General features: G+C 35.8%; 4 protein-coding genes, 1 long non-coding RNA gene and 4 pseudogenes across 8 annotated transcripts; 1 reads left to right on the top strand and 8 right to left on the bottom strand.

The window, feature by feature from the left end:
- Positions 1-10,066: 10,066 nt before the first annotated feature.
- Positions 10,067-11,328, bottom strand: LOC120121364 (annotated as a pseudogene).
- A 369-nt stretch (positions 11,329-11,697) lies between these two features.
- LOC120121363 lies at positions 11,698-14,055 on the top strand (annotated as a pseudogene).
- A 247-nt stretch (positions 14,056-14,302) lies between these two features.
- On the bottom strand, positions 14,303-35,244 carry LOC120121470 (annotated as a pseudogene).
- A 9,565-nt stretch (positions 35,245-44,809) lies between these two features.
- Positions 44,810-50,000, bottom strand: LOC120121415 (protein GRAVITROPIC IN THE LIGHT 1-like). 3 transcript variants are annotated; one of them, XM_039140769.1, is made up of 2 exons: positions 49,902-50,000; positions 44,810-46,324 (listed from the first exon to the last, which is right to left on the bottom strand). In XM_039140769.1, the coding sequence occupies exon 2, from the start codon at positions 46,322-46,324 to the stop codon at positions 44,957-44,959; it is 1,368 nt and encodes a 455-aa protein (XP_038996700.1). In that variant the 5' UTR covers positions 49,902-50,000; the 3' UTR covers positions 44,810-44,956. The 3 variants fall into 3 exon arrangements, with proteins under 3 accessions (XP_038996700.1, XP_038996699.1, XP_038996701.1); XM_039140768.1 differs by lacking the exon at positions 49,902-50,000 and adding an exon at positions 49,690-49,782; XM_039140770.1 differs by lacking the exon at positions 49,902-50,000 and adding an exon at positions 46,530-46,909.
- Positions 50,001-53,360: 3,360 nt separating this feature from the next.
- On the bottom strand, positions 53,361-57,286 carry LOC120121362. The gene is made up of 7 exons (XM_039140738.1): positions 57,162-57,286; positions 56,951-57,084; positions 56,286-56,472; positions 55,223-55,897; positions 54,260-54,430; positions 53,830-53,994; positions 53,361-53,537 (listed from the first exon to the last, which is right to left on the bottom strand). Exons 1-7 carry the CDS (start codon positions 57,282-57,284, stop codon positions 53,361-53,363), a joined length of 1,632 nt encoding a protein of 543 aa, XP_038996669.1. The 5' UTR covers positions 57,285-57,286.
- A 6,896-nt stretch (positions 57,287-64,182) lies between these two features.
- LOC120121414 lies at positions 64,183-75,956 on the bottom strand. Of its 2 annotated transcripts, XM_039140765.1 has the most exons (4): positions 75,950-75,956; positions 65,971-65,975; positions 65,181-65,526; positions 64,183-65,114 (listed from the first exon to the last, which is right to left on the bottom strand). In XM_039140765.1, the coding sequence occupies exons 3-4, from the start codon at positions 65,498-65,500 to the stop codon at positions 64,247-64,249; spliced, it is 1,188 nt and encodes a 395-aa protein (XP_038996696.1). In that variant the 5' UTR covers positions 65,501-65,526; positions 65,971-65,975; positions 75,950-75,956; the 3' UTR covers positions 64,183-64,246. The 2 variants fall into 2 exon arrangements, with proteins under 2 accessions (XP_038996696.1, XP_038996697.1); XM_039140766.1 differs by lacking the exons at positions 65,971-65,975; positions 75,950-75,956 and having other exon boundaries at positions 65,181-65,533.
- Positions 75,957-101,434: 25,478 nt separating this feature from the next.
- On the bottom strand, positions 101,435-112,602 carry LOC120121361 (annotated as a pseudogene).
- Positions 112,603-117,420: 4,818 nt separating this feature from the next.
- LOC120121452 lies at positions 117,421-120,584 on the bottom strand. The gene is made up of 5 exons (XM_039140805.1): positions 120,564-120,584; positions 120,423-120,475; positions 120,093-120,130; positions 118,148-118,552; positions 117,421-117,764 (listed from the first exon to the last, which is right to left on the bottom strand). Exons 3-4 carry the CDS (start codon positions 120,116-120,118, stop codon positions 118,231-118,233), a joined length of 348 nt encoding a protein of 115 aa, XP_038996736.1. The 5' UTR covers positions 120,119-120,130; positions 120,423-120,475; positions 120,564-120,584; the 3' UTR covers positions 117,421-117,764; positions 118,148-118,230.
- Positions 120,585-122,951: 2,367 nt separating this feature from the next.
- LOC120121453 lies at positions 122,952-124,782 on the bottom strand. The gene is made up of 4 exons (XR_005515989.1): positions 124,458-124,782; positions 124,288-124,349; positions 124,106-124,147; positions 122,952-123,945 (listed from the first exon to the last, which is right to left on the bottom strand). It is a non-coding gene; the product is annotated as an uncharacterized LOC120121453 (long non-coding RNA).
- Between the last annotated feature and the right edge of the window lie 389 nt (positions 124,783-125,171).

Raw genomic sequence — 125,171 nt, 5'->3', positions numbered from 1 at the left:
TTATATTTTCCTTCAATCACTTTAAGGTTAGTTTCTCCACTATGATTACTGATTTTTTTCTATCAAGAAAATTGTAAAGTAGATTGGGAATATCACCCCATTTACGCCTTTCAACTATTCTTGAGAAGATAGATCAACCGATCATCCAAATCCAATTCGGTGCAGTTAGTAGGAATTGGCATTCTATATTCCATTATTTCCTGGATTATAGAAGGCGCTCCTACACAAATTTAGCTCAAATGCTTTTGATTTTGTCCAAGAAGATATCCACAAAGGGAAAATTATTTAACATACAAGCGAAATCATTAGTATCCGAAATTGAACTACCAAAGCCTCACGCATGGAGATATTGTTGCGGAAGACGACTATCGGATAGAAAAAAATCGTAACTGATAATTTGAGAAAATAAAAATGAAGATAAAAGAGACACAAAATTTACGTGGAAAACCCCTAAATAATATAGGGTAAAAACCACAGGCAACGGTAGAAGAATTTCACTATGAGAAAATAGGAATTACAATTTCTCTCGATCTACCAAGGAGAAAACAATGATAATTCTCTCTTGATAAAAAGGAGAAAACAACTCTCAAGAAACTCTCTAAATTCTCTCTAGTATTGGAAGAAAGTTAGAATGCTTTGGGATGGTTTTGAAGCTAAATGGGTTAGGGTATTTATAGTTGAAGCTTAAGGACTAATCTTGTAAATACCCTAAAGTACAATGACTAAAATGTGCAATTTTGCCATGTCAATTTTCAACCATTATTAGTGCTAACTATAAACCATTATTATTGCCAACTTACAATGCATTATGAACCATTATTATGCATTATGCAACTATTATTAGTTGCATGACAACTAATAGTCTCCCACTTGAAGATTTGATTGGAACAATCATATATTCACACCATTCTTTCTACCTTGTACCATCAGGTTGATTATGTCTTTGACAGACCACAAGAGGATCGACACCAAGTAAATTTATCGGCATTGATCGCTTTCGTCATGAAATTTTCTATGTTGTCTTTGGTATGGATCTTCCGCATATCTACCGTCCCTTCTTCTACATTTTCACGAATGAAATGGTACATAACTCGTATGTGCTTTGTCCTTGAATGAAATATTGGATTGCTTGCTAAATGTAAGGCGCTTTGACTGTAAAAAAATAAAGAGACATACTCTTGATTGTATCTTAGGATCCTCTTTACTGTATTCCAATTCTCTTTTTCTGGATTCGCCATGTATCGACTAACCACTCCCACTGCTTGTGCAATGTCTGGTCTTGTGCATATCATAGCGAACATTAAACTTCCCACTGCTGATGCATACGGTATTCGAGACATCTCCATCCTCTATTCTTCACTGTTAGGACTCATACTGGAGGATAATTTGAAGTTAATAGGAAGAGGGGTAGAAATTGGCTTACAATCTTGCATGCTGAATCTTGACAAGATCTTCTTCAAGTAATTCTTTTGTGAAAGCCAAATCTTCCTATTACTTCTGTCTCGGTGAATTTGCATCCATAGAATCTTGTTTGATGATCCCAAGTCCTTCATTTCAAATTCCCTAACCAGTTGTGCCTTCAATTCTTCAATATGATCTTTGTTGGGTCCTGCAACCAACATGTCATCCACATACAACAACAATATAACAAAATCGTTATCACTAAACCTTTTGAAATAAGCATAAGGGTCTGCATTAAGTCTGTTGTATCCAAGGCACATAATGAAGGAATCAAATCTCTTATACCAACACCTCGGCGCCTACTTTAGACCGTACAGAGATTTGTTCAACCTGCATACCAAGTTCTTCTTTTCTTTTTCTTTAAAACCTTCAGACTAGAGCATGTAAATTTCTTCTTCAAGATTTCCATGAAGAAATATTGTTTTAACATCTAGCTGCTCTAGATGTAAGTTCAATGTAGGACATTGCCAAAAACTACTCGAACTGTTGTTAGTCGAACCACAGGAGAAAAGATTTCATTGAAATCAATACCTTCTTTTTGAGCATATCCTTTAACCACCAATCTTGCACGATACCTCTCCACTTGATTGTCACCGTTTCATTTTGAAGACCCATTTGTTACCAATTGGCTTCCTTCCTTGTGGTAGTGGCACAAGGTCCCATGTATTATTTTTATGAAGGGCTTCAATTTCTTCTTACATCGCCATCATCCATAGTGAAGCATCTGAGCTGTTTATTGCCTCCTGGAATGTTGATGGCTCACCGTCCTCTGTTAAAAGGCAGTATGCAATATTTCATTCTATAACATAATCTGAGTACCAATTGGGACATCTTCTTACATGATCTGATTGACGAGTTGTTGGAGCTTCAGAACTCTCTGGTTCTTGTTCATCATGTGCTGGTTATGCTTCAGAAAAATCTCCTGGTTCAACCTCCTTTTCCACATGTATCTGTGTAGTCTCTGACTTTTCCAGCTCTATCATCATCTTCTTTTCTTTGTAGTTTATCCTCTACAAAGATAACATCCCTGCTGAGATCACTTTGTAGGCAGTGGGATCCCACAAGCGATACCCCTTTACTCCATCAACATACCCCAAAAATTTGCATTTCCTGGATTTTGGATCCAACTTTGAAATTTCTTGGGAGTTGTACATCACGTACACAATACTTCCAAAATACATAGAGATTTGAATAATCAGCTGGTTTACCAGTCCACATCTCCATTTGTGTCTTCAGCTCTATTACAGTTGATGGAGCTTGATTCACCAAATAACAGGCGGTATTGACTGCTTCTGCCCAAAATGATTTTTCTGGGCCTGCATCCCTCAACATTGCTCTTGTTCTTTCTAACAAGGTTCTGTTCATCCGCTCTGCCACTCTATTTTTTGAGGAGTGTTCGCCACTGTGAACTATCTTTTTTTGCCTTATTTCCTGCAAAAGTCATCAAATTCTTCACTGGTGTATTCTCCTCCATTATCTGTTCTGAAACACTTGATCTTATTTCCAGAATCAAGTTCCACCCGCGCCTTGAAGTTTTTGAAAGTTGAAAACACGTCTGACTTCTTCTTAATAGGGTACACCCAACATCTCCTGGAGTAGTCATCAATAAATGAGACAAAGTATTTTGCTCCGCCTAGGGATGTAACTGGTGCTTGCCATACGTCAGAGTGAACTAATTCTAGAACACTTTTGCCTCTAGAATTTGATTTATTGAATTTCAACCGGTGCTGCTTACTTGTTATGCAATGCTCACACAAAGTAAGTGATACCTTTGTTAGGCCTGGAAGTAGCTTTTTCTCCACAAGGACTTTCATTCCTTGTTCTGACATGTGTCCAAGTTTCTGATGCCATAACATTGCAGAATCTGAACTACATGAGGCAACAGAGGCTTCTGCTTCTAGCAAAGTCTCTCTCCCTTCAGTATGTACAAGTTTGCTGCTATCTTTTCGCCTTTCAACACCACAAGCGCTCCACGGAACACCTTCATGATTCCTTTCTGTGTTTCAATCTTGCTTGCATTATTATCTAACAATCCGTAGGATAATAAATTTTTCTTTAGGCCTTTCACGTGCCGCACATCTCGAACAACTTTAATTGTTCCATCATACATCTTCAATTTGATGGTTCCCACGCCAATGATCTCTAAGGCATGATCATTGCAACTATACACAGATCCTCCTGAGACAGGTTCATAATGATGGAACCATTCTCTTCTTGAGGTCATGTGATATGTTGCTCCTGAATCAATGAGCCATATATCTGCAAATCTTTTTCTGCCTTCCACGGTGGTTGACGCTTCACAACATAGAACATCTCCATCATCTGAAGTGTTTGCGGTATTGCCTTGTGGATTGGAGTTTTTATTCAGACTCCAACAATCCTTCTTCAAGTGACCCTAAAGTACAATGACAAAAATGTGCAATTTTGCCATGTCACTTTTCAACCATTATAGTGTCAACTATGAACCATTATTATTGCCAACTTACAATGCATATGAACCATTATTATGCATTATGCAACTATTATTAGTTGCATGACAACTAATAGATATCATGGGTCTTATTATGGTTGGCTAGCTGCACTAGAGGAGGGTGGGATTATTACTCTTTCAAACCCTTTTAGAAAGGTAAGTACCATCAGTTTTCCTCGACTTGAAGCCATAGATAAGTTTGATGTCATTATGTATCCTCTTACAATCCCTAAGATTGTGTTATCAGATGACCTTTTATTGTATCCGGACAATTATGTTGTTATCGTTATCTATGCCTCCCATATGCAGTTAGCTGTTTACAAATCTGGCCATAAAGATTGGATATACCTTGATAAGGATTGATTTAGTGAATTTAATTTCACTGATATTATTTTTCATAAAGGTTTGGTATATGCAATAGGACATTGGAACAATTTATTGTCTTTCGATATTAAAGGAAGCTTATCGTTAAATCATCTATAGGAAATATATATACTATTCATAAGGAATGAGATTGGGATTTTTAAAGAATATAGAGATACTCATCTTAGAGAGAGATTCGTAAGCTGGTTTTGGACGATGAAAATGGAGAATTATTAGAGAGAAAAAAAAGGCATGCTACTGACGTTGATGTCATCACAAGATGAATCTTCATAGGTACCGATAGGACACAAAATGGATCAAAAGGTCATCGATTTTGGAGAGGACATTAACCAGAATGGAGGAGCCTGAATTGAATGACTCTGGTAACTAATACAGTTTATACACCTGCAAAATCAATTATAAAGTTGTCAATCATCTTATTTGGTCTTTAGAATGAAAATGAATCCAGTAAAAACACCAAATACCTAAAAAATGATAGTAGTCGGGGCCCAACTAGATGACCTACACATATCAAGAATCATCACAAATACATGTACACCGTATATTTACTCATACTGATAATGCATGATACTTATTCAAATGATTAAGAATAATCAGTATGAGTAAGTATCATGCATAATCAAACAGAAAATGCGACAGAAAATCCCAACATTTGACATTAATAGTATAAAGAAACGGAAATGAGACACTATTAAGAACCCTTAAATAGATATTACTAAATATGAGAAAGTGAAGCACAAAATAGCTTGAAACACTATCACTGGATATCAGTGAGACCCGGAAATGAAAGCTAAACAGCAGTTTAAGGAAAAGTGAACAAGGAACAGCCGGCATGAATTGAAGAGCAACTAAGATAGCAAAACTGTGTTGTTTTGTTGATTCAACGCTTCCACACGTGTTGGAACCGAGAAGCCGATCAGCTCGGTTTCTTTGGCATTGTACTATTTGGTTGAAATGTCATATGTACGCATGCGTGGCGGTCATTTATCTAACTTACTATAAGGACTTAATGCCATAAAATTAAATATAAAGACTAAATTTTATATTTTAAAATAAATTCGGGACCTTTCACATATTTAAAACTAAAAAACACCTGTTGACCTGGGGTACATATATTTCAACTTCTTCATAATGTTTGACTTGAGATGCTCCTAGTTCTTTTCACCATCATTTCTCATATTTGAGGCAACGATTTCGAATTTATATATAGAAATTAATAAGACGGATTCAAGCAAGGTGCAACATCTTCAACACTGGCTATTTTCTTTACTTCCCGAGCTTTACTTACCTATTGCTTCTATTTCATTCAAATTGCTGTTCTGTTTGCTGGGCTCTCCTGGTTCTCTATCTGATTAGGTCCCTTTGCTCTTGAAAAATGAAATGAACAGTAAATTGGGATAATCTGCCTCTTGGAACTCAGTTTCTCTTTTGTGCGCCAGTTGAATATTTGTATACAATATCTGAGGTAAGCTTTCTTTCAATTACATGATCAAGGCTGTACCTCTGGATTTCAACTGTTGGCGTTATGCTTTAGAGGGAATTCCAATATTGGGTTTAGGGTTTAATCAGGAGAAATTATTGTTATTTTTTTTGGGGTTACACAGGAGAAAATTATTTGATTATATAAAAATATAAATAAGTGGAACTTCAAATATTATATTATATTATAAGAGCAGAGATCACTGAGAAATTGATTTAGTTTTGCATGTTTTCATTATTTTCATATGATTTATATTTGTTAAATTTGATTGTTTAATTGTATGTTCTGTTTAAGTAGATCATGCATGTCAATTTTTTGTAATTAGAAAATGTTTAACCATTGATTTGAAGTTAAAAAAAATTACATGTACAACGAGAGTATATCAACAGGTAAATCGTTGTGTATATAAATGACTTCATACAATGAAATCTGGAAAAAAATTATTTGGTATGATGTCAGTGGAGTGTTTAGACTCCACAAATTAAGTTGAATAGGTGATACCTACCTAGTAAAAAGAAAGAGAAAAGCATAAAAGGAAATAGGACATTTGACAGTTCTCAAGTTCAGAGAAAGAGAGAACATATGCATTATGCAGGAGATCAATTCAAATTAGAAATATAAATAAATTAGAAATTATGTACTAATGAATACACCAACTGCGATTATTTTTTAGTTACCTTTTGTGCATGGTGAGCACACAAACGTCTAGTACTAACTGCTTATGCACTACAAAAGATATGATCAAGTAATGCATGGTATTACATTGCAGGGTATTTGCTCAATTATGGAACTTTTAGGGCCAATTTTTTATGTGCTAAGTTGCTTGAGAGATCAAACTTGCAGACACATAGATGATCACAGAAAACTTGAGGAAAATATGGACGATCTCCAAAACAAGAGTGGACCATCTAAGTACTCTCAAGAGAGATACAGAATTGAGAATAAAAGCAAAGCTCCGATGGGGGAAATTTTTAAGGGAGGAAGTAGAGAAATGGCTTCTAGATTTCAAGGAGTCAATGACGAAATGCAAGTCTTTAATGAAAGACTGCAAAATGTGTCTTGCTTTACACGAGCACGCCTAGGGAAACTTGTTTCTGAAACAATTCAGCAAGTGGAGAAAATCATTGAATGAGGTGGATTCACTGATACTCTAGTAATTGATAAACCATCCAACGCTGGAATCCCTTTTCAGCTTGGACATTTAGAAGGGGAAACCATGGTGAAGGCAGAAATTTGGAACTATTTGATGGGTGATCAGACTGGAATGATTGGAGTTTGTGCATGGGCGGATTGGAAAAACTACCATCATGAAGCACATACACAATCAGTTATTGAAGGCAAGTAAGGCACTGTTTGAAAAAGTGGTGCGAGTCACTGTTTCCAGGAAATCAACATCGCTAACTTGCAGCAGAGATTGCAAAGCTTTCAATATTGTAGCTTCTGGAGCTTGAAGAAGAACGTGTGGCAGTATTAAGGATGAATTGGGGAAGAAAAGATATGTATTGATATTAGATGATGTTTGAAAAAAGTTCTCTCAGAAGTAGGGATCCCTATACCAACATCCAGCTGTGGGAGTAAATGGTCTTAACTAGTAGATCGATTGAGGAATGCAGGTCTATGGACTGTAAGAAAGTCAAAGTGAAGCAACTTTCAAACAAGGAGTCCATGATTTATTTTTGAAGCATGTGGGACACGAGTTCTAGATGTTCCATCTTTAAAAGAAGTCTTGGGCCATATGGTAAAAGAGTGTGACAGGTTACCGCTTGCCATTGTTGTAATAGCTGGAGTATGAAGGGAATATTAGATGTTCCTGATGGAGGAATGCACTAAGAGAGTTGCATGAACATGTAAGAAGCATGAAAATGCCGATGAAGAAATATGAGCGACTAAGTTCAGTTTTGATCGTTTGAGAGATCCAAAATCCAAAATTGTTTCCTTTATTGTTCATTTTATGGTAAAAGCTGGCATTGGCTTAAAAGAATTACCAAACAACCAAGAATGGGCAGAGGATCTTGAAAGAGTTTCATTACTGTAAATTCTATGTCAGAATTTCCTCCTGACTTGTCACCTATTGTGCGAATCTTACAACCTTGTTGCTGCAAAATAATCCGTCCATTGAAAGGATCCCAGAATCGTTCTTTCTGCATATGCCTGGACTCTGCATCCTCGATCTTTCTTGAGGAAAGGATAGACGATCTTTAACAAGAGTCGTGGACCATTTAAATCTCTCAAGACAGATACATAATTGAGAATAAAAGCAGAGCTCCGATGGGGATAAATTTTAAGGAAGTAGAGAAATGGGTGTAGATATTCAATGACGAAATGCAATCCGGCTGTAACATGAGTCCTGCTTTACAGGAGCATGCCTAGGTAAACTTGTTTCCGAAACAATTCTAAAGTAAATGTCTTTGTTAGAACCGAACCTCCTGCGCCAAATTGGTTAAGGTGGAAAAATCGCAAAAGCGACAACATTAAGGCAATGAAACCATGCTGAGAGAATAGAGGAGAACAGTAAAATGAACATAAGATGCGAAGTTGTCTACCTTTGAGCTTATCATGTGCCATAGGAAACAGGAAAATCATGTTAGTAATTAGAAATGACTCAAAGTTGTTTACCTAAGGGCAGCCATGTGTTGTTCTGCAGGAAAAGATAGTTCCAACTCCCCACATGAATAAAATGCATCATGTCGGATGGAAAAGATCAATGTCAAGTTCAGAATGAAAACAAAAATGAAAATATAAAAGTGCAACGTGATATTAGCAAACTGAAACTGCTTAACCAGGCTAGGCATTACAAAAGCCTTAGCAGCTTTGAGGTGCAGCCAAGCTAAACTGCAACATGTTTTTCTAGATATCAGTGAGTACAAATAAACAGAAGTAGGCTAGTGGACAAACAAATTGAAATCCAAAAGAGAGATGCCAACCAGGTAAGGGGCAGAGCTTCAATCGGACAATAACAGAGCAGACCAAAGGATTAAGCCGCCAGTACAGAAAAAATTGACAAAATGTTGCAAAGATTTTAAAACAATAACCATACTCACAAAAACAAGCTAACAGGAACTCAATTAAAGAATACTTGTTTATCCTGGACCAATAATTTCTTTGGCCCAATTACAACTTCATTGCTTTCTTGTATTACTATGGCCCAAAATACAATTATCACGACTCGTCACGCAAATCAAAAACCCTAAACAAATCAAAAACCTAATATCTTAAGGTTGTAAATACTCATACTATATGCGTCCTTGAATATGCATATGTAAATTAATAATTATTTCAGTGTATCAAATTTAACTTAAGGATCAATGACTAATTAATGTTATCGAATATTTAAGGCACTCGTTGATCTCCTGACCGTTCTCCTGCTCGACTCGGTTTCTCCGGATCCACTCGTACGCAAGAGCCTGTGAATACTCGTATAGTTTTGTAACCTTGTTAAATATTCAGTTTACTATATTTACTCCGATTATAATCATGTTCTGATATAACCTAGGTTCTCATTCAGCAGAAGAGCGTAACGAAGTCGTGCTCATTAGATCTACCGGATTGTTTTATTTTGCAAGGTGTGTTCCTTGTGTGCCATATATCTATTTTAAATATCTGTTTGAAAAATCATGTGCACATGACTGTTTTACCTGCTTGTGACTATTTGTTTGACTTGATTCGGTATGATTTATCTGATTTAAAGTCTGATTTTTTATTTACTAAAGTTTAAGATTGATTGTTTGATTCATGTTCTCTGGACACTGTTTTTACTGATAAATAAGAGCCAAGAGTTGAGAAACAAATAATACAAGCTATAAGGAGAGCTATTACCGGCACCAGAAAAACGTAAAGCAGGCTAACCAATCTATGTGCTTAGCATCATATACCTGCATCAAATCATGAATTTTCCACTTGTTTTATTTTTTTTTTAACTAGTATTCTATCCTGTATGAAACTGTCAACATATTTTCTTAATGATGAATTGATTCCAATCAGCTGAGATATTACCGGGAAAACGTAAAGAACCAATCATTCTAAATAACTGATAACATCACTTGTTTATTTTAACTAGTATTCTATCCTGTATGAAACTGTCACATATTTTCTTAATGATGAATTGATTCCAGCAGTCTGAGATAATTGATGGAATCAACAGCATAAAGAACCATATCAGGTTCTAAAAATAACAATGATAACATCGCGTTGTCTCTGATATTAAATCATGAGTTCGACATGCAAAAAGCAGTTCCAGACAGAGGAACGAACGAGCTTCATCTGTCTTCGTTTTACTTGAGGAAAGAAAAGTTTAGAGGGAGTATCTGAAATATTTGTTTCGCATTACAGGCTATGCTTTGTTTGCCAGTTTCCGTGCTACCAGGACCCTTCTTGGCTTCCTTGAGAATGAGCTCCATAGCTTTTCATATGCCGAAATCGCCGACTCGAGCATATCAATGGCTCGACCGGTCCTTTTTGGCCACCTCAGCACATCTTCTAACTCCAAACTGTCCTTCAATTGCTGCTCAGCTCCACCCTGTTTACTCCACCGAAATTGTCAATCTTTTACCACTTTCAAGCCTTGCCATACCATTTGCTACCACCATTTCACTAATGCTTCCTGTAAGGCTTCCAAGTCCCATAATGGCCTCACCTGTTTCAGTTTCCCATATAAACCATTCCGTCTTCTGAAGCCGATATCAGATTCTTCGTTTCACTAGCATCACTAAAGATACGATCTCTCTCATGTTTTTGTGCCCATCTGGTGCACTCATGGCCTTGATTCACATGAATTTTGCTTCCAACATTTATTAATCCCTTGTATATGAATCCATCAGAGCCTGCAGCAAAGAATTCTGCCATCGTTTGATCCAATGCTATCCCCGTAATTGGACAAGGGAATGCCACTGTTCTCAACTTTGTTCCATCCAACAATCTCCAAAATTTAACAATGCAATCCAAGGAGCATGATATTATGGTAGAGTTGCACTGCGACATACTAGAGTCTATTGCCGTGACTGAGCCATCATGCGCAACAAATCTCTGCAACATCAATCCGGTAGAGCTCGTACCAAGCGATTCCTCGATGATTTGAAAGATCGGAATGTAAGAAATGGTACCTCATCGCCGCCGAGATCAAGAGTGAGGCATCTTCACTTAATTTGAGGCAAGAAACAGGCTTGTTATGTGCAGAGTATGATGTGAGTATATCCCCTGAAGGAACGGAAATAGCATAAACACAACCCGAAAGTCCACCGGCAACAAATACAAGCCATCGGGGGTGGCTGACAAGGGCGCAACGGGTTCAGGAACAAGGAGATATGCAAAGCGGATGAAGACCACCAGTTGTAGATATTAATAGAGGCTGAAGCATGTCTGGGGAAATATGAGAAGCGGCAATGAATGAGTTGCCGACGAGGGCAAGGCCACGGCGAGGTGATCTGCTGCCGGAGAAGTGACAGAGAGAGGCACCGGAGACGGCGTCGAAGGCGGTAATGGGACCTTCAGGGGAGCTGGTGAGGACAATAGGATCGAAGAAGAGATGATGACATGTTTACTAGAAATCTGGGGTGGTGGGCGTTGAAAACAAGGTGGTTCTAAATCATCAAATTGGATGCTTTAAGCAATTGTGTATGTGTTACGTGAAGGTTTGGTGGTTACTTTTTGGAAAACGCTTTGACCGTATGTATAGGTAAGTTGTAAATTAAATTGCAAATCATACAAGTAGAGGATTACATTATTTGAAATAGAAGTAAACGGATCAAAGTTAAAATATCTGAAGTACACAAGGACTAAGAAACAATTAAACATTTATTTTTCAAAGCCAGAGTAGGTTTGGGCTTTACTTTTTCAAGCCAGATAACGAAGAGGATTTTTGTTCGGCCTGCTTACGAGGGGGAATTGAACGGAAAACGAACGAAATAAAGGCAGTCTTATCCAATTTGTGCAAGTAGTGAACCAGTGGAAGAGAAAATGGCTCCTTTGTGCTTCAACCTCTGCTATCTTCTCTTCTTCTTCTTCAGAGAGACCTTCATTTGCTACGTTGAAAAGGACTATACCCAGTAACCAAAGCTCATTTCTTGGGTTCTTCCTGTATTAGCATTGTCCAAACCTTCTCTGCTCGGACAACTACGTTGTCTTTCTCTAAACGAGATTCGGGTTTGTTGCCAGGACCTCTCTCTTGTCCCTGAAAATCAACGTTGGATGTTCGAGGAATCCGAGGCTGATGGCCCTGTAATCATCTCTGTCTCTGCCTTCTTTTCTTCATTTCTTTACCTTTCCTTTTTTCTTTCTTAAAGCTCTTTCTTTCTGGGTTTGAATGGATTCCCGTGATAATGAATTATAACCATTGAACTGATGATTTTCTTGGTTCATTTGGTGAGAATTGTCTTCTTTTTTTTTCCTTCGGCTTAAATTTTGTTTCATTTTAACCTTGAACTTGGGATTGTATTGTTTTGAATTTTGAACTTTTGAATAGGATGTAGTAAAAGTGTATGTTTTTGTAAAATGTGGGTATTTTTTTTCTTTTAATAATAGTTATGTTCTGATTATTGACATGATTTCCCATTACACTGTGTCTTTTTTTTTTTTCCTTTTTCAAAATTATTAGTGAGATTGCAGTCAATTTCTGTAACATTTTTCTCAGTGTATCTGCTTCTCACTGTGTTCTTTGATGATGTTTCTTCTTTTCTCCCTTCTTGCTTAACTTAACTTGAATCATGTTTTTGTTTGCAGGACATTTGGAACAATACATGGTACCCAAAGCTAAAGACCACATTAATACTGAGAAACCATGGTATGTTGTTGATGCAACTGAAAAAATTCTGGAAGACTGGCATCAACAATTGCGTGCATATCCGTGGAAAGAATTGCCTACTTACACTCCTAGTGTCGATATGGGTGCTTTTGTGATAGTGGTATGTAGTTTTGTGCTTTTCTGTTACATGTAGGAGTTTTGTTTATGAACATTTGTTGTTTGCAATTACTGAGATGCTGGAAAGAGGTTTAGCTATATAAAGTGTTGCTTGCCTTTTACACAGTGCAAGTCTAAATACAGTTAATTGATTTGATTGAAACGGGATGTAAGTTATTTCCACTCCATGACCTCTCGTTACTTCTTCTGTTGTGAAATTTTGACCTTGCTAAATCTAATGGGTTTTATATTCTGTGTTTCGGTGATGATAAATTAAACTGGATCTGCAGCATGTAATACTCATGATTGTTACATAATTGGATTATCTTGCTCCCTAATGTGGATCCGTGTTGCAGTAGAATAGCGTGTTTTGGTTTATTTCCCGTAATTCTTCTTCCAACATATTGTGGAACCGATATTCTTGCTGAAAGGATCATGTTACGATTTGTACTAATTTTGGTAATTTGAGCCTTGGGGGGAGCTTAATGATACTGCTTGGTTTCTCACAATATGTTTGTCATTTCATGAAAAAATCCTAAAATTCTGTGCTGCACATCAACTCGATAGGTAAATGCTGAAAAAGTTGCTGTATCTGGGAAGAAAGGACCCAGAAGCTCTACCGGAGGCATTCAGGAAGACCAGGTGGAATGAAAGTGGAAACATTCAACCAGCTGCAGCAGAGAATTCCTGAAAGGATTATCGAGCATGCTGTTCGTGGTATGCTTCCTAAGGAAGGGTGAGTTCATGGTTTAAAACTGCAGACTAATATCATCTCAGTTCAATATGAATCGATATATAGATTTAAAATCAAGACCGACAAAATCTGATCCCGAACTTTCTATGTGCACGCGTTTCTAAGATAGTTTAAGTAGTTTTATGCTGTAATAGTTTACTGGGGTAGCTTCGTGAAATCTGCTTATGCACACTATGAGTTAGAATGATAAATGGAACATAGTGGTCTCTACAAATAAGAATCTGGAATGTGCAAATTCTGAAAGAAAATGAAGGGTAGGAAGTTTAATGTGCCAATCATTGGGTGAAAAAAAACAATATGGAAAACCGTTTGACATGATTAGTAGTTTAATTTGCGTATACAGTCCTCATAATTCTTAATGTAGTCCAATTTTAAGGCTTATGAAAAAATAGCGGTCTTTAATCATCAATGATTATGTCAGCTCATTCATTCAAATATGCCATGCATGATTCTTATTGATTATTGCTAAGATCTACTGTAATCTTCACCTTTTTTAGCTTGGTAGAGCATTGTTTAACCACTTGAAGGTTACAAGGGCCCAGATCATCCGCATGAGGCTCAAAAGCCTTCAGAGCTGCCTATACGGGACAAAAGGGTAGAGAAGCAGCGATAAGCAATTTTAAAAAGGAGAGAGAGAGAGAGAAAGAAAGAGCGAGCAACATCGCTTTCCATCCCTTTTCGGTTTTTTAATGTTTTTGGACCTTGGGGGTATAACTTTGATTCTTCTGCCCTTATCATGCTAGAGCATGCTGCGCTTGTTGTTTATGTTTAACGAACCTTACTTGATTTAGCTGTGAAATATATGCTAAACTTATGAGAACTTATACTGCAGGTCTCAATTGCATTAATCTTTCATCTAATTTCTTCATTACATTATTGTTTTTATTATTAAAATTGATGATAACAAATGAATGTTTTCAAAGAATAAGATTGTAAAGAAGCTCGTTCCATGTATCTGGAACTCCCGCTAGATACCAATGGCTGCAATCCATCCAGTGGATCCGCTAAGCCCATAAATGGAAGGATGGCCATCTTTGCGTAGCAATGACAGCAATGTCACATCAAGCAACTTCGCTGGCCTTTCATTTTGCTTATTACTCTTTACCACACACCGCAGGTGGTAAACCTCCGGGATATGTTGTGCGAGCAATGGCTGCTTTTGCCTACACAGCTCTTTGCTTTTGGTTCACCCCAAAGTCCCACTGCCGTTACCAATTCACAACCCTTCATTACTCCACTTTCACCGAATAAATAACAAAAGAATTATAACGAAGGGTTTGTTGAAAAAAAAGCTTACTTGTAATGAGAGGGAGAAATTCCCTGGAAAAGTACCATAGATTTTGAAGGATCAACGTTGGCATCCACCCATCCGGCCCATGTGTTGAGAGCTATTTCAAAAGCTAGCATTCGATCCATATCATTCTTAATCACACCCCGATATTCGATAAAATCCCACCTGAACGACGTATAAATGAATTACAGATGCCAAATTCAAACCTTGAATGCAATTACTCACGGTTGAGTAGGACCCGACGATTCCACCAATGCCAGGTATTGAAGATGAGCATGTCAATCCCTGTCCATAGCATTCCAGATCGGATGGAGTCGAGCTTTAAAACCCTTCCAATCTTTTCCATCACAACATCTACCAGATATACACTTCGATCCAGCATTACTTTTACGTCAAAATCCTGCAATAATTCACACATCTCAAGCTGTTAATATCTAAAACCTAATTATCGAAAAATATTAATGTTGTCGTAACCGGTTTTCGTCCGGCCACGAATTTTTACTTGGCGGAAAATTGATGTGAATAAATGGTTTTGAAAATAATTTGAGAGTCGCCATCGGCCTTTTGGGTCAGGTAGGTCGAATACCTAAAATTATCTTTCAAAAGAGTTTTTAAGAAAACATCAATTAAAAGATAAACTGATCTGCGTATAACCAAAAATTCATTCTTTTTAGAAATAAAAAGGGATCGTGGGCGGTTACGTTTAGGAAGGATTATCACCCCTACAACGCCCAAAATTGGTACTTTTAATTATAAATTGTCTCTATTATTGAAATTTAAAAATTCAAAATATATTTAATTATAATCTTATTATTTCAAATTATGATTATGAAAAAATATTATTTATTTAGAAATATCAGAAAATGACTTCTAGGTACCTTAAGACAGCTCTTTTCTTCGATATTAATAAATATTAATATAATAATTAAAAAAAATTAAATTATTATTTTTTATGATATTTAATTTTAAAATACCAGAATAGGACATCTAGTTGTATTAAGACTGCCCTTTTCTTCGATATTGAAAAATAAATATTAAAATAATTTATGTAAAAAAAATATAAATTATTATTTATTATATATATTTATATAACTACATAATAATAAAATAACATTTAAATATATAAACAAGTAAATTAAAAACAATAAAAATACAATTAGAACTATATATTTAAAAGCAGTAAAATAAAAGAAATATCTAAAATTAGTGACTAGATTATAATAAAATTAAAATTCAGTTCCTAATTCATAACTAATTATTTAAATTATAGGGATTAAACATGCTTTTTCTTATTTACTAATTTAGTGACTAAATAAACTTATCTAAAATTTGAATATCAGATTAAAATAAATTAAAAATATAAACTCGGGATTAAATATTAATTATTAAATTAAGGGATTAAATATGTTATTTACCCTAAATATTATTTTAATAAAAAGGACTAAAATAAATAAAATTAAAATTAAAGATCTGAATTAAAAGGATTATAAACTCGATTTAGTGACTAAAATATAAGGATTACAAATTCAAGGGATGGCGGACGAGATTTAACAATTAAAAATTACACAAATAGCCCACCCCCGAAACGACGTCGTTCGGGAAGGCTATTTAAAGCCAGAAACGGCTGGCCCTTCGGGCCATCTCTCATTTCTTTTCTTTTTTTTATTTCTCTCTCTAACTGAGAGAGAATAAAAGCTCTCCCTCTCTCTAGCTTCCCTCATCGGAGGGAAGCCGGTCACCGGACGGCAGCCGTCTGCCGCCGTGACTCTCACCGCCGGCCACCGCATCCGGTGGCTGGAAAAATTTATTTTTGCACCATTATGTAGATCGGACCGTCCTAATGACGGTTCCGGTGATCCTTTTTTAAAAAGCTCCCAATCGGAGCAAATCTAAGAAAGTACCTTCGATTTCGAAGGTTTTGGTGACGTTTGAAGAGGTCCGGTGGTCGTAGCTTCCTCGGTAAATTCTCTCTCCTTTTTCTTTTGTTTTGGTTGCTGGTTGTTGTGAGTTGGTCTCTATTTTGTATCTTTGCTCTCGGTTTTGTCTCTCTGGGGTGTTTTTTTTTCGCATATGGGGTGATTGCTTTATAGCCATCACCGGTGTGGCCATCGGACCGGGTAAAAGAGTACCCTTCGGTGAGTCACCGGACTCCCAGTGGTGACTCACCCTAGGGCCATAACGTGGACGCTGGCGTTGGAACTTCTGGAGCCTTCGGTTGGGGTTGTGGCAGCGGCTGGAGCGACGTGGAGCGGCGGCAACTGGCGTAGTCCCTAGGGTATCATAACCCTAGGGTTTCATCTGGCGCATCTGTGGACCGTTGGATCTCATCATATCCAACGGTGGATGGTTGAGGCGGCTAGGGTTAGATCAAATCCTAATCTGTTAGGGTTTGTTATGGGCTTCTGGATCTGGGCCACCAAGTTTGTAATTGGGCCTCGATTTGGGTTTTGTAATATTAATTAATAATATTATAATATAATATAATAATAATAATAATATAAATATAATATAATAATAATAAATCAGCTGCCCCTCTTTGCTCATTCTTGTGTTGACAAGAATAGGGCAAAGACGAAAAGATAAATTTTTTTATCCATTTAGCCACTTGATTATGATGGAGATGTTGAATAAATTCTTCTCTTTCTTTAGATGAGTTCTTCTCATTATGAACTTTCCGCTGGGGATGATGTTGACCTATTTCCTTCTGTGATAGAGTCATTCAAAAGGTTGAATAAGCTCTTCTTATTTTGAACTTCTTCTTCCTCTTCAAATAAGTTCTTCTTATTATGAACTTTCTCTGGAAATGTTGATCCATCAAATAATGAATTTGAACAAAAGTTTAAACAAGTTCTTCTCATTATGAACTTCTTCTTCCTTCTTCAGATGAATTCTTCTCATTATGAACTCGAACTGGAAAAGCTGACCCATCAAGTGATGGATTTGAGCAAAAGGTTGAACAAATTATTCTCATTATGAATTTCTTCTTCCTTCTTCAAATGATGAGTTCTTCTCATTATGAACTCTACCTAGAAATTTTAATCTATCAAATGATGAATTCAAACAAAAGGTTAAACAAATTCTTCTCATTATGAACTTCTTCTTCTTCTTCAGATGAGTTCTTCTCATTATGAACTTTCTCTGGAAAAGCTGATCCATCAAGTGATGAATTCAAGCAAAAGTGAACAATTCTTCTCATTATGAATTTCTCTTTTTCTTTAGATGAGTTCTTCTTATTATGAACTCTTTTTGGTAATGCTGATCCATAAAATAATGAATTTAACAAAAGGTTGAACAAATTCTTCTCATTATGAACTTCTTCTTCCTTCTTCAGATGATGAGTTCTTCTCATTATGAACTCTATCTGGTAATGCTGATCCATCAATTGATGGATTTGAATCTTTGCTAAAAATCTTTGAAATTCCTGTCAAAATTCAACATGGATAAGAATGAATGAAAATGCACATATTTTTGCAAATGCCTAAATATGATGCATGAATGTTAAGTTATTTGATTTCAAATTGGTGAACTGAGTATTTCTTCAATTGTAGAGACCCAATAAATCTTTCTTCTTCAAATCAGAGAATCTATCATCTTTGACAAATGTAGATGTAGATATAATGTCACAAAATCTCTTGAGAATAAAACTTAATAGTATAGACTCTTGAAAAGCTCGCACTCATGCAACATGTTGATTCTGATAACACTCATCTGATTATGAAGTGACCTTTCAAGATGATTTCACAGATATCGATAGTTCTTTTAATACCGAGAAATCTTGAATTCTGATTCTGATGAGGAGAATAAATGTTATACTTGACAAAAATGGGATTCTCAGAGGCTGAAGCTTCAATAGCCATGGAGAGATGTGGTCCAGATTCATCAATTGCAGAATTGATAGATTTTATATGTGCTGCTCAAATGGCTAAGGCTGCTGACACATTTCTTCCGGTAAAAGATGGGAAGGCATTATGCAATGATCCCAATTACAAGAAAAGGCGAACTTGGGCTATGATTTTTGGGAAAGGAATAAGCAGAAGAAGCTTGAAAAGAAACTTCTTAATGAAGACGATCATGCAATTCATCTTTTAATTCCAATGATTGGTTCTGGGTTTTATATCAAACTCAGATAACTCAAAGTCCAGAAGATGCTATGACATTCCTCTTCCAAATTCATAACTGGTTCTGTGGTTCATATCAAACCAGATCAGATAACTCAAAGAACACTTCCAGAAGATGCTATGAGCACATTCCTCTTCCAAATTCAATAACTGGTTCTGTGGTTCATACCAAACCAGATCAGATAACTCAAAGAACACTTCCAGAAGATGCTATGAGCACATTCCTCTTCCAAATTCAATAACTGGTTCTGTGGTTCATACCAAACCAGATCAGATAACTCAAAGAACACTTCCAGAAGATGCTATGAGCACATTCCTCTTCCAAATTCAATAACTGGTTCTGTGGTTCATACCAAACCAGATCAGATAACTCAAAGAACACTTCCAGAAGATGCTATGAGCACATTCCTCTTCCAAATTCAATAACTGGTTCTGTGGTTCATACCAAACCAGATCAGATAACTCAAAGAACACTTCCAGAAGATACTATTGGGTCTTCTTATTTCTACTATGAGTACATGGCACTTGCTCCAGTTAATGTTTGGACTGGAATATCATAGTACTTATTCGATGTAGAGCCAGAATTTGTAGATTCGAAGCATTTTCATGCTATTACACTGAAAAGGGCTATATTCATAATTCTGCCAATTGAGAACATATTTTCTCTTATTCTGCTTCCTCCATATATTGATGCTTTTCCATTGACAAAGAAATGATGGCCTTCCTTCGAGTGTCCAGAAGTATGTTCTTGATGAGTGCTGAAAATGGAATCTTTTATTATCTTGGCATACTTTTGAAAACAGATGTGCAAGAACTGAATGATGATCGGTTGGAGTAATTGATGAGTGGATTTGTTGAATTCGACCTTGTTGTCGATTGCATCCAGTGTAACAACCTTACTGGAAGAAATAAACATCATTCATGGGCTTGAAGATTTTTGTTGGTGCATTTACTTGCAATGATTGCTACAACAAACTGTCCCTTCTGCTGTTCCAATATATCTCACTCTTTTCGAATCATGGAACGGTTTAGTTAACAGTAAAACTTGTCATCTTTAACTTTTGGAATACTGTAACCAATGTTTCCCTATATAACCAGAGTGTAGATAATGACTTGTTCATGGCTTTATGATGGTGATGATTTGCTTACTTTGTATTCCATGCTTTTAAAAGTATTAACATAAAGTGATATTCAGAAATCCTTAACTTATTTCAAAATTATGTTAATTCATAGAAGAATTAATTGAATTTTCGAAAATAAATTAAATCTCAAATAAATTGAACTTGGAATTTGTTAATAAATAGATAGAATTGAATTCAAAGTTATGGCAAGCATAATAATGATAAAAATTCAAATGACTCAACAAATTATTAGCATAAGTATTTCTAAATTAATCAAATTGACACAATTTAGAGTAATGATGTAAGCTTTTGTCTGGAAGATCTCAAACGTTGTCAAAATGCTTGTAGATGTGAAGTTTTCCCAAACTGTCAAAATCTTAAGAGAGTTCAATTGTCAGATGCCTAATATCAACATGCATTTGAGCCGCCCTTTCTGGTTTTCAACTCAAATCCTTCCTTTGGTTACAAGATGCCCTTTGCGGGTTTTCACCTTGACCCCATTTTTTCTCTTCTTTTTTTTCTTTTTTCTCTTTTTTCTCTTTCCTTTTTTTTCTTTTCTTTTTCTCTTCAAGCATAATATTTCTTGACAGAATCTAAGTTTATTGGATTTCTCAGAATTTTTCCATCCATTTCTGCCAAGATCAACGCTCCTCCGGAAAAGGCATTTTTCACAACGTATGGCCCTTCCCAATTAGGCATCCATTTCCCACGGAAATCTTTATGTATAGGCAAAATCTTTTTTAGTACTAAATCACCCTCTTGGAATTCTCTTGGATGTATTTTTTTGTCATGAGACTTCATCATCCGTTTCTGATACATCTGTCCATGGCAAATAGCTTTCAATCTTTTCTCCTCAATAAGGTTCAATTGATCAAATCTAGCTTGGATCTATTCAGATTCATCCAATTTTGTTTCTCTCAAAATTCGAAGCGATGGAATCTCAACTTCAATTGGTAAGACTGCTTCCATCCCATAGACTAAAGAAAAAGGCGTTGCCCCAGTAGATGTTCGAACAGTAGTTCGGTATGCGTATAGAGCAAAAGGCAACTTCTCGTGCCAATCTTTGTAAGTTTCAGTGGTCTTTGTAATGATTCTCTTGATGTTCTTATTTGCTGCTTCAACTGCCCCATTCATCTTTAGACGATATGCCACTGAGTTTACATGTTTGATCTTAAACTGTGCACAAAGTTCGGTCATCATTTTGTTGTTCAGGTTCAGAGCATTATCTGTAATGATCCTTTCTGGTAGGCCATACCGGCAAACTATCTCTTTCTTTATGAATTTGCAGACTGTTGACCTCTTAATATTGGCATATGAAGCAGCTTCAACCCATTTGGTAAAATAATCAATTGCCACAAGGATGAAGCAATGTCCATTCGATGCTTTTGGTGTGATTGCTCCAATGACATCTATTCCCCACATAGAAAATGGCCAGGGTGCTGTCATTACATGTAAAGGAGATGGGGGTACATGAATCTTGTCTGCATATATCTGGCATTTATGACATTTCCTTGCATAATCAATGCAATCTGTGTGCATGGTAGCCCAATAGTATCCATATCTCATTATTTTTCTGGCCATGGAAAGACCATTTGTATGTGTTACACATATTCCACTGTGTACTTCTTCAATGATGCTTCTAGCTTCGCTGGTATTTAAACATCTCAATAGCATTTGATCATTACTTCTTCTATACATAATCTCTCCATCAAGAAAATATCCAGCATCCATTCTTCTCAAGGTTCTTTTATCAATTTCAGATGCATTTTGTGGATAACTTTGATTTTTGATATATTGCAGAATATCATGATACCATGGTTTACCATCTACCTCTTCTTCCACACTATAACAATGTGCAGGAATTTCGTATACTTGCATTTTGATTGGCATCATATCAACTTTCTTAGTTGCCTGAAACATAGCAGCTAATGTAGCCAAAGTATCTGCCATTTGATTTTCTTCTCGAGGGAGATAATTGAAGGTGACTCTCTCAAATTCTTTCACTAATTCGAGGGTAAAATTTTGGTATTGCAATAATTTGGGATCTTTTGTTTCCCATTCTCCTCGCAATTGATACACCACTAACGATGAATCTCCATATATTTTGAGACATTTGATTTTTCTTTCTATAGCTGCTTTCAATCCCATGACACAAGCTTCGTATTCCGCCATGTTATTGGTGCAAAAGAACTCCAGTCTACTTGTAAAGGGATAATAAATATTTTCTGGAGAAATTAACACTGCCCCGATTCCTCGTCCCAAGGCGTTAGATGCTCCGTCAAAGTAAAGCTTCCAAGATGCAGATTCATCATTTGTCCTGACTTCTTTATTCATGGATATGCACAACAAATCTTCATCGGGAAAATTGAAACTTAAAGGCTGATAATCATTTGATACACGACTGGCCAGAAAATCAGCTATGACACTTCCTTTTATTGCTTTTTGGTTGACATATACAATATCAAACTCGGATAATAACATCTGCCATCTAGCCATTCTGCCTGCCAAAGCTGGTGACTCCATTAAGAATTTCAAAGGATCAAGTTTTGATATCAACCAAGTAGTATGGTATAACATATATTGTCTGAGTCTTCGAGTAGCCCACACCAAGGCACAACATAATTTTTGTATTGGTGGATATCGAATTTCACAATCAGTAAATTTCTTGCTCAGATAATAAATAGCTTTTTCTTTTCTTCCAGATTCATCATGCTGTCCCAGTACACATCCCATTGAATTTTCAAAGACCGTCAAGTAAAGAATTAATGGTCTATCAGGCATTGGTGATACTAAAATTGGGGCATTGGATAAATATTTCTTAATAATATCCAAAGTTTCTTGACATTCTTCATTCCAGACTTCAGGATTGTTCTTTCGAAGTAATTTGAACACTGGATCACATTTGTCAGTTAATTGAGAAATGAACCGAGATATATAATTTAATCTTCCCAAAAAGCCTCAAACTTCTTTTTTTGTATTGGGTGGTGGAAGATTTTGAATTGCTTTTACTTTATCTGGATCAATCTCGATTCCTTTTTTGCTGACCACAAATCCCAAAAGTTTCCCGGAAGTTACCCCAAAAGTGCATTTAGCGGGGTTAAGCTTTAATTGATATTTCCTCAATCTCTGGAAAAGCTTTCTCAGATTTTGAATATGTTCTTCTTCAGTTCGGGATTTGGCAATCATGTCATCTACATATACTTCAATCTCTTTGTGTATCATGTCATGAAACAAAGTTACCATGGCTCTTTGATATGTTGCCCCTGCATTTTTCAATCCAAATGGCATCACTTTATAGCAGAATGTGCCCCACATGGTTACAAATGTTATTTTTTCCATGTCTTCAGGATTCATTTTTATCTGATTATATCCTGAAAAGCCATCCATGAATGAAAACCATGCGTGTCCTGCAGTATTGTCTACCAATGTGTCTATCTATGTGGGGTAATGGAAAGCTATCTTTCGGACTAGCTTTGTTGAGATCTCTGTAATCCACACAAATTCGAACTTTCCCATTTTTATTTGGTACAGGAACAATGTTGGCTACCCATTCTGGGTATTTGGCTACCTGTAGGAAACCTGCATTAATCTGTTTCATCACTTCCTCTTTGATCTGTAACAACATTTTTGGCCTCATTCGTCTGAGCTTTTGTTGGACCGGTTTATATTCTGGATTGATTGGAAGCTTGTGCATCACTATATCTGTACTCAAACCAGGCATATCTTGATAAGACCATGCGAAGATATCTTTGAATTCTTGAAGGAGATTTATCAATTCTTGTTTTATCTGGATTGTCATAGTAGTACCAATTTTCACCTCTTTTATTTCTTCATCTGTTCCCAGATTCACAGTTTCAATCTCTTCTTTGTGAGGTAGAATTTGTTTATCTTCTTTTCTACCAGTCTTAATAATTCAGTAGGAACATCACATTCCAGTTCATCCTCACACCCATTGATTTCTTCCAGACATATGGGCTGCTCTAAATTTATCTCTTGATTAAATTTAGGAATAAACATGCTATTAACATGGTGACACCTGTAAATTTAAGTCGGACACATTTCCGAAAGAATATAGTAAATTTATGAAATAAATAAATGTAAAAATGTAAGAAAATGTAAAGAATGATTGCCATCTGAAAATTTTAAAGAAAATTTCTTATATTTAACCTAATTTCCTTTACAAGATAACAAAAAAGTTTTCATACTTTTGAGCTAAACATAAAGATTAGTTCTGAATATTACTCTGCGTTAATATTAAAAACTATAGGAAGGTCTTCAGTGGTCCAATTGTTGAGTGTTTCTCCAGGAAAACATGGGCGAATCCTATCCAAGTATTTGCCAGTCTTGTTGTCATTCATGATCATGTTGATAAATAATCCATTCATAGCTTCTTCAAATATGCTTTGATCTTTCATCAGTTTTTCTTCTTTAAAGGCCTCAACAAGCTGTTGTTCTACATTAATTGTTCCCCCTGATCTGAATGTGGTCTTCAATTGTGGGAAAGACATGTGTTCCCAAAGGATTTCTTTCCCTTTCAACCTTGCCTTTTTGTCTTCACATCTTCTTTTTATCTCTTTGTTCTTTTGCTGAAAATTGGGCTTAAATCCAAGCCCAAAACGGTATTTCTTCATCTTTATACTTACAGGAACCGAAATCCCTTGAAGATTTGTTCCTAAACCTTTCCCAGCTTTAGCTCCGATGCCTAAAGTTTGTCGTACCGTCATCTTGGTACAATCAGATAATCTGGGATATGGAATTTTGCTTCATTCTGCAATAAAAGTTGCATTGACAAATTCAAGAGCTCGGAAAGAGCATTCAAGAGCATCATCATTGGTTTCAATATATGGAACATCACTTGTTACAGACGCAATGATTTCTTCTTCAGCTCCGACACATATTAGTTGTCCATCAATAACAAATTTCAATTTCTGATGCAATGAAGAAGGAACGGCTCCTGCTGAATGAATCCATGGCCTCCCTAATAAACAATTATATGTAGGGTGGATGTCCATCACCACAAAGTCAATATTGTACACGACTGGTCCAATTAACAACGGTATTTCCATTTTCCCAAGCACCTCTTTTTGAGTACCATCAAAGGCTCGCACTACATTCTGATAACTCTTCATGTGTGATTTATCCACAGGCATTCTTTGAAGTGTGACTAGAGGCATCAAGTTGAGAGCGGATCCATTGTCAATCAATACTCCTGGCAACACATGACCATGACAATGTGTCGTGATATTAAAAGCTTTTACTGACCCCATTCCGCCTTCAGGTATTTCATCATCCGTGAACGTTATGTAATTGTCAGCGGCTATATGTCCCACAATTTTGTCAAGTTTATTGAGGGATATATCCTCAGGGATAAATGTTTGATTGAGCATTTTCATCAAAGCATTTCTATGTGCTTCTGAATTCATCAATAGATCAAGAATAGAAATTTTCGCTTGTTGTTTGTGTAGTTGTTCAACCACACTATACTCACTATGTTTTAAGAATTTCAAAAATTCTTGCGCTTGTTTTTCTGTCACATGCTCATTGAATGCTGGAGGGGATTCATCGTCAAATACCTTTTGGGGTATTACCATGGTTTTTCCTTTTGTTTTCACTTGTTCCGAGGCATTGGATGTTTCGGGAGAGTAACATCTCCCACTTCTTGTAAAGAATCCGACTTCACTCACTGCTTCAGACGTCGAACCCAAACTCTGTATTTTCTCTTCCATTTTTTCTAGAGAAACAGATCCTCCTACCATTGAAACATTGGTAGTATAATTCCAAGGTACCCTGCGGGTATCTTTGTATGGAAATGGTAGAGGAGTGGTGATAACTACTTTCGACTTTGTTGGTGCCGGAATTACTGTAAATGATTTCACATTAATGATCACAGGATCATTTGTTCTTTGACTAGGTTTAGAATCCTCTGATGAGCAAACATCATCTTCTTTTTTCCCTAGTTCTTCTTCAAAGAATTATATTTCTCTGTTGTTCATCAATTTTTGCACCAAATCCCTAAACTCAGAACATAATTGAATTTCATGCCCCTTCTCTTGATGATATTCACAATAATTCTTGCCTTCATTATGCTTTGGCCTGAATTGTTGTGGAATTATACCAGCTAAAGATAGTTGTTGAAATACCCAAACAAAAGGAGATTTAATTTCAGAAATATCAGTTTTTTCTTTCTTTCTGTTCTCTTCCTGAATTGCATTCACGTTTTTATCTCCATGATTTGGCAATGGATGATTTGATGTAGATGGTGAATTGAATTCCAACTTTCCAGTGTTGATCAAATTTTGAACCACACTTTTGAATGCCAAACAGTTTTCAATAGAATGACCCGTAATTCCTTCATGGTAAACACAGTGTGCCTTTACATCATACCATGGAGGGAATGGTGGTTGCATGGGAACCAAAGGATAGGGCCGTATGACATCTGCTTTTAACAGCGAATCATAGATCTCAACATATGGTACTGGTAAAGGTGTAAAAGACAACCTTTCATTTTCCTTTCGAGATCCTCTAGACTCTGCTCGATTAGTGTTTGTTTCTTCTTTCTTAACCCTTGGCTGGGTTATTGTAACACTTTTCGAAGAATCCTTGTTGTAAGAGTTTGCATTGTTGACTTCATTCTCTTTTTTCCGGTACATAGGTCTTTTGGAAATAGACCCCTCATTTGATTCAATTTTGCCACTTTTCAAGACATTTTCAATGAGTTCTCCAGAAATGACCAAATCTGCAAAATTTCTGGTTGCATTCCCCATTAGATGATTTAAATAAGGAGCTTTCAATGTATGGACAAATATTACTGTAGCCTCTTTTTCCGACAAAGGTGGTTGAACTTGGGCTGCTGTGTCACGCCATCTCTGGGCATACTGTCTGAACGTTTCGTTATTCTTTTTCTCCAAATTTTGGAGAGTCCATCTATCAGGGACCATGTCTGTTACGTGGTGGTACTGCTCTAGGAATGCTTTAGCCAGATCTTTCCAGGATCTAATGTTGGCTTTGGTCAATTGAGTATACCATTTTAAAGTTGGTCCTGTCAAACTATCTTGAAAGCAGTGAATTAACAATTTCTCATCTTTCACATATCCTGCCATTCTGCGACAAAACATAGTAATGTGGGATGAAGGGCATGTAGTACCGTCATATCTATCAAATTCGGGAACTTTGAATTTGATAGGGAGGATTAGGTCTGGAACCAAACTCAACTCACTAGCGTTAAACCCATAGAATGATTCAGTTATTTCCACGGATTTCATTCGTTCTTCTAAGCTCTTGATCTGTCTGGTCAATTCTTCATTTACTTTTTCTTTCTCATTCAGCTCATTCAAATCTGGGATTAAATGCTCAGTATTAAAATCCCCTATTTTCACATCTGATATAAGTGGATTTTTGCTTGAAGATGCAGGATCCACTTGTCGATTTTCATGTGGTTTAGCTTCTTGAAATGCTGATGTGCGAGCATTGATTTGTATAGGTGTAGTACCAGAGTGATAAATTGGTTCTGGTGGAAAACCTAGAGGATACATAGGTTCTTGGTCGAAAGATACAGGATTTTCATGCATTTTTCCAATGATAGCCTGCCTTTTAAACATGTCCTCTATTTTCTGTATCATGCTATCTTGTGAATTTGCAATACTGGCTTCAATTTTCTCCAGCTTCATTCTCATTTCTGCTTGTTCTTTATTATGTTGTTCCTCAATACGTTGTATTTTATCCTCCATAATTCTCTTAGTAGCTTGTCTAGTGTCGTAGTGATGTTGTATTTCTCTTTTGGCCAGAATAACTGCGATTGAAAAATCTTTTAATATTATTTTTTCAAATTTTAATTACTGAATTTTATCTTAATAAAAAAATATCCATAAAGAAAATCATGGAATGAATAATGAATGTATGCAAAAAAGATATTGATCCCAAAAAGTTAACTGTCATAGAACAACTTTCATCGGCATACAAAAGTTTCTTTATAATATTTCATAACTACAGATAAGGCGTAGCTTTCCTATTAAGCTCTATAATTTCTTTCATTAACCATGACACCTTCTTTCCGAACTTAGAAACTGGATCAACGTGATGCTCAATTATTTTAGCTTCAACAGCTAGTTCCCCAACATATCTAGCAACTTTGCTCATTTGTACCATGGCCTCGAACACCATATTACTTCTTTCTTCACTTCTTTCAACATAGAAATCAGTTGACTTTTGCCATTGTTCATTAGTTCCTTCAAGAGTTTGCTCTAACTCAGTGATTCTGACTTGGCAATTGTACAGAGTTTTTTCAAGATCTCTAATGCGTATTCGCAGTGAAGCACTTTCCTCATTACTTTCTTTGAGATCATTAGGTCCTAGACGAACCTTTTCTTGAAATAATGATTCTTCAAGTTGCAAAATGTAAGCGTTAAACTCTGAGTTTTTATTTCTAGACTGATCCAGATCTTCTTCAAGTTGTGTTCGTGCTTCTTTCGTTCTTTGATTAATCTTCTGGATTTGAACATTCTTGTTTCTGCATCTTTGCATCCAATTGCTAGCCACTTCTTGCTCTACCTCAAATTTGGTGTTGAAATTCTTTCTTTCCAGCTCCCATTTTTCTTTTTCAATATTGAACTCTTCAATCTTTTGGCCTCTGACTTCAAGTTCGGCAATCAACTGGTTCATTTCAAATTCAAATCCCTTGAACATGATATTTTTCTCACCTTCAAATTTATCAAAGATGTTATTTTTCATCTCTTCTAAATCTTTGGCTCGATCCCTTTCTCTTTGCATTTCATTCATGATCTCGCGGTGTTCAACTTTGTGTTTTATAATTCGCTCTCTTCTGTCAACCTCAAAATCTTCCATTTTTGTTTTGCTTTCTCAAGGCTTTTGAGTAGACGGCTATTCTTTCCTTTCAGATCTTCAACTCGACTTTTCTCGATGTTCAATTATCTGGTCATCTGTACTGTTGATTGGCTTGGTCCTGATGCTTTCCAGGATTTATATAACTCTTGGTAATTTTTCTTTAATGCTCTAAATTCACCATCAACTTTTTCTTTGTTTTCTCTCAACATTGCACATTGTGATGAATGAAAGTCAATATCAACACCCAACATAGCTTTATCTCGTCTCATTTTCTCTAATTCTCTTGACCAGCCTTCTCTTTCTGCTTCAAAATCAGCTCTCAGGATTTCAATCTCTGATGGAACCACCTTAATGCGATCTTCCATAGAGATATCCTCATTTTGATATGGTAGAGGAATATTTTCATTTTTCCTGACAGATCTCCATTCCTCATAATCAGGAGTTAGCATTTCTTTTGCTGCTTTAGGTCGGATACAAAAAGTTGTTTTCCAAGCTGTAACGGCTTCCATGATATTTCTTTTATAATTTTTGCTGTGGAATGCGAACTCAGATGAATGTAATCCCGCGGTGAAAGGTACAAATTGACGACCTTCATACTGTCTTATGACCAGAAGTGGTACATATCCAATTCCTCCCTATAATCCGAGCAGTATTATCCAATTGTAATCCCCACATTTTTAAAAGAATTCCCTTTGGATTTGCCACGGGGCTCGCCAAACAATGTCATTGCTTTGCAGATTTCGAAAGGCATTAATCCACATATCTTTCTTAATTTCTTTCGGCCATTCTTGCTCCAGAAATTCTTTTAATGGTGAGTAATACGTATTAAAGCGTCGGTATGAAACCTTTTCTGTCTTCCAGAAATGGCTATGGACCCAAACATATAACAACTGGGTACACCCTGAGAATCGTCCACCTCCTAGCTTTCTACAAGCATTTAACGATCTGAAAGTCTCTGCTAGAATTGTAGAAGCAGGATTAATCTTTTTCGGTAGCTGTTCAAACAAATCTACCACTGCAGCTTCAACATATCCCAATACTTTTGGGAAGATGACCATACCATACATACCTAGAGCAAATAGATCGAATCGTACTTTAGTGTCTGGATGACTCTGAATAAGTTCTTTAATGTTGGTCCAAGCAATGCCTTCGCTTTCGCCTTTTTGTTTTGTACGGGATGCCACCCATTCTTCTCGTACCCCGACAATCTTTGCTAATTTAACTCGAAAGGGTTGAGTTTTAATTGACTTTGAATAGATTTGATTCTCCAAAGCCCCTTCTATATGTAGCAAAGTTGTGTACTCTTCAATAGTAGGGACTAAGTCCTCCTTATTGAGAGTGAAGCAATTGTACCCTGGATTCCAGAATTGAATTAGGGCTCTGAGTAATTCATCATCAACTTCGACATAGAGCAAATATGGGATGTATCCGTAAGTCTGATAAAACTGCAATTTTTTTTTGAGTCCCAACTTTCCCAAATGCTTCGCAAATCTTGCATATCATTTCTTTTTAGCGAAACTGGAGCATAACTGGCCAAGTCAGATACATAATCATCCTGCAGACTGTCTCCTCCTTGTCTTTGTAAGTCCTCAGCCCACTGTCTTACTTCTGAGTTTAGAATTATTTGATTTGAACACTTTTTATCCATGGATGAAAGCTTTCCAATGAGACAATTAACACGAGGATCAATGCCTTTTATCCTGTATGATGCTATGCAAACAGAAAAAAAATAAAGAACACACAAAAAGAAATGAATTAGTTTACATAATAAAGAAATTTAATAATAATATCTACCTAAATATTTTTATTTAAACATGCTTTTTCATAATTTAAATAATTTAAATTTACATGTAATTTAATAAATAAAGGAAAGTTTAGAATTCATTTCTCCTGTGTGTATACCTATTTTGGACAAAATTTCGGAATAACTTCAGATCGGAAGAGTTTCTAGGGTTTATTATATGCAGGGTTTCATGTCTAAGAATAAAGGTACCCAAATTGTCCTTGTTAGTGCCCCCTTGGGCTGCTAACCCTCTATCCTAGTCCATCACAGGCTAAAGTGGATCGAGTTCAATTCGAGGGGATACACTTCTCTATGCCTGACACGGAGAATAAATTCTCACGAAGACATAGAGCATATGAACCCCGAAAGCTACTTGCTAGGTCTGACACGGAGAATAAATTCTCACGAAGACGTCGCTTTCACTCCCACTTAAAAGGGACAAACTCAATTATAGAGCTTTATGTTATGCAATGCAAGTGTTGTGTGTGAGGAGAAATGTTCAAACCTCTGACAGAAAAATAAATAATGAAATAAAATACTTGCAATAAAATGAAATATAAATACTATAATAAGAAGTATAATAAAAAATTTGAAAAGAAAGAATTATAAATTAAATATATGAATTTTAATTTATAATTAATAGAGACAATTTATAATTGATTTTAAAAGTTTGACAGCTCCCCAGCGGAGTCGCCAAACTGTCGTAACCGGTTTTCGTCCGGGCACGAATTTTTTACTTGGCGGGAAAATTGATGTGAATAAATGGTTTTGAAAATAATTTGGGAGTCGCCATCGGCCTTTTGGGTCAGATAGGTCGAATACCTAAAAATTATCTTTTAAAAGAGTTTTTAAGAAAACATCAATTAAAAGATAAACTGATCTGCGTATAACCAAAAATTCATTCTTTTTTTAGAAATAAAAAGGGATTCGTGGTCGGTTACGTTTAGGGAAGGATTAGCACCCCTACAACGCCCAAAATTGGTACTTTTTAATTATAAATTGTCTCTATTATTAGAAATTTAAAAATTCAAAATATATTTAATTTATAATCTTATTATTTCAAAATTATGATTATGAAAAAATATATTAATTTAATTAGAAATATCAGAAAAGGACTTCTAGGTACCTTAAGACAGCTCTTTTCTTCGATATTAATAAATATTAATATAATAATTTAAAAAAATTAAATTATTATTTTTATGATATTTAATTTTAAAATACCAGAATAGGACATCTAGTTGTATTAAGACTGCCCTTTTCTTCGATATTGAAAAATAAATATTAAAATAATTTATGTAAAAAAAATAAAATATAAATTATTATTTATTATATATATATATTTATATAACTACATAATAATAATAAAATAACATTTAAATATATAAACAAGTAAAATTAAAAACAATAAAAATACAATTAGAACTATATATTTAAAAGCAGTAAAATAAAAGAAAATATCTAAAATTAGTGACTAGATTATAATAAAATTAAAATTCAGTTCCTAATTCATAACTAATTATTTAAAATTATAGGGATTAAACATGCTATTTTCCTTATTTACTATTTTAGTGACTAAAATAAACTTATCTAAAATTCGAATATCAGATTAAAATAAATTAAAAATATAAACTCGGGATTAAAATATTAATTATTAAAATTAAGGGATTAAATATATTATTTACCCTAAATATATTATTTTAATAAAAAGGACTAAAATAAATAAAATTAAAATTAAAGATCTGAATTAAAAGGATTATAAACTCGATTTAGTGACTAAAATGTAAGGATTACAAATTCAAGGGATGGCGGACGAGATTTAACAATTAAAAATTACACAAATAGCCCTCCTCGAAACGACATCGTTCGGGAAGGGCTATTTAAAGCCAGAAACGGCTGGCCCTTCGGGCCATCTCTCATTTCTTTTTTTTTTATTTCTCTCTCTAACTGAGAGAGAATAAAAAGCTCTCCCTTCTCTCTAGCTTCCCTCATCGGAGGGAAGCCGATCACCGGACGGCAGCCGTCTGCCGCCGTGACTCTCACCGCCGGCCACCGCATCCGGTGGCCGGAAAAATTTATTTTTACACCATTATGTAGATCGGACCGTCCTAATGACGGTTCCGGTGATCCTTTCTTTTAAAAAGCTCCCAATCGGAGCAAATCTAAGAAAGTACCTTCGATTTTCGAAGGTTTTGGTGACGTTTGAAGAGGTCCGGTGGTCGTAGCTTCCTCGGTAAGCTTCTCTCCTCCTTTTTCTTTTGTTTTTGGTTGCTGGTTGTTGTGAGTTGGTCTCTATTTTTGTATCTTTGCTCTCGGTTTTGTCTCTCTGGGGTCTGTTGGTTTTTTTTCGCAGATGGGGTGATGGCTTTATAGCCATCACCGGTGTGGCCATCGGACCGGGTAAAAGAGTACCCTTCGGTGAGTCACCGGACTCCCAGTGGTGACTCACCCTAGGGCCATAACGTGGACGGCTGACGTTGGAACTTCTGGAGCCTTCGGTTGGGGCGTGGCAGCGGCTGGAGCGACGTGGAGCGGCGACAACTGGCGTAGTCCCTAGGGTATCATAACCCTAGGGTTTCATCTGGCGTATCTGTGGACCGTTGGATCTCATCAGATCCAACGGTGGATGGTTGAGGCGGCTAGGGTTAGATCAAACCCTAATCTGTTAGGGTTTGTTATGAGCTTCTGGATCTGGGCCACCAAGTTTGTAATTGGGTCTCGATTTGAGTTTTGTAATATTAATAAATAATATATAATAATAATAATAATAATAATAATAATTATTATAAATATAATAATAATAATAATAATAATAAAAATGGGTAAAAAAATTTAATATCTTCAAATGTGTCACGTGATAAATATTTAATTAACTGCCACAAAAAGGTTTTCTTAGCACGTGATTCAAAGATACTTGTAGAAAGTTATTAAATAAATACAGCTTAAAATAGAGTAAAAATACGCACAGGAAAATCGAAGGTGGAGACGTCATTGACTCTGGTAATGTTGTATCGGGCAGTAGGAACAGCAGAGTGCAGCATGCATGTCAATGATTGCCATTGATTTAGGCTTAGAGAGTCTCCGACAAACATTATGCTCTTCCCTCTAAACTTTTGTAGGAACTTCAATCCATTAAATCTAAAAACAAATTAAAATATTTATATAATTTATAAGTAATATTATTCGAATTCGAACCATCCTATACAGTCCCGTATGTTCAAAATCTATAAATTTAAATGGTCATGGAATACAGAAAAGACATCCCACCTCCGTTCCCGTGAAGTTGACAGTACGGAAAAATCACTTCCACCTACACGTGCTATAGAATCTAGGTCGATTCTATAAATCCATATTTTCATATAATTTTTATTACATTATTCATCACAAAACTTTATCTCTCTCCTATTTTACTTACTATACTTTTAAATTTTTTAATTTACTCACTGAAATTTCAAATTACTCCTACTTTGGTCCTCTGAATTATTTATTATTATTTTAGTATGATATGATATTTTTATTATTATTTAATGAAAAATAATTTAAAATATAAAACTAAACCTAGATAATGATCGACAGTGACAAGAAGGGATGATGATTATTTTAAATCATTTTAGATTTAATAATAATAAAAACTATTTTACTATTCATTTTAAATTATTTTTATATTAAATAATATATAAAAATGTCATGACATATAATAATAATCATATAAAATAAATTGTAGTGACCAAAATAGGATTAATTCAAAAGTGTAGTGAGTAAATTGAAAAAATTGAAAGTATAGTGAGTGAAATAGAAGAGATAGTAAAGTTCAATGATGAATGATGTAGTTTAACCTAATTTTTATTTTCCCGGTATAAGAAGAAAACGACATATATCCGCGCGCCGTAGAAATTAGATTAGATCACATGATGTCGGAAAATGAAACAATAGAACCGAGTGCTTTGAGTTGTTCAAGGATGGAGCTGATCAACAAATTCATTACTTTCATAAAATTTCAATTTGGCATTAGAAATCAAATTTATTAAAAATGAAATAATTTAATAAATTTATTTTAATATCTTAGCAAACAAAATTACACTCTTATTAAAAATAAACAAAAGATAATATAATATTCTCAAAGAATCAAAATAGCATAAATGACCTTTAAAACTCGAAACTGATGGCATGCAGACTTGCAGTTAAAAACATGGTAAAAATAAATGTTTTAATTTGCTGTCCATTGGGGACAACTCCTTCTTTGAATTATTTTTCACATCAAAGAATAAAATTGATCAACAACACGGTTACACGGCCATTAACCTTTTCCACCTTTCCTTTATCAAACAAGGAACTAAGCTAATTATTGTTAACAAATCCAGGGAAAAAGGAAAGGGAAAAAAAGGAAACAGGGGAGGTTACCTTGTCAAGGAGCAATCGAGAGGTTGCCATCGGTAGTGAGTGTAGGCCAGATCTTGGCGTCTATTCTTCTGGCAACTGAATTCCTTTTGAATGAAAGGGCAAGCAGAGGCAGAGTAGAGAGGATAAGATGGATCCAAAACCCACTTGCCTGTAAACAAATCGCTCCCATTGGCGGAGCAGCAAACAACAGCCAAAACCAGCACACCAAAATATGCAGAAACGATGGAATTGGAACGAACCCAATGCCCCATTTGGCCTGCTAATTCTACACAACTTGGAAAGAGAGAAAAAAAAGGGAGAAAATATCCCTCTCCAGGAGCTGTTTTATCGTCTGCTCTGGCTCTGTTTAAATCATATTTATACAGGGTTATCTTAACGGGGTTTCAAATGTGTTATAATTGTATTAATGTCATACGCGTTCAATTTATTACAAAATTTATGGTAAATAATAATAATAATAATGCTGTAGCCTGTATTTACTATTAGTTTATGGGAAAAACTCATGATTCTTTTAAATTTTCTTACCATTTATTAGTTGGAGTTTTAATTTTGATGCACTGGAAAAGGATCTTGAGCATGTGTTCTAAGGCAAGTTTAATCAAATTTATGGGATTTTTGGTTTACCGGTTTGGCAATAGAGAGTTTATAGCATAAATGTAAGGCTGTTTTTAGGATAGTTTGCTGTTTTAGTGGATTCTTAATTTAATGGTTTGGACAGAGTGAATTTAGTGATAAGGTCTAGCTTTTGGAATGTTATTATTCTGAGTTTATATCTAGTTATCCGTATATATTATGTGTGGATTTTTAATTTAGGTTTTATTTCGATTTAAGTCTTAGTATACGTATATGAACTAAGCGGCCTCGGTAGTTAAGATATCTCTTAAGATTTCGAGTATGAGCACAACATATGCCAGTGTTATGAGCATTTATTATCAAATGATTTAGAGTTATCTTTAAACAAATACTACATTCTACTCGCCACAAATTTATCAAAAAAATAATCTTATCATGTGTGAATCATAATATAAATTTAATTGTGATTTATAATAATTATTTTTTAATGATTATTCGGATGTGTATTACTTATAGTTATGGCTATAATTTAGTTAATATAAACTCTGTGATGATGTTATATAGGCATCGTAATTATCTCAAAATATATAAGAAATAATGATAATGTTATTTTGAGTTTATACCTACCCTTGCACATAGCATCACCACATAAATAGGATGATTCCATAGCCCAACTTGGGAAAACTTTTAGTCAACAAACTGACGGGCCATACACAAAATATTGTTTTGGGATGCAAGAAATGAAAGCCGAAACTATGTACCCAAAAAAATATAACCTTTTAACGATGACTTCACTTGGTTCCGATCGTCTTGCAACAAGACAAGACGCTGTTTGTTGTGTAACCAAGATTGGTTACAACTTACAACGTTCAAGATTCGTTAACTATGTTGATCTTTTTCTTGCTTTTACTCTTTGGATTCATCTTTTTCTTCTTGTTGTTTACTTGAAAGTAGAGAAATTATTTAGATGTACTTCCACTCAAACGAAAGAGGCTGTAAAATGAGTGTTTGATTACAGGTGAAGTAATATCCAGACATGACAATTGATGCCAAAACAAGTTTATGAAAGCTAATCGATAGACAATGATTGATATAGATGGACTAACTCCCATTAACGATTTTTTTAGATGAATAAATGCATTTTATAGCCCAAAACAAAGTTGAAACCAACACAAACAAACAACAAAAGTCAACCCTCTACCACCCAACCTATACATAGACAACAGAATGCACTACAAGTAGAATCCACTCACTCAATTAATCAAGCTATACAGGAATCTCTATCAACAGAATCACCACAAATCAAATTCTTTCCTCACATTTTCAACCTTACCATCTCTTTCACTTGGTCGATCATATCAGGAACCGAGAACGACCTTCCACGAAACAGCTTATACTTCCTAGCCTTGCAGATGACATCAATGCAACTGCTTCAAGCTAACTTCAACATCCAAGCTCTCAATGAATTACCTTTCAGCCTTTGACACGCCTAATTAAGCCCCATCTCTCCACCCCATCACAGGCCTACTTTCCCTGCAAAGAGTCAAAACATTGCCCCTAAACAAGCCGAGAAACCTTGCACTCAAAAAACAAATTATCCCTGGTCTCACTCTCCTTCAAACAAAGACCACACTCACCTTCAATAGCCAAACCAAAAGAAATAAGCCCACTCCTAGTAGGTAACCTGTCTAAAATAGCCATCCACGAGATAAGAGCATGCTTAAGGATGTGCCCCGGATGCCAAACTAACCTCTTCTAAGGAACCTTCGCTCTCTTACACCGAACCTCTTGCCATAACAATGCCACTGACCCTATAGACAAGAACCCCTAGATCAAAGCAACTTTACTCCGAAGTTGCAAAACAGCCCTCCAAGTCCAACTACTGTTCTGAGTACAAACAATATCCCAAAAGGAGTTATCTTTGATAATATAGGAATGCAACCAATAGCCATCCTTTCACAAAATCTTCTTAATTAGGAGCAGAAAATTGGCCTGGTTCCACCCCTTGATATCCTTGAGCCCAAGTCCACCCTTAGACTTAAGAGAACACATAGTATTCCATTTCACTCTAGCCCCTTTCACAAGCTTGTCCTGCCTTTCCAGAAAAATTTTGAACAAAGCTTGTTGATACAATCAATAACAGTGCTTGGGAGAGCTAATTGGCAAGCCAAAAAATTCTGAATCCCATACACCACAGCCTGAATAAGTTGTGTTGAAAACATTTTGATGTTTCGATATAACAAATTAAGTATAAATGAATTTTAAGATTTTACAAATGATTTTCTCAGTATATTCGATTTAATTACTCGAATATCAAATTATTACTCCAAGTCTTCAAGATCAATTTCAAACCTTACTAAATGTGTAAAATTGTGTTTTATACTTAATATATTTTTGAAACAATTTTCACAAAGTATTTTGAACCAAAATCAAGCCTAAAATCAATTTTTCAAAGTGATGCATTGATGCACCATGGAATAAATTGAACATCGAATGCATTTCATGCATCGATGCACATACTATGTATCGATGCACTCAGAGTTTTATGAAAACATCGAATGTATTTGATGCATCGATGCACCAGCCATGCATCGATGCACTCTGGCTATTTTGAAACATCGAATGCATTTTATGCATCGATGCACTCTTAGTGCACCGATACACTAAGGGTCCAACGGTCAAAATATTTGAATTTTACACTTGATACACCGATGCACCTTGGGTATGCATCGATGCACTGACGCTCCCAACTGATTTAATTAATTGTTTTCACACTTAAACGACTCTATTGAGTCCACTAATCATCCCCAACATTCAGAATCATTTAAAGGAGTATTTAAACAAGCTTAGAAGCCATTGATCAAAAATAAGAAAACACAAGAAACAAGAATCAAGAGAGAATCAAAGAGAAAGCATCAAACCTCAAGTTTGAGCATTTCAAGCCTATTTTTCATTCAATATTCATTTTGCTTTCAAGAACACTACATGTACTCAATTGTATTCATTTTTGAGTGTTCTTTTCTTTGTTATAGAATTGTGCAAACAATCTACCTTGTGAGGATTTCCTTGTAAGTTTGCAAATTTGTAATATTCTCTTTGAGAAAGAGTGTTCTCAAGAATTGTGGTATATTCTTGAGGGAGTTGTAAGGTTATCTCTTTGGCCTCAAAAGAAAGAACAAATTAGTAAATTTATTAGAAAATCCTTAGTGTGGATAGCTAAGGTAGTGGACATAGACTTTGGTTGAGAAAGTCGAACCACTCTAAATCGCTGTGCAAATCTTTTCAATTTTCTGCAAAAGCTTCTACCAAAATTTTTATTGCCACTTCACCCCCTCTTGGCCAATTCCATCGATCGATTAACTCAACATGCTGCAGTGTGCCCACATAAGAAAGGGTCATTGCCTTTCATCCCTGTAATCTAGCTGTAATAGAATCAATAAGGGGAGCACAATATTTTATTGATAACCTCTTAGTGATCAAAGGGACCCCGAGGTACCTCACAAGTAGCTTCTCGTGACCAATGCCAATAATGTCAGTGATCTCAGACAACACTGCCTCACTGACTCCAGAAGAAAATAACTCAGACTTGAAGAGGTTAATTTGTAGACCCCAAGAAGCCATAAAATAGTTTCAACACTTCTCAAACTCCCACAATCGAATCCACGGTTCCCTTGGTAAAAACCAAGAAATAGTCAGCAAAACAAAGATTAGTGAGACCAATCCTATGACACTTAGGATGGAAACAAAACACCCTTTGCCCTGCAGTCTTGTCTAGAAGTCGAGAGAGAACATTCATAACGATAACAAACATATAAGGGGATAAGAGGTCTCCCTGACGAACGCCTTTAGCCCTATTAAAAACCCCACCATACCCCCATTAAGAGAAATGGAGAACTTGGGAATGGTAACACACTCCTTAATCCAACCAATCATCATCCTAGGCATCTTTAAAGCTTCCAAGACAGTTAACAAAAACTGTCAATTCATAGTCAAATGCCTTCTGTAAATCAAGCTTAAGAGCATATCGGGGAGAAAGAGAACATCTATTATAACTATGAACCAACTCTTGAGCCATGAGAATGTTGTCAATAATCGACCTCCCCGGGATGAAAGCAGTTTGGCTCCTAGAGATAACCTCAGGAAAAAAACCTTTAAGTCTATTAACAATGATATGGGTAATACACTTGTACACCACATTGTAGCAGGAAATAGGCTTAAAGTCCCTCACATAATTCAAATTCAACTTATTAGGTACCTGCATCAAAGTGGTAACATTATAGGAAGGGAACAGACTAGAATGATAAAAAAATAGCTAATTACTTCAATAACATCATTCCCTACAATTGACCAAGCAACACAAAAAAAACGGGAAGTAAATCCATCGGGCCTGGAGCTTTATCAGGTTAATGGTAAAACATGGAAGCCCTTAATTCATCCCGAGTAACCTTCCTACAAAAAACCTCATTTGCAGTGTCCGAGAAAGAACACCTCGACACCTCTTTGATCAGGTCAATAATAGCACCAACAACAAACAAACCAAGACTACTCAACATAGTCTCATAATACCAAATAATCTCAGTAGAGATACCCTCAAGATTATCGAACACCTGACCCTGATCATTAGTGAGAGTGACAATAATTTGCCTATTTTGCTTCATAGCCACCATAGAATAAAAGAACTTAGAGTTCCTATCCCCCTCTTGAATCCATCTGATCCTACTTTTTTGTCGAAATAAGCTCTCCTCAGCACCCATAAGATCCATTAATTCAGTATAAACAACCATTTCCCTAGCAACCAACTCCACAACTCTTCTATTATTTAACAAAGCCAATAGAAGTTGCTCCAGCTCCACTTTTTTTTCCCGAACTCGAAGGGATAAATTCCCATATCTACTTACATTTAAAGCTTTCAAAATAGGCTTCAAACGTTTCAACTTAAGGAACAAAATACTCATAGGGTCAGCAGCCTGCAGGGGTCTAGTCCAACAATCATCCACTAAGCTAAGAAAACTCGAATCTTTAACCCATAAATTAAAAAAAATAAAAAGGCTTAGGTAGAGACCTTAAATCATTCTCAGTCTACACCATCCCCGGACAGTGACCAGACAACCTTGGAGCAAGAAAAGACACCTCAGCCGAGGGGAAAGCCATCATCCATGATGAAGTCACCAACACATTATTCAACTTCATAGCCAAAAATGACTCAATTTTGCAAATTCGACCAAGTGAAAATGAGGCCCCTATAAGCATGATCCAATAACCCCAACTGACCAATACACGAAGTATACTAAAAATATCCTGAGCTAAACCATTACCAACCCACTTCGAGCTCTCCTAGGACATGTAATAATATTAAAATCCTTATAAACAAGCCAAGGATCATCCCCAATAGTGCTCTTAAGATCAATCAGATGTTGAAATAACAACCTCCTATCACTCCCAAAATTACTTCTATAGATCCCAGAGATGAAACAACGAACCTGCCCAATCTGAACAGAACAAGTAATACACTACAAAGTAACAACAATCTCCACAATATGAAAAGAACTTTTGCAAAAAAAAAACCAAAGCCTACCATTATTAGCACAATTATAATTATGAAACCCTACCCCAACTAATAAAATTCTTCCTCCAAATGTCCTGCATATTATTCTCTATAACTCTTGTCTCAATTAAACAAACTAAATCGATACTCAAAGAATGAATCCTATCTAGAACATGTCTCTATTTCTGAAGATTGTTAAATCCCCTTGTATTCCAAAAAAGCATCTTCATGTAGGCGAGGAACCAGAAGAACCTTGACCCTGCTGCTTCTTGTTACGCTTTGCATTTCGTTTATTATTCTTTAAATTATGAACTAGAGCAGCAACGTTTTTAGCAGCGTCCCGAACTACCCTTGGCTCCCCACTAGAAACAGAAATCACTTCTTGAGAATTAAAATTCCCAGAGCTATAAGCAATATCACTTTGAGGAGGGACTGAAGCCATAACCGAAAAAACATCCACTACCTTACTCTTAACCAAGTCTTTATCTATAGAAACCGTATTCACCTCAGTTACCTTAGTACTATCAGCTTCAACCCTATTATTGACCTCATCTCCCACCTTCATAGATTCAACATTAATTGCCTTCACGAACTTTGGTAGTTTCAGATGTCAAACCTGCTGAAGAGCCTTTTTCTTCTCACAGCCCCGATCAGTATGACCAAATACATTGCAATGAGTACACCTGAGAGAAATCCATGCCACCTCAACGCCAACATCTACCAAAGAGCCATCACGCAACTATATTTGAATACAGTTCGAGATCTTACAGCTAGCTTAAGCCTCAACACATAACTTTGCAGAAGCTAGCCTTTTCCTGCTAGCAGTAACCCCATCCATGTAAAGAGGCATGCCAACGACACTTGCAACATAGCTAAACCCCACTTGATTAAACAACTCCAGAGGAACCCGACTCAAATGAATCCAGATTGGAAGTTTATCCATACTAAACTCTAGCGATCTAAGATTCAGTTCCTATTTACGCAAAATTAATGGCTTATTCTGAATATGCCATGGACCATTAGTTAAAACCCATTCAGTAGCCTCTAAATTTCAAAATTGAATCAAGAATAAGTTTTCACCCGTAAAATTAACCTCGATATCCCCAAAATTTCCCTAAAGTAGGGTCATAAAGTGATGCATAGAATTAAGATTTGGAGGCTTATGCAGGATTTATGCCATAATTGAATGTTGCCAAACCCTAATCCCCACATCAAAGACCTCAACGGGCGATTTGATTATAACCCCTCCTCCCTCTTCAACCTGAGGAGGAAAAAACTACAAGGATCGATCCTCATTCACAGCGAACAGATTTCGCCAATTCATTCGACCACCATCACCGCTCTCATCATCTCGATTCATAAACGAAACGAGCAACAAGAGACAAATCCCAGAAAGAAAGAAAAATAGGGAAGAAGAAGAAGAAAACCCCAGGGACAAAAGGCTTGTTATTGTGCACCTAGAGCATTTCTAAACGTGCGCATAATCTAGGGTATTAGGGGTAATATTTGTTTATAATCTTTCTTAATCATTAATAATATACACCTACAAACACAGTTGTTAAACCCATGATATTTTTTAGTTCTAATGATCATGCCATAAGTCACAGCTTTCAGGTCTACTTTAGCCTGAAATTGAGTTTAATAATGTAAGTTATCATATCATTACACTTAAAAAACCTTAGGGGTTGTTTGGTTCAGGGAATGGGGGATTCCCATGGGAATGGAATCCACATTCCTCATTTTGTTGGTCGATAATCTCATTTTCGGTAATGTTTTATTACCAATAGTGGATTTTTTGGGGTATATTATCGGGAATGTCATTACCCATTCCATTAGGTATTGTTGGATTATCGACATTTTTGGACTAAAATGCCCTTAATTTTTTTTTCAAAAATATCCTTCTTCTGTCATTAAATAATAAAAATTCTACAAAGGTTAAATTACAAATTTATCCTTAAAGTATTTTAGATTTACAAAAAAAAAGTCTATAATTAAAATTTTATATGAAGTTCAAGGGTTAAAATAAAATTTTACCCTTTCATTAAACTTTTTTATATTTTCAATTTTGTAAAAAAATTATATAAATTTTATGAATTTAAATTTTTTAAAGAAAATATATAAATATTTAACTTGTTAAAAAAACAAATATATAATAAGGACAATTTGGTCAAATATACATTCCAATAATCTTTTATTCCTTTAACCAAACACGGTAATCTTACATTCCTGCTAAACCAACCAAACACAAAATACAACATTCACAGTAATTTTATTCCCTGGTAAACTTTTATTCCCACTGGTAATCTTACATTCCGTGAACCAAACGCACCCATAGTATTTTGTAGTTAATTTATAAGGAATTTTTTAAATTATTATATGATTTTTAATTTTTTTGTCGAAATAGAAAGAAAAATTGATATAAATATTCTTAAAGTAACATATTTAGTAGAGCAGGGGAGATTAATAATCAAAATTTACTGTTGCTGGTGGCTTAACTATAATTACAGATTCTCTTTGTTCTGATGTAAAGGCCACTCTCTACTTACAGCTACCGAGTATGGCTTCAGGTTTACAGGAATACTATTTTTTTATATATATAAAAAATATTTAAAACAACAACCTTAAAGTATACAGGCAAATAGAGAGCCCCATTGCAGCCCAAACATCCAAGATCCCGTGGAGCAACAATATAATTCCAGTCAAGCCTTGGATTCGGTGGTATTAAATTATGGGTTAGAATCGGAAGCTTTCTTTAATTCGATCCAAATTTTCTTAACAGTCGTGCAAAATCTATGAACGTGGCTTATAGACTCGTTTTCATTCCCACAGTGTTTAATACGCCGTGGAAGGCATGCCTTTTTTTCAGTGAGGATATCATTCGTGTTCAATTTATTGAAAAAGCACATCCATGAGAAGAAACTAATTATTTCATTAATATTTGTGCCCAATATGTTTCGGGTTTAAGTATTAAACACAATTTATAAAAAGACGAAGAGGTTGGATAACTTGGGGAAAATTAATAACTCTGTATGCACGTACTGAGGTATGTTTTGGGTAAATGGTTCTGTAATTTTAAAGGAGTCCTAATTAAGGGTAGAAATGGGTTGAAAAGGATCAAATTTTTGACCGATCAATATATATATATAAAAAACAAATGATCCAAATGCATGAACAAAAAAAATGTGGTTGATCATGGATGGATTGTTTTGGGAAAAATGGACCACAATGAGTAGAGAAAAGATGTCTCCCCTATTAATACTTTCCCAGACATTAAATACACAACCGTCCAATTCTTACAGTCCTTTTCCATGCATGAAAAACTGATGTGGTTCCATTTCATTTTTCTTTTTTTAATTTTGATCAGAAGTTTGTTTTATTTTGCCCCTTTTTCTCTTCTGCATGCGAAGCCCCCCACTGTCAGGTTGATAGCAACCATTCAAACATCCCCCCATGCTTTCCTTCTGGTATAAGCGCGGCAGAGTTGTTCCAATCGTATTTAATTTATATTATATTCCTTGTTTTTAAATGATAAATGCATAGGCAATAATGGAAAACAGCTAAAAAAATCACTGGCCTAATATTGACAAAATTGGGGGACGTGTCTTACAAAGAAATTACCAGTGAATCTGAGCCTTCAAGGCCACAAAACAAGCAGACATGTTGCCCTGATAAACCATGTTTCAAATCCCCACAACAGACACAGTAACCAGGCAAAGCCATGTTCCTCAATCTAATTTACTAGAAAAAGAATCATGATTATCGCTTCCAGTTCGACTCTAACTATGTTGTGGGTCCTGCTTTTGGCTCACATGTATTGTCTACGCCTGACATAGTTTACCTTGTCTTCATTTGAGACAGATAGACTTGGACTGTATTACAGTTTTACCGATCATGAATCCCGGAACCACAGTGAAAGCCACCCGCGGTTCTGATTCCGGTCGAATATCCGACGAAAGGAACGCTTCCTCCGCTACACTTTCCATGTATACTTCAGAGAATCTACACCCTCTGTTTATTTGAAAGACTGATGCCTCCGGCTCGAAAGCAAAGGCTAAGCAGTGCAGGAGCCAGACCCGCTTTGCCATTTCCACGAATAAGGTGAAAAATGGAGTGTCTGGGAACTGATAGGAACTCACCATGTCCCTACTGCTCAAATTGTCGAAAAACGATGATTCCATCTTCGGATGAACGACTTGTAAGTACTTGGCCCGACAGAATTTCGCGAACGTTGACTTTGGTTTCAAGGCAAGATATTCCTTAACTCTCAAGGATTTCAGTTCCATAAATCTATCGAAGAAGACTTGTGGATGTTTCTTCCCCTCGGGCATATAGCTGTCAAAAAGAGAGAAATAAGGATGGTGGAAGGCCTTAAACATTTCCCTGCAAATGAAGGACTCGAATGCATAACATTTGTCGTCTGCTTTCCAATAGGCCACACCTTGTTGTATCGAACTAGCCGCTGCATCAATGTCCCAATCAGCGGACTTCATTTCATCTATCATCAGCCTGACGAAATTCCTAACCGATTTAACGGTTTGTACATGAATGATAATAAAATGGCTAGGATTCAAGCTTGATAGGTGAAGGTTGTCGAGCACAAATAACGGACCACTTTGATTCAATCTCTTCTCCAGCAACCTGTTTTGCTTATTGGATTCATCCAACTTTTCTCGAAGAAAAATGATCTCAGACTGTTTGAGCTTCAGCTGAGATTCTAATTTCTTTCCCATAATCTCAAACGTCTTCGAAAGACATTTCTGTTCCTGAAGGTCAGCTAAAACTATTGCATGTTCAGGGGAAGGATCATACTGTTTCTTCAAGAAACATTGCTTCAATTCAGACAATTTCTTCAAGTCCGAAACTATTGATCGATCAGCAGCTTGAATCCCCTCGGCATCGTAAGGCGACTGAGCATACTGCAAATGAGCATATTCGGCCTTGATAGCCGAAACGGTAGCAAATATTTTCGCAGTGAGAGCTTCCAAGGCAACCCTTCTTTCGAGCTCTTCATCATGTAAGCTGTCGAATTTCTGAGACAATCTCTTGGCGGTCTTACTGTCGTTCCAATCTTCTGTTTCTTTAGGCTTAACCTTCTGAACCCCATCATCAGGGACAATCCCACCCGTAGCAGCGTGCCGGTGAAGTACTTTGGATAACGTTCGAACCCATTTACTCTTTGACGGAGTAACAGCCGATGGCTTCACTGCTTCCATCTGCAAAATATCACAAATGACAATAACACCTATAAGTCCACAGAGAATTTCTTCGAACGGCTTTTAACATACACCAATTATAAGAAGACAAAAGAATAAATAAAGGAGAGATGCAGAGGTTTATAAGCGTGTTGACAGAAAGAATAAAAAGCTAAACACTTTAATGGAGAATGGAATTTTCTTTTTGTTAGTTTATTTTGTTCACCTTTTTGAACTTCTACTGAGCCTTCTTTTGACAGAGTAAAAAAATGAATACTTTTCAACACCACGGAAAAGAATTGAGAGGAGCATGAAGAACAAGAAGAGCAAAATGGATAGAAAAATCATTCATAAAGTTCAAAAAGCTCGTCTTTCCAACACTCTATGAACCTTCATTTTTGGGGGGAAATATTCTATGCGAGGGGCGAAATCGAGCGGTGGAGAAAGCGTACAGAGGAAGAAACGTTGTACATCTCAAGAAACTCGCCTAACATGTAGTTTCCTCTAGCTGTTGCACAGTTCATAAATGGTCAAAATATGGACATCAAAACAATAATCTTTAAACAACAAACAACCCACTTGCCCAAAAAAACCATATATCCAACCCCAAGGAGACTGTGATGAAATAAATCAATGCAATCCCACTGTTTTTTAATGCTTTGAATGGGAAAAATATCCTGTTTTGACAAGAATTTTGCAGACCCCTTACATGTCTCTTTCCTTGAATTATACAATGAAGAATTAATAACTTCATTTTAATATAAAACATGTCGGTTCCAACCACATGGAAGAATCAGAAAATGTCCAAGACAGAAAAATAATGCAGGAGAAAAAGCATTATTTATGTATGAAAAGCTTTTTAGTTAAGAGAGAAACGACCTAAAGCGTTAAGAAATTAGGAGGTGATCAAAACATACCATAAAAGTGTACACATGAAATGGCAAAGAAAGCTTAAAATCTGAGCACAAATCTAAATCAAGATATGCTGTATTTTTATAGGATTCAAGAGATAAACAACCATACAAAATATTCTAGTTCCATATGAGCAAAGTCGACAACAGGACAACCCCCACTGTGGTCCATGAACCACTTGAAATTTCCACCAATGTTCACAGTTGCCTATATTTGACCCCACAACATTAAAAATCAAAATACCCTTCTCCTCCAACCCAATCAATTATATATATATATTCCCTGGTCTTTATTAAAAACAATCTGATTGAAGCATTGAATATAAAATAAGATTTAAAAGATTATAAAATAATCTTCAACAATTTAACTGGGGAAAATCCAGAAGGTAGAAAATTGAGAGTTCCATAAATTCATAGGATTCTTTAGGGTCTATGCATTCACTGTTTCACACAGCCTAAAAGAACACTAAAATAAAGTGAGCTGGGTTTATTTGGGGACCACAAAGTGAAAAATCTGATATGAAACAGTTGCAGCATATTCATGAGCTTTGCATATTCACGTGGCTATCCAATGAGTGCACTGCAATGCAATGACTTTATTCTCTTGTATTATATTTCTCATATGGTAGTTTTAAATATCATTCAATTGTACGAATATGATATGAAAAATATAATAGAAGCACAAAACCAAAAGTGATAAAGAATAACATAAATGAAAACATATTAATATGTTAAAATTCATACGACACATATTCCATTTTATCAATATACAACGCTTTTAAGTACAAATATAACCCACCAAGATATATGAACATCAAATTATGAAACTATACAATAGGCATAGATCAAATCAATATAATATAATAATAGAAAAAATTAAAAATCAATTTAATAATAAAAAACAATGCACTGCGAGGTTGTTTTCTTTTTGCAGTACAACAGCTTTGAACATCCGTTGCATTTCTGCAACATCTTTTTATATTTACTGAGATTTGAACCTATTTGTCCTGTAACCAAAAAACCTTTGCCAAATTTGTCCTGTAACCAAAAATCCTTTGCCAAATTTGTCCCACACCTTGTTGCCTGAATCTAAATGTAAATCTAGTTTTTATAGTCCAAGACTTTTGGTGTCGGACGAGAAGCAAAATTCATTTAGAACTAAAAAAAATTAAATTATTTATCACTAGATCTAAAAAAAAATACTGATCAATTAGATATAAAAAAATACGAATATGTGGCCGTACAAAAAATACTATCTTAAAATTTGAGAAATCAAACGAACAGTTCCAAGATATTAAAAATCTTGGAAATGGAAGCAACATGGGTCTACCTACCAATTGTGTATTTAAAATCTTTGAAAAAAAAAATTATTGAGGAATAAAATCACCACCGGTGACCGGACAAACGAAGAAACACTATGTTTATACAGAACCTGACAGGTTGCCCCGTTTGTTGTGGACGGTGACCCCCCATGGAGGCCTGGATTCTAAAACCCTTAATGACTTCTTTTCATATATATAAAAATCTAGAAATGTTATGGTAATGAAATTCAGGAAAAATCAACAGCTATCATGCAAAAATTAAGTTATACAGTTTTAAAAATATCTTGGCAACCTCTATAAAGTTTACAACAACGTTTTAATCCTAACATTAGGCTCCGAGATCCATGTATGGCAACCACTCATCATTCCTTCTAAAAAATATATAGAAGAAACTATGTATTAAATCATTCAACTATCATTTCAATTTTGTTTTAATTATTTAATTAATGTTGTTACATTTCAAATTTATTTTGAAAATGCATCACTAAAAAATAATAAAACTGTTAACGTTATTTTTTTTCAATGATGATTAGACATTAGCTTATTGTAATAGCAAACATCATTAGATGACCAAAATGAATCAACACATAATATTAGTGAGATTTTGAAAAATAATAATTAGATGACCAAAATATAATCTAAGGGATAATTAGGTGCTAAATACAGAATTTAGCCAAAAAATATATCTTGGAATCACATTGAATGGATCCAATCAATTAAAAAGTCGTGAGAAATCGTACAACCGTGTAATTCTTTATTGTTTTGATTTCGTAAATCTCAAGCAAACAGAATCCATAAATTGAACGTTCACACTCTTCTTAAAACAGAAAGCACAATCCTGTCCTGTTATATTTTAAAAAAAAGGGGAAATTTTAAAATGACGTCATATTTTGCTGGAAAATCAAAAGAGAAGTGAAAGAATGGCAACGCAGTGTGTTATGGATACGAAGATAGAAAGACCAGAAGCCGAATCCCGAGAAACAAACAGAGCGAATTAAATAGGAAGAGCAGCTGGAACTCAGAAAAAAAAAAGATACGAATAGAAGCAAAGCAAGCTAAGCTGAATCAAAAACAATACTGGAAAAAATAAAATTTCTCAGGTGTTGTTAAGAATAAAATAAGAAAACAAATGAGAAACTGTTAGAACACTTACCTTTAGCTCCCTCGATGAAAAATAAGATGAAAATAAAAAGGTAATTAAGATCATTGCTAATACAGAAAGCTTAATATATATACGAACAGGCCAATCTTGCGACCTCCTTTTCTAGATTTATTTGGAAAAAGGAGAAAACAGAATCAAAAATAAATGGAAAGGAAATAAAACTAACCCATAAAAGCAAAGCTTCATTAAAATTTCAAACTTACCTTAAAAAGAAGTCTCGTTTATCGTACAATGATCGAGCGGAGAAGAAAAGAAATAAAACTGAAGTTTAGCTTTGAAATGTCAAAAGCCCAACCAGCTAAACTTCTCCAATGCAATGGATCTTTTCTTCTTTTTCTTTTTTAAATATGCGATGATTTTTCCCCTTTTTTGAGCGGATATTTAATTTTTGATTTGATGTGCCGGAGGAAAAACAATTGCTGCAGCTTGGGAAGAGAAGAATGTGAAATGACATAAGAGGACAAAATGAAAACACGTTTTTCTTCGTGCGTGGAGGGAAAAGTAACCGTCCAAGGTTGGGACATTATTTTGTTTTACGTTTCTGCCATTTCATTTTCCTTGATATTACCAATCATAATACGATTATTTATCGCTAATACGCTAAACAATAATTAAAATTTAACAAAATTAGTCGACAAAAAAATTAATTTAATGATAAAAATGTACTTTGAATATTTTATAATTTTAAATTTAAATTTTATGATATCCAATTATGCGTGAGTTTTTATTTATCATATTTAATTTAAAAAATTAACAGTAATTAAGTATAATGATAAAATATGTAATATTTTTAATAAAAAAATAGATTTAAATCATGAAAAAATCATATTGAGAATTTTTTAGTGAATTTAAAACATTTTTTATAAAATTATTCTTTATTGATAGTATATCAGATAAAATTTTAATATAAATAATATTATAACTTTATTTTATATAATTTTTAATATTAATGTATTAATTGATTATTTGATTATATAAATAATCATTTTATTTATAATATTATAGTAATTTAAATATTAAATACTATTTTAAGAATATAACAACTCGTATATTAATATTGTAACTTAAAATTATATAAATATGAAACTTCAAAGGAAAACAGAGAAATACGAAGAATTGGAGAGGGCAAAAATGTTAGGGTAATTTCGGGAGTTCAGTTAGTAGACCTGACGTCCGTGTGATTTTCTAGAGGGAAGATGGACGATGGAGATATGCAGTTGGTGGGATTTTTGTGTGTTACTACAAGTGAGAGTGCGTTGGATGAATGCCACGTGGATCATGAGGAGAATGACAGTGGGACCCTAACCAAGGAAGGCAGATTCTTTGGACGGTTCAATGGGTCCAACCTACGATACGATTCTTGAGAGCTGTGAACTTTGATGTGATGGGCAGAGAAAAATTGTGATAATATATTAACCAGAAAAAAATAATAATTTTTTTATATTGTACTCTGTTGACAAGTTAATTACGAAATAAATAAAACTAAAATTCAAATAATTGTTATTTTCTTAACTTATAAATAAAAATCAAATCATACCTAATAGATTTAAACCCAAACACAATTTATTTCTCACCTTACTCTTGATGAATATTAAAATAAAAACTATTTATTTTATTTTAATTAATAAAATATATGAATAAGACATTCGTTTAAACTTTTTAAACATCTATCGCCGCAATTTGCAAGTGCTTGTAATTAACATAGTACAAAAACAGAGTAAATCCATAATCCCTTTCCCGAACAGGATTAGATATCATAATTTACCACCCCCAAAAGTCAATAAATGATATATTAATGTCTTGTCAAGCATGCCCCATTAGCATAAATCATGCCATGTCTTAATTGCTAATTGTATTCTGCAATTTTTTATTTCATTTCAACTTGTATATTATTATATGATACATTTTTTATATAAATTATCAAGTAGTTTTCATACTCCAAGGAAATGTTATTTTTTAAAATACTATATATTATAGCAGATATATTTGCATGGTGAGTGTATTACCATTTGTTAAGAAATATTTTGATCAAATACTATTCTTTTTCTTTTATATTAAAATGTACATTGGTTTAATATAAAAAAGTATTTAAATTATATTGTTTTTTTAAAGTGGTGCATAAAATTTGATCGGTTAATTTAAGTATATGACGTTACCAATGTGTTTTTATCTAAGTGCCTCAACTGTTGTGGTAAACCAAACACCAGAAATCTTGTATGTGTTTTGTTTGTCTTTCACGTCAATAAGTTTAGGCCAAAAGACTAAAATATATTTTATTCATTTCCTTTTAAGATATTTTATAATTAGTCTCAATCTTTGAAATCAATTGAAAATGACATTAAAGGCCAATCAAGGATGTGGACCATCTACTTTTTACGTTTTGAGGTTTTGACATAGATATGTTAGCTACCTAGTACGAACGAAAATAAATAAATAAATATATATATATTTAATAATTTATTATAATTATAAGATAATGTTTTTTTAATATATTATATTATATGAACAAAGCTGATTGAATATAAAATTATAATATTCCTTTATAAAGACAATCCGATTTATGCCAAGTTATCTTTCAAGACTATTAACAAAATATGGAAAAGAAAAAGGTGAGACGACTAATGTCAATATGTGACAATGGGAATTATTATGCAACTTAAATCTCGTTCGGACTATTAGAATTCCATCCGAAAGAGTGGAGGCATTAGTCCTAAGATGGAATAAAATCAACCATTTAGGGCGCCACTCACGCTGAAATATGTTGAAACTGAACAAAATCACTTGGTATTAAAGTAATCTTGCCTATATCTGATTGTGACTATTTTTTCTTTTATTTTCTAAATACTTAATTCAAAAATATTCTAAAATGATTATAAGTAACGTATATTCAAAAAAAAATTTAATTTATTAACGTAAATATTTTAAAATAAATAATAATTTTTTATCACCGAGAGTACTCAACCACACAGGGTAAGGGAAAGACTGAATCATTGTTGCTGAGAAAGTTTTTCTAAATGTTATGTTCTGAGCCCAAAAAAAGTATTCAAAGGCGATATGAGAGCTAGCTATCTAGGTTTGGCATGGGTAAATGTCCAGCATCAAACATTTGTCAGGAACTTTAAGTCTCAAACGACACTGTTTCTAAGCACTCATCTCCACTTTGGGCTAGGGCTTATTTGATTCAAATATTTGTGGAAATCCCGCAGCTTTTTCTCCACTTGAATCCATATATACTCACTAATGCTATCACATGGAATCCAATGGCAATTGCTGCTGCAAATCCACAACTTTTATTTTAACTGTTTATGTGGATTCTGATCTTTTCATGATGGAATCCGATGGCAAACACAGATCCTTGGATTTAACCCCTAGAAGTCCTCATCTCTGCATACTTGCTTCTTAATATCTCTTTTTGAATTTTATAAAAATAAACTTAATGACATCATCATCAATCGTCGATTCGTATCATACAAGAGCATCGTATCAGGAATTACCATATAATCGGATGCATACAAGAACGATTTTCAATCCAAAAGAAAAAGAAAGCATAACCATCACCAAAAATTGTTGAATGTAGAGACTAAAACATCCATGTTAAAAACGCCACCGTCAAAAATCCAGACATGTTCTGGATACATTCCCCATCATGGAATTAATGTGCACTAGAACATGTAAGGGTTGAGCCTCTCGAGATCCTGGCAATGAATGCAGGTCCAGGGTAACAAAGGAGGATCAAGACAGTATATGTGTATGTTTCGCATCTGGCAAGCATGACAGCTGATAAGAAGATCCTCCGGTTCTCGAGAACGGCACATGATGCAAACTGAAGCAGCTGAGAACTAGTCCATAAGGTAGCCCATAAAAGTAGTTGGCGTCAGCAAAACTAAGCAACAAATGAAAATGGATGAAATACAATGTTACTTGGACTCCAGTGTCACTGTATGCGACTGACACTCGATTATTCAATTTTTTTAATTGTGTTTTTACATATTAGAAGGGTCCTTGGAATGTAATATTTTCATACCCATGTTTGAATATATGAAATACTTGAAGAAAAAAGAAAGTCGGAGACACATAGATCAAGTATAATGTAGCAGTGGAGGCTCTACTGAAAATGCTAGCTTTGCTTACTGATAGTGCAAAATAGTGATCAACTTGTAACATCCATTGGCAGTGCAGAACTGCAGAGTTTTCAGAAATTAAAAGCAAGGAGCTTCTCAATGGAGAAGGCCTTGTTGGATAGAGTCGAAAGTCGAAACCAATGTTACAGTTGTCTAACAACTCTCTGTAAAAACCCTGTTGTGCATGAATCACACAAAAAGAAATGCAATCAAATCTATATGATAGGCATGCACTTAAGGGTACCTAATTATGTATACCAGTATATGCATGTCATTATATTTGTTCCCGGTATCCTTTACAAACTTATTTCCATCAACCACCACAACCACTTAAGTGTACTATTTCTGGTTTTAAAATGCTATGCAGAAACATCATAAAACATGGCATCATGGTACAAAGATAGAAGCAATATAATTTTTAGTATTAGAGTACCCGCTACCTGAGCAGCTCTTTCCTGATCAGATAGAACAGGAACATCAAGTGTTGGTGTGGCACAAGGAATGGTTTGGGAAAATACTTTTTGATCAGAGATGGCTGCATCCTCCACTTTTGTAATGCTCGTGAATCTTGCCTTGCACAAAGGACAAAATGGAGTATTTCTATTTGAAGTCTGCATACAGCATAATTAGTATAAGAAACTTTCAAATTGGATCAGGTTCAAGGTAAAGACATTAGGGGAAAAATCATATGCCACAAATCATCATGAAATTAAGATCCAAACTGATGATACAACTAAGAAGTAGAATACTGAGTTGGAAATCAGTTCTCAAAAATAATACTAATAGTTTGGCAACCCTGAAATATTAGATGGCAAACTGTTTTAAGTTCTAGACCATAAAGAGAAAAAGAGCAGGCAACATTTTCCACTACTCTTATTCTCCACAAACAGTTAGTAAAAACCGAGGGGGAGTAAAGGATCAAGAAATGGACAAGTATTGGTCTGTTCATAACATTACAAACAAAACTTATCAGCTTACTGTATTGTTGAAAACAATGCAAAGCACTTGATGAATTTGAATTTCTAGAGAGATGATCATTCAGAAACAAGCAAGTTATAGCAAGTGGCAAACTCAAATGTCTAATTACTAAAGTAAGCAATGAATTATAGAGGGCCAGAGTGACCTAGACCCGCATACTTCCTAATAAAAAAGGAACATACAAAGTAAAATGGTGCATACTTGTAGATACTAGATAGTGACAGCAAAAATTGTTGTTTAGAGCACAAAATAGAATATAAGCTAGTGGAAGACAAGATTAAAACATCATATAGTAAATAAAATATTAAACGAAGTACAATCATATCAAATCTAGCTTCTTGTGTAGGATATTAATAATGATTAAAGAAATGCCAACTATAAACATATGAATTTAAATATTAAAAAAAGAAGATGAGAATGAGTACCATCTTGTCAGCCCACTCCTGGATACATGAATAACAAAATCGATGTCCACATTGCAAAATCCCTCTTGTTGGACTAAACTCAGTCCAACATATAACACATGATAAATCCATTGATGTCGATAATCTGGAAGCAAAATCCCGGGTCTCTCTCACAGCATCAGAGCACCCATCTGGTGAAGCTCTTTCAGTGTCAGGTTGCGCATTCTTTCCTGGTGAAGTTAAACCATTGGAAGGAGGTTGGATGTTCCACAATTCAATCTCCTCAATTTTTATTTCTTCATGTAATCTTTGAAGCTTACTGAACTCATGATTAGATGGTTCTCCAATTGCAGATATACCAACAGTCCTCCAATTAGATGGCCCTCCAATTTCAGGATTACATGGATTTTTTACTCCAGCACATGGTTTACGGACCCTGAGGAGTGGAACTGGATAGCACTCTTGGTCAGAATCCGAAGAATCAGACACTACTATTTCTCTGTTAGTCTTCTTCACAAGCCTCCGTCCTTTCCTCTGAGATGATTTGGCCAAAGAAGTGTCTCTGCTGCCATCACCAAGATCTCTTTCTTCCCTCAGCGACAGAGCAGAACAATGAGCGTTTGGCTCCTTGTTCTTTGAGATCTTCCTTTTGTTCCTCATTGGAGGCATAGAAGCATAAGAAAATGGGTCTCCATGCTTTTCAACCAGATAAAGTAAAAAAGCAAAGTCAAGAAAATAAGAACTGCGCAATTATTCCTTAAAAATCCATAGATTGACACAGAATTTGAAGATTGTATTGAACTTTGGTAGAAACCTTGAAAATCTAACCGGCTACCTCTAGCAATAGTTCACAAAGTTAATTTCTATGGGTTAGAATAGATATACTAATTTGCACAGACATAAACTCAACTGACATACATTGCAGTACTAATTATCAATCAAGATTCATTTACAGATGTATAGCTTAAAGAAGCTCTGGTTATTTACCCTGACAAAGAATTCTCCTGTGGTGTTTGCAAAACAGAAGAAGGAAAAGGGTGAGGCGTGGAAACAAAGCAATGAGGAGTAGAATTTAGATAATCACCTCATCCAACATTGCAGATTTGGACCAACCAGATAAGCCAGAACCTCCATAGTCAACATCAGTTATTTCATTTACAACACCATCGTGAACACTAGGCTTTTCAGAAAACTCTTTGCGCTTCTTAGTCAAGGCATCTCCCTTAGCAACATAAGGGATCTCCAGCAACAGAGGTCCCATTTCTTCTCCACTAGAACAAAATAAAAAGGTAAAAATAAGACTCCAACAATCCAATATAATTTCATTTTCCACCATTTCTGGCAATTAACTTTAGTCCTTATCAAGCAATAAGTTCCCAACAGCCACAATCACAGAAATTTTGAAGGATTCTATTGGCTGCTGCTTACATAGAACTACATTTTAAAATATTGTTCTCGCCAAACTCTAGGAGAAATGATGCATCAAATACAAAAACATTTAAAGAGATCGCAATTTTATCTGCAATTATTTTCTCTTCCATTTTCAGTCTGTCTACCAGAAAAACAGAAAATATTGAATTTCCTTCTTTTCTACCGAAATCAGCCTTAATAAGTTAGTATCAATTCCTTACATTACAAACAAACAACCCTATATAATTTCTCATTTCTAAATCAACGTAATCTAACATTTAAGATACATCAAACCAAAATAAATCTAAAAATTAGAAACAAGAAAAAGTAAATTAATACCTTTGCAACATATAAGGTTCCTCATGCAAACGCTTCCCTTCCTTTATACAATCTTCAATCCACCGGTGATTTACGATTATCAACTTTAACTTCTTAGCAAGCTCATATTTCCTTCCTTCGAATCTACGACATACCTAAAAACCCAACGATTTTCAGTTTCTCCCCTTTAATTTTCATTAAATCGTAAGTACTAAGAAATAAGAAAACAAACCAAATGAGTGACTGATCGGGAGAAATTGCCGACATAGCTCGCACCGGTTAGAGATATGAGCTTGATTAGGTTGAACCGCTCAAGGCCGCTGTATCCACTCACCGATACCACCGCCGATTCCATTTTTTTTTCAATTTTTAGATTTTTTCCCCTTTTATAGCGAAATTGACGTCTTAGCCGGGAAAATGGAGGTTTTTTGAATTTTGGGAGGAAATGGGACTGTATGGCCCAGCAATGAGCCCGCAATTATTTGGGCCGTGAATCAAGATTGCACCTTCAGGCGTACGATGGTAAAATTATATAGATCCGAATTGACGTCTAAGCTTGTTCCACCGAATATAGAGATCTTCACATGGAGGGCTGTTCAAAACAGATTACCTGTTCTTGTGGAACTTGAAAATAGGGGTGTGGCAAACCTAGGCTCGTGTCTCTGTGTTTTGTGTCTAAATAAAAAGGAAACAGAACCATCGTCAATGCCATTGCGATGTAACTTGGAGAATTTGGCAAAGGTGGATGGAAGGTGAATTTTGTTTGTCTTGAAAGCTTTAAGTTGTTCTTATATTCTTGGGATAATAGTCCAATTGAGAGAAAAACAAAACAAAAGTGGCTTATTTCGTTCTTCGGAATCGCGTGGACTATTTGGAGGTGTAGAAATGATGTAGTATTCAAGAAGAAAAGCTTTTCCGTTGACCTTATATACGAGACAACATTAACTAAAATCGCTTCGTGGTGTAACTGGCTTTGGCCTGAAAGCTGTCCGTCGATCCTTGACTTCACCCGAAACCCAGAATTTACAATCAAAGTTTATCGATGACTTTTGGTAAGTTGTGTTCGGGCAATTTGTTATATGGGCAATGTAGGTTAGAAACAATGGCGTTGTAGAGCAAGACTTTGCAGATAACAAAGGCTCTAGCAGCGATCTTTAGCGTAAGAGGTTAACGTTCAACGAATGTTTAGTCGGAAGCTAGAGTACGCTTTAGGTGAATCTGGGTCGATGTGGTCTGTTAAGCCAACGTTTCTGAAGGTTGCGCGTAAATCTGGTATATTGCGCAAACATGTACAAATTGTAAGAAATTTACTAATTTTTACTGGAGTGGTGCAGATCAGAACGACAGAAGTTTAATTGGGTTAGAATGCTGCAGAATGTACTTATTTTTCAGGTGTGAAGCGAGGCGGTGTTGTAAAGTATTTAATCTCCGGGGGATGCTTTACGAATCAGTACAAGAAGATTGGTAGACTGTTGTCGACTCGAGAACGGGGGTGTTATACTGTTATTGGCTGTTTCGTGGTAAAGTTCCCAATTAATTGTATTTGAGATGGTTCACTAGTCAAGGGGTTCGAGCCATTTATTAGTACGATGATGGAGCTTGGGCAACGTTGTAGCTAACCAAATTAGTTCAGATGGATCGTGAAGTCTGCGTTGCGAGAGGTACAGAGCTTTCGGCAGTTTTTTGGTTAAAATTGGCTGGTCTTTATTTATTTGCTGCTGCAATTTGGTTGATGGTGCCCAAGTGACTGCACATGCTAGTGTAGTGTTGGTTTAAGTGTTTCTAGGTGTCGTTTTATATTGTGTTCTTTTTTTTGTTTCACTCAGTGTTTGTTGTTCTGAGTTGAGCATGTGTCACTTTGATGAGAGGGTTCAGGTTAGCGAATGTCACCGAATCTGGTGGGTTTGTAATGGTTTGCTTCGATTGAACACATGTTTTTCCGAATGGCTTTGGTGGAGGCATTCTTTTTCATCCATTTAGGTTTAGGGAGAAATTTTAACAAGGTCTCGGCCATAGTTATCTTTGTATGTTTTCTTTATCAATACATAAAATATGCTACTTTCAAACAAACAAAATTAAAAGACAAAAATTAAAATTTTATTTATTAATTGAAAATCATATATAAATTATACCATTATTTGAGATAGAAGGAAATGATAGAACCCTAGACATAGTATCAAAAACTTTGAAACTTAGATTAGGTTCTGTTGGTCAAACTTGGGTACATCTTTTGTTGAAATTTGGTGGTCAAAATTGGTGGAACTGATTTTGTTGAATTTGAGGAAGGGAAATTACCAAATTTAGTCCATGTACTCTAGGATATTTACAAAATTAATCCTTAAGCTTCAACTATAAATACTCTAACTCATTTAGCTTCAAAATCATCCCAAATCATTTCTTTCTCCCAATACTAAAGAGTTTAGAGAGTTTTCTTGTGAGTTGTGAATATTTTTGTAAACACTTGTAAATTTTATCTCTTTAGTAAAAGATCTGTAGCAGTCTAGAGATGTAGGCATAATTGTTCAAACTCCGTTATCAATTTTTGGGTATTATTATTCCGCTTTTATTTCGTATTCTCACAAATCTAGTTATAGGGAAATTACTCGTTTTATTTCCCAACAACTGGTATCAAGAGCTTTTGGTGGTGATTTTTTTTTGTTTTTCTGCGAGGTTACGATTCATGTGAATAGTAAATTTTATGAATAGTAAAATTTGGTCGACGATACGAGTTTGTCGACGGAGGTATTCTAAAACACGGTAGTTCACAGGAATTGTCAAAAACGATCCAAAAGAAGCCAGATTCGAGTGGGAGTGATGACTGCAAATGAAGGGAAGATGAAAATTAAGAAGTTCGATGGTGCGAATTTTGGCTTTTGGGAAATGCAGATTGAAGATTTTCTGTGCCATAAAAAGCTATATAACCTCTCTCAGGAAAACAAACAGAGGGCATGAAGGATGAAGACTGAGCTCTTCTCGACAGCAAAGCCCTCGGAGTTATCTGAATGAAGTTATCCTGCAATGTTGCTTTCAACATAACAAAGGAAAAGGCAACGACGGGTCTTATGGCAGCTCTCTCCAGTATGTATGAGAAGCCATCGACCTCAAACAAAGTTCACTTGATGAGACAATTATTCAATTTGCAGATGGCGAAAGGGGCATCAGTGGCTCAACACCTAAATGAACTCAACACAATTACAACCCAGTTGAGTTCTGTGGAAATTGAATTCGATGATGAAGTTCGAGCTTTAATTCTCTTATCATCTCTACCAGACAGTTGGAATGCTACTGTTACAACAGTTAACATCTCGTCAGGAAATAGTAAGTTGAAATTCAACGATGTTCGGGATCTGGTATTGAGTGAAGAAATTCGACGGAGAGAATCGGGTGAAGCATCAAGCTCCTCAGCCTTGCACTCGTAGTCTAAAGGGAGAACTTCGGAAAGAAATCCAAATCGTGGCAGATCGAAATATAGAAGGGGAAAATCAAGAACGAGAAAGAAAGATTTTAACTGTTATAATTGTGGCAAGAATGGTCACTTTAAAAGAGATTGTCGAGCACCGAAGAAAGATACCGGTGTATATGAATCTGCCAATATGACAGAGGAAACAGGCGATGCCATGATTCTAAGCGTCAACAGTTCGATTGAATCATGAATCTTGGATTCAGGGCCATCTTTCCACGCCACCCCATGCCAAGAAATCATGGAGAATTATGTCCGTGATGATTTTGGGAAGGTTCATATAGCTGATGATGAAACCTTGAAGATCGTCAAAAAATGAAACATCCGATTAAAGTTCCCAAACTAGACCACCTGGAAGTTGAAAGGAGTGAGACATATTCCTAGCCTCAAAAGAAATTTGATTTATGTAGGACAGCTTGATGGAGAAGGATATTGTACAACTTTTTCAGGCTGTGAATGGAAGATTACCAAAGGAGTAGTTGTCATTGCTCGTGTTAAGAAGATTGTTACTCTCTATGTAACCTCAAACTTGGAGAATATCATTGCAGTAGCAGATGCTGATGGAAAATCAAACCTATGGCACCAAAGGCTTGGTTATATGAGCGAGAAAGGGATGAAGACACTTTTATCAAAAGGAAAACTGTTAGATCTAAAGAGTATAGATGTCAGACTATATGAGGATTGCATCTTTGGCAAACAAAAGAAAGTCAGTTTTGCAAAGATTGGCAAGATAGTCAAGGCAGAAAAGTTAGAGTTGGTTCATACTGATGTATGAGGACCATCTTTAATTCCATTTCTTGCAGGCTCACTATATTATGTCACCTTCATCGATGATTCTACAAGGAAGGTGTGGGTTTATTTTCTGAAGAAGAAATCAGAAGTCTTTGATACTTTCAGAAAATGAAAGGTCATGGTGGAAAATGAGACTGGTTTGAAAGTCAAGAGGTTGAGGTCTGATAATGGAGGAGAGTACAGAAATAGTAGATTCAGAGAATTTTGCCAAACAATGGGATCAAGATGGAGACAACAGTTCCCATGACAGCGCATCAGAATGGCGTAACAAAGCGCATGAACATAACTCTGAATGAACGTGCCAGAAGCATAAGGATACATGCCGGATTGCCCAAATTGCTATGGGCTGAAGTTATCAACAATGCATCTTACTTGATCAACTGTGGGCCCTCAGTTCCCTTAGATGGTGGAATACCAGAGGAAGTTTGGAGCAGAAAAGAAATAAACCTTTCATACATAAGAGTGTTTTGTTGTATTTCTTATGTACACATAAATTCTGCTGAAAGAAGTAAACTTGAAGCTAAGTCCAACAAATGTGTCTTTGTTGGTTATGGTGGTGATGAGTTTGGTTACCGGTTTTGGGATTACAAAAATCGAAAGATCATCAGAAGCAGAGATGTCATTTTCAATGAGATTGTGATGTACAAAGACAGGTCAACCATAGAATCAAGTAGCTCCAATACCGAAGATGAAACAAAGGAATTTGCTGAGTTTAAGGAGATTTCTGGAAATGATGTTCAGATCAGTCCTAAAGAAGTTCAAGAAGAACCAGGCACACCAGAACTAAGACGCTCATCCAGAATTCTTAAACCAACCCAGCGTTATTCGCATTCTTTGCACTACTTGTTGCTGACTGACAATGGTGAACCAGAGTGCTATGATGAAGCAATGCAGATGGAGGTTCAGTCAAGTGGGAGTCTTCCATGAAAAATGAGATAGACTCACTTATGTCAAATCAGACATGAGAATTAGCTGAATTACCACCCGACAAGAAAGCGCTTCATAACAAGTGGGTTTACAGGATCAAAGAAGAGCACGATGGGAAAAAATGCTACAAAGCAAGATTGGTTGTCAAGGGTTTTCAGCAAAAATAAGGTATTAACTACAATGAAATTTTCTCTCCAGTCGTGAAGCCGTCTACAATCATACTGGTGTTGAAAATTGTAGCTACAAAGAATCTACATCTTGAGCAATTAAATGTAAAGACAACTTTCCTTCATGGTGATTTGGAGGAAGAAATTTATATGAGGCAGCCAGAAGGCTTTATAGAGGCAAACAAAAAAAAACCTGGTATGCAGGTTTGAAGAAGAGCTTGTATGGTTTAAAACAAGCTCCTAGACAGTGGTACAAGAAGTTCGATAGCTTCATGAGTAGCAATGGTTTTACCAGATGCCAAGCAGATCATTGTTGTTACATCAAGAAATTCGAAAACAACTTCATTATTTTATTGGTGTACGTTGATGACATGCTCATTGCAGGCTCAGACATGTAAGAGATTATAAACTTGAAGCAAAAATTGTCGAAGCAGTTTGCAATGAAAAATCTGGGCGCTGCAAAGCAGATTCTTGGGATGAGGATTAAGAGAGACAAAAAGTCAGGGACTTTGATGTTATCACAGGCTGAGTACATCAACAAAGTACTCTCTAGGTTCAACATGCAAGATGCTAAACCAATAAGTACACCTTTAGGTGTTCATTTTTAGACTCTCCAAAGAACAATCACCAAAGACGGAGGAAGAACGTGCACACATGTTGAAGGTGTTGTATGCCTCAACAATTGGAAGTCTGATGTATGCCATGGTTTGTACTAGACCAGATATTGCTCAAGCAGTGGGAGTTGTTAGCAGGTACATGAATAATCCGGGCAAGGTACACTGGGAAGCAGTCAAATGAATCCTCAAATATTTGTGAGGTACCATAAACAAAGCACTTTGTTTCAAAGGTGGAGATATGATACTGACAGGCTATGTAGATGTTGACTTAGCCGGAAATGTTGACATTAGAAGGATCACTACAGGGTATGATTATACTCTAGGAGGTACTGCAGTGAGTTAGGTTTCTCAACTACAGAAGATAGTTGCTCTCTCCACAACTGAAGCAGAATATGTCGTTGTTACGGAAGCCAGCAAGGAGATGGTTTGGCTCCAAAGTTTCTTGGAAGAGTTAGGCAAGAAACAAGAAAATAATGTCTTGTATTGCGACAGTCAAATTGCTATTCGTTTAGTGAAGAATCCGAATTTTCATTCCAGGACGGAGCACACACAATTGCGATATCATTTTATCCAGTCTCTTCTGGAAGATGGGATTTTGAAACTTGAAAAATTAGTGGGCATACTAGAGTAACAAGACCAGAAATATTGCTGCATTGATCGAGGTGTGAAGACAGATTAAAATCAGTCTTCAAGTGGGAGATTGTTGGTCAAACTTGGGTGCATCCTTTGTTGAAATTTGGTAGTCAAAATTGGTGGAGCTGATTTTATTGAATTTGGGTAAGGTAGGCATCTGATTTTGTTGAATTTGGGTAAAGGGAAATTGCTCTTTTAGTCCATGTACTTTAGGGTATTTACAAGATTAGTCATTAATCTTCAACTATAAATATCTTAACACATTTAGCTTCAAAATCATCCAAAATCATTTCTTTCTCCCAATACTAAAGAGTTTAGAGAGTTTTCTTGTGAGTGTTTTTGTAAACATTTGTAAATTTTCTCCCTTTAGTAAAAGATCTGCAGCAGTCTAGAGACGTATGCATAATTGGTCGAACTCCGTTATCAATTTTCGGGTATTATTATTCCGCTTTTATTTCGCATTCTCACAAATCTAGTTATAGGAAAATTACTCGTTTTATTTCCCAACAGGTTCCACTAAATCAATAACTTGGTAGTGAAATTTTGAATTTTTTTATTATTTTTAATAATATTTTTTTTGTAGAATTTTATTTTATTTTGTTGTTGAAAGAAAGGACACTTTAATACTTAGAAAAAGCTTGATTAACCCATAAAATATTGACGAATTATGATCATATTTTGTTCATTAAATTTAGTGTATGATCATAAGACATGCATTCATTCATTCCCATTTTGATCGGATCTTATGAGTATGCCTAAAATCACACCTTAGCACCAAAGTCCCATCCATCCTTCTCAAATGAAAGCTCTCGACCAACATATAACAACCAAATCTCCTCACCTCACCATCTTCACTCCTTATTTTTTCTTCTCTTTCAACCCTCACTTCACTCTCATCTCCATTATACCACCCTCCTTCTTCTTGCAACCATTTTATCTTCTCCATTATCGCTAAACTCAACCCAACGTTGCTGCCCTTTCTCCCATCGTTTCTAGATAAAGTTCTGAACCACCAAAACCCTCCATGGCTAACCTTATGATCTCTTGCGGCAAGCATGCCGTTGACAGATATGAACTCCCTTTGCACCATCTTGTTGATGTTCACTACGGTTTGTTCATCGTTCTGATCTCTGTCGCATGTATGAATCTGTTGCCACCATTGCTCGAGTGTCATCGTGTAGAACAGCGATCTCTTCATTTGTCGGCGTAGCCTTGTTTCTTCCCTGACGAATATGAAGGGACAGTACCATTTTCCGACGATGACCGAAGGCGAGTTCTTGTTGAACATCGGGAATTTGAAGTCCGGGAGGCGTTTACGGAGCGACGAGTCGAGGCCTAGAGATTGATTTAGTTGTAATCTGTATGAGCGTGAGATACGGAGTTTCCATCCATTTCTCCTTAAGAATTTCGGTGGGGTTGAATCTATTGCGGTGGATTTAGCGAAGAAACTGTGCTTATGGTGACGAAGGATCTTGAACTGTTGATAAACGTTTCTGTGATCGAATGGTTTTGGTTTTACATCACTGATACCATCATTGAAGAAGCAACATAGTTTGCTGTCTATCTCCCTTGAACTTGTACATGCCAGCCTGCAAAAACAGAACTCTCAGAAGCCAAGTTTAACTTATATCCGTCCAACATGATCGGAAACTTACCCTTTGTATCTTCCCTTGGCTCGAATAACGTAGTACTGATTAGAAGAAAGAGGCTGATCGAGGACAGGGATAAACCAGACCTTCTTGATCATTGTTTCTTCAACCTCAGATGAATGAACAACGTTCAACATCTTGTCTTGTGGGAAAGGCAGCTTTTCAACACCCTTTTTCTTATAAGCCCCGCAACACAGGGTGTCTTGTTCATCAGATTCTTCATCTGTAATCACTAAATAACCCGAATAAGGACCTTCAGCAGGTGGCTCGTCTTCAAGAGCAATTGGAGATTTCCTGTACAAAGAAAGAGGCCTTGTCACATACATCACTGCTCTTCTCTCTCTCTTTGTTTCTTTGAGTTGATAAGGTACTGAATGACCCTTTTTATGATTGTTTTTTCTTATTGATTAAGCTTTAAAGAAAGTTGGTCAATGGTAGAAATTTGAATTATTTGATTGATTTAAATAACGAGGAGCACATGGATCTATGAAGCTGATGAAAAGCAGCAAAGAAAAGTTCCTCAAATGGAGACCACAACTTTAAAGAAACAAGTTCTCAAAAAAAAAAATTAAATAAACAAGCACACACGAAGTAACTAATAAACTAAGGCTTGGTATGCAAATTATGCTCGAATTATAACTCATTAACACGTAATTGTGAAACTTTTTTTAGTAATAAACCGTTAAAAAAGGTATAACTCAGGGACTTGTTTATGATTAATCCATGAATTAGATTTAAGGTGTCGAAGGATAAGACAAAAAAAAAACATTGCTTTAAACTTTGCTTTGTTATCCACTCTTTCTTATGTGCGCTTGCTTTAGCTGATGTATTACACATATCACATATGCAACTTACTAATAGGAAGAATAATGCTTGCTTTATTATCTGCTTTATATTTTTTTACTTTATCATGAGAGCTTACATAATAAACTTTATTATCTAAAGAAAGGAAGTATTTAGAACAATTGAGAAATTCTTATGGATCAATATTATTCACCTTGCATATTCTTAAATATTCTGTTAGAACTTGATATGGAGTTTTCGCTTTGATTCTGGAAGATGCCAATGGTTTTTCTTTTTCAAAAGAGAACTGTCTCGTGATTCTGGAAGTATTAAACTCGAAAATTGAATCACTGAAAATTATTGAACTTGCTTGTATTGTTTCCCTGCTTCTGAACATAAGTATTAAACTCGAAAACAGAATCCTAATTTGATTAAAATTAGATAATTTTATTAAATTAGATTTCTACTTTATTGGTTTTAAATTTGCAATCAATTATCTATATCTATAAATAGATATTAAGGGAAGGCGTTATTATTGCTTTTCTTTTAAATTTCAAAAGTATCGATATTTATTTGAATGTAATCGATACCTTCAACATATCCAGTAGCGCTTTACCGGTTTTGTCATATTGAACATGATTTTGTCATATTTTTACCTAATATATGGTTATATATCGATACATATTTGAATGGTATCGATACGTACCGACAAACTAAGTTTTTCGGTTGCCAAACTTTTTAATATTTCTTCATGATTTTCACCTACAACATTATTATTACTCAACATTTCCGATAGAACTAAACCGACTTTATTAAGTATCTTATTATGAATCCGATAACCCAGTATATTACTCCACCTTTTCTGAGATAACTCGAGTTACTTAGCAGTATCCGCCTTAGTGGAAATAAAATATCTGATTTTCCAGCTGTCTTGTTACCATGGTTACTATTTATCTATGATGGTCCAGAAACTTGATTTATATATTTTACTCTTACAAAGAAGCACTTGATATTTACCTTTGTCATGGTAATATAATATCTATTTAAGTTTAAATAGTAAAATGAGTTTTTCCTTTTGATTATTTCAAATTAAAAGATATTGTTATATATTTAATGTTGAATATTAAAATATATCTGGTTGGATTAAATCTCTCTTGGAAATCTCTTATAAATAGTGAGGAAACATGTTAGGTTTTTCACATCTCAAAACATCTGTGAATTGAAGAAGTTTTCTCCTCTTGAAAAATATTTTCTCTCCTTAGAAAATATTATTTTTCTTTCTAGTTTTCCGGTGATAGTTGAAGGCAAGGATCATTCATGACTTAGGCATATGTGCTACTGTAGTTGATCATAAGTTGTTTTATCCTGAGAGACAGAAGACCAATGAACTCGAGCACCAAAGGAGTGACTGAAAATCTGACTTGAGGAAATTGTGTAGTGACATGCCTCAACTGATTCTGATCGATAAAACAAAATAAAAGGAGTATTTTATTTCCATTAATTTTTTATCTTATCTTCTAAGAAGTTTAACCTTTTTGGTTTATTTTATCAAGATTGAATTTGATTAGTGCTTAAATTATGTATTATTTTGTGTTTAATTACTCCTTGATTAGTTATTTTAAGTTGCTAATTTGGACCTTTTCGTTTGTTTTCAATGCAGGACAGTAGATTCCAGAAATATTGCTAAAACTGATGAAATTGTGCAATTTTTGATTTTTTGGAGTCATGACTAGATTAGTAAGCTAGTAAGCTAAGGAGAAGAAGAAGATGCATGATTACCTACTTCTGAACATAAGTATTTATAAGCTAAGGAGAAGAAGAAGATGCATGATTACCTGAGTTAGGCAGAGGTGGAGTCTCGACTTCTTTTTTCTTATTGGGTGGTGCGTCGTTCTCCTTCGAAACTTCAGGTGAGATGACGATACCACTTGAGAGAGTTATCGTGCTAATATTCTCCCTTGGATTGACTTTGGTTTGCAACGACAATCTACCTTGAGATTCTAGATACCCCATCATCTGAGCCAACTGGCTTATTTGGGACAAGGAAAATCTCTTAACAATCGACTCTAGTGGAGTCTTTTGTAGCGGTTGAGAAGGAAATGTAGAGACCTCAGTTGATAATTCAGATTTTCTCTCTGATTGTTTCCGTAACTTAAATTTGGATGGTCCCTCCATCCCAAATTAAATGTGTTGTCGTATAGGTTATAAGGCCTCTGAGGAGGTCCGAGAAAGTTACCCACAACATTTACTTGTGTGTCAAAACCTTCTTGTAACATCTAGCAGCAGTCCATCGAGTGATCTGACATCATACATATCTCGCATACCTTCGTTGCTCCATCTCTACCTGAAATGAGAGAATTAACTATATTAGTTAACTTTTCAATTTTGTTTTCAAGTGAAACAACACTTACTTCGTGAACCAATCGACTGGGTTCACTTGAGGAGCTAAATCGCTGTGAATTAGCAACCATCGTGAAAATTAAATTCCTTGTTACTTCTGGAGTCATGTTGATGAGGGCTCCTCCCTAACGACATCTATTATTTTCTTTTCTACCGGAAGCATCCCTTCATAAAAATATTAAAGTCGTGTTTGTTCAGATAGGCCATGTTGCGGAAAATTGGTGCAGAGCTTTTTAAACGCTCATAGTAGTTGTAGAGTGACTCCTTCATTCTACCTAATTACAGGATGATTCTCCTCAGTTTGCTTGCTTTCGCCGCTGCGAAAAAGCTATCAAGAAAAACACGTGTTAAATTAGCCCAAGTAGTAATGAATTTTAGAGGTAAATAAAATAAACATTCCTTAGCCGAACCGACTAAGGAAAAAAGAAAGACTCTAAGTTTAATATGGTCTTCGAATACTCCTCGGGGCTTCGTAATGGAGTAGATCATGTGAAATTTCGCAAGAAGTTTATACGGACTTTCACTGGGAATACTGTGATAGGTAGGAATGAGATGGATTAGTCTCGTCTTGAGTTGAAATGGAGTCTTGCCATTAGGGAAAGCGATGCAGAGTGTCTGCGGAATGGCAGGAGATGCAACTAACTCTCTAATTGTTTGTTCACCATTGGTTCTGCTTCTCTTAGCGTGAAATTGATGACTGGAGTTGCGTCAGGTATTGGCTCTTCATGGGAGTAGGCATTAATTGATGTCTCAAATGTGGATTCTATATCTGATTAACTTGCTTTGTTCTCGTTTTGCTTCTTTCTTCGAAGCGTCTGGCTGTGGGTGCTCTTGCTTCGATCTCCGGGTCAAGTTCTACGAAATCTTACGAGTTTTGCCTGGTCCTAAAATAAAAAAAAAATATGTAACTTGCCAAAGTTCTCGGTAACGGTGCCAATTTGACAAGCATCATTTTACTCGACAAATAAAATCTTTCTCTCAAAATAAATAAATAGAAATAAAAATAGTATATTGAAAAAAAGGGTTGATCCGCAAGGACTTAGAAATTCGTGATGTAGAGTTGCGTTGATTTTATCCAGGCAACTGTAACAAAAGTAAATAAAAGGGGTTGGTAAAATAAGAGTTGAAAGAAATTAAAAAAAGGAAAGTAATGAAATAAAAATTTGAAAACAATTATAATAAAATAACCTCGAGCTAGTTTTGCTTCAATTCCATTTGATTATCAAAATGGATTTTACTCCGGGATTCATGTTGGATAAAGTTTATAGGGCACAACCCTTGTAACGTGCTTTTCCCTTTGATAACCGATCTTCCCAAGTCACTCTTCAAAATTCGGTCCTTGAATGGACTAACCACAACTATTGTCGTTAGAACAAATCATATTAAGTTTTGGAAAAGCTCGACTCGAATTATGTTGTCTCTTAGAGAATCAAATTTAATCTCAGTTTCCTTTAACAGACCACCACTAAGTGTGTTCCCAAGAAGTCGAACTGACTACTAGTCGATTCTTCCTCCCAACTTTAAATCAGAACATCCAGATCAGCATTGACTTTTTTATTTGAAAGCGTTTTGATTTTTAAAAGTAAGGTCGATTGCCAAAATAATTTTCCAGAAAATTGAGAATGTAACCTAAAGGTATTAAGTGCTTTTTCAATTCTCATGTTTGAAATTGAATCATTGCTAGCTCTTGGCTAAATAAGAAAATTAGTTAAGCATGATAGGAATTATACTTACCAGCATATTTGATGAAAACAATTAAAAGCTTAAGTAAAAAGAAAACGAAATGAAAAATGAAACTTTTATTAAGACAAAAACAAAGTAACAAAGTAAAACTCCATATTATTTAAGCCATACCCCAAGGAGGATATTTATAGGCTTCTAAATTCCTAAAGATAGCATGGAATTTCAAATGAAAATAATCCTAAAAATTGAAAGATAATTCCAAATGTTTGAATTCAAAACTTAAAATCAAATTTCCTCAAAGATCTCCTCAGATCGTGCTGATTGGCTTCTAGAGTGTTCCTCGTGCTGACTGAACCTTCTAGAAACTATCACGTCAGACCACGCCGTGCCCATGTCCTCGATCGTGATCAAATAATAAAAAATGGAAAACAACGCCCTTTTTCTGATGATTCTAAAAAGTAATCCACTACATGAAAACAAGCAAAACATAACTTGAATCAGCATTAATAAATTCATAAAATGGGAAAATTAACAAGTAAAAAGTGACAATTTAGAACGCTCATCATCTTCCATCTCTTCCATATCCAAATGGTTTTGAATAGAGTATGTATTCCCCATAGATGACTTAATGAGATAAGCTCAATCCGAATAATTTTTATTTATGAACACATTTGTTAGAAGCAGGGGCGGATGCACTAAGCCCCCATAGGGGCCAAGTGCATCCCTACTTTGAAAAATGATTAAATTTAGTTTAATAAGTTAAAAGAAAAATAAAAAAAATTGCATACCTATTATTTTTTAAGAAAGAAATTTAAAATTATGGACTCCTATTCTTAAATTTCTGGATCCGCCACTAGGTAGAAGTACGTTAAATTTTGGAGATTTTGAAGTTTCATCATCTCTAATGCCTTTAATATCAAAAGACAATAAAATTGTTCAATGGTCCTATAGCATAAACTAATTTTTTATGGAACATAGTATCACTGAAATTAAATTTAGTAAATCCATCTCGATCAATGTATATCCAATCTCTCTGGCCAGATTTGTGAACAGCTAATCGCCCATAAAGGGCATAAATTACGATAACACAACGTTAAGGATTGTAGAAGGATAATTAAGGGTATCAAAATCAGCCATGGTGTCAAGTCGAGGAAGATTGATGTTACTTACCTTTTTGAAAGGGTTTGAAAGAGTTATAATCCATTTCTTGTCCAGTGCGGCTAACTAACCATGACAAGACCCGTAATATCTCCATGTGTAAAACTTTAGTAGTTCGATATTGTAGACTTTTGATTTGATTTGTAGACTGCATAATTTTCCCTATGTGATGCTCTTTTTAGACTGAATCAAAAGCATTGGAACGAGATTTTTGGATGAACACCTTATATGACCGAGGAAAGAATGAAATATAAAATGTCAATGCCTACTAACGCTCAACTGATGGGTGAGTCTATTTTCTCAAGAATCATAAAAAGACAACTCCGGAAGATGTTTCCAATCTGCTTCAAATCTCCTTTATAGAAAAAATGGGAAACCATATCGAAGAAGCTAACGTTAAACTGAGAAGAATATATAGAGAGAGTGACGGAAATATGTGTTTGCAGCACACATTCAGGTATGGGTATTTATAAGGTAGAGATTTTAAATTTTTAATTGTTTGTGGAATGAATCTAAATTCAACTAGGAATGGACTTCTAGGCTAGGTGCTTTATTAGGCCTAAGAGTTATTGGAATATACTTGGGCAACAAGTCTGACAATTGTGCTTTGGGCGATACTCTAATACAATGTAAAAATGAAGTTGTAATTGGGCCAAAGAAATACTCAGTCGAGTATAAATAAGGATTAGGAGTAAAGACTTTATCCAAATGAATTGAAGTTTATGATGGAGAGTGTAGATTCTTTAAACAATATATATTTCTATTGTTCAGAATTGAAGAGATGCTTCATTGGGGAAGTTGATAGAGAGGATAAAAGCATCCAAGGCAAAAGGGATTGATGATACGATAGTTAATGGCCCTGATTTCAGAAACAGAAAGATTTACAGCAGAGTTTGATCTCTTTTACTATTTTTTACTAAGGCCATCCATAACTACTATCGTAGTCCTGATATGGGTGACGCGGTTGAGTTCTGCAAGAATCTGCATCCTTGTGAAAACTCCTGCAGAAAATATTGGCCTAATGAAGAAGAGGATATTGAGGTGAGTGTAGAAAGATACAGTTCTTCAATGCTTTGCTTTCATTTATAGGAGTTTTTGTTGTGAATGTATGTCAATTTATAGAATGATGTGTTGTATTTCTTGGTATGCTTGCCTGCAGCATCAATGAAATGTATTAATGAAACCGCAAATTACACCGACTATGACTGATCAAATCGGTCACTTCTTACTGCAGTTACATTGAGCACAAGCGTGAGCATTGGTACCCCGATCCGATGATTATATTCAGACAACTTGAAGAGTTGAACAGAGCATAGTATTAAATTGCGGCAGCAAAACGGCCGCATCGTAACGTTTTTCTAGGTAACCGTAAACTGCAACCTCAACATAAAACGTAGTTATTTTTAGGGGGAAAATAATGCCATTGTAGACACCAATTTTCATCCATTTTTTTTATATAGTTTGAAATCATTTTGAAAATTATATAATATATGGTTTTTTTTTTAAATATTTTGAAAATATATAATATATAATTTTCAAAAACATTTTTGAAAATACATATTATATTGTTTTGAAAACTTTTTCTAAATATATATAATATATAGCTTTTAAAAACATTTTGAAAAACGTATATATAATTTTGAAAATTAGTTTCTAAATATATATTATATAATTTTGAAAATTAGTTTTTAAAATATATATATTATATAGTTTTGAAAATTAGTTTTTAAAAAAGTATATTATATAGTTTTGAAAATTAGTTTTTAAAAATATATTATATAGTTTTGAAAATTATTTTTTTTTTAAAATATATGTTATGTGGTTTTGAAAATTATTTTTTTTAAAACATATATTGTATAGTTTTAAAAATGTTTTTAATTAATTTATTAATTTATCTATTTATTAATTTATTTATTATTTTTTTTCATTTATTTATTTATTATTTGTTTCAGGTCCAGGATAGGGCCCAAGCAATCAAAGAACCGGGTTTGAGCTAGCCCAATAGCATATTAGGGTTTCTTGCTTAGGGGAATTGCATAGTCAGCGCCACATAGAGCAATGGACGGTCACACATGCCGAAACGGCCGGCCGGCATCCCGGGACTGACCCATCCCGGGATGACCGGTCATACATGCACGAAGATCTCGGAACAGTCCACCACGTCCCGTTATTCTCGGGATCACAACGGCCGATGAAGGCTTATAAATGCTTTGCAAAGCCACGGTTACTGGGGGAGAATAGTAAACCCACAACGGATCGGTCGAGAACAGCAATCGGCCAACAAAAGCCAAGCCACAGAACCGAGAGCCAAGAGTACACACAGAGACCAACTATCACGAACAGAACCGACGAGAACGGAAAGACCCATAAACAACCACAAAACTACATCCACAGTAAGCCAAAAACAGAAAACCCATACCATCAAACCCACACAAAAACAGAATCATCATAACCAAACACGAAAAAACGCAAGCCAACAGCCTAAAAAACCAACCGAACCAAAAACAACATAAAAAAGTAAAAGGCAAGGTCCTTTTTTCATCAAGGGTCGACAAGAGCACCGGGAGTGTGGAGGAACCCCGACGAAAGAAAAGGCATCGAGAACCCGAAGCGCCGCCGGCGAGGAAGGTAAAAAGGCCGAACCTTTTTGGGCTATATCTACTCTGTTCGGGGCAATCTTAGACGATTTGGTAGCCAGATTTGAGTTCTCGGGAAGAGGCGAGTATTTTAGTGAACTTGGTGTGTCTGGCCGCCGCTGGCGGCAGCCGGAGCGACGGCGTGTGGTGGCCGGGATTTGGCCAGCCATTGGCTGGGAAAGGCTGGTTGGGAGCTTTCTCTCGTTTAAAGAGAGGAGAGTTTTAGAGAAATGGTGAGAATGAGGGAAAAATGAGCTGATCTTGGTATTTATATACGAAGGACCAAAGTGCAATTACGGGATTGTCAAATCCTTTCCGCCGTCCCTGGTATTTTGAATCGCTTTACAATTCAGTCACCAGTTGTAAATTAGCCTCCTAATTTCCAATTTGTTTAATTTAACCCGTGTTCATTTTTTCATACTTTGTGAATTGGCCCTAAACCTTTTATTCTTTCTATTGCAGTACATTGTTTTAAAATCCCTTAAGTCCAATTTGTTTCAATCAGATCCTAAGTTTTATTTTATTTTGTTTTATCGTCATTTTTTTCTCGTATTATTCTATTTTATTGCTTCTAAACCTTAACATTTTTTCGCCTTAACATTTCTTTGGAAAAGTTGTCTTTTTGTTTTCGTTGATTTATTCGTATTTTTTTATTTTATTCCTTTTTATGTACCATATTTTTCTTTTTCTTGCAACTTTTATTTTTATTTTTCATTTTTTTTAATTTGTTATTTTATTCTTTTATTTACTCTTGATCTATTTATTTATTTATTTGTTTATTTTATTTTATATTTTTATTTATTGTCGCCATTATTATCATTTTTCTTATCTAACATGTTCGATGTTTTTTATAAGATTTTATAACCGATCAAAGGTAAGTAACTCGAATCGAATTTTTAAATTTCGATTTAAATTTTTAATTTTCGCGTTTAAAGATAACCGATAAATTAATTGGTACCGAAAGGGCGGTTCAAGGGTGCTAATCCTTCCTTGACCGTAATCGACTCCCGAACCCAACACATTTCTGGTACAACGCAGATCAGGTAAGATGGTGTCCGACCCACCCAAATTCGTTTTAAAGTGGTCGGTGGCGACTCTAACCCAATCAATCCACGTCGAAGCCCAATTCCAGGGCCCAACCGAAAGACGGTTGCGACAGCTTGGCGACTCTGCTGGGGACAGGTAAGTGAGTCAGGCCAGAATTAATTTTCCGTTGTCTTTTTATGCGAAAATTGTAAATTTAAATTTTAATTTATTTATTCGATTCCAATTATTTGCCCTTTGATTATTTTTCCAAGTAAATAGTTGTACTAACATTTTTTCAATGATCTCAGATTTTCGAAAAGTTTCATCTCAGGCTCTATACCCGAGCTCCGAACCCATTTAAGTGGGGGTGAAAGCGACGCATTCGTGTGAATTTATTCACCGCATATGCCTAGCAAGTAGCCTTCGGGATTCATATACCTTATGTCTTCGTGTGAATTTATTCACCGTGCGGGCATAAGGGAATGTGTCCCCTCGAGTTTAACTTAGTCCACACAAGCCTGTGATGGGTTTAGGACTAAGGGTCTGGTAAGCCCAAGGGGGCACCGGCAAGGAGAACTCGAGTACCTTTTAGAACCTAAACCGGGAGAGTACAGGGATTTAGAGCCCACCCCGAAACCTCATTCCAAACCCTAGGCTGTTTTATTTCCTGCTTTATTTTCTGTTCAAAGCATGCGAACTAGACAAACATGTGGTTAGGTTTTGTTTGAAATTAGCATGCGGGATAGAGATCATGTCCAGGTAGGAATAATAAGCATGTGGGGTAGATATCATGTGGGGTAGCATTTTTCATTTTTATTATTGTTTTGATTTACTTCGCTAACCCTTTTATTTTTGTTCTCTTTTATTTTGTGTTCATCGTTTGCATCATTTAAAACGATGTGTTGATCCACCAAAAATATGTTTGTTAAACATGAATAATCTGCATTAATGGACAAAAGGGTTATAATACAATGAGATAAAAAACTCAGAAGTCCAACCGTGGTCAAAGAATACTCAAAGGCAAAGTTGCAGGGGCAATACGAGGAAAAGGTCACTGACCCGGTCGCTCCTTTTGAAAACTACAAGAACAAGATGGTGAAACCCTAGCTGAGCTGGATGCCATTACTGACGATTTCAAGAAGCAAGCTTCGGATAGTTTCTCTCGATGGAGGGCTCCAATGACACTTTCGTTAGAAATAAGCTCGGTAGAAAGTGAAAGTCGGAGATGCAGTCATTCGAGATCTTTTTTGGGGCAAGCATCTCATTATTTGCACATTTTAGCCAAAGGAACCGGAATGGTTCGACAGGATATTCAACTAGTGAAAAAGAAGAATCAACTTGTCAGAAGCTGTACAGGATTTGTACCATCAAAAAGAGTTTTTGTCTCTTCAGACGTAACACTTTTGTCCCCAATAAGGGTTATTCAGAATAACAGGCACATTTTTTGGATCAATGCCTCGGACATTTCATGCATCATATATTTATACATTTTGCATTTCTTATTCTCTTTACATTCACATTAACTAACATAAACATGTCTCATCGAAGGAAACAAATACTGGATACACCGCCTCAAGCATTGGACACACCCCATCCACATAACACTCGTTTGAAGAAGAAGAGGATGGAAGCCAGAATTACACAAATCGAGGAGAATATGTTAAAACTACAGAAGGAGCTAGAAGAGAAGATAAACCAGAACAGTCGAAATACTCTAGAAACAATCACAAAGAACCAAGAGTCCTTGGTTGATCAGATCGTTGCCAAGTTAATTGGCCTACAACAGACCAGTGTGCCTGGGGCAGATTCATCGGAAGGGGTAACTATACAACCTACCCCGCAAGTAGTTATCTCACCTGAAATCCTACCAGAACTTCGAGGGGACTCATCTGCTGCAAAAACAAAGCCCTTGTCCTCTGTATTTAACCCTAGGAACAATCCGGGTTATTACCATGTACCGGATTTGGACGAAGAGGAAAAAGCGAGGAAGATGGAGGAAAAAATCAAATAATTGGAGGACCAAATGAATATAGTCAAAGGAGACCGTGACTACCATGAAATCGATGCAACGGAACTTAGTCTAGTCCCGGACTTGGTTCTTCCCCCGAAATTTAAGTCCCCGGAGTTCGAGAAGTTTGACGGGAATAGTTGCCCATCCGCTCACATCACCATGTTCTGCCGAAAGATGACAGGATATGGAGGAAACGACCAACTCCTGGTCCACTGTTTTCAGGATAGTCTGTCGGGCTCAGCCATTCGGTGGTACAACCAGCTCAGCCGATCAAACATCAAGACCTGGAAGGACCTGGCCAAGTCATTTATGGAACAATACAAGCATAACAATGACATAAGGCCAGATCGAGTTATGCTACAAAACATGGAAAAGAAGCATAACGAGAGTTTCAGGCAGTACGCACAAAAATGGAGGGACTTGGCTGTGCAAGTTCATCCACCGTTAGATGAAAAAGAAACCCGGAAACTTTTCGTGCAGACTCTGAAGGCTCCATACTTCGGGCATCTGGTGGCGATCACATCAGGAAGCTTTTCAGACTTGGTTATGGCCGGAGAAATGATTGAGTCGGCCATAAAGCAAGGCAAGATTAAGGATGGGGAAGCCAGTAAGAAGCCTCCTATGAGGGAGAGGGATGGAGAGGTTAACAACATCAAACACTCCAACAAAGGTGTTACAATCTCCAGCCCAAAATCAACTGCAGCTGTACCGTTGGGTACTTCTAAACAAGATTCCAGGAGGGAAAGGGAACATCTCGACCCAATTCCCATGACCTACAAAGAGCTTTACCAGCAACTTCTTGACACCCATGTGGTGTCACCATATCCAGTAGAACCCATGAAGCCCCCGTACCCCAAGTGGTATGATGAGAATGTGTATTGTGAATATCACGGCGGAGTCCCAGGGCACACAATTGAGAACTGTTACGCATTCAAGAGGGTTGTACAAAAGATGCGTAACCAGAACTGGATCGACTTCAACAACTTGGGGGCATCCAAGTGAGGAATATCATTTCATCATTTGAGGCATTCTATTTGACTTTGTTTTTCTTCCATTTTTTTTTCAAGTTTTTGTAAAAGCATTTTAATCAAATTTATGTTACTTTAAAAGAGGTTAAGCAATGGATCATATTTGCAAATTTGCAATTCTTTGTATACCATTTGAATTAAGAAACTCTGTAAACGGTTCAAAGTTACTAATCTTTGACGAAGTAACATGATTTAAAACAAGGACTTTGACCTTATCCAGAATATACCCTCAAACACCATACCCCGCTCTTGGAATTAACCAATATACTCTTTTCCTTTTATAAGGTACGGACAACATGGGGCATCATTTGCATATGACAATTACTATGTTTTTTATTTAAGATGTTCAATGACGATGATGATCTTTACAAATGAAAGAGTCGAGTATGTGAATCTAGTTTAGGTCAGTTGCTTGAAAATTGAACTCTAAAGATGAAATTTTTGACTTTCAACAAATACCTAGGCTATAACAGGTTCTTCTTGACAATCTTAAGAAATTAAATCCGTAAAAACTGAGCTATTCCGCTAAGGCAATTGGTTATAGAGGAAACTTGAAAGCCCTGGCCTTATGAGTAGATCACGTTCAAACCATGACATTGCTCGAAAACTTGGCAATTCGGTGTTTGCTCCACTGCTTTTGTCAGGCTGAAGACTTTGTGATAAGACGAACCCTTCAGTTAAACCTGATAAAAGTGATTATAATACTAAGCTGTCCCTCTAAAGCAATTGGTTGAACGCCCCGGCTTTATGGATTTTGCTAGCCAGACAATGGAAAAGCAAATGAAATTTATCTAAAAAAGAAATTTTCGGTAATGTTGGACTAAGGGAGTTAAGGAACACCTGTTATAGTTGACTACACACAAGCACTCAAGAATTTCATTTTTTAGACCGATATTTTTTTTGCACTGCCTTTGGTGAAAGAGCCTACAAAGCTTTAACAAATGGAAGATTTCAGAGGACTGAGATAAAAGGTCTAGTAATTGATCATGCTAGTTGCGTCATTTTGTCCACACCCAATTAAAGTGCCAAAGCATGCTGCGATATTTAAAAAATGACATTTTTTTTACCAAAAAACCTTATAAAGGAGGCCAACCTAAAGCCGACTCGTCCCTTTGAACATTTGTCAAAATTTGTAACTCTGAAAGCATTAAAAGAGCTCTTGATTCCTTTGATATTTTTTGAACTCACATTTACAATTTGATTCAATTGCGAACAATACTTTACAACATTTTTATCATTTCTCTCTCCTAAAACAAGAAAAATGAGAAAAACGTTTTCAAACAGAACAATCTCAGATATGAAATGTCTGTAAAACCCAAGCTCGAGAAGCAAATGGGGCACGATCGATTCCAAGGACCAGATTGGCAGACAAAGCACGAGACTCCATCCAAGAAATAAATCATAATTCATTCATGATTGCATGCATCTTAGACATACCTAGGTGCATCACATCCATCATTTTAGCATGCATAATTTTGCAGCTTTCAGAGTCAAGCTTCGACTTCAGGATGAAGGCTACTCGACTTGCAGGCACCTTTAAAGAACAATGGTGTAACTCAGCAGCAAGAAGCTACACCTCAATCGACTTTACATATATACAGATCTCAGAACCAATTTCAGATGGGTTCGAGAACCAATTCAGATCAAATTCAGTTCAGCTCAACTCAACAATGAGCAACATGTTTTCAGTTAACACTTTCAAGCCAGATTTCAATTCCACGACGGAAGATATCCGACTGTCAGAATTTATCAGTAGGTTTTCCCAGACCAGCTTAGGGGAACCACCTGAAGAATCATGATCGTTTTCGACCCGTAAAGGGAAGCCATTTTTAAACAAACTATTGGCAGCTTAGCTCAAGGCCAGAAGGGCTATCTGTCCACCAAGACCTTCGAGTTCGACTACGCTCAGCTCCAAGGCACATCATTTGTAGAATAGCTTAAGTTGAGAAGGGCTATCTGCCAAAGACCTTTGAGTTCGACTACGCTCAGCTCCAAGGCACATCATTTGCAGTATAACTTAAGTCAAGAAGGGTTATCTGCTAACAAAAGACCTTTGAGTTTGACTACACTCAGCTCCAAGGCACATCATTTGCAGCATAACTTAAGTCGAGAAGGGTTATCTGCCAACTAAAGACCCTTAAGTTCGATTACACTCAGCTTCAAGGGCATATCATTTACAGCATAACTCAAGGCTAGAAGGGTTATCTGTCACCAAAGACCTTTGAGTTCGACTACGCTCAGCTCCAAGGCACATCATTTGCAGAATAGCTTAAGTCGAGAAGGGCTATCTGCCAAAGACCCTCGAGTTCGACTACATTCAGCTTCGAAGGCACATCATTTGCAGTATAACTTAAGTCAAGAAGGGTTATCTGCCAACTAAAGACCCTTAAGTTCGATTACACTCAGCTTCAAGGGCATATCATTTACAGCATAGCTCAAGGCCAGAAGGGCTATCTGTCCACCAAGACCTTCGAGTTCGACTACGCTCAGCTCCAAGGCACATCATTTGCAGAATAGCTTAAGTCGAGAAGGGCTATCTGCCAAAGACCCTCGAGTTCGACTACGTTCAGCTTCGAAGGCACATCATTTGCAGTATAACTTAAGTCAAGAAGGGTTATCTGCCAACTAAAGACCCTTAAGTTCGATTACACTCAGCTTCAAGGGCATATCATTTACAGCATAGCTCAAGGCCAGAAGGGCTATCTGCCCACCAAGACCTTCGAGTTCGACTACGCTCAGCTCCAAGGCACATCATTTGCAGTATAGCTTAAGTCGAGAAGAGCTATCTGCCAAAGACCCCCAAGTTCGATTACACTCAGCTTCGAGGGCACATCATTTGCAGCATAGCTTAAGTCGAGAAGGGCTATCTGCTAAAGACCTTCGAGTTCGATTATATTCAACTTAGAGGCAAATCAAGCTTACAGAATAGCTCAAGGCAAGAAGGGCTATTTGTCAATAAAACTGTCGAGTTCGATTCCAATCAGCTCGATGACACCTCAATCACACTACTGTCCGGCTGTAATCGAGGTTTTCGAGTCCAGAAGAAGACCTGGGTTAACCGTGCCTCAGTGATAAAAAAATCGTTTTTCAGCAACATAGCTTAAGTCGAGAAAAGCTATTTGTCAACGAAGACATTTCTGAGTTCGATTCCGTTCAACTCAAGGGCCTATCAACCATATGGTAGAGTCAATGAACTACTTTACAGTCGAATTTTTAACCAAGGTCTTTAAACCGAGAAGAAGACCGAGGTTGACTACAATTGGGCAACGAGAAGCCACGTTCCAATTCAAATTCCAGACTACGGTTTCAATTCCAAATCATTTCACGATGGACTCGACTTCGCGACGGAGGAGCCATCCGCAGCTCAAATTCGACAGGGAGTTATTCCTAATTCAAATCAATTCTCAAATCTATCGAATGAAAATTTGTGTCCCTTTTGTCTTTGCCCTATTTTTCGTTCCACGAAAAAGGACAAAGAGGGGCAGCTGTAGACACCAATTTTCGTCCATTTTTTTTATATAGTTTGAAATCATTTTGAAAATTATATAATATATGGTTTTTTTTTAAAATATTTTGAAAATATATAATATATAATTTTTAAAAACATTTTTGAAAATACATATTATATTGTTTTGAAAACTTTTTCTAAATATATATAATATATAGCTTTTAAAAACATTTTGAAAAACGTATATATAATTTTGAAAATTAGTTTCTAAATATATATTATATAATTTTGAAAATTAGTTTTTAAAATATAAATATTATATAGTTTTGAAAATTAGTTTTTAAAAAAAGTATATTATATAGTTTTGAAAATTAGTTTTTAAAAATATATTATATAGTTTTGAAATTTTTTTTTTAAAATATATGTTATGTGGTTTTGAAAATTATTTTTTTAAAACATATATTGTATAGTTTTAAAAATGTTTTTAATTAATTTATTAATTTATCTATTTATTTATTTATTTTCATTTATTTATTTATTATTTGTTTCAGGTCCAGGATAGGGCCCAAGCAATCAAAGAACCGGGTTTGAGCTAGCCCAATAGCATATTAGGGTTTCTTGCTTAGGGGAATTGCATAGTCAGCGCCACATAGAGCAATGGACGGTCACACATGCCGAAACGGCCGGCCGGCATCCCGGGACTGACCCATCCCGGGATGACCGGTCATACATGCACGAAGATCTCGGAACAGTCCACCACGTCCCGTTATTCTCGGGATCACAACGGCCGATGAAGGCTTATAAATGCTTTGCAAAGCCACGGTTACTGGGGGAGAACAGTAAACCCACAACGGATCGGTCGAGAACAGCAATCGGCCAACAAAAGCCAAGCCACAGAACCGAGAGCCAAGAGTACACACAGAGACCAACTATCACGAACAGAACCGACGAGAACGGAAAGACCCATAAACAACCACAAAACTACATCCACAGTAAGCCAAAAACAGAAAACCCATACCATCAAACCCACACAAAAACAGAATCATCATAACCAAACACGAAAAAACGCAAGCCAACAGCCTAAAAAACCAACCGAACCAAAAACAACATAAAAAAGTAAAAGGCAAGGTCCTTTTTTCATCAAGGGTCGACAAGAGCACCGGGAGTGTGGAGGAACCCCGACGAAAGAAAAGGCACCAAGAACCCGAAGCGCCGCCGGCGAGGAAGGTAAAAAGGCCGAACCTTTTTGGGCTATATCTACTCTGTTCGGGGCAATCTTAGACGATTTGGTAGCCAGATTTGAGTTCTCGGGGAAGAGGCGAGTATTTTAGTGAACTTGGGTGTGTCTGGCCGCCGCTGGCGGCAGCCGGAGCGACAGCGTGTGGTGGCCGGGATTTGGCCAGCCATTGGCCGGGAAAGGCTGGTTGGGAGCTTTCTCTCATTTAAAGAGAGGAGAGTTTTAGAGAAATGGTGAGAATGAGGGAAAAATGAGCTGATCTTGGTATTTATATACGAATGACCAAAGTGCAATTACGGGATTGTCAAATCCTTTCCGCCGTCCCTGGTATTTTGAATCGCTTTACAATTCAGTCACCAGTTGTAAATTAGCCTCCTAATTTCCAATTTGTTTAATTTAACCCGTGTTCATTTTTTCATACTTTGTGAATTGGCCCTAAACCTTTTATTCTTTCTGTTGCAGTACATTGTTTTAAAATCCCTTAAGTCCAATTTGTTTCAATCAGATCCTAAGTTTTATTTTATTTTGTTTTATCGTCATTTTTTTTTCTCGTATTATTCTATTTTATTGCTTCTAAACCTTAACATTTTTTCGCCTTAACATTTCTTTGGAAAAGTTGTCTTTTTGTTTTCGTTGATTTATTCGTATTTTTTTATTTTATTCCTTTTTATGTACCATATTTTTCTTTTTCTTGCAACTTTTATTTTTATTTTTCATTTTTTTTAATTTGTTATTTTATTCTTTTATTTACTCTTGATCTATTTATTTATTTATTTGTTTATTTTATTTTATATTTTTATTTATTGTCGCTATTATTATCATTTTTCTTATCTAACATGTTCGATGTTTTTTTATAAGATTTTATAACCGATCAAAGGTAAGTAACTCGAATCGAATTTTTAAATTTCGATTTAAATTTTTAATTTTCGCGTTTAAAGACAACCGATAAATTAATTGGTACCGAAAGGGCGGTTCAAGGGTGCTAATCCTTCCTTGACCGTAATCGACTCCCGAACCCAACACATCATTTCTGGTACAACGCATATCAGGTAAGATGGTGTCCGACCCACCCAAATTCGTTTTAAAGTGGTCGGTGGCGACTCTAACCCAATCAATCCACGTCGAAGCCCAATTCCAGGGCCCAACCGAAAGACGGTTGCGACAGCCATAACGTCCGCAACACCCGCAACCGCGACAATCGCAACGACGACTTTCCACTAATACTGCTACACGTTCTTGCTCAAGTTCTGGAAGAGCTACAATTTTGAAACCTTTTGCAATCTCTTGCTGCAAGTTAGTGACCCACACCACTTCTTTGCTTTACTTTCCTTCAAAAGATGATTGTGTATGTGCTTCATGAACGTTAAGTTATTACTTTACTTGACTTTCCTGTTGAAAAGTCAACTTAATATGCAAATGGCCAAATTGATGGCAACATTTCGGTGGAGAGTTGAAGACAATGAAACTTTCGGTGCACATGCAATTAGGTGGCTGAAATTATTGATTTTTTTGGAAATGGTATAATCTCACATTTAGTCATTGTACTTTAGGATATTTTCAAGATTAGTCCTTAAGTTTCAACTATAAATATCCTAGCTCATTTAGCTTCAAAATCATCCCAAAGCATTCTAACTTTCTTCCAATACTAGAGAGATTTTAGAAAGTTTCTTGAGAGTTGTTTTCTCCTTTTTATCTAGAGAGAATTATCATTGTTTTCTCCTTGGTAGATCGAGAGAGGTTGTAATTCCTATTTTCTCATAGTGAAATTCTTCTACCGTTGCCCGTGGTTTTTACCCTAAATTTTTAGGGGTTTTCCACGTAAATTTTGTGTCTCTTTTATCTTCATTTTTATTTTCTCAAATTATCAGTTGCGATTTTGCTCTATCCGATAGCCGTCTTCCGCAACAATTGGTATCCGAGCAAGATTTGAGTGTGTAATATCTGCTTATTGTCTTTGTGGTTGCCACCAAAAGGTGGATCCTCCAACATAAGAAAAAATAAGAAGGTATTACCTATTCTTTGAGGTTCTAGATAACTATTCACGATAGTGAAATAGTGGGAGCTATCAATAATAGAAGCTATGGCAACGAAATTTGATATTGAAAAATTCAATGGGAGAAATTTCTCATTGTGGAAATTGAAGATGAAGGCCATCCTGAGGAAAGACGGTTGCCTAGCAGCTATCAGCGAAAGGCCAGTAGATTTCACAGACGACAACAAATGGATCGAAATGGACAGAAATGCTATGGCAAACTTTCATCTAGCATTAGCAGATGAAGTATTGTCAAGTATCGAGGAGAAGAAGACAGCTAAAGAGATATGAGATCATCTCACCAAACTGTACGAGGCCACATCGTTGCACAATAAAATTTTCCTTAAGAGAAAATTGTACACTCTCCGTATGCCAGAATCTACTTCAGTGACGGAGCACTTAAATACACTGAACACTTTATTTTATTAGCTTACATCCTTAAGCTGTAAAATAGGAGAACAAGAACGTGTTGAACTTCTACTTCAAAGTCTACAGGATTCGTATGATCAACTCATCATCAACTTGACAAACAGTAATGTCACCAGTCTAGTCTTCGATGACGTTGCAGCTGCTGTTCTACAAGAAGAAAATCGGCGCAAGAACAAGGAAGACAAACAAGTAAAATATATAACAAGCAGAAGCGTTGACAACAATGAAAACGATGAGAGGGAGATCAACAGAACGTGGCCAAAGCAGCAGTCACAAACATGGTAGATCGAAGTCGAGAAGCAAGAAGAATTTAAAGTGTTACAACTGTGGAAAGAAGGGTCACTTGAAGAAGGATTGTTGGAGTCTAAATAAAAACTCCAATCCACAAGGCAATACCGCAAACACTTCAGATGATTGAGATGCTCTATGCTGTGAAGCGTCAACCACCGTGGAAGGAAGAAAACGATTTGCAGATATATGGCTCATTGATTCGGGAGCAACATATCATATGACCTCAAGAAGAGAATGGTTCCATCATTATGAATCTGTCTCAGGAGGATCTGTGTATAGTTGCAATGATCATGCCTTAGAGATCGTTGGCGTGGGAACCATCAAATTGAAGATGTACGATGGAACAATCAAAGTTGTTCGAGATGTGCGGCACGTGAAAGGCCTGAAGAAAAATTTATTATCCTACGGATTATTGGATAATAATGCAAGCAAGATTGAAACACGGAAAGGAATCATGAAGGTGTTCCGTGGAGCGCTTGTGGTGCTGAAAGGCGAAAAAATAGCTGTAAACTTGTACATGCTGAAGGGAGAGACTTTGGTAGAAGCAGAAGCCTCTGTTGCCTCATGTAGTTCAGATTTGGCAATGCTATGGCATCAGAAACTTGGACACATGTCAGAACAAGGAATGAAAGTTCTTGTGGAGCAAAAGCTACTTCCAGGCTTAACAAATGTATCACTTACTTTGTGTGAGCATTGTATAACAAGTAAGCAGCACCGGTTGAAATTCAACACGTCAAATTCTAGAGGCAAAAATGTTTTAGAATTAGTTCATTCTGACGTATGGCAAGCACCAATTACATCCCTAGGTGGAGCAAAATACTTTGTCTCATTTATTGATGACTACTCTAGGAGATGTTGGGTGTATCCTATTAAGAAGAAGTCAGATGTGTTTTCAACTTTCAAAATCTTCAAAGAGCGGGTGGAACTTGATTTTGGAAATAAGATCAAGTGTTTCAGAACAGATAATGGAGGAGAATACACAAGCGAAGAGTTTAATGACTTTTGCAGGAAAGAAGGCATCAAAAGACAGTTCACAGTGGCAAACACTCCTCAACAAAATGGAGTGCCAGAGCGGATGAATAAAACCTTGTTAGAAAGAACAAGAGCAATGTTGAGGGATGCAGGCCTAAAAAAATTATTCTGGGCAGAAGCAGTCAATACCGCTTGTTATTTGGTGAATCGAGCTCCATCAACTGCAATAGAGCTGAAGACACCAATGGAGATGTGGACTGGTAAACCAGCTGATTATTCAAACCTCCATATATTTGGAAGTATTGTGTACGTGATGTACAACTCCCAAGAAATCTCAAAGCTGGATCCAAAATCCAGGAAATGCAAATTCTTGGGGTATGCTAATGGAGTAAAGGGGTATCGCTTGTGGGATCCCACTGCCCACAAAGTGATCATTAGCAGGGATGTTATCTTTGTAGAAGATAAACTACAAAGAAAAGAAGATGATGATAGCGCTGAAAAGTCAGAGACTACTCAGATACATGTGGAAAAAGAGTTTAAAGAAGGAGATTCTTCTGAAGCAGAACCAACACATGATGAACAAGAACCAGAGAGTTCTGAAGCTCCAACAACTCGTCAATCAGATCGTGTGAGAAGGCGTCCCAATTGGCACTTAGATTACATTATAGAAGGTAATATTGCATACTGCCTTTTAACAGAGGACGGTGAGCCATCAACATACCAGGAGGCAATAAACAACTCAGATGCTTCACTGTGGATGATGGCGATGCAAGAAGAAATCGAAGCCCTTCATAAAAATAATACATGAGACCTTGTGCCACTACCACAAGGAAGGAAGCCAATTGGTAACAAATGGATTTTCAAAATCAAGCGAAATGGTGACGATCAAGTGGAGAGGTATCGTGCAAGACTGGTGGTCAAAGGATATGCTCAGAAAGAAGATGTTAAAATAGCTTTTCTTCATGGAAATCTTGAAGAAGAGATTTATATGCTCCAGCCTGAAGGTTTTGAAGAAGACGAAAAGAAGAACTTGGTTTGCAGGTTGAACAAATCTCTGTACGGTCTTAACCAGGCGCCGAGGTGTTGGTATAAGAGATTTGATTCCTTCATTATGTGCCTTGGATACAACAGACTTAATGCAGACCCTTGTGCTTATTTCAAGAGGTCTGGTGATAACGATTTTGTTATATTGCTGTTGTATGTGGATGACATGTTGGTTGCAGGACCCAACAAAGATCATATTGAAGAATTGAAGGCACAACTGGCTAGGGAATTTGAAATGAAGGACTTGGGATCAGCAAACAAGATTCTAGGGATGCAAATTCACCGAGACAGAAGCAATAGGAAGATTTGGCTTTCACAAAATAATTACTTGAAGAAAATCTTGTCACGATTTAGCATGCAAGATTGTAAGCTAATTTCTACCCCTCTTCCTATTAACTTCAAATTATCCTCCAGTATGAGTCCTAGCAGTGAAGAAGAGAGGATGGAGATGTCTCGAGTACCGTATGCATCAGCAGTGGGAAGTTTAATGTTCGCTATGATATGAACAAGACCAGACATTGCACAAGCAGTGGGAGTGGTTAGTCGGTACATGGCGAATCCAGGCAAAGAGCATTGGAATATTGTAAAGAGGATCCTAAGATACATCAAAGGGACCTCAAATATTGCATTATGTTACGGAGGATCAAACTTACTAATCAATGGGTATGTAGATTCTGACTATACAGGGGATTTGGATAAAAGCAAATCTACTATAGGATATGTGTTCAAAGTTTCTGGTGGAGCTGTAAGCTGGGTTTCAAAATTACAGTCAGTTGTAGCTACGTCTACAACAGAGGCAGAATATGTAGCAGCTACACAAGCCAGTAAAGAAGCAATTTGGTTGAAGATGCTATTAGAGGAGCTTGGGCACAATCAATAGTATGTCTCTCTGTTTTGTGACAGTCAAAGCGCCTTGCATCTAGCAAGGAATCCAGCATTTCATTCAAGGACTAAGCACATACGAGTTCAGTACCATTTCATTCGTGAAAAGGTGAAAGAAGGAACGGTAGATATGCAGAAGATCCATACCAAAGACAACATAGCAGATTTCATGACGAAGGCAATCAATGCTGATAAATTTACCTGGTGTCGATCGTCCTGTGGCCTGTCAGAAACGTAAGCAACATGAAAGGTACAAGGTAGAAAGAATGGTGTGAAGATATGATTGTTCCAATCAAATCTTCAAGTGGGAGATTGTTGAAAAGTCAACTTAATATGCAAATGGCCAAATTGATGGCAACATTTCGGTGGAGAGTTGAAGACAATGGAACTTTCGGTGCACATGCAATTAGGTGGCTGAAATTATTGATTTTTTGGAAATGGTACAATCTCACATTTAGTCATTGTACTTTAGGATATTTTCAAGATTAGTCCTTAAGTTTCAACTATAAATACCCTAGCTCATTTAGCTTCAAAATCATCCCAAAGCATTCTAACTTTCTTCCCAATACTAGAGAGATTTTAGAGAGTTTCTTGAGAGTTGTTTTCTCCTTTTTATCTAGAGAGAATTATCATTGTTTTCTCCTTGGTAGATCGAGAGAGGTTGTAATTCCTATTTTCTCATAGTGAAATTCTTCTACCGTTGCCCGTGGTTTTTACCCTAAATTTTTAGGGGTTTTCCACGTAAATTTTGTGTCTCTTTTATCTTCATTTTTATTTTCTCAAATTATCAGTTGCGATTTTGCTCTATCCGATAGCCGTCTTCCGCAACATTTCCTGCTCGGTTAGTTTAGTCGCATATTCCACTTAGGTTTGGTGTGTGTGTGTTTTCATTGAAAAAACGTTAAGTTTTAGAACCTGCACAAACTTTCATCAAAATTTGAAGTTAAAGGAGAAAATACTGAGAGAATATTTCAAACAAACACACATTTCTTTGATTAAAAGGAAAACAAAACAGCAACACAACCATAAACTACAATCAGCAACACACTCATACAAACCTAGAAAAAAAGATAAAACACAGACAGCAAACAACACTCTAAATGAAACATTTTAATTAGTAGTCATTATTAAGATGCTCCTTTATTGCATCTTTTGTTGGGAAACAGCGGCCACAACGATCACAATCGAACTTTAGTGACATTTTTTTCTTGTGTTTTTCATGTGATTGCGCAAACCTTTGTCGCTGCGAAACCTACGCTCACATAGATGACAATAGCCATCAGTCTTTTCTTGAACTGATTTCATTTGCATTGGATGCCATCCCAGAAAACTTTTGAATAGTTTTTTAGTAATTAATAGAAGAAGATTGATAAATGGTACGAGTCTCATACGGTGGTATTGGGGGTATATATAGGCGGAATTCAATGGCTCTCCAAAATAGTGAAGGGACTGAGTTAGCAATTTTTTAAAGTGAAGAGGTTTAATGGATAGTTTGTCGCGTAGCATGCCTGCATGGCTCTCCATGTGAGGTTCTTGTTGTGAAATTCGGGTTAATTTCCACCAATAATAACAAATTCACCTTGAAAACTATTATCTAGGTGACTAGTGTGAAAATGATTGTACTAAAAATCACCCCAAGATAGATTCCCAGGAAAGAGTGGAGGGGTCACAATGGTCCCTCTTAAAACCCATTCTCCTTAGACAGAATTACCAAGACAAGTAATTTTAATAGGACAATAATTAACAACAACTATACCCGACAATAGATATTAAATAGATATAAAAAAGAACACCAAATATTTAATGAGGTTAGGCCAAAATTATGCCTACGTCCTCGAACACTACTAAAATAATATTTCACTAATAGAGGAAATATTACAAAGAGAGAGAAAGAATACAAATAGCCTTTAATATAGAAGAATGCTTATTTTTGTGGGATACTAAACTAAGGAGAATGAGGGCTCATTTATAACAAAAGAATTTCCCCTCCTACTTATACAAAACCAATGTGGGATTCAAAATTTGCCAAAAAACCAACAAATCTCCACCTTGGCAAATTCCACACACATCTCTCAAAAAATCCAATCTTCAGTAGTGTCTGCAAATTCATCTTTCAATTTGTAACAATATTAACCAAGTCTAAACAATGTTTAAACTTGACCGCAGTTACCACTTTTGTCAACATATCAGCAGGATTCTCAGTGGTCCGAATCTTCTGGATTATGACTCCACCTTCTTCTAGAATCTCTCGTACAAAATGATATCGAACATCGATGTGCTTCGTCCTTGCATGGTAAACCTGGTTCTTTGCTAAATGAATAGCACTCTGACTATCACAGTGCACTTTGATGTGCTTCTGTTCCATTCCCAATTTACCAAGCAACCCTTGAAGCCAAATTGCCTCCTTCACAACCTCTGTAAATGCCATATACTCTGCCTCTGTAGTAGACAAAGCCACTTTTTATGTTCTGAACTTTGGACTGCTTCATTAAAAGTGACAGGAACGTCATCAATTGCAATTGGTGATGCAAAAGAGACCATATCAGCATAACAAGCAGGTTGTATAATGGTTCACTTTCCCTTTTTTAGTGCAATTGATTCATGTTGCTGTGGAGGTTCTTGGGTCTGAACCTCTTCTTTATCCGACTCTTCTTCTACCATAGGAGAGTCAACATCATTTTATTTACTGGCTGTGACAATTCTGCTTCCTTCAAACTCCACCTATTTGGGAGTTCCATCTGTCTGCTCCAATTTTTCTGAAGTCACATTTCTCAACATGGTAGATTCATCAAAGGTAACATCACTGCTGAAGATTATTTTCTTTGTTTCTAGACACCAAAGACGATAGCCTTTCACACCAGAGGTGATCCCCATAAAGATCGCCTTCTTTGCTATTGGATCCAGCTTTGACTCCTTAACATGGTAGTATGCAGTGGAGCCAAACACATGTAAGGAATCATAATTTGTAGCAGGTTCTCCAAACCATTTCTCTATGGTGTTTTACTACCAATAGCAGTTGATGGTAAGCGGTTGACAAGGTGATAAGCATAGACCAAAGCCTCAGCCCAAAAATCTTTGCCTAACCCAGCATTAGACAACATACAGTGAACCTTCTCCACTAATGTCCGGTTCATACGCTCTGCCACCCCATTCTGTTGTGGTGTATATCTAACAGTGAAGTGCGTGACAATACCTTCTTCTTCACCAACTTTCAGAAATGGATCATTTTTGTACTCTCCACCATTGTCTGTACGGAGACATTTTATTTTTCTGCCTGTTTGAGTCTCCACCATCTTTTTCCATTTAAGGAAAAATCCTAGCACCTCATCCTTTGTCTTCATTGTATACACCCAAACTCTCCGGGAAAAATCATCAACAAAGGTGACATAATAGTGTGTTCCTTTTAATGAAGTTGTCTTGGAAGGCCCCCATACATCTGAATGAACATAATCCAAAATACCTTTAGTATCATGGATTGTTGTTCCAAATTTCACCCTCGTCTTTTTCCCTTTGATGCAATGCTCACAAAAAGCTAATTTGCAAGCCCGATTTCCCTTCAATAATCCTTGATCTATCAGTAATTTCAAGGATTTTTCACCAACATGCCCCAAGCGCATATGCCATAACCTGGTTGCTTCTGATTCCTGTTTATCAGTAGAAGCTGCCACTGCTGGTGTCCCAATAATTGTACTACCCAGAAAGTAATACACATTGTTTCTTTTCTGGATTCCCTTCATTATCACCAGTACACCAGAGATAATCCTCATAATCCCATCTTTTGTCCTCATTTCTAAACCTTTTGACTCTAAGGTTCCCACGGAGATGAGATTTCTCATTAAATCCGATACATAATAGACAACTGTTAAGGTTCTGATTGATCCATCATGATTCCTCAAGCGAATTGAACCAATCCTAAGTGTGTCAAGAGGGGAATTATTTGTTGTGTAGACAATTCCACCTTTTAGTTCTTTAAAATTAAAGAACCATTCCCTATTGGGGGTCATATAGTGGCTACAAGCTGAATCTAACAACCATTAACTGGAATAGCTGGTTCATGGCGTAGCAGCGAATGCGAAATCTGAATCTGCATCATCATACTCAACCACATTTGACTCTGAGACAGCTTTTCCCCTTTCAGGTTTGCCTTTATTCTTTAGCCTGAGACATTCTTTCTTCCAGTGCACTTTTTCTCGACAAAAGGCACATTCATCTTTGCTCAATCTGGACTTTAACTTTAATCTCCCTCTCCTTCCTTTATTTTGACTCTTCGAACGGCCTCTAACAACAAGAGCTTATGCTTCGACACTTGTATTTTCTTGTTTGTCTTTCTTTCTCAATTCATAACTATACAAGGCAGAAGTTACTTCACTGAGAGACACATCAATCTTTCCATGAAGTAGAGTAGTTTCAAGATACTCAAACTCATCAGGAAGTGAACTCATCAACATCATAGCCAGATCTTCGTCTTCAAAAGTCACGTTCATATTCATCAGATCAGTCATCAGCTGATTAAAGCTAGTAATGTGATCATTCATAGTGGTACCTGGTACATAGTTGAAGCGGAACAATCTCTTTTTCATGTAGAGCTTGTTCTGTCCGCTTTTCTTCAAAAATTTCTCCTCCAGTGCCTTCCACAATTTACTTGCAAAAGTTTCCTTAGAAAATGCATACTTCTACTCTCTAGAAAGACATGATCGAATAGTACTACATGCCAATCTATTGATCCTCTTCCATTCTTTCTACTCAATATCATCTGGTTTCTCTCCTTCAATAGCAATGTCTAGACCATGCTGAAATAGAGCATCTAGAACCTCACTTTGCCACATGCCGAAATGACCAGTGCCATAAAAAATCTCCACTGCAAATCTAACATTTATCACAACATTTCTTGCCAAAATTGAATATGAAGAAGCTGTTGACGATGATGTGGATGTTTTTGTGTCGTCTGTCATTTCTGCTACAAATTCTATTTAATAGCTGTCAATGCGGAATGTCAATTACCCTAAAGAAATTTTTTTCTGATGTGGAAGATCAGCCTAAGCCACAACCACAGAGCATACTAAAATAAACCAAGAGCTCAGATACCAATTGTTGTGGAATTTGGGTTAATTTCCACCAATAATAACAAATTCACCTTTAAAACTATTATCTAGGTGACTAGTGTGAAAACGATTGTACTAAAAATCACCCCAAGGTAGATTCTCAGGAAAGAGTGGAGGGGTCACAATGGTCCCTCTTAAAACCCATTCACCTTAGACAGGATTACCAAGACAAGTAATTTTAATAGGACAATAATTAACAACAACTATATCCGACAATAAATATTAAATAGATATAAAAGAGAACACCAAAAATTTAATGAGGTTAGGCCAAAATTATGCCTACGTCCTCGAACACTACCAAAATAATATTTCACTAATAGAGGAAATATTACAAAGAGAGAGAAAGAATACAAATAGCCTTTAATATAGAAGAATACTTATATTTATGGGATATTAAACTAAGGAGGAGGAGGACTTTATTTATAACAAAAGAATTTCCCCTCCTCCTTATACAAAACCAATGTCAGATTCAAAATTTGCCAAAAAATCCAACCGTTCTTGCTATTGTGAGATTTGACATGTTACCGTTCATATCTTTAAATTTCTTTGGTTGTGAGATACTATGGATTCGGTTGGTAACTTGCTCTGAAACTACCATTTTTATGAACCAACGACGAGGGAGAGAAAAAGAAAGTCGTGCAAAGAAAATGGAAACCCAAATCGATGTTGAAGACAGCAATAAAGAAGAGAGTGATTTATTGAGATATGTGGTAATAAATAATTAAATATGAGTTAATGTATGATATACATGCATGATCAGTATGAGCAAATGAATAAATATCTAGGGTTTACTGAATTTTTAATATTTATCATCATTTATTTTATAATCATTTTTGTCAGAATTTTTATTAACAATTAATTTTTTAATATAATTTATTTATTTATTAATAGTGAATAATACTTTAAACTAAATTATATCAAGTAAATATTTTTGTTAAGTTTTTTTATTAATTATAAAAATTAATTTAGCTATTTATTTATAATTAAATAAGTATTTTAAATTAATTTAAAAAATAACATGAATCATATAAAATAAAAATATTTTTTTCTAATAAACTAGTTACAAATATTAATTTGATCGAGAAATATATATGTATCTGATATTTTAATATTAATTCTTCTCTTTTTACGTTTAAACTTTTTTACATAATTTATGTAATGATAAACTATAATTCAAATTATTATTCGAAGATAAGTTATTTTATTTTTTATTTTTATTAAATTAAATTATTATTGTAATAGTTTTAAAAATAAAAGTCAAGGGTGTTAATTGTTGAAAATATATTTGTAAAACGAGGTGTTATTAGTATCATGATAAAAAAAATTAAATCAAAGAATGAAATATATTATGTCATTATAAAATACTATTTTAGAAATAAATTCATCTCGATTAGTGTAATCGTTGTACTGAATTATATTCCTTGAAGTTAACACAATCGCTTCCAGATAATAAGACTGTCATTACTGTTGAAATGAAGAAGAAGATATTGAGGTGAGTTTAGAAAGATACAGTTCTGCTTTCATTTATAGGAGTTTTTATTGTGAATGTATGTCCATTTATAGAATGATGCGGTTGTGTATATGTTGGTATGCTTGCCTGCAGCATCAATGAAATGTATTAGTGAAAGCGAATCTTGTATTTCTTTTACTTAGTCTTTTCGCCACGTACATGTCATGATAAAGCATCATGTCTTCCAAAAACCTGCCAGATACCTTTCCAATGTAATGACGGTGGAAAATATTGTCGACGAACAAGGAAACGACCTCAGTAGTTGGTTGCTCCTCTCGCTTCTCCATCGTCTCCTCTCTGGTGGTGCATAACCAATAGTTCCTCTCGCTTCTCCACTTGCTAAATTGTTTATGAAACAAGTTTCCCTAGGCATGCTTGTGTAAAGCAATACACTTCTATGTATATGTGCTTGTTGGATCTCTCAAGCAACATAGCTCTTCAATAATTGGCCCTAAAAGTAATACCATGCATACTTGATCATATCTTTTGTAGTGGATAAGTAGTTAGTAATGAGCAAATACCTGCAATGTTAACTGAGTTTCAGGAGACTGATTATCCCAATTTGATGTTCATTTCAGTTTACAAGAGCAAAGGGACCTAATCAGACAGAGAACCAGGAGGGTCCAGAAAACAGAACACCGATTTGAATGAAACAGAAACAACAGGTAAGTAAAGCTTGACAAGTAAAGAAGATAGCTAGTGAAGATGTTGTACCTTGCTTGAATGCGTCCTATTGATTTCTATATACAAAAATTGTTGCCTCAAATATGAGAAATGATGGTGAAAAAGAACCGGATAGAATTATTAGTAGATTCCCAGCATCTCAAATCAAACATTATGAAGAAGTTGTTGAAAATAGGGGTGAGTATTCGATCAGTCGAGTCAAGTTAAAAGATTTCGAGTTAGTCGAGTTTATAAAATTCTAATCGAGTCAAGTTATTCCAATTTATGTATAAATTTAATTATAAATATTTATAATGTTATGATATTAATTGATACTAATATAAACTGATTTCTATAACCATATATGATATATAAATATATTTCATCATATTTTTTCATATGGCATATGCATATATCATGTAGACTTGAGGGTTTGACTCGAATTTTAATACCAAACCACTAATTACTAAAAATTCGAGTTATTCAAGTCCTATTTTATAGCTCAAAATTTATTTGAATTTCTTTTCAAATCAATTCAAATTTATGAAATTATGGATCGAGTCAAGTCGAGTGAATTTTTTAAAGTTAAATCGAATCAAAAAGTTTAATAGTGTCTATGAGCTCGAAACGAACTGCTTTCATCAAACATGGAAACTTAGGGGGAAACACACTGAGAAATATTTCAAACAAACACACATTTCATTGATTAAGAAGAAAATAAAACAACATACTAATAAACTAGAACCCAACAACACTCATATGAATCCAAAGAAGACAACAAAAACATCAAACAACACTAATTTTTTTCTTCATCAGTAAAGTAATTTATTAATAATACTTAAATATAACATATGTGCCTCGTTAAAAATCTCTCTTAACCTATGGAGGAAAAGAGTACACATAACTAGGTGAAACATCTTAATTAATGACCCTTATTACGATGCTCATCCCTTTATTCTTTTGTTGGGAAACCACGCTCACAAAGGCTACATTTGAACCTTAATGATATTTTTTCCTCATGTTTCTTCAAGTGATTAAGCAAGCCCTTCGAATTGCAAAGCTTATACCCACAAATGTGACAAAAGCCATCACAATCCTTTCTTGAACTGCTCTCATTCGCTTTGGATGCCATTACAATGAGTTTTGAATAGTTTTTGATTAATTAGAAGAATATTGATAAATGGTGCGAGTTGTATATGGTGTTGAGGGTATATATAGGGAGAAATTGAGTAGTACATGCAAAACCAGCATGAGTAAATATCATGCAAAATCAGTGTGAATAAATATCATGCATAATCAATACGAGTAAATATATGGTGTACATGTATTTGAGATGATTCTTGATATGTGTCGGTCATCTAGTTGGGCCCTGGTTTCTATCATTTTTGAGGTATTTGGTGTTTTTATTGGTTTCATTTTCATTCTAAAGACCAAATAAGATGATTGACAATTTCATAATTGATTAATTAGTAGAACATTGATAAATGGTGCGAGTTGTATATGGTGTTGAGGGTATATATAGGGAGAAATTGAGTATTACATGCAAAACCAGCATGAGTAAATATCATGCAAAATCAGTGTGAATAAATATCATGCATAATTAATAAGAGTAAAGATATGAAGTACATGCAGGGTCGGCCCAATACATGTGCCTGATGGGCGACGACCCAGGGCAGCATTTAAGGTCCGGGCATCAGTTTCTAATATTTAACAAGCATGCAAGTATCATATCTTGACTGGATTTTAAATAAACGACAAACAATATGCCGCCCTAATAAATCAAGCAGTTTGCTACCATCTGCAAGAAATACCTAACAGACAATACATCACATATATACCACAAAAGATGCAGGTTACATTATAGAGCTCGATTAGTTTTTCTAGTCACTTGAACTTAAGACATCTAACCCTTTTCCGGAAAAATAAAAACATGTTACATGCTATGATATTATTAAAGGGGACGGTGTCGAAGTGGTGACAACGGCAGCAGAGGCGCCAGTACTTGTGAAAAGACGGAGGCCAAGAGAAAGGAAGGTTCCCGCTACTCCATTTTCTAGAGCATTTGGGTAAATTGCGTGTATTTCTTTTAATGTTTTATCATTTATTGCTACTGCTAAATTATATGTTCCTTTTTTGCTACTTTTCTAACTAGTTATTTGTTTAACATCAAAAGCTTTGATGCATTAGGCGCTGGTCTTGCTTGGGGAACAATTCATGAATCTGCCAAGAGGCCTGTTTATGGTTCTCCAAACTCAAATGAAAAGCAGTCTGTTGTTTCACCATTCTTGTCCGAAAAAAATTATCATCCTTGTTTTTAACTCTAGAAGTGAGTTCAAGTTGAATTCACAGTAAAATGATTGGCTTTTGTGGAGAAAGATCAGAACTTGTCATATCATATAATTCCTTCCTTTGTTTTGTCTATTATACGGTAGGGGCATAAAATTATTATCTCGCCCAGGGCATTAAAATTCATTGGACCGGCCCTGAGTACATGCATTTAAGATGATTCTAGATAAGTGTCACTCTTCTAGTTGGGCCCTGGTTCCTATCATTTTTGAGGTATTTGGTGTTTTTACTGGATTCATTTTCATTCTAAAGACCTGACGAGTGCCGTTCAATTCATTCAGAAAGTTATCATAGTTCAATAAAGAAGCAACCATTTTTCATGACTACTAAACTACATATTAGTATGTACATCTGAATTTTATATTATTGAAGACCTTAATTCATAAACAAAACTAAAAACCTGCAGAAATTTTACTGAATTTAGAAGTGAGGGTAAAACCAAATGAATTCATTGTTTTCTTTTATTTTTGCTTTATAGATTTGCAATCATACAAAAGAAAACTAGAAATTTTCTGGCATCACTCGATTCTATAATATGCATATTTGGACTTATAATTCTATGGGAAAAATGAATCTTACACGCAATGTTCTGAGAAGGGTTAACTTGTTCATGACTCGCAGTGTACACAAGCGTATAAAATACCATATTGTATAGAGGCAATGTACTATTCTATCAAGCTCCTCCAATCTGGTTAATAGTCCTCTCCAAAATCGATGGCCTTTTGATCCATATTGTGTCCTAAGGTGCCTATGTAGGTCAATCTTGTGATGACATCAACGCCTGTAGCATGCCTCCTGTGGCATCTGATCGACGAATAAAATGAATCTAACAAATCTTTCTTTTTATTAATCTAAAGTGATTACAAATAGTATCTATTTAACCACTGATGGTGCGGACCCAACAGAATTTTAATGTCAAAGTTGCAAGTGTATTTCGCTGTCATATTGACATTATTTCCTTAATAATGATTTCTTCATGATGCTATGTTCCAATAATATTGTGCATGTTTCTGGGTTATCTCAGCTTTAAAATTATATCAATCACATTCTATATCACATGCATTGGTACTTTAACGTTACAAAATACAAGGACCAATAGATTAAGATCTTCATTGTTCTCATTTACCGATTGAATTTTTATACCTACATCACGTCAGATCATAATAAATTAATCAAATAAATCCATACTAAGGGGCTGTTTGTTTGCCTCTTAATGGAACCATTCAGCGCTGAATGTTGAACCGTTCAGCATTCAGCGCGTTTGTTTTGCACCTCTGAATGATTCAGTGCTGACTGATTCAGCAAAACAGTGCTGAATGATTCAGCACAGAAGTACATTCTGAATCATTCAGAGTCAGTCATCAAACAACATGTCACATTCAGAGCCTCTGAATCATTCAACATTTGAATCATTCAGCGCTTAATCATTCTGAAGTAAACAAACAGTCCCTAAAACTTTAAAATTAAATAAAATCTTAAAAATTACTGGTTGGCTTGATTAATAAAATCTTAAAACTTACTAAATATTCAAACAAGGCGAATATATAATAATAAAGTACAATTCAACAATGACAAACATAACATAGACTATAACAATGACAATCTCGACTTAAATTCAAGTGGTGTTGGTATCCAAATGTACGGAGGAAGACCTTTGTGTGAAGATTTTGAATTGATAATATTTCTCAAAGCTTCTATCTTTCAAATGAAAAATACCAATATTTCGAGGACCAAGCGGCTGATATGTATTGGCATAAAAATGATCATCAGTAAAATATAATGAATTAGGTTGACCTTCAAGAAAATTCAGAGCCGATACTGCCAAAGTTCTATTATCACCCAGAAACACAATATCACCATCAATATGATTAACCTCTTTCCTCTCGAGCAATGCTCCATTTTCATCATCCAAAACCAACTTGAAAGCATCGAATCTCTCTATAGAATGAGCATATTTATATTCTTCTACCTCTTCAAAATCCAAATGCTTATGAATAGGGTATATATTTCCCATAGATGACTTAACGAGATAAGTTCGCTCTGACTAATCATTCTCTTTATAAACATTTGGCAGGAGTACATTCAATTTTGGCGATTTTGAAATTTCATCATCTCCAATGCCTTTAATATCGAAAGACAATAAGTTGTTCCAATGTCCTACGGCATATACTAAACTTTTATGAAATAGTATATCAGTGAAATTAAATTCACTAAATCCATCCCTATCGATGTATACCCAATCTTTATGGCCAGATTTGTGAACAGCTAATTGCATATCGGTGGCATAGATAACGACAACAACATAACTGTCCGGATACAACAAAGGGTCATCTGATAACACAACCTTAGTGATCATAAGCGGGTACATAGTGGCATCAAAATTATCTATGGTTTCAAGTCGAGGAAGACGGATGCTACTTACCTTTCTAAAAGGGTTTGAAAGAGTTATAATCCCACCCTCGTCTAGCGCAGCTAACCAACCATAACAAGACCCACAATATCTCCATGTGTAAGGCTTTGGCAGTTCAATTTTGGAGATTTTTGATTCCGCTTGTAAGTATTATAATTTTCCCTTTGTGCTGCTCTTCGTGGACGGAATCAAAAGCATTGGAACCAGATTTGTGTATGAGCGTCTTCTATAATCGAGAAAAGAATGGAATATAGAATTCCAATGCCTACCAACGGTACCGAATTGAATTTGGCTGATCGGTTGATCTGTCTTCTCAAGAATAGTAAGAAGACACAATTCAGAGAGATATTCCCAATCCACTTTTCTTGATTGAAAAATTCAGAAATCAAGGCGGGGAAACTAACCTTAATGGTGGCTGACGAGGATACGTGCTTTCAGCACATATATGCGTCTATTTACAATGTTGAGACATTAGGTTTTTAAATTTTTATTTGTTTATAACGAGTCCAAATTCAATCGAGAATAAACTTTTAACTGCTTTTGTTCTACCTAGCCTAAACGTTAGAGTTGGATTGGAATTGACAAAGATGACAATTTTAGAGTTAGAGTTGGATTCATAAACGGAAAAAAACAATAATTGAGATTAATTTTAATTTACCATATTCGGAAATACAACAAACCTCTATTTAAGATAAACGAATACATTAAAGCAAATAAATAAACAAACGAGTACAAAATGGAACTATAATCCACCTAAATTAAAACACCAAATTTAAATTTATTACATGACCTCACGAGAAAACAGTGTCCAGGAGTCCACAGGCACCAAACTGACCAATGTCAAAGAAACCGGGCTGGTCGGTTTCTCTGTTCCGATACTTGTGGAAACGTTGAATAAACAAAACAACACGTAGTTAACCCATAAATAAATAAGAAGGCTATATGATAGTAGAGTTGTGTTTGTGTTGCTTTTTCGGTGGATAGAGAGAAAAACATGGCGGATTTTTGGAATTTACAATTTTATTGCTACTTAGAACATCAAAATACCTGTAGCTGTTCTACAGAAACACAAAATGTCTTAAAACACTACAAACTAATGGCCTAAAATTTTGGAACTGCTACTTTCTTGATTCTCAAGCCAGCTACTGTCTATACTCCTCTTTTTACTTGCATCCGACTGCTGCTCGGACTCCACTTTCGGTTTGCTACCTGCTTCGTTGTCACTGTAAGAGCAGTAAGATTCGGCTGCAGTGTTAATTTCTGCAAGCGAGGGTTTCTCGACATAGACTCTAAGCCTGTCTTCCAGCTCAGTCGAGCAACGGTTTTGGTCATCGACCGGCTCTCCCATTGCATTGATACCTAATCTACCGGTTTCTGTAACTCCTAAGGCTGTTTTTTACCTAGGATCCTCTCCACCAGGAAAAGTGATCTTGATTTCCTTTTTGCCATCAATTCCCGATTCTTGCGGATTATTGTCTCTGACAAGTTCAGTTTCTATTTTGTCAATGACTACAGTTGATTCTCGAAACAAGGTCTTCGTAACCAAAATATAGTTCTGGGAAAACACCATCAAGTTTATCTTTCTTAGCATTTTTTTTCATCGTCCTCCACCGGCGAGAAGCCAAAACACTTGGTCCATGTTTCCACTAAGTTCGAAATACCAGTTATAACCAGCTTTTTAACCTTGAATGAGATGAACAACTAGAGGTAGCATCGATCCAGATGATGAACAAAGAAAAACGTCACAAAAAAAGACATTAGTAACGACGTCTACAGTGTATCGGTTAGGAATTTACGAGTTTAAAATGTTAAATAAAAGAAACAATTTGTGCCTTGAGTACCTCTTCAATAACTATCATAAGGCGTCGACACATTCCTTGACGACGGTAGTTGCTGCAAGTTACAATAAGAGGCATCTCTGCACTGTTACCCCGTGAATCCTAGACCAAATGGCAGAGAAAGACTGACAGTAAACAGAAACGTTCACCAAATAGGTCCCAAGCTGATTAAATTATTAAACTCGGAAAATGTGAGTTTCTTTTTCGAAAATTTAACTCGCTAAATAAGTACGTTCACTTCAAAATATCTTAATAACATATGTTAGTTCCACCTCAAACTATCATAATGCCCTATGTACTAGGATTGGGGTGTAAGTGACACAAAATATTCAACTTTTTATAATTTTTCCATATATGGTAGGTCCCTTGAAGGGTCATACCCTCATATACTGTTCGTACTTAAAAATGACTCCAATGCTTCCTGTTTCTTAAAACAGAGTAGCAAAATCTAGAAAGACTAGACGTTCACTATTCTCACACCATGAAATAGACGCACATATATACAAGAATTCCACGTCAAAACTTGATGTTATATTACATTCTGAAAGAAACAAGGGACAACATGACATGCCGAGTTAAAGAAATAATTGAAATATCAAATAGATCCGTATAACAATATCAAATAACATGACATTCTTCTCTAAGACAAGCCTATAAAATCCAAAAAAAAAATCAAGGCGTGCAAAATTGGACCTGATCATTGGAACAACAACAGGATCACAAATCATAAGCAGTCTTGCAAGCAGGAAATAAAAAATTACAAGCATTGTAGAACAAGACATGTCTAAGCAGCAAGCACATTTTGAAACTGAAATGTATGACTGCAAAGGAGGGAAAAGGAGGAAATGTGGAAATGTAAAAGCCAAGCCCCTAACGTTGAAGATAATTAGATGAAAGGAAATTTTATCATTTAAAAAAAAAAAAAACTGGGTAACTCACCCCCAACTGCACAAGAGTTGGGGTAGCATATCTACCCCTGTTCTTGGATCAACCATGGACTGAAAGCATTCTTCCATGAGAGACAAAGCGACAGCCAATTTTGAGTTGCATTCTGCCTTCAGGGCAAGCCTTTGAGGGGAGTTAACTATTTGATCTTCGTGAATACATTTAAGAGGTGTCCAAGAAATGCCATCAAGAAGGTGATTAATCTTCCCAAGACGATAACTAAGACCTAAGTATAGCTGCAAATACGAGTGAACCATGCATCAGAACTTAAAAGACAGATAACGTGGAAAATGCTAGGCCACATAAGACAAGGCACAAAGCAACCACTTTTTTTTTATAGGAATAGTAGGCCTCACTAAAAACCCCCTTCATGATTAACGGAACTTGAAAGTAGTTCCTTAATCAGCGGAAGGAGGAAAAGAGTGCCCTAGGAGTTCATTAATCTTAAAACATTACAAAGTAATACAAAGTCAAATCTCCCTCCAGAGATAAAAAGCCAAAAAGAACCAGCCCTTAACAGAACATAATACTCAACCAATACCAGCCTTAGCTAGAACATCCGCCTCTATGTTGGCTGTTCTACTAACCCATCTAATAAGACCTTCATAAACACTAAGCTTTTGAATAATTTCCTTAACAACTTGAACATAAACGACAGGACAAGAACCAACATCCTTGACCCAACCAATTGCCACCTTACTATCACTCTCGATAATCAATCTCTCTTTAAATCTGTGGCGAATAGATTCATAATAAAATAACCCCTTTAGGATAGCTTTCAATTCCATCAAAGTTGGAGGTCCCAGACCAGCAGGGTCTTTGAAGGAGCCGAGAATCGAACCAGAATTATCTTTCAGAACACCACCTAAACCACTCCTCTTCCAATCACTAGAAGTAGCCGCATCCACATTAAGTTTAATAAAACCCTCTGGAGGAGGGGACCAAGGAACCTTAGTTGAAATCCGATTAGTATCAGACGAGCAAGAATCCACTAAGGACGGGTCGGCAATAAGAGCATCCTTGGAAATAGAAATCTGAGTTTCCCTAGCTAGAAACCATGAAGCAAGTCTGCACCTAGCTAGATAGAATATTTCTGCTCGATCAAACTTCCCTCCTTCAAACACTATATAATTCCTAGTTTTCCATATTGTCCATAAGACCACTCCAGGGATAAATGACCACATCATAGAGTTGGTCTTTAAGTTAGTCCATGCTACTAGGAATTTTTTTGCATCTTCATGAAAAACAGACTGAAAATTCCAATAACCCATGAATTTAGTCCATATTGGCCAAACAACTGAACATGAAAAAAATAGATGAGATGAAGACTCTTCTTCTAGATTACAAAAAGGACACATAGAATCATTTATGCCCTGAACACCTCTCTTAACCAGAGCTGTCTTCACTGCCAGCTTCTTTAAGATAACTTGCCAAAGAAAAGTCTCCACTCTTGGAGGCAGCAGGCCCCTCCAAACAATAGATTTCCAAAAATTAGCTTCCTCCAAATCAGAAATACCCTAATAATATAGATTGGCACATGATTTAACATTGAAAACCCCTTCTCCATTCCCCTTCCACAACAGTTCATCAACCGCATCAGTAGAAACAGAAAAATCTGAAATAACAGCCATCAAGTTTGACCATTGTTCAAATTCCCAGTCATTCAACTCCCTTCTCAACTGGACGTTCCAAAACCAGCCCCCAGAACTGTAATCCCCAAACTGAAATAATCTTCCAGTTTTGTTCACTGCAATAGAGAATAGTCTAGGGAACATGACCCTCAAAGGATGATCCAATGCCCAATTGTCTTGCCAAAACCGAATATTCCTCCCATTGCCAATTTTGTAGCTATAATTGCTTCTGATACTACAGCCCATCGAATCAGCCTTAAAATGATTATTCACCAAAGATCTCCATATCCAAGAAGATTTAGGAGAAACCTTACTATCAAGCTGCATCAATGAAGAATCCAATTTGTATTTAGTGCAAATCATTTCCCTCCAAACCGCCTTCCTCTCAATAGCAAACCTCCAAGCCCACTTTTCCAATAAAATCCTATTCATCGTATTTAAATTAGGAACTCCCAAGCCTCCTTCAATTTTTGGTTTACAAACGCTGGACCAGCTTACCCAATGGATTTTCTTTCTCCCACCTCCTCCACCCCATAAAAAATTTGACATAATAGAGTTTAGGGTCTTGTATACTGAAGCTGGAACCTTAAATAATGACAAATAGTATATAGGAAGTGAACATAGGACTGATTTAATCAAAACCAGCCTGCCCGCCAGTGACAAAGAAGAGCCTTTCCAGCCTGCTAACCTCTTATTGAAGCTTTGAACCACTGGATCCCACAGAATGTTAGAGTTCCTGTGTGGACCAAGAGGGAGTCCCAAATATTCAGAGGGAAAATAACCCACTGAACATCCAATCGAAGCTGCCCAATCCTTAATTTCCTCTTCCCTTAAATTCACCCCAAACAATTTGCACTTCTTCAAGTTCAACTGAAGTCCAGAAATAATCTCAAACACTCGAAGCACCCTCTTCACATTCAAGATCTGTTTTTTCGACGCACCACAGAATATTATAAGGTCGTCAGCAAATTGTAGATGTGTTAAATTAAAATTCTTCTCCTCATTTCTAATCATCAAACTCGAAAAGAGACCCCCTGAAACAGCTTTAAGTATCAATAAATTCAATAGTTCCCCAACTATATTAAACAACAACGGAGACAAAGAACAGCCTTGACGAAGACCTTTAGCCATTGGGATTTCCTCGGTTGGAACCCCATTCACCAAGACTGAAACAGTTGCTGAAGTGATGCACTTCGAAATCCACCCTATCCATCTAGAACCAAATCCCATTTCCTTCATAATTTTGAACAAAATAAGCCAGTCAAGAGTATCATATGCCTTCTTGAAATCAGCTTTAAAAACACATCCTTTTAAACCATTCTTCTTCCAAAAGTCAATCCCTTCATTGGCTATAAGGGAACAATCCAAGATTTGTCGACCGGGAATAAAAGCGAATTGACATGGACTGATCAAATCTGAAATGCAGCTCCTAAGTCTCCTTGACAGACATTTAGAGAGGATCTTGTACAAACCACCAACTAAGCTAATAGGTCTATAATCGTCCAAACCGCCAATGTTTGAAATTTTCGGAATAAGAGTGATGAAAGTGTGATTTATTCCATGTTCCCAATCCTTCCCCAAGTAAAACTTCTTAAAGAAGATCATAATATCTTCCTTAAGGACCTGCCAAAACCTCTTGAAAAAACCCATATTAAAGCCATCGGGACCCGGAGCTTTGTTACTCCCACAAGACTTCACAACATCCCAAACTTCCTCCTCTGAAAATTCCTGCTCTAAGAACTGATTCTGCTCCAAAGAAAATCTGGAAAAATCCAAATTTAATTCATCAATTTCTAGAGTAGATCGGTTATTGTAGATCTTAAAAAAATAATCCTTCACAATGTCCTTAATAGCAATTGGGTCTTCAACTATTTCTCCTCTAAAATTAAGTGCCACCAGTGCATTCCTCTTCTTCCTAACCGTAGCACAGGTATGGAAGTATTTAGTGTTGCGATCTCCGTCTTCAATCCATTTAGATCTCGAATACTGAAACCAAATCTGCTCTTGGATCTTCTGCAGCTTCCACAACTCTGCTCTACAATTATTCAACTCAGTTAATATCTCACTATCGACAGCACCCTGCTTTTGTTGAATATCAGCCTCTATCTTCGAAATTTTCTTATCTAACTCAGAAATCAAGTCTCCTGGATACTTGTCTCTGTTTCCAGACCACTTTTTAATTGCATGTTTGGCACTCCTTAAAAGACTAAAAGCACCTACCTTCTTCTGACTTTTCTTAGAACTCTGAATAGAAGAAATAACCATATCCTCAAAACCCTCCTCATCCATCAAATAGTTGAACATTCTAAACGGTTTTTGACCCCAGTCCACTCCTTTATTCACAAGAATTATGGCATTGTGATCTGACAATGATCTTGGTAGAAGAGACTGTAAAATGTCCGGAAATAACGCTAGAAATTGACTGTCAACCAAAAAACGATCTAATCTTACAAACGTGGGATTCTCTTGGTTATTACACCAAGTGAACCTTCCCCCATTTATAGGAAGATCAATTAAGCCCGTATGAAGAATGAAGTCATTAAAGATCTCCATTGAGCTCCTACTTTGGCCTCTGCCTATCTTCTCATTTTCTTGTAAATAAACATTGAAGTCCCCTCCCACACAAACGGGAAAATTCTATCCACTAAGAAAACTGCTTAATTCTTCAAAAAAACCAGCTTTCTCTTCCTCCACTGCTGGACCGTATACATTAATGAAACCACAACTGAAGTTTTTATTCCGGAATTTACCAAAGGTAGCTATAAATCTCCTACTAATAAACTGACTCTCCAACTCAAAGATATTGTCATCCCAACAACACAACAGGCCCCCCGCTGATCCAACTGAAGGAGATTCCAAAACTCCTTTAAGCTTATTAATCCCACTTCTCCTAAAGAAAGACCTCTTAAATTTTTCAGTCTTAGTTTCTTGCAACCAAAGGAAAGTAGGATTTAAGCTAGTGACTAAATTCTGAACAGCCCTCTTTTTTTTCATTTTCCCCCAGACCCCTAACATTCCATGAACATATTACTAACTTTGACATCTTCATAAAGGGAACAAGGTACAAACAAAACCCTCAATCAACCAAACCTTGATTAATCCCAATCAAGCCTTTCTCTAGAGCTATGATTTTATCCAAAAATGCTTCTTTCCCTTCCTTAAAAGATACTCCCAAAAGCTTACTAACCTCCCAAGTTTCTACAGCTTCTTTCAATAATCTCGAGAAAGCTGAGGAGGATGCTGTATCAATGCTCACCTGGTCAAGAGCTTCTCGAAACAGGATCCTTCTAGCTCTCCTCTTCCTTCTAATTAACAAACCAGATTTGGGTCTTAAGCATTCACCTTCAGAACAGTAACCTTCAATCTCCCGCTCTACGGTCCCATCCCCAAGACCATTAACAAAGCTAGGAAGAAGACTCCCATCAGCAATGAGCTCTGTTGAAAAACAAATCTGTTTTGCAGTGCTGGAGTCCACATCCAACTTCCTCTGCCCAACCTTGGTGCCACCTATTTCATTCGTAAAGTTCAACAAATCTCCAATACCAATATCTTCTTTCCCTCGACCTGCTATAGACCCTTTTGCAACTGCTCAAACTTCTAGTTTCCAGCACCTCACTCTCAGATGAGAACTTTCTTCTAGAACGGTGTAACTGTATCCCCCTTGAGATGTTTCCTAAATTAGTTGTAACCGGTTCAACCAACCTTAAACTTTCTTCTTCAGCCTCTATTTCTGCATTAACCACCTTCTCTGTAATTGGGCTCTTCTCCAATACTTTAAACGTTTTCCTGTTTTTTCCTGCTAAATTAAGGTTCTCCACAAAATCCCCAAACTTATTAACTATATATGCTGGCCCAGAAATGAAACCCGAAAAATCTTTTGACCCAGACTGCCCAGAGTCTTCAGAATGGGCCTGAGACCCATCAGCCGAATAATGTTGACTTCTAATCCCCAAACCTGCAAACTCACCAACTTTTAAACTCCCAACCTTTTGACTTTCTGGTAGACTACATTTAATACCTTTCCTATCTAAGGGAAGCCTTGCTAGCTGTCTATTCTCACTAACTCCTCCAGAACCACTGAACACACCCTGCTCAATCCAATTGTCCACTGACAGACGATTTTTCCTTGCTGCACATGCCTCCCCTTCCCCATGATCTGACAACAACCTGTCTACATCCTCCTCAGACCTAATTTCTTCAGAAAATGCCTCATCGGAATCCTCCACCGGAAAATTACTGAAAAACGAACTTGAATACTCACTTGCTGATCCAATCTTAATACTTACTTTGAATGATCTTCCATAAGATCCAAGAGTGATCACCTCTGGAACATCAAAGGGGCTTTCCACCCTCAATAAAATTCTTGCCATTGTAAGGTCTTTTCTTTTCCTTATACTCTCATGAATACCTACCACTTTGCCCCATCTCCCAGCCATTTTCTCGAAGAAAGATTCATTACAGCATAACAAAGGAACCCTTATTAATTCTGCCATGCAGAAGGCCATGGGAACTCCGGCCTCATTCAGTAAAGGTTCCACTCGTTCAAACCACTGTTTTAAAACCTCTTCTTTTTTGCTCCATAAATCCAGCATCTCCTCATGGGAATTGAGAACTAAAACGCAAGAGTTCCAAACATAACCCCATCTAGCAATTTGAACATCATAGCCTTCCTTAAATAAGGCATTCCGAATGAACTCAACTTGAAACGAGTATTTGATAATCCCTGTTAACGACCTCTTCACCCAATTGGCACTTTCTGATGGAATATGCATCTCCATAATGTTTTTCTTGACATTCCTCCTTTGGACATCCTCAGACAATAGTTCTTTGTACCCCCTTGTAATCCCATTTGACATCAGAGCATCCCTATAAGTTCTATCGTCCCTTCTACTTCTGATAATATTTTCTCTTTCTCTTGATTTCGAAGAATCTGCATTAATCTGACCAGAAGCCTCGTTTGAAGAAGTAAGCACCACCCTTGACCTTGAACGATCATCCTTAAATCTGGCAGGACTAACTAAGATCTTCCTTCCATCAATCACAACCCCATTTAACTCATCAACATCCCTCCTTAAATCTTCCTCCCTCTTAAAATGAACAAAAGCAAAGGTGGAAAATCTGTACTTAGGATTTCTAATTTGATTGGGAATGAAAACTCTCATAACCGGACCATGGACTAAGAATAATTCCTTAAGAGTATGACGAGAAACCCTCCTACTCAGGTTGTCGATAAACGCCGACCAACACTCAACGGGAACTGACTTTTTTTTAAAATTCTCTCTCTCTACGTTTCTCTCTCTCTCACTCATTTTCTCTCTCTCTCTCTTTATTTTAACTGTGACTCTGAAAGTTATTCAAAAAGAGGCAGAGGATAAGAAAGCTTCCACTTAACAGTTGTAGCTAGAAAATCATGGTCAATATCTGTGCAGAATCTGCTTGCCTTTTAGGTTAATTAAAATAGATCCTTCAAAGCCAAGATCTTTCGTAATGGCAGGATGGAACACTTCAGTTGACATGAATCACATACATTGTCAAGTTCAAAAGCAGAGAAGCAACCTAGCTAAAAATACAACATTTTGTTTGTAAATAATAATAATAAAATAAAAATAAGTAAACAAGACAAGGGGCAGAGCTTCAAAAGATCAATAACCTAGACAATAACAAGACCAGACCAGAGAAATAAACCGTGAAGACAGAAGGTCAACCAGTCACAAAGACATAAACAGTACATATTGCCCTTTTTAATCAATAAAAGCTGCAAAGACAGCATTTATCATGCAGCTTTAAAAGCCAGTTTAATAACTCGATACTCACACCCACTGAAATATTGTTGATTTATTAACTAGATAAACACAAAAACAAGTTACAAAAAGGGTAAAGAGTTGAACTCATGTCAAGAATACAGAAAGCATTTTCTATATGCTAATTCAACAGATTCTTTGCAACATAATCGGAGTCAAGAAGTTTGAATCACAAAATACCTTCTCACAGCTTTGCCCACAAAGCCAAGTGTTAGAAACCTTTTCTTTGAACCAACTTTTATCATTCAAGCATTCCTTATGATCTGTTTACAAACATTGTGATAAATTAGAAAATAAGAAGTGGTAATCACCAGAGAAGCACCATAAACTCACAGACAAAGGCAAACAAATAAACAAAACAAAAACAAATTAATTAAATGGTAAATATGAATGATGTTCATAGCGATTTTTAACGAGGCCTCGTTTCTTATCAAAAAAATGTTCATAGCGATTTAATGTAATTACTATATTAGATCATGGAAGTATATTTACAGATGTTTTTGTGAAACAAAATAGACAAACATTTTCTTTGAACTGAATTTTCTTTGGTGTGCTCTCTGGGAAGACTAAAACAAGAGGAAAAAAAGGGAATAAATTTTCCAAAACAAGAAATATTAGCCTGCCTCACATTAAAAATTCAATGATCTTATTCCCAATGGTAGGATTCCTATATACACATATTGCTTCCCTAAATAACATAATTAAAATTAAAAGAAATTAGGGACGAAATTAGAGAAAGCAAACTCCTAAAATATTGTCCTAAAATAGCTCCTAAACGACTTTCCTAAAATAACTTCAAACAATACTGTCTTCACAAATAGTTTAATCTTTTCTTAGGAAATGGCATGTTTGAAGGTGGTTGTGTGTTTTTTTTGGGGGGGGGGGGATTACATTTGCGTTCACGTTGGGAACATTTGAATGCATCAAACAAACTTGAAGCTTCCTTATCATTAACAAAATTCCCACATATTCAACAAGTGCAATTTGAGCAATACCAATCACCCTCAGGTAGTTTCTGGAAGCAACAATTTGAAGCAAATGAAATAAGTAGAAGTTAAAATAACCACACACAAAAAAAACTATACCAAACCAACTTTCTTGGAAAGAAAGAGGGAAAAGAGGTCGAGTAACCAATACTCACTCCATAATACCAATCAAAAGCAAGTCATAAATACCGAGAGAAAAAATTATGCAACCTTAGAAGAAGGGAACAAGAATCATTTTTCACTAGTATTTACAAGCTAGGTGTAGGTCAGTGCTGGTCCGCTGGAAAAAAAATGAACATTGAGCAAAGGACAAACCTGCATAGACAGGCAAGGGGGATGTAGAAGGGCAGTTGTCACAACAAATCAGTTCACCACCATCTCCACATATACCACAAGAATCATCATTTCAATCATTTTCGTCAGCTTCCACTTTCTGGATCTCATATCTTTTGGACTTGTACTTAGCAAACCATGCTTGTAGCTGACATAAAGTAAAAGGCTTGCCAGATTCCATGTAAAGATTCAAGCAGGGATGGTTAAACTTGAATCCGGCATGAATCTTAAATTCAGAAACTAATAGCACATTGTTGCAACAATTGCAAGTTATTCAATCCCAGGAAACAAAACCATCTTTAACGATAACATCATCCTTAGGGTTCCGATATTGAATGACATCATTCATTGAAATGACCCAGCTAGGATCAACCATGAGAGCACTGTTCTGGATCCTACATTATACAGCTTGATTTCAGTACCATGCTTCCCTCCTTTACCCTTTCCTCTAGGAAGCAACCTGGGACGGCCCCTCTTTCTCTTGGGCTTGGTCTGGGCTCTAAATTTTGGGGCCTTCAGTCTAGATCTGGTAGCACTGAAGCTTAAGTCTTTGTTTCTTATAATTGCAGAAACCAGCAGGTCATCATCTTGAATTTGGCATTTAGTTGATTTCTTCTTTCTACTTTCCGAACCATCATTCTTACCACAAATCTTCTTTAAATTTTGAGCCTTTTTTTTTCCTCATGATGTAAGAAAGGCCCAAGAGATGAGTACTTTTCTAGGCTTCCCTCGGTTTCAAATAATTCTTGGACCTCATTTGAATTTAAGTCAGTCTGGCATGAGTCAATATCTTGTTCATTCATACCAGGAGTAGAAGAAAATAAAACATCACAACGATATACCGTGGTCAATCTTATATCAGATATCTTTCTAGATCTCCTGCATGCCTTCTTCAAAATAGCATCTCGTGCACAATTTTTGTGACGTGTCAAACTTCAGAGCTTTGACGGACTTCTTGAACTGATCTTCACCATCCCCAAACTGAATCAGGCTATCATTAGAGCAGCTTGGATGCATCTAGAGCTCCAGATGTTTTATCATTTTCCTCCAGATAATCAACTGATACATCTCCTGGAATCTCAATAGGAATTTCTGCATTGCACAAAGACATTTGTTTACCAGAGCTTGGAGAAATTGTGTTGCTATCTTGGTGAGGAGAAGCAGATTCAAAACCCTGAAGCATGTCGGTAACATCTCCAGAAGCAACAGGATCAACGCATCTAAAACTACCTAGCTGGCCATAGGTGCTATTTGATCCACACGCATGGGATGAAGCCATATGCAAACCTTTGACCTCGCAACCAAAAGTTTCTAACCTGTTAGTAGTATCTACCAAACACGTAACTTCTTGATCAGCCATATTAGACACATCTTTCGGACAGCTCCACTACTCATTTCACCATAGAATTTTGACAAACTTCCATTTCCAGAGAGCTCGTCAATTTAATTAAAACTCCTCTCGGGAGCTGTCAATGAACTTTCAGCAGCCAGAAAAGAATCACAATAACATATTGGCATCTTTCCCAGAGAACATAAATTTCTCGTAGTACCTCTTTTTCGCTGTGCCAAAACAGTATCATTTTTCTTGTTATTTTCAATAACTAAACTTCTTCCTGCTTTAACCTCACCTCCCTTTCTTAATGAACCAATCTTCCTATTAATAAATACAACAGTTACAAAGGGGTCTAATAGAGTCCAATGTCGAGCCAATGCATTTGAATGTTTGCCTGGTTAACTTCTTTGTCGATATTCAACAATGTCTCTAATAGATCTTACCAGAACTCGATCATATCAGTCTATTTTTACCATCACTTTCCAGCACGTAGTCACATATATTAGCCAACAAAACCTGACCGCAAAAACTCCAAGCTTTAGGGAATTCATGAAATAGTCTCCCATCAGGTGATCTATAAACTGTATCCCAATAACTCCTACTGGGTCTTTTATGCCTCTCTATAGACCAGCCTGCTCCTTTTAGTACATGAAAAGCATGCCTCTACAGAAGACGAGTATCCTTCTTAGACTGGGTTGCCCCAGAAATAACAGAACCGTCCACTCCAAATGATTTACATAAATTGCTTCTTTCCTCAGCACAAAAAGGAGACTCAAACTTCTCCACAGCAGTTGCTGGACTTGAAACAACAAGCATCGAAGCAAAACTCTCCTCAGAGACAGGTGATGCAATAGCTTTACCCAGTACCACTTCTTTTCTTTCACTTGCGTCTGAATCTTGTATTCTGGACTTACTAACATGTATATGTTCCATTTCAACATCCCTGCACATTTCTACAGAAGATTCAACCAAATGGAGTGTAGCTCTCTGACAAGCAGAATTTGTAGATGTTGAGGCCAAGCCAAGAATTATTTCCTTATGCCGCAACGATGCATTCAAAGCCTTTCTCTTTTGTGCTTCATCCATGGAAACTTCACCAGTGGAAAACTTCATTCGCTTGAAACTCACATTCTGGTCCTCTCCCTCTGCCAGAGCAAATCTTTCAGGAAAGCTCCCTGATGCAGAAACCCAGCCACAACTCTCATTTTTTGTATTGGTATCCTCCTTGTATAACATTTTTGAGCTAGATCGGCTTGTTACAGACGAGTTTCCACTGTTAGAACACTGTGATGCTTCTGGATTCTTGCTACTCTCAAAATTAACAGCTCCAGTAACAAGACACCTTTTACTTCTGCTGCCAGTATCATTTCCAACGAGAACTTCCGTAAAATTCTTGTGCTCATCTAGCGACCCCTCAAAACCATCATCACGCAAATCTTCAAAATCTGTACTGAATGACATCTCTGCTAAATGCAGTCTCACTTTGGCCGATCTATATGCCAACAATAAGATCAAGCATTAGATATTTTCTGCCATAACAAATGCTTAACTAACCATAAAACCTAAATGATCTTAAAACATTAAAAATGTAAAATTAAATTTTGAGGGGTATGATGAGATTTGCTAATTCTGCAATAAAGTAGTAGCATAAATGAACATTAAAGTCAATGAAGAAAATCCATAAATACGAAATAAATCAAGCCATAAGTAACCAAGTAGAAAAATCATAAAGAAATATAAAACAGAAGAAACCTAAAAGCATGTTATGGTTTCTATGTTTATGTTCTGCATAAAGGAACCATACAAGACAATAGCAAAGAAAACTGCCATAAGTTTCCTCCATGGAGATATTCAAAATGCACTATAACACATTGAATGATGATCAGTAAACAGAATGTCTAGCTAAAACAGAGCAATAAATAGTAAAGATACTAAAGATGCATGGAAACATAAAACAAACATATGAATGGTGATGGCACTCAATCGATACCATGATCTTTAATTTTCAATAATTTTAATTTTCAACCAATTTGGAATGTGGCAACACTGCATTGGTTATCAGTGTAACATACATATATTCGTCACCAAATTTGTTCAATATGCGAATCAATCCATTGAGGATTCTTAAAGCTTTTCCCAGTATCATACGTGAGTCCTGATAGTTTATTTCATACATAAAGATTTCAATAGTTCAATTTCATTGTTAACTAACATATAGTTCAAACTATACACTCTTTTCGTGAAGCCTCTAAAGCATTTCCCAATCCCCTACCCTCCTATTCTTTCTACTCAAAACAATGAACTAGATATGGAAGATTGAAAAGGCAACAAACTTCTTTCACTCAGAAAATGCCAAATAATTCAATTTGACTCGAAGTTCAACTCCAACCATTGATACTTGGGTGACGTTTCCTCCTTTTTGCACTAGAAATAACAGAAATATTCGATCACTATTGCCATTATTAATTTATTATGCATGCCTACATTATGAAACCGACTAGCCTCCTATTCCAGGTCATGGGGAAACAAGCTGTATATCACAAAGGAAATAGAAAACACAGATAATCAAAATGCTCATACTCTTACTGCAACGAAATCCAAATTCGAACCACAAGCAATATAGAGAAGTACTTGCACTGTGAAGTAGAAAATCAAATGCTCATTCTTAGCATCTTGAGAAATGGACGAAAAATTGAAAATATAGATGAGCATGTATTTAATTTCATGTCATTAGTTCATTACCAAGAATAGCAGAACCCAGTAATGCATCAGTTAAAAGAAACGACAGATGTATTTTTTAATTTCTTTAATGTTTTAGTCAAACTTTTAAATTTTTCATCACAATTTATCAAGCATCAAACATGTATAACCTGGGCATAAAAACAAAACAAGATCGTCAGAAATGCTAAATGAAAATCTGAAATGTTCTAGGACCAAGAAAAGCAAACAAGATTCAGATCAAAACCCAGAACCCAAAAACAGAAAATAAAAATCACATACATTAATCCAATACCAATCGCCCAAACACCCAAAATTTTATCCAAAAGCAAAACCCCAAAAAGAGAGCTCACTCTATAATGCATGTTCTGATCAACATGCAAAAGTAAGCAAACTTTAATGTAGGGTTGAAGAGCTGAGAAACTGAAATATTTTCATCTTAAAAAAAAGGGAGAGAGAATCATAACATAAAGATATTAAGAAAGCAGAAAATCAGGCTTTTTTTTTTTTTTTTTTTTACTTTTTCCTTTGGCTTCATCAGCTTAAAATATAAAGGAAACCCCAAGTTTTAAAACTGGTGAGGCTTTGAAAAAAAACCCGAATAGTGTTCCACTCTGTAACAGATGGCAATGGCAGAGAAAATTACATAAGATTAAAAGAAATTTCCTCCGACTGATCTTTTCTGCCTTGTAATCTATACTTCTCCCTTTCCACTATGCTTTTGTCATTGCTTTTTTATTATATTTTCAGTCACCATTTTAGTTGTATAAAATAAAAATAAACAACCGTTTTAATTAAATAAATAAGATTCACTCACATACATGACATTAATATTTGCAGTTACAATCAAATATACCATCTTTGGGTGATAATGGTAACGAGTGATATTGTAATATTTTCCCCCTTCAAATTCGTTTATTATAAAAACACTCGAATGAATACTTAAACAAATTATAATATTACATGAAAATCCAGTAAGTCAACAATGGCCGAGTCCCCCTCCTGACCGAGTTGGAGACGATAGCAGCGATACATGAAACAGAAGAATTACAGGGCAATAGATAAAGCAACTTCCATCCATGTTTTTCCCTGAACGAAAATTAAATACATTTCTTTTATGGGGATCTCATCTTCAGTTTTAACAGTGGAGATATGAAATTTGTCTAAGAAGACTTGTTTTACAATCAAGAGGTTTTTTAAAAAAGTATTCCTTGAATCCCTGTAGTTTAACAGGTTTCTTCAATACTTTTAAATATGGCTGCAAGAAGAAGAAGAAGAAGAAGAAGAAGAAGAAGAAGAAGAAAAACCCTGTAAAACTGGGCAAAGATCAGAAGTAGTAACGTACCCATTTGAGAACTGAAATGCTACAAAACAATGGAATTTGTTTGTCAGCTACTGTGTAATGGCATCACAAAAGAGTAGAACAGAATTGAAGAATATCCAACAGGCTTTACTGTGATTTTACAAGTACATACTAGTTTCAATAATATCATGGGGAAGCATCAGAAAAACTCTATATCTCAAAAATGAAGAAGAAGATAGTGCAAAGCATCCACTAAAGAAACCATTGAATGAACACATATCATCCATAGGAGTAATAGAAGCTAGTAAATGGGAAATCACCTTCTGTATGATACACCATGCTTTGATTTTGTTTAGAGAAACAAACATTTTTGGAGCTTACTCTTCTAGTCTTGTATTATATGAGAGAAAGGATGATGAGACTGCTAGAATCTTTGCAGAGATTGGTTCTGTTCTTCTGCTTTTGGCTGCTTTGATCTGCTCCGCAAGAGGAACTTCTCTTTGCATTTTCTCTCTCTTTATAAGGTCTATATTCAATTTCTCCAGGGCTTGGACATGCGCTCTGTCTCCTTGAATACTGACTTGACTACTTATGGATTTCTTTTTGAGGATCTAAGGATGGAAGTTATTATCATAGAGAAAATGAGTTAAGCAACCTTGAAAATAAGTGATTTATTATAGGCCAACTACTAACTATAGTTCTATAAGCTCAAGTCCTTTGCAAGCTACATGCCTCTAATTCAATAGGATGACAACAATAAGAACATGGCACATATTCAGGCAATTTTATCCATTCTGTGGGAAACTAGAGAATTACATGTTACTTTCTGAAACAGCCTTATTATTTATGATTGGCCAAAAAATTAAGAGTTATGAACCTATCCACAAAGAACATTAAGCTCCATGCAATGACATCTATGAACAAGCAATAATTGCTACGTTAAAATTTCTGCAGGTTGGAGGGTTCAAATCTAAGTCTTTCTGAGGTTTCTTACCATTTGTAGTCTCTGCTTAAGTTTCCTCCCTTCGGGGTCTGCCACTTTCTCATCTTTCTTTGATTTTTCTTGCTTCTTTCTCTTTAATTCTCTTGATTTTTCTCTCTCTTCTGCTCTTTTCTCCTTGCCATCCTTTCTGCTCTTGCTTTTTCTGCTCTTACCTTTGCTATCTCCTTTCCCTTGGCCTTTTCTGTAGCCCACTGAAGCTGTTCAAGAGCTATTTCTTGTTTTATCTTATCATAGCTATCCCATTCTAGCTCCGCCTGATCACTCCCTCCTTTCCTAGCAGCTTCAGCTATACTTTCCATCCACGATAGAAAGAATATTTCCCCTAACCGTTTCCATTTCAAACGCTTGCCCCAAGCATGCCTCACTGAGGACCCAATTCTTGCCTTGCTTTCCTCACTGCAGGAATTATAATATCCTCTATTTCATGATCTTTAGAAGTAAGGTTTATTGTAAACTGTTCAACCTATTTTGATATAACAAATTTAAGGGTAAAAAGTTTTTGGACTAAATTGAATTTATTAAAAGTTTTTAAAAATAATTCAAAGTCCATAAAACTTGAATTCGAACACAAAACTGTTTTCTAAGCAAGAAGTATCGATATTGTGCTTACAGTATTGATACCACATGAATAGTACCGATATTATTCTTGTAATATCGATACCCAAGGTAAAGAAAGTATCGATATTCTCATGGCAGTACCGATACTGCCCTTTGGTTTTAAATGTGTTCAAATTCCGGTATGCAAAATTGGTATCGATATTGTTCGAGTATCGATACTAGTATCAATACTGCAAACCCTAGTATCGATACTCCCTGTCCAATGGTCATATAACAACTAGTTTTTATTAGAGCAGTATCGATACTCATAGCTCGAGTGGCGATACTCCCTGGTCCGGACATTTTTATTTTGTAGAAAATTAATCACCAACGACTCCAAAACATCCAACGGCTAGAAACGTCCAAAAACACATTCCAACATATATAAACAAGTTGAGGACACTTAAAGAAGGTTACAACACCTATCCAAACAATCCACATCAAGAGAAAAACTCTTTCATTCTTTTTTTTTAGGAAAAGGATCTCGTTAAAAAACCCCTTCTTAACCGTCAAGCAAAGTTCTTTCAATCTTATTTTTTTCCTTCTCTTCTATATAAGTGTTTTTGTGAGCTTAAATTGTAAACTCCTACCTTTTAGAGTTTTTCTTGTTTACATTTCTTTATCCTTTTATAAAAGGGGTTGTAGATCTAGTTTAACCATTGAAAACTACAAAGTTGTAAAAAGTTACTCTTGAGCCTAGAAAAAGAAAAAACAATTAGTGAATTGTTAGAAAATCCTTAGTGTAGAGCTAAGGTAGTGGATGTATACTTAGTTGAAAAGTCGAACCACTATAAATCGTTGTGTAAATTTCCTATACTTTCTCTCCATACTCCCAAATTTTTTATTTGACCAATTTACCCTCTCTCAAAACTTTTTCGGTTGATCAATTGAGCTTCAAAAATCCCAACATAAACTTTAACACTGTTTCAAAGGCATCCAAATTCATCTTTAAAGTTAGAAAAGCTCATTCCAAGTGCTTATGAAGAGAAAATGACTAAGAAAGTTGATATAAACTACAGAAAGGATGCATTTTCAGCCAAGAGTAATTAAAATCATTGACACAGTGATCAAAGCTCATTTCCTGGCAACGTTGTTATATTACAAGATAATATTAAAACATATAAGGCTTAGTGCTGGTCCCATTAAATTTTAATACATCATCTAGATGGCATGTATGCGGTGAAAGTTATAGAAAACATAACTTTAGGCTTTAGCTTTTAGATCTAAGGATTTTGAATACACCACTTAAATTTAAAATGGGGAAACCAATTCCATGTCCAATGCTTAATGAAACTCCAATAGCAAATATTTTTGTTAAGTTCTTCAAATGCAAAATTACCTATGAGTTCGGGGATGTTCAGACATCTTCTCCCTAACCTGGAAAACAAGGGATGGGTAAAATTTCAATGAAATAATAATGAAGATAATAAATGATGATGATTTCACCTTTTTGCTGCCAATAGAAAAACTAGCCTCTATTAAAAATACTACTGCTAGAACCTTCTAAAATTGATGCCTATCAATATCAACTGATAATGCTCGATATAGTGAGAACAACTCTTATTTGTTTGTCAACATATCATGGATGCTTACCCCTATTTCAAGAGTAACCATGCGAAAAATAAAAACATCCCAAAACTGCTTCAATCTTATATGACAATAGCATCACCTTGGGATCATTCAAGGCTTCTATGGTTCGTTGCTTGATTCGTAATCGTGTCTCTGCAAGATACAACATTTAAACAAGGAATTCACTGACCGCATAAAGATTGAAACCAAAGAGATTAAGTTAATTTTAGAGCATTGTTACCAGCACTATGTTTCCGGCCTTTGTTCCACGGCCCCTCCTTTATTCGCCAGCCCTATCTTCCTCCTCCTTTGCTCTTCCTTGAAGTCTCATCATTGGAGTATTCCTGAGAGCTACAGAAAACATATACCTGAGCCTCCTCACCCGAGCTTCGAATTTGTTTCGACTTTATACTATCTTTCGACCAACAGCTGTTGCAACATGAATCTTTCCCCAGTACCCATGGAAGTTGCAAGGCTCTAACAGGTTGAAAACTCAAGGAACATCTAAAGGAATCTGAGGAAATACTTTTTCACAACAAATTGATGGTAGTTTGACAGCAATGTGTTTGGTTGGCAATGCATATAATCCACCACAGAGGAAAGAGGCCACGAAAGGGTATCTGGAACATAAAATCTCCTGATAACTCAAATGAAACAAGGTACCAATAAGACGAGCAAAGTTGATACTGTAACTAAAAAAAAGGAAAACTCTCTATAGCATTTGAAACCAGAATTGCAAAGACCAGCCTTTTTCAAATGGTAAACTGAGACTTAAACAACAGGAAATGCAATATAATTCATTCGTATCGTATCTACAGAGAAGTTGAACTGTTATTGACAGAGAGAGGAACTTACAATCGAAAATTTGACATATGTATGATCGTTAGTCAGAATCGAGATTATGGAGCACTGTTATCGGAAATGTGAATGGATTTTGGCTTTACTGAAGAAATGAGCTTTCAGAGTCGATTTGGGAGGGACAAACAGTTGAATAACAACCAGACGTTGAGGATTGCCTTCTTCCACATTTTTCACCCATGCCTCCGCCCTAAAGAAAATTTTTAGGATAAAGTACAGAAATGGTCCCCTCAACTATCGATTATTACTTTATTAGATTCTTTGACTATTAAAGTTACAAAATGGTCTTATGACTATAGACTGTTGTTTGTTAAGTCCTTCAACTATTAAAAGGTACAAAATAGTCACTCTATATATCATTATATACACTCTTGTCCTTTTTTGTTAAAAATTGACGGTTGTTAAGTTGGACGTTAACATGATGAATGTGATATGATAGTCGTGTAATTCTAAGATCATTTTTTTTCATTTACAATCTGTAGGTTAACGTCCATCTCAAAATATCATTAATTTTTAACTAAAAATGATGAGTTTGGAACATAATGAAGAGTCGAGTGACTATTTTGTAACTTTAATAGTTAATGGATTTAATAAGCAACAATCTATAGTCGGAGGGTAATTTTATAACTTTTAATAGTTGACTACTCTATAGTTAGAGGATCATTTGTGTACTTTACCCATATTTTTAATACCTCATTATAACATTTATTATAAATAAAATACATCTCAATGGATTCGATTATTATTCGATATAAATAAAATATTTTAAAACTATAATTTAATTATTTAATTAAAAATATTATTACAAATATATTATCCTATCATTAAAATTAAATTAAATATCTAATATAATGTACATTAATTACTATTAAATTATCATCTAAGACTTTCGTTTAATGGGTTAATTGGAATTAAAGTTTAAGGGATTAAATCAAACATATCAATAACGTAAGAGATCAAACATATTTAATTTTTAAATCGATTAGACTGAAAACAAAAACGGACTATGTATAATTTACCCTATCAATTATTATTAAATATTTTTAGTAAAAAATATTAAAAAGAGTTTTTTTTTTATATTTTAATCATCGAATTTCACTTTCTTAAGCCGTCTAAATTAACACATTAAATCTTTATTCTCTTCAAAAAAGATATGAGAGTAATTGCAAATTTCCAATTAGTAAATTTTTACCTCATAATATAATATATCTTTTTCATAATAGTCAAAATTTCAAATTATCCCTTAAATAATATAAAAATATAAAAAAGTTTTGCATAAATCAAAGTAACCTCTGTTAGTAAATGAATTGTTATTATTCTTTGAAGAATCAAGTTCGAACATCATAGATATCAGAAGTGTGAATAATCAAATATCGAAAGGTTGAGAGTCTGTTAGTAAATGAATTGTTATTATTCTTTGAAGAATCAAGTTCGAACATCATAGATATCAGAAGTGTGAATAATCAAATATCGAAAGGTTGAGAGTGTTATCTTTAAACAAATACAGTCATATATTTATCTCATATTATTAAAAAATTATATATAAAAGTTTGAAGCATTTTGTTTATTGTTGGGTGATAAATAATTCAGTATTTGATCAACCCTAAAGTAATACTTAAATCTCGTTTATGAAAATTAGAACTCATTTTGTTCACTTTCATCAAAAATAGTAACCACAAAATAAGCAAAGGTTACTACCATTACTAATTATATCAGAACAAAATTCTTCTTCTGCAAACTCAAAAGCCATTATTATTACATATAGCTCAAGTTCAACCAGCAAATATTAAACATAAAATACAAGTAGTCCATCAAAGTACTTCATTGAGGTACAAAACGCATCCTTGATCCCTTAACCTAAAAACCCTTTTTGGTTTTTAAGTTAGGATTCAAAAATAGGTTTTACTTTGGTTCCATTTGAGAGTTCTGTTCGAGGCATCCAAATCTAACCGGATTAAGAATGTCGTTTTATGACTAATGTAGTCATAAAACGACATTTCAATACGACGAGATGCCTCCAATCAGACTCCCAGATGAAAGCCTATGCCTCTTATTACATGAAAAGTCATATCCATAACCACACAAATCACCTAAACTAGCTAGAAATGCAGCAAAGTGTTGCCATGGGGAGTACTGAAAGATCAGTCAGGGAACAAACCAGTGCTCACAGGTTGCCCATGGAAGTCCATTGCATCAGCCAACAGTCCTTGAAACCCTCGAATGCCTCAGCACGTACCCTCATGCAAGGCATCCATTTTGTCGCCAATGGCTTGCAACAATTGCGCTCCAATGCGACGAAGTAAGCTCGAGCAATTTCTTCAAGTGGCACATTGCAAACTCGACCTGAAATGATTTGAAGGGCATCCTTAATGGCATCTCTCCATATCAGCATCTTTTTCTCACTGACTTCATGGAGCTTTAGATCCTCCATCTCTTTGATGTGGCACACAAAAACAAATAGATTTTCCTCTTAATATTCGAGTTCTTCACCGAACTCGAAGCCGAACATCGCCATGAATATTGATGATTCTTTCCACAGTAGGTACCAGAGACAATGGAAAACGGTATCCTACAATCGGTTTTTGCTCCCATTGAAGCAGATCATAAAGTCCGGGAAATCGACATTGCTTGCAACATCTTCATCAATTTTCATAAGAAATTCAGCCATGGTGTTTAAGTTTGCTGGACATTCAGAGAATTCATTGGAATTGTTTCGTCATTAGGAAGCGATCATCCACTAAGTCATCCAGCCCCATACCATTCAACTGAAAAAGTAAGTTGGAATATATTTATCTCAAGATTCTTAACACTAAAATATATTATCAATGTATCAAATATGAACTCGAAGATTATTCGAGTAGAACTTATAGATGCTTTCAAAAGAAGTCATAATTTTCCAGATTTTCAAAGCATAGAAGCAATAACCTCTTCATCATGTCCTAAACCAGAGTCCATTCCAGGTTCATCCTGCAAAATATACGGGGATTTTTATCAGTGTCAATTGTGTGCATGAAACTTTCATTAGAGATATGTACTGTATTCGAATCCGGTGGAAAACAAACCATAACAAATTCTGGAACTTAACTCAAAATGGTAAGATTAATTACCTTGATATCAAGACCAAATGAGTATCTTGACTATTCGCAACAATCAGATCCTCAAGTTCCTTCTGCAAAACATTTGTTCTTCACTACTACTTATTTTGCACAACAAGAACCAAGAAAAAAAAAAGTAGAGCAGAATAGTGAAACTTTATCATCAAAATAGATTCCTTTACCTGGTGATTCTTGCTCCATTTTCGGCTTGCATATTGCCTTTCAATTTTCCTTAATTCCCTTTACAATTCCTTGTTTTCTGTTTCTTTAAAACCAAGTGAACTGCAATTTTATAATGCATCACGGAGCCAATTGATCGTCTCGCCTGTAAATCCAATCTTTTGCAGATCAAAATATTGAAAACCCAGATTAGATTTTTCTTAACAAATTTACAAAAATAAGAGCAAAAGAATTCAGTCAACCTTAAACCTCAATTCTAGAAGAAGAAAAAGCTTGGAATGCAGGAAAAAAGATGAACATACAAAAAACAAACCCAGAAAATCTTTAGAGAGAACAAAGAAAATGAGAAGAAATGATCAAGGAAATTGAATACTTTGCTGATTTACAATCCCGAAGCCAAGCTGCAAAGGAGCTCCTCTATACGCTACTCTTTTTCCACCACAACTGCTTACAAAGTCATCCAAATCAAAAGAACTGTCATGTCTACAACAAATAGTCCAAATTAAAAAAAGCAAACTTTTTTGTTTAACTTGAACCATTCGATTTGATCCCAAGGAGATGATCTAAACCGTTGGATTCTTAGATAATGGGAAAAAGAAAAAGAAAGAAAAGGTACATGCTTTTGTTTAACTTGGTTTAGTGTACTACAGTGTATTTCGATCGCGCGATCAGCCTCGAGTGATCGAACGTTTTGACTCACTTTCGCGTTGCTTACT

Source organism: Hibiscus syriacus, unplaced genomic scaffold (genome assembly GCF_006381635.1).
Source record: "Hibiscus syriacus cultivar Baekdansim isolate YM2019G1 unplaced genomic scaffold, ASM638163v2 tig00110372_pilon, whole genome shotgun sequence".
NCBI classification, from domain to species: Eukaryota; Viridiplantae; Streptophyta; class Magnoliopsida; order Malvales; family Malvaceae; genus Hibiscus; species Hibiscus syriacus.
This window is presented reverse-complemented; position numbering and strand designations above follow the sequence as displayed.

Excerpts from the sequence above, each read along its gene's own strand:
- LOC120121415 (XM_039140768.1), bottom strand. The coding sequence starts at position 49,743 with ATGATCTTAATTACCTTTTTATTTTCATCTTATTTTTCATCGAGGGAG. Across the intron at positions 46,325-49,689 it reads TTTCATCGAGGGAGCTAAAG|ATGGAAGCAGTGAAGCCATC; the intron begins GTAAGTGTTCTA and ends GATATTTTGCAG.
- LOC120121362 (XM_039140738.1), bottom strand. The coding sequence starts at position 57,284 with ATGGAATCGGCGGTGGTATCGGTGAGTGGATACAGCGGCCTTGAGCGG. Across the intron at positions 53,995-54,259 it reads ATCAGGAAAGAGCTGCTCAG|GGTTTTTACAGAGAGTTGTT; the intron begins GTAGCGGGTACT and ends CATGCACAACAG. Across the intron at positions 53,538-53,829 it reads ATCACTATTTTGCACTATCA|TTCTCAGCTGCTTCAGTTTG; the intron begins GTAAGCAAAGCT and ends CTTATGGACTAG.
- LOC120121414 (XM_039140765.1), bottom strand. The coding sequence starts at position 65,500 with ATGTATGTGACAAGGCCTCTTTCTTTGTACAGGAAATCTCCAATTGCT. Across the intron at positions 65,115-65,180 it reads GCCAAGGGAAGATACAAAGG|GCTGGCATGTACAAGTTCAA; the intron begins GTAAGTTTCCGA and ends CTGTTTTTGCAG.
- LOC120121452 (XM_039140805.1), bottom strand. The coding sequence starts at position 120,118 with ATGTCTGAACATCCCCGAACTCATAG. Across the intron at positions 118,553-120,092 it reads GAACATCCCCGAACTCATAG|TGAGGAAAGCAAGGCAAGAA; the intron begins GTAATTTTGCAT and ends TAATTCCTGCAG.